Source organism: Pinus tabuliformis, chromosome 5_2 (assembly GCF_031772625.1).
Source record: "Pinus tabuliformis cultivar Carrire ecotype Pingquan chromosome 5_2, CPIR1, whole genome shotgun sequence".
NCBI lineage: Eukaryota > Viridiplantae > Streptophyta > Pinopsida > Pinales > Pinaceae > Pinus > Pinus tabuliformis.
Window position 1 is genome coordinate 506214713 of NC_142306.1, and position 144179 is coordinate 506358891.

The 144179-nt window shown below is 34.4% G+C and overlaps 1 long non-coding RNA gene and 1 pseudogene across 1 annotated transcript; both read right to left on the minus strand.

Annotated features, from left to right (window-relative positions):
* Positions 1–45316: 45316 nt before the first annotated feature.
* On the minus strand, positions 45317–46016 carry LOC149159910 (uncharacterized). Its single transcript, XR_016261169.1, has 2 exons — positions 45878–46016; positions 45317–45572 (listed from the first exon to the last, which is right to left on the minus strand). It is a non-coding gene; the product is annotated as an uncharacterized LOC149159910 (long non-coding RNA).
* Positions 46017–46232: 216 nt separating this feature from the next.
* LOC149159911 (heat shock cognate 70 kDa protein pseudogene) lies at positions 46233–46851 on the minus strand (annotated as a pseudogene).
* Between the last annotated feature and the right edge of the window lie 97328 nt (positions 46852–144179).

Sequence of the window (144179 nt, forward strand, 5' to 3'; positions counted from 1 at the left end):
CACACACCAACACATGAGTCTGTAATACCTTTTGTTCAAAAAATTCTTAGCTGATGTCACTCATAGGGTGATTATCAGATCAAGTGGTATCAAATCTCTAGGCTGTAAGGTTAGGCAAGCTTGTGTTGGTTTACCTGTGAATACTCACAAGATCAAAGCTTAAATTAGGAGAAGGAAAGTTGGTGGAAACTAATCCTGAAATTGGGAGAGTATATTCTTGGAAGACAATGTCAGAGGAAGATTCTGTAGGGCCAGAACCTCAATTCATAGAATGTTTCCTAGCTATAATGTCTATGGTTGAATAAATGTACAGAGACTTTAGAAAGCAAAAGGTTGAAGATTCATCAAGCTCTAAACAAGATAAGGAATAATATGAGTCTCACATCCAAGACCACTCCAAAGGGAAGGGGAAAGAGGAAAGCTTTCTCATGTTTCCTAATAGCGATGTGCATAATAAGAAAGCATCTTTGATTAAGCTAGATGTTAAATTTGATTTACCTATATAGGATGGAGAGCTAAATGCTGAAAAGTTGGAAAATTGGATTAGACAAATTAATGTGTATTGTAGGGTACATAACATAGACTCAGACAAGAGTAAGATTCAGCTGGCAAGCCTATGCCTAGGAGGCACTACCTTGGTTTGGTGGGAAGGCAGAACCCAAGCTGATGTGAAAAGACATGGCAAGACCATCTTTTTCTGGAGTGAATTTGTTGCTGCAATCAAAAATCAGTTCTATCCATTGGCATACATGCAAGAAGCCATGATGAGTTGGCAAACTTTTCGACAGTTGAAAGGGAAAAGTGTGCAAGGATACACCCAAGAGTTCAGAAAGAGAACATTGATGTTGGGTATGTCATTAGACTCACCAGAGACTATTTTGAAGTACATTGGTGGTCTACATAGCTACATGAGGCATACCATCCTCATGTTTAATCCCACTTGTATAAATGAGGTATCTGTACAAGCTACTCATCTAGAAGCTAGAGGAAGGAATGGAAATCTAGAAGTTGGGGGACCATCCGAACTCATTGTAAGCAAGAGCAAGGAGAAAAGAAAACAGAAGTGGAAAGCAAAGAAGGATAACACTGCACAGAAATCCAAAGCTTCATGCACTCATTGTAAAATGGTTGGGCATGATGATGAGCATTGTTGGATTATGCATCCAGAGCTGAGATCTAAGAAGTCCGAGGGCAAGATGAAGAAGACTGTTGCAGTTATTCAGAAACATTTGGGATCAGAGTCAGGAGATGAAACAACTATAGCAGTGATAGGTATAAAAGGTAAGAATTCTGAAGCATCTACTAATTATTCTGATCAATCTGTTATTGATGAAGAAAATGAGAGAAAAAGACATGAGCTTTTCCATATTCGAGTTATTTCCAAAAATCAAAAGATTGATACTTTGTTTGATAGTGGCTCACAAGTAAATCTAATTTTTGAAGCAATTGTAAAGAAATTGGGATTAGCAACTAAACCTCACAAGAAACCATACCCATTAGGATGGTTGAATGATAAAGCACAACTACAAGTGACTAGACAATGTGGACTCAACTTTTCTTTTGGGTCAGCATTTGTAGATGAGGTTGAGTTAGACATAATTACTTTGGATATATGTGGAATTGTTTAAGGAAGTCCTTACTTATATGATAGAAAGGCTATTTTCTATAGAGATGAGAACAAGTATCTACTTGTCAAAGATGGAATCAAATTCTTTGTAAGATCTCATCAGCTCAAAAATAATTATACTCTCACAAGCTCAGGGCAGATGAAAAGAATGATAAATTCATGCAAACAATTCTTACTGATGGTTCTAAAGGAAAATAAACCTTATAAAACCAATTTATTTGAGGGCTGTAATGCGGAACAGCGAGCTGATACAGAAAAGGTTGTTTCAAAGTATGATGTTATGTTTCAAGAACCTAAAGGTTTTCCACCCAAAAATGGAATAGTACATGATATTATTTTGCAGCAAGATGTTCCATTGCCTAACATCGGGATGTACAGGTTGTCTACTTTAGAGAATGCTGAAATCAAGAAGTAGGTGCTAGAGTAGCTCGAGAAAGGGTTCATCAGGCCTAGCACATCACCATGTGGGTCACCATCGTTTTGGTGAGAAAAAAAGATGGCTCATGGAGAATGTGCATTGATTATCGAGCACTAAATAAGATAACAATAAAAAATCATTATCCCCTTCCTCGCATAGATGATATTTTAGATCAATTAAACGAAGTTGTTTATTTCACCAAGCTGGATTTGCACAGTGGATACCATTAGGTCAGAGTTGCAAAGCAAGATGCATGGAAGACTGCTTTCAAAACAAAGTATGGGTTTTATGAGTGGTTGGTTATGCCTTTTTGCTTAACTAATGCTCTTGCTACTTTCATGATATTAATGAATGATGTACTCAAACCTTTTCTTTATGATTTTGTTATTGTGTATTGGATGGTCAACATTCTGATTTTTAGTAAAATGTGGGAAGAACATTTAAAGCATGTTAAGCAGACATTAGATGTTTTGGAAAGTGAAAAAATTTATGTTTAACTCTCAAAATGTGAATTTGGAAAAACATCTCTAAACTACTTGGGTCATATAGTAGGGGGAGGTGAATTGAAAATAGATCCCTCTAAAGTGGCAGTCATTTTGAACTGGCCTAAACCTAGGTCTGCTACATAAGTGAGAAGCTTCTTAGGAGCAGCACAATATTGGAGAAAGTTCATTTCTAACTTCTCCTCGATTGCAACTCCCTTACATGCTTTAACATGATTGAATAAGGTGTTTCATTTGGGAGGCAAACATCAGAAAGCCTTCGACACCTTGAAAGAGAAAATTAGTACAACACCTGTACTAGCACTGCCATATCTACAATACCATTTGAGATCCAAACTGATGCTAGTGACTATGCCATGGGAGCAGTGTTGACACAACACGAAAAACCTGTATGTTATCATTCTGAGACTTTTAATCCTTCAGTAGTTAACTATCCTACATATGATAAAGAATTGTATGCATTAGTTCAGAGTGTGAAAAAGTGGAAACATTACTTAATGGGCAGAGAGACAGTAACACATATTGATCATCAACCACTTCAATATCTACACTCCCAAACTAAGTTGCAGCAATCAAGACATTACATATGGATGGGGTATCTACAACAGTTTCATTTAGTCATTAGATATAAAAAGGGCATACATAAGAAGGTTGCAGACATGTTATCTAGACCCATTATAAATGCATCTACCATACTTAAGCATAATTATGTGCTACATGAGAGCTACATAGAAGAATATTCTCAGGATATGGACTTTAAAGAGGTATATGCAACTTTGAGTCAAGACAAAAGAGTAGAAGAATTGGACTATCATGTGAAGGATTGACTCTTATACCATTGTGGGAAACTCTGCATTCCACAAACTGAGAGGATGAAGATAATCAGGGAAGCACACACTTCTCTGATATCAGGTCACTTTGAGTAAGTAAAATAGTTGCACAGCTGTAAAGATTCTGCTATTGGCCGAACATGAATGAGACAGTTTCTAGATATGTAAGAGGGTGTGCCATGTGTGCTAAAAGCAAGCCCAGCAATAGAAAACTAGGCTTGTACACCCCTTTTCCAGTTCCTTCTCACCCTTGGGAAAGTGTTTCCATGGATTTAGTTGGAGGACTGCCTAAATCTAGGAAAGGTCATGATTATTTATATGTTTTTGTGGATAGGTTCAGCAAAATGTGTATTTTGATACCTTGTAGCAAACAGATTATAGCTGAAAAGACTACAAAATTATTCTTTGAACATGTATGCGTTCATTTTGGATTACCTACTTCCATTGTATTTGATCAAGATACCCGATTTGTGGGGAAGTTTTGGTCAAGTTTGTGGGAACTGATGGACACCAAACTAAAGAAAAGTACATATTTTCATCCACAAACAGATGGCCAAACAGAAGTAGTAAACAGGATAGTGATCCAATTACTGAGAGAATATTGCAGCAAACATCCTAAGCTTTGGGATGAACACTTGTGTTATGTGCAGCATGCTAACAATAGAGCCAAACACTCTTCTACACAGAGATGTCCTTTTGAGACCTGTTTTGGTTTCACACCAAGGTCTCCTTTGGATTTTGTCCTTGGTAGAGATACCATGGTTGATGGACACAGTGATGTCGACAAGGCAACTAGGTTCATTGAACAGATCCAAGAGATCCAACAGGAAGTACAAGAATAGTTGGAAAAGAGCCAAGCCAAGTATAAGGCTGGGTATGATAAGCATCAGATGGAGCATAGTTTTCAAGTTGGAGACCAAGTCTGGCTGTATATCAATAAGGACAGGATCAAGGTGAAGATAAAAAGCTAAAGCCTATGAGGTATGGACCTTTCAGGATACTTGAGAAGATTGGCGAAATTATTTTCGCTTTCATATACCAGCTTACATGCACATCTACTCAGTCAAAGATGTAGATTGCTTAAGATTGTTTGAACCTTCAGTGATTGAGGACCCTGAAGAGCAGAGTCAATTACGTTCTATTGATGACTTACTACCTGGATATCTTAATGAGTTGCAGGAAGACATAGTGTTGGATAAGAAGGTGAGGACGACATGTAGGGGAGATGTTGAGTACCTCAGAATTGGGCTCAAAGGTTCAAAGTCGAGAAGTGCAAAGTGGATTGAGATTGGACAAGTGAGAAAGCAATACCCTCACTTAGTTGATGCTTAAAAACTAGCTTTTGGTGGTCCAAAAGCTTTTTCAGTGCGAAGGCCGTGATCCGAATTGGATCCATAAAATACTGTCAAAGAACCATGACTGTATCAGGTTGGGAAAAATCTCTAAAGAATTCAGAACCACGACAAAAAACACCCCTGAACCAGTGGCAATGGCAGCCAACGTGGAATGATGAGGACCTTGGTCAAAGCGTGCTAATCGAGGCCCATGGAGACTGCATAGGAGGTCAAAGTAGCCCCTGGGAGCCCCAGATCGAGAATAATCATGAAACGCTGGGCGAAAAAGGCCAAAATCGAGGAAGCCTGAGCACTCGGTCGCGTCAGGAACTAGAGAACCATTAGCAGAAAAGGTAAAAGTGATAAAAGGACAAAGGTAGGACCCGTGCTCTACAAACTGACGGTATTGAGCGCAGTGCCCTCAAATGGTAAGTGGTGTTGGATGAGAGCAGAGTGATCCCATTCATCGATCGATGCGTGGCAAGCAGAGGTGAGAGAAACCCGTTGTTGATCACACGCTAAATGTCGAGCAAGTCAACAACGTGAAATGTGCATATGGTATTGGATCTACGAGACCTAGATCGGATGGCTGAGATCACACCCAATGGAGGAAGTGGAATTGATGAAGGAATACACCACATTTTAGAAGGATTTGGAATCCGTTTGACCAGCACGGTGGAGGAAGAATGCATCCATGACGTAACTAAAGAAACGAACCGACGAAGCATGTTGGCACCGTTTAGAGGAGGACATGTGGCCACTCCCTGAGTGCTGATGATGACACCGAACAGGGAACTCCAAGCACAGCTGTAGAAGGTGAATCGATAGAGGTAGAAGAGGAACCAAATAGGCATTCGAATGAATGGCTAAAGCCATGAATAGAGATAGAACGCATAGTTAGACAGTTACTAAGAGAGCTAGTTCGAGAGACAAGACAGAGAGACCAGAATCCCGAGAGGAGGACGGAAAGCAGAAGAGACAGAGGGTCGAGCTGACCAAAGGCAGCATCTAGTACTAGAGAGCTTGAAGACTCAAGCCATCCCATAGAGGATCTATCTGGAATGAGAACCACATTTGGCTTTTTCCATTGTAGACCAGAAGGTCACAGAGCTGGTAGGAAGAAGAAGAATATGTGTACTCTAGTGGCTTGAGGAATCCAAGAACCACCCTGCGAAGAAAAACCTGCTTCAGGAGAACTGACATTGAGTCCCTATATTGCAATTCTCTGCTTAAAGGCACAATAAAACAAGGCCACCACTGAAAGCTGGACCAGAGATGTGGCCCTGAAGAATAGGGTGAAATCCATATTAATTTCCTTTGTCTTTGTGTTTGCTTATTGTATTTCTCTTTTGTCTTTCCATCTAATTGTCTGTGTATTGGCAATCTGATTGATCCATTGCTTCTATGACACAGAACACACACCAACACATGAGTCTGTAATACCTTTTGTTCAATAAATTCTTAGTTGATGTCACACATAGGGTGATTATTAGATCAGGAATTATGATGATGATTATCCTCATCACCACTTGTATTTAGATTAAGATACAAATTAATATGTGCATATGGATAACATTGGGAAGAAAGGATAATGCTTATCCTTACAGTCAAGCATGTTAACACTCTTATGCATTACAACAACACATAAATAAGAAAGCTCGGTCTTGGAAAAGCTATCTCAATCTCAAGCTATGAGAATCGAGCCTAAATGTGAGGCTACAAGTAGAAGAATGCTTACCCTCGACAGTGAATATTAAATAAGGAGGACTGTGCCATCAGTGCTGTGGAGGTAAAGATGGCATGAGTATCCTTACTTGTTTCTAATAATTTGAGGAGGATTGAATTAGGATTGAGATATATATATATATATATATATATATATATATCTATATATATATATATATATATATATATATATATATATATATATATATATATATATATATATATTCTACGGATTATAACACATTTACTAATCTGTGGTTAACAAGCATGGGACATCGCACATGCTTCATAGAATTAACTCACAATGAAATCTCTCACTGGTATCACCTAGTTGTAGCAAAAAAAATGTGGGTTTGCTGTGTACATAATAGGTAGCACAATCTTCACAAATTTTAAAGGTTACTTGTTGACTCACATGGAATGACCAATATCACAGTGTTTTGAATGCATTTATTTTGTTACAAATAGTGTAACAATAAATAGCAAATCCTAGACTTGCTAAGACTTCATTGAGATGACAACAGGCAGGGAATTGTCTTCACTTCGAGTTCAAGTAATATGATCGGCTGGTAGCTAGTCATCTACCATTGGATTGACAGGTATGCGGATGCTGAGCAGATTTTCCACATTATCCCCATTCTTAAAATGTCAAAAGTTGAAATCACTGTAACGTTTTCTCTCTGAAGTGATGCTATTATTGGTACTATTGGCTTTAAAGGGGTTCAGATCAAGCGACAATGAAGTAAATTTATTGTATTTAACTTATTTTGATCTTTATTTTCCCTCTGAATTTAGATTCAAGGGCATGTTTAGCTATTTAGAAACTAGCTACAAAGAGGTTCATTTTCGCTAAGGATTTGTAAATTTATTGAAGTCATCCTCGTATATTCCTTGTAGAAATTTAAAGACGAAAATGTTTAAATTCAGTTTCTACTGGGAATTAAATAAATTCATTATTCCAATAGATAAATAGCAATTGATGAAGCTAATGATATAGTCATCTTGTTATCTCAATTATAATAAAAGCAATTTGACAGTGATACAAGTGTTATGAAGGGAATTGGCTAAACAAAAGGATGATTGTATAAAAGAAGAAACGTTAAAAATTATTTTCACTTCAGTCCTCCATACAATGAATGTTGGAGGAGGATTTGATTAAGGGGAATCTAGTAATAAAATGACCTATGCATTGGAAGTACATACTTGTACCTTAATACGTCCAAAAGATGATACACATATAAGGAATGTGACTATACGCAAAATTCTCAAGTAACAGTAGATATGATTTTAAACCTTAATGAGTGTCATTAGCCAAAGTATGCATGCATCTCTATTGCATCAAATAGTAGAGTTAGTGGTAAGAGGCACAGTAGGTAGCTGTTATTGCTTGGGCCATAGAGCTATCCTACTCATGATAGAATTTGCATCGACTATGATGCATAAGCAGAAATACTTATATTTATAACTTTTTGTTATGAGTTAAACATATATATATGGGTGAGACCTCTTTTAAATTGGAACTTGATCGTCACTATGTTAAGTATGGAACATAGTATTCTTATAATGCATAACTAGATAAATATTTATGCATGAGAAAATCACTGCTTATTTGGAATTGCATAGAAGAGTTAAATCCTTGTGTATAATGATTTCCGTGTATGAGCAAAGGCAATTTTGCTACCTGCAATTCTAGTTTATTTTAGTGGGTTGATTTTTCATTTAAATCTCCAAATTAGTCATGCTTGAGCACGTGGAGATTGTGGTTTCGGAAGTATAGGTAAAATACATAGATATGCATGACAGAAGCTAGATGTACATAAAGAAAACTTGGGAAAAATGGGTATTATGTTTTTAAATGAATGACGAGGAGGCATTAGAAGGGTTTTGGTTAAACCTATAACACAATTTCTACCAAGGAACCAAAATCCCAAATCATGACACCCATAAGATGCACTGGTGGATCATGCAAGTGGAAAACTATAGTGGAATGAAATAAAATTGACTATTACAATAGGTAAATTCTTAAATAGTGATTGGTACAATTTCTGTGTAGATGCATGGGTAAACATAATCACCAAATATTCGAAAGGAGGATTATATAATAGAGAAAGCCCATGGTTGTATCATTGTTTTATTGTTGTGTAATGATACATATACCCACGCATTGTCATGAATTGTTTTGTATGTGTTACCATAGTCTGGCTGAGTGGTCATTCAGATAAACATATTTTGAGGATCATGCTTAATATACATGCATAGTATTGAGTTATATGAATCTTACATGTAAGCACATGTGTGTGCAGTACTATAGCGTTGTAAGAATATTGTATTATCAATTGGTTGATGATAGAAGGGTCTTGGTGTCATATATCCATAAAAGAAAGAGTCTTGAGTCTAAACAGAGCTATACATGCATGGTTTGTTATGTGCCAATAATAAATAGGCAAAGCATGCATGGATAACTTATGACTATGTTTAAGAGTCAGGAAACTGATGTTCATTAGTCCTTAAGGACATGAAAATTATTATAACTAAGTTTTTATAGCATGTAATGTGCCTTAGTGAGCAAATGCCTTAAAAATAATGTTGTTAGATTTTGTTTAAGATTAATAACAAATCATGCTTATGGAAGCAAGATATGATTACTTGAGTGGCACACTTATGCATGTTGCCGTCATGTGTGAAAGAATCACATTTTTTCATAAAAATGGACTATGATAATACCAGAAAAGAAATTTACCATGCTTACTTGAGAATATGTGGTAATTGACTCTAGTCAAAGATTAAACTATGGTCATCATGGTATAAAACAAATTATAAATGGTATAATTGCTATGAAAGTATTATACCATGGTAAAGGTTTCTAGGAAACAGTGTTATGATGGTGAGAATAGGTTATAGTACGAGACTATATAAATGTACAAATTGTCATTCAAATTAATCCTTTTATTAATGCATCTACATACAATGTGATTTTTTCTTTTGTTGGAAGAAAGTATGACTAAGGGGAAACTTCACATTAACATATTTCCAAGAGATATGCATCTTTCGATGGATATGCATAATGGAACGTATAAGTATCCTTGAGTACAAACCATAGTAATTGATGAAGTAGCACAAATCGTATGGACCAATGGGTCAATTAAATGGTATCTAACAATCTATTTAAATAGATTGATATCATACAAATTGAAATGCATGATTTGTACTAGGAAATTTTGGGAGGTTCTCTTATTGGATTGCATTGATAATGTGTATTAACAACACAAGAAATGTTGCATAATTCACACAACAATTCATAAAATGGATAACTCGTCTTTTGGTTAAGGGTGATTTAATGTTAAAGAGGAGCTAACATATAAGTACCGTAAGATCATAAACACTTGCAACCTAAAGGGGTGTAGGGTTGAAAGTAGTAAAAACTTTCATGTATAACTACACTAAATTATGCGTGGCCAACAAGTTATTGCGGCATAAAAGGGGCAATAGTAAACCATATGAGATGAATTAATTAAGAATGAAGTATGATCTGATGAGTATTAAACTTCAAAAGCTATGAGTTAATAGTTTGGTTTAGAACATTAAGATGAAGGTGTGATTAAGATGAAAACATGCATTAATATAATACTATGCTACTGATATTGTGTTACAACCAAATGAAATATGAAAATGATCTGCACTTGACATAAAACATTTTTCGATTATAGAAATGAACCATGCTCATGGGAATTCCTTATAAACTAAGCATGATTGTTCTATTTATCAAAAATAGATAAAGAAATGTTTGGCATGATTCTAACATAGTGTAAAACATGTGGTAAAAACTTATGGCATGCAGGTGATACCATGAAGATGGTATGATGGGTTGTAGCACATATGGTACTATGTACAACAGAACATAGGTGCCCATATGACTACACATGTTACATGATTGAAATGTGATATGTATATGAGTGCGTATAATACATCTTGTGTGCAGGTATGCATGAAGACACAAGGTAGATGTCTGGCAGGGAAACTAATCTGGAGGTTGCACAAAAGAAGGAATCAAGAAATGGTTCCAGGATAAGTAACCGTGGTTAGTGGAAGTTTGGCATACATACATGATGAATATATATGATGAATATATATAATGAATATATACGGTTATGTGAACTAATCCCTTATGAAGTTGTAGGTATATATGCTAACATGTGTTGTATGTAGACAAACTGCAAGAAGTAGGTGTTCAACAAGAACAAAAAGGCTTGGAAAAATGTGAGAAGAGAACCTGCATTTTTCAGATTAAATAAAAAATAAGAAATAATTACTTTAGTAATATTGAGTAACAGATCATTGTATTTATCATAGTTAAATTTCTGCATCTATAACTTCTCACAAATGGTTTGTAAACAATGTTATTGGTAGCTATGGAAGGAGATATGTTGGGAGCACTCCTTGTAACCAATGTACATCGAAAGATTTGCATCAGATGACGGAGCCATGAGAGCTATGGATTCAAAAACCACCTACTGGGGAACAAAGACATGATGCAGGGAACATTGAGGATGGTCTAAAGTTTAAGAGGGGAGCATGTAACACCCCTCCCTTGTGTGTTAAATTATTGTAATCCAAAGCTGAGGAAAGCTAGGTGTGATACCCCTCCTTTGTGGGTTAAATTATTTTAAACCTATGGTGACGAAAGCTAGGTGTGACACTAACATTTTTGGGTTAAACTATTTTAAACCTAAGCTTAGGAAAGGTAGGTATGATATGCAATATGAAAAACAAATATGTTACTAAATAAATTAATAAAATAACTCACTTGGAGGGTGGAGCACCAAGAGAGATGAGATTCTTTCCAAATCCCATTGAGGAATGGGATAGATATAAATATTCCATGATAAGGCTTCTAGACGTGATTCTAGATAAGCTTGGATGGATGGGAGATAAAGATCCGTCGAACATAAAATCTTTGTGGGAGATAAGGACAAGATTTTACGACGAAAAGCCTCATGGGAGATAAAGAGGAGATTTAAAAAAAAGACCTAGGAAAATGGAAAATCCATAAAAGTGGGACGTGGCAAACGGAAGCTAAATCATGAAAGACGGTATTAAATACCAAGTGCATTGATCAATTGAGGACAATTGAGCCTTGGCAAGAACCTCGACTCGGGGAGAATCAAAGGTGATTCATGGTTGGGTGGTGATGCTCTGCTCTCCAAGTGAGGTTTTAGTTGGTTTAATATGCATGGAATATTTTATGTGGTTATTCTTACTCTCTCTCTGTTATAGTTCTAGTTTATTTATGAAAAGATTTCTTAAGTTTTTTCCCCATGAGAATGTTTGAGTGAATTACATATGCTTATGTATTAATAGATTTAATGGTATTTCCCTATGTTCTGATGAGATTCACTTGCATCATATGTGTTTTATGTTAATAATTACTTGTCATGAGGTTAAATCATTTAACTCAGATATAGTGATGGTTGAATATATCTCTATTATGGGAATAATAGATTTTCTTATGCATGTTCCATTCCAGTGTGAAGTCAATTGTAGAAGCATATTCAATGAGTAATAGTTCTAGTACCCATTCATGGTAAAAATTGCATGTGACAATTATTCATATATAGATTACCTATGTTAATGTTTTTCTTATGAGAATGATTGCAGTTTTATACATGTGACTCCTTTTAAATTCCAGAGCAGAGTTAATAGTGAAAGAATAATATGAAAATGTAAATACTAACTTTGTTTATGACAAGATCATATATAAATATACCTGATCATCTTGCATTTAATAAAGGAATATAGTATGCATATAATTTCCTAATCTGGTAATTGCTTATGCAAGCATAATAGTTACGGATATAATGTTTCTCATTGTATGACAAATGGTTCAATTGTTTGTGTTTGCATGTCAATAAGACTGCCTCCACTTAGGATAATTCTAACTAGTTATTCATGTGAATAAAATGTTGACCAATAAGATATTGACTATGTTGACAGGACTATGATCATGATGTACGACCATGATAGCTACAATAAACTTAAATTAATATCCATTAATGCTTGCAGGAGTTATTTCAGAGTTTTGATGGTTGCATTCATGATATGTTCCCTTCCTCCAAGTTGAAATTAAGTTTAAGGGCTAATCTAAGAGTGTGGGATATGGTTCATTATCTTGCTAGTATTCAGTAGCTAAGATTTTGAGTATAATTACTTGGATGATTACTGTGCATGTAATGTTTGGTTAACTCCACCTGTCTGTCCATTGAAATTTAACTATAATGAAAATAATTTTCTAATTAATGGAGTCTAGAAGCTATTTTTCTGGGGTAGGCCCAAACGAGTATGTTACATTACAAAAAGGCAGTAATGCAAAATGTGGTGAGGTAGATTTGTCTCAGGAAAAAAAGGAGATAGTCATAGGACTGAACAATGAGGAAGAATAACTACTGAAAGATGTTAAGGAAGAAGAAGGAGCTATTGAAGACTATAAACAACATCATGATGAAGTACTTGTAAGGTGTCAAAGATAAATTTAGTTGTTCGAGTATTTGTTGAAGGAACAGGAGTATGAGAGTGCAATGACAGTGAGAAATGAGGGAGTGTCTCAAGATTTGATAGGGACAAAAATATGTGTTAATTGTTAAGTTTCTAATGTACTGGCTAATAGACAAGTAGAGGTGGATGAGTATGTAGTCAGAAAGACGAGAAACAATTTACATCTTGAAAGTAAATTTGAAGATAAGAAGAAACAAATGGAAATTGGAGAGGAATATGTTTTCAAAGACAGTAAGGATATATGGATGGTAGAAAAAGCTGAAAAGAGAAGCCAACAAATTAAAAATGAGTTTAAAAAATTGTAACGGAGAATGGATTTCAGGAAAGTTGCTGAGACAAAAGGATTCCATGAGAAAAGAAGAAATCCATTATGTGATTGCATGAGAAAAGAAGAAATTCATTATGTGATTGAAGAACTGTGGCAGTTGCTGATGAGACAATCTAGATGGAGACAACTCGTAGCAAAAGGGATGATCAATCAAAATTTGAAACTGATTGAAGAAATAACAATGCACGAGAAGATAGCATACATGCAAAAGCAACAAAGTCGTAGAGCATTTGGACAATTACAAATTAAAGTTTGTGATCTTGGAGGTAGCAAATAATTAAGACTTGTAACTCTCACAACACTATAAAAAAGTGACAGACCTCATAGACAGGAGTTTGTGAATATTTTTTCTACTGTGGGAGATGCAGGAGCATCCTGCTCAAGAAAACATTGTATATTTGGTTGACTAAGGGGATATGATGTTTTTTATTTCTTAATAGGAAATTTTGTATATTTTTAATAATTTAGGTGAGAAACATGTGCATGAGGTTTTAAATGTAAATATTCTCAATTATGTGAGAATATGAAAGATATTATACTTGTGAAGATCTCATAAAAATCTTAGGATTAGGAGATCACAGCATAGGAAATTAGTTGAGTTAAAAGTGGATTGAGAGATTTGGTATACTCTGCTCATAAAGGCAGAATTTAGATATAGAACTGTTGTTGATATCCTCAGGGGATTATTAAGATATTTTAGGAATTAGTTGAGAGATCTATATAGAAGATCATGGACCTAGAATGATCCATAATTATGTAATTATTCCTATAATTCTAAACCTACGGGCATGTAGAGACAGGGTTGAGAGTAAGAGTGTGAGAGACAATATATATATTAAGGCTTCAGGCCTTTTCTGTCATGTTTCTATTGTTTGATCTTTCCGATATTGTTTGATCTTTCCGATATTTTATTAATGTTTATTTAAATTCCTTTAATTGATATTAGAATGGGGTTGTAAGCTATTTGTATAGATGTTGCAGAGTGAGAGATGTGAGACTGCTATAGTTGTTGGAATGTTAATTTATGGATTTATTAGTGCACTTTACGCTTCTGATCATAATGATCATTATGTTTTGATTGGAAAAGGATAGGATGATATTTTATTGCATAAGAAGAGATTTGTAGGTTTAGAAGCATGCTGTTCATAGTGGATATTGATTGAAGACTCGGTGCACACCTCTTTAGAATCTGATTCCTCATAGGTGTTATTGTAAGTGGGATACATTTCCACAATCATAAAATGACGGTTTATGTGGATCATACATAACCTTAGCACCATTTCTGGCAGCCTCTTGGCGCTGCAAAGTTTTTTTTTTATTATTATTAATGCCTTCGCTTGAGAATGCAGCCATTGGAAAGCCTCCACTATGATGTTGAAAGGAAGGAAGCCTCATGAAGGCATCCATGAGCATCGCTAGAAGTTGTTACATCATTAAATTTTTCCTCTACAAATCAAATTATGGTAAATCGATATCTAAGGACGAGGTTCATATAGTCACAATGTTAAGAATGAAGAAAGGTTGCATCGAAAGACAAAGATTGGACCAGGAGCAGAAGGTTCACGCCAGAGATAGAAAGGTTGTGCTGGAAGACAGAAAGGTCACACTAAGGAGCAGAAGGGTCGTGCCAGAGATAGAAATGTCACGTCGTTGGTTGCGCGAGGAGAAGAAAGGTCTCACTGAGATAGAAGGGTCGCGCTAGAGATAGAAAGGTCATGCCAGGAGCAGAAAGGTCGCATTGAGATAGAAGGGTCATGGTGAGACAGAAGGGTCACGATTGAGATAGAAAAGTCACACCATAGGTCGTGCCAGGTGACAGAAGAGTCACACCAACCTGTAGAGGCGTTGCACCGTTTAAGGGTTGTTTTTTTTATCAACCTTTAGGAGCCCATTTTGAATTTTGGAACTAAGCTAAGTAGCCCCACGTGTCTACTTCCATATGAGCCATCAAACTCGACAAAAAAATAAAATAAAATAAAAAAATAAAATAAAATATGCCTCCAAAGCTTGATTTTTGCATCCCTACTCAGAAGTGCTATGCTTGGTCAAAAGGATTTTGAGCAATTGTGGAGTATAGACCTAGTAGGTCATCCAAGGCAACACAGTTTAAGTAGAAAAAACAATCCCAGGTTAAATGAAGAAATGAACAAATTACAGGTATCCTAAAAATGATATATTTTTAACAGCTAATTGCTCCTTAAATGTAAAAAGAAATTCAGCCTAAATGAAAATCATGTTCCTTCCAGCTCCGGATCAAAACGTTTACGTGTTCATTCAAAAATTATAGGTGAAGTGGGACTTTTTTGACCTTGAGCACAGTATGTATGAATTTAAAGGTTAAATGAAAATGATTAGCTGATAAGGATGATTGATAATGGTCATCCTGCGCTGAATAACACCATGCATGATGCTAGTTGGGAGGTTGTTGTCCGACGGAAATATATTTCCTTTTCGTGTTTCCCATGTGAAGCCCTCTCTTTCTTGCAATTCTTCTTGGTTTTTCTCTCTGCTTCACGTTCACAGTTGCAGTGGCCGCTTGGTGGGAGATTTTGTTCTTGGGCCGGCCCGTCTATTCTCCTCCACGAGCAGTGATCCTAGCCCCGTGAACTCCTAGAAATATCTGAAGCATGAACTATTACAATTGCTGGTTGACGGATTTCCAATTCTGCAAAGATATTTTGTGAATGTACTCACTTGTAATAGGCCACTCGTTGAAATTATTAGAGTATTGTTTAAAAATCATAAATAATATAGTTTAAAAATCAAATTTTAGTAATGTTATACTAAATGGCTGGTAATTATACATTGGGATAATGTCATTTTTATTTTACGTTGTGATTATTAAAAATCCCATAAACCCACTAAAACCAAAATTTATAATTGATATAGTACAAATTTTATTATTATTGTTATTACTTACAAAAAATTAAATACAAATATCTATAATATTAGGTGAGTAGGTTTTAAATTATAATTGATATAGTACAAATTTTATTATTATTGTTATTACTTACAAAAAAATTAAATACAAATATCTATAATATTAGGTTAGTAGGTTTTAAATTTTTTTGGTTGAGTTAAAAGTTTTTTCAAGGAAATGGATTAACGACTTAAGAACCACTTTTGTTGAGTTAAGAATTTTTCTTAAAGAAATTGATTAATGATTTAGCCACATGTAACCTTGTCTCTTAGGGACAATTGTGGATAATTACAAGTGATGTGGTTTCCTTGAATAAGAGTGATGAGCCATCCCGCATTATCAGATAGAGTTAGTGATGAAAGACATATTTTTTCCCATATATGGAACAACATTCTTAACCATAAAGATACCCCTCCATTTTAATTCAATAAGCTTTATTACAATAATGTGAGTTAATATCATGACCTGTGAATACCACATACCCAGAAAAACCATAACTTATTAGATATGATATTTTTTCATATCACAATTTTTAACTAATCAATCTAATAAAAACAACATAATTACCTTACGAATAAATATCAACTTTTGATATATATATTTGATAAATATTTTAAAATATTATGTAAAAATTAAAATTTTACCATTTACTAAACAAATATTACTAATTAAACTAAAATTTCAAAATCTTATTTCAGAATAAACCAATCTATACACTTATAAATTTGTTGATTTTCAAAATTAATATTAATATAAAATTGCTAATGTAAAATTTATTATTATTATTATTGATTTTCAAAATTAATACTAATATAAAATTAATAATATAAAATTTAAATTATTTATTATTATTATTATTATTATTATGTTTTATAAAATAAATAAATATATAAAATAAACGCATATCTATAATATTGGGTCCGTAGGTTTTAAAATTGTTTTGGTTGAGTTAAAAGTTTTCTTAAGGAAATGATTTAAAAGCTAGAGGTATCTAAAACTGTTTTTGTTGAGTTAACATTTTTTTTTTTAAAGAAACTGATAAATGACTTAGCCACAGGTTTCTCGTGCCTGCCTTTAAGGTTATTGAGATGTGAGATCTTAGAATTGGATCTGAACGAGATTCTGCCATTATTCCGTTTTGATATTCCTTGCTTCGCTCATTTTAGCCACATGTCTGCCTATATATGCTTTAGGTCTGCCTATCCAGACTTTGATTCGCCTACACCTACTCGATTGACAAGCATAGCTTTGATAGCTGCTTTATCTGCCTTATGTATTTGAGATAGATCTGCCTTATGTATTTGAGATAGGAACAGACATGTGCCTCGGCCATCCACCTTTTCGACTTTCTATATGATATAAAAGATGGATCGAAGATCAATGAAAGCTCAAAGGCTTGGGGTCCTATCAAGGTTTGGGGCCCTATCAAGGCTCAAGGTTCAAGGAGGGGTCCTATCAAGGTTTGGGGCCTTATCAAGGCTCAAGGTTTAAGGAGGGGCTGATCAAGGATTCAATCTGTCGTGCAAGACTATCAAAAATGAATAAGGTGAGTTAATAGGAGCGAAATCTTGTTTTCTAGGGATAATTCTGGATAATTACTAGTGATGTTGCTTCTTTGATTAAGAGTGATGAGTCATTCTGCATTATCAGATAGCAGCTAGTGATGAACAACATATTTTTTCCCATATATGGAACAACATTCTTAATCATAAAGATACACCTCCACTATAATTAAGTAAGCTTTATTACAATAATGTGAGTTAATAACATGACTTGTGAATACTACATACCCAAAAAAACAATAACTTATTAGATATGATATTTTCATATCACATTTTTTAATTAATCAATCTAATAAAAATATCATAATTATCTTACAAATAAATATCAACTTTTGATGTATATATTCCGATAAATATTTTAAAATATTATGTAGAAATTAAATTTGTACCATTTACTAAATAAATATAAACAATTAAATTTAAATTTAAAAATCTTATTTCAAAATAAACCAATCTATTCACTTAATAAATTTATTGATTTACTAATTAAATATTAATAATTAAATTAAAATTTAAAAATATTATTTCAAAATAAACCAATCTATTCACTTAATAAATTCGTTGATTTTCAAAATTAATATTAATAGTAAACGTCATATTTTAAAAAATTAATATTAATTGTAAAAGCGACATTCCAAAAACTATAGCATAATAATATTGTTGATTTTGACAATAAATATCAATTGATGTGTAATTAAACTACCAATTCATGTGTAATAAATATATGTGTTCAAAATGAGTGGTTGAATTGATCGTAATGCTCACTTTAAGCAATCGAATACCACATAATACCTTATTCTATGGTTCTTTGATACATTATTAGAAATTTTCGAAGTAAAAATCTATCTTTGCGTCATTGTTAGTCATTGTTGTCCCAGCATGGACTACAGTAATTGGAAATGAAGAATATAGTATTATTTGAGTTGTTTTTAGTCGCCGCTTATTAGCTATAAACAAAGTTTTGAGAGAGATGTTGATTTTTCATGTTATTTGGCCTTTTTCGAAGAACCAAAGCTAATCTAAAGCTAGAACAATAGGTTATATTTTTTGCTTGTTTGATATTTTCAAATTTGTTAGTCCCTACAACCTAAGCTAATGTTGACATTATTAGAGGGCATTAAATGTTAGCTCAGCTCTCAGGAACATGCTGTTATATACCAACATATAAGCATCAGCAGGTCCCTAACTTGCTACAACACCCTGGCTACAACACATGGCACCCTCGCTACAACACATGGTGATTGCACTGCACATCTATATTGCATGTGAGTGCATGTTTGTTCGTTGGCACGGGCAGGTTATGGTGTGACAGTGGTGGGCCTGGTTTACACAGGGATGGTCCTAATCATAGTAAGGGCATACAACCTGCAAAAACCCTGAGGCATGTTAAGGTCAGTTCACTGAATTGACATGGCGAATTGACACAGTTAAGGCATTGTTGTTGGCATTGTTGTTGTTGAGCTGCGAGTTTCCCTATCTATAGCCTTCGTCGTAACTTCCATCTGTCCAGGTAGAAGAGGAGGTTTCTATCGCCTCTCATACTGAAGACGTGTCTGGGAGCATGCGGAATTACATTTCAGAATGCCACGGCTCCCCTTCCATCCATATAAGCCTGGGTTTATTTAGTTAAGGATCACTTGATTTATGGGGTTACCAGCCTTGCCATGCCTGCAACAATATTTCATAGGCGAATAAAGGAAGGAAATACTTACCAGTGCAGAAGGCCATGAGGTTGAACCGCGAGGAAAATCTTTAAGGCTTAATGAGACACAACATAGAAGGCCATCAAGTTGAAACTGGTGCACCTACAGTGGAGAGTTGGATTATCTTTCTTCCTCTATTAGCAAACCTATTACGGCTCCTCAATCCTTCTGACTCAATCAATACTTCTTAGGTAGACGTCAAGGCACAACTTCTTCCTCATTCATTGGGGCTACGTAGTACGCTCTTTTCGTTGTTTGAGGTCTAGGGGGAGATAAACAGGCATGGTCAATAGCTATGGGTTCTGGAGCAAGTAGTAGGTTGTAGTCCCTATTGTTGACCTCGCCTCCTTGTTGTACTTATCCTCACATTTCCTTTATTCATCTGGGCAGAGCGTGTATAGAGATCTTCTTTGTAGAGAGCATAATGGATTCAGGGTGGTATTTGTTGTTGTCTTCGATCCCTTCTGTCAGTTTTTCACTTATGTTTCCCTGTCCCTCTAGCTTCGAACCTTCTAGTCTTAATCCGTCTTTTGTCCCTCTAGCTTCGAATCTTCTAGTCTTAATCCTTCTTCTTTGCCGGGTCAGTTACCTCGTCATACCCGTAAGGAATAGGAAGGCGGAATAAGCGAGAAGAGAAAGAAGAAGAACCGTAAGGAATAGGAAGGCTGAATAAGTAAGAAGAGAAAGAAGAAGAAAGGGAGGTTGTTCTAAGACAATTTGGAATTCATCCCAGCTGCAATTTTGGAACTGCAAGCTCCCCTTTCAACGTGAAGTTTTCCCTTCAATATTCATAGGAAAATAATCAGTATCACCATGGGTGTTCACCGTTGATGAAACCCTACATTCCAACAACCCCAGACTGTAGGTTAATAGTATGTGGAAATTGGAATCTAGTGCAAGGAAGGGTTGTCTTTTCTTGCTTCAAGCTTCAGCCATGTGTCACCTAATCCACTAGGCAGATCTTTAAAGCTCAATGAGACAAAGTGCAGAAGGCCATGAAGTTGAAACTGGTGCACCCGCAGTGGGCAGTTGGATTATCCTTCTGCCTCTTGTATTGACACATTACCATGATACAATGTTAAGTGGCATGGTTTAGGCCCTGCATGTTATGTCACGGAGAAGGAGTTGAGGCATGTGGCGCTCATGGGAGGGCCCACAAAAAGGTCTTTTTATTTTTATTTTTTTAAGCACTTTAAGTAAAATCATGCAGTTTCTCCCTATCGTTGGCATTTCAATGTTCCCTCGTGCAGCTGCTGGAAGGTTTGGTTAGGGAAATATATAGGGCCTTTATAGGTAATTTTTCTGGTCTTCAGCTTTAGCTAAGGTATACGATTATTCAATTGTAAATTTGATTTTAAGATCTAGAAAAATATGGATTACTAGTTTTGTACTTATTTTTTCATATACTCTCACGCAAATGGGCTTAATTTGTATGTAGGTTACCCATCCTCTACCAATGCATTCACATTAACTAGGAAAGTAAAGCCAGATTTATCAAATTCTTCAAGGAATTCAATGGCCATGGATGTGACTATGCAAGAACCTGTGAGCTCATTTAGTGTTGTCGGTGTTACAAAGCCCTTAGGGAATCTATGTCCTTCACAGAATTTTATTAGTGATGTCAATAGGATGTCTGATTTTCCACCTTATGGATCGTTCATCTTCCTCACAATTAAATCAACTTTCATCAGAGTATTTAGAGTCCAAGAAGGCGATGGCATAAAAAAACCTCTAAGAACTAACACTTATTGATCCAAAAAGAGCCAAGCGGTATGGTTTTAACTCTCTCCAAGTTCCCTGATTTTCATTTTCATTCCTGTAGCTGACAGTGTGAAATTAAACTCCACTGAATTCAAAGTCTTTAGAGTCCAAGAAGGTGATGGCAACAAAAAAAATCCAAGAACTAGCACTTATTGATCCAAAACGAGCCAAGAGGCATGGTTTTAACTCTCTCCAAATTCCACAGTTTTCATTTTGATTATGTTGGAAATACTGAGAGGGGGGTGAATCAGTATCTCGTTTTCTCACTATTGTTTTACTAGTTAAAACATATATGTTCAGAACACAAAATGAACAACAGGAATAAATGCTTTTATTAATATAACTGTGCAGTAAAATAAATACAATAAATAGAATGTCACAATTGGTTGCCAAGCTCCAACTTGGACTTTGGTGAGGCTCCAACCTCCTGAGCACCAACTCTATTTTGCCAAGACACCAATCTTGGACTTAGGAGCACCAACTCCCAAGGACTTCAATCCTTTTCAATTCTGAGGCTCCAACCTCTTTGGTATACACTGGTGTGCTGTTGTGCTCTTTTCATCTTCCACTGCTTCTGATGCGCCCTTTTCTTCTGCTGCTTCCACTATCTCATGCTCAAGTTATGCCATCCACCAACAACTCCTTCAGTTCTCTGTTTTTGCAGCTTTTATATGCTCCATCCCCTGTCCATTCGTTTCCTCTTACATGCTGGCTCTTTGGCTTCCTCCTCACTTGATCGCTTCACACTTCGGCTTCCATTCCTTTGCTTCTTCTGTCTATACAAGTGTTCGAAAATCTAAGTAGAAAAACCCAAACTCCCCTTTCTTAAATAAAACTCAACCCTTGACCTGTTTTTAATACCTTACAGGCTTTATCAGAGGCGTTTAATCACCCATCGGAAGCCACCACCCGAGCGTTTTAATCAACCCACCACACTTATAGAATCAGAGCCACCCTTTGATTACCGCTTTTATGTCTTTCGGAAGCCACCGCCCAACCGTGTCCACACATACAATCAACACAAGCATTTCAATATATGTCTTAAGGCTTAAACCCACAGCCACATATAATATATGGGAAACATTATAAAACCCCTTTATAAAGATTTCGGTCACATATACATTACTACACAGGAACCCATGTAAATCCGCTCAAATGAACATTCGCGGATTTCAAATCTTATCCGCCCGCCTTTATAGTTATCGGCGGGTCCGGATTTCGGCGATCACAATAAATCTTAAGCCCAGACCTCCGACAAGGTGCGGACCCGATATGGCTTTAGACTCCCTTTAATATTGTTTCAGGTCCGATGAACATCGGCGTTCGCTGTAAACAATAGAACAGCCTCCTCCGATGCGACGGACCCGACACCCTTTTATGATCCAGCCTACTAAAATTTCGGCTCCGTCAATTCGGTGAGTTCACCTCGGCGACTTTGTAATACAAAGGGTCTGTAGACCCGACACTCCTTTAAGCTCTCTTCTAAAGAGATTTCGGGTCCGGCCTATCGGCAGTTCCCTATCGGCAGATTTGCAATGTAATGGGTCTACAGACCCGATGCTCCTTTAGGCTCTGTTTTATAATATTTCGGCTCTGGACAGTCGGAGCTTACACTTAACAGTCCCAAAGGCCTTTGCGGACCTGATATTACTTTATGCTCCCCTTTATAATGGTTCAGCTCCGGTCTGTCGGAGCATACACTTCGGTGATTGCGAAAGGCTCCACTCCTCCGATGCACTATTGATTTCGGACCCGAAATCCTTATCCACTGCACTTCATAATACTTTGGCTCCGGGATTTCGAAGCATACACTTCGGCGGTTCCGAGGCCTCTCCTCCGATGCGATATTTGGTTTCCAGACCGGATATGGGTCTCGACCAAAATTAATATTCTTTCAACTCCGCCACTGTCCCACCTAAGGGGAAATATTTTGAATTCTCTGTGTAAAAAGAGATATTCGATATAGCACTTGTAAAATGATTTAAGGAGTCTGTAAAAAAATGGAAATGACTCCCAAGGCTTCAATCACATGACTCCGATGGCCCTATTTGTTTGTAATATATATATGGCTCCTCTTGGCTCCTCTTGCTCCATCTGCTCCTCTCGGTCCATTTTCTCCATTTGCTCCATATATATTGCTCCTCTCTTGCTCCATCTACTCCTCTCGGTCCACTCTGTTTGCTCCTGTAGCTCCTCCGATGGCTCCTCTTGCTCTGACACTCCTTCGATATGGCTCCTCTGGCTTGGTTCGCTCCTCTTGGCTCCGATATGCTGTGTCTCCTCCTCTTGAATATTGCCATATTGACATCAATGACAATCTGTGTCCAACAATCACCCCCTTTGTTATTGATGGCAATATTCTTTTGCCTTCTCCCCCTTTGACATCAATGGCAAAGGAATGCATACGAACTCCCCCTGTCCTGCTGCATCTTTATGAATAAACTTGAGCGTTGATAAAGAAATAACCCCCATCTTTTGTCGCAGGTGTTCGAATGCTTCCCGAGGAAGAGGTTTATTGAAAATATCAGCTATCTGCTCCTTAGTACTTATATATTCCAGAGCGATGTTTTGTTCAGCTACTTGCTCACGGAGGAAATGATACTTGATTGGTATATGTTTGGTTCTTGAGTGCATCACTGGATTTTTACTGAGACTGATAGCACTAGTGTTGTCACAATAAATAGTAATTGGTTGATCTGTACATATGTTTACATCCTTTAGCGCTTCCTTCATCCATAGTATATGAGTACAACAGTCTGCTGCAGCAATATACTCGGCTTCGGTTATGGATAATGATATGGATGACTATTTTTTGCTGAGCCAGTATACCAAACAGTGTCCTAGGAAGAATGCATTTCCACTAGTACTTTTCCGATCATCTATATTTCCAGCCCAATCAGCATCGGTGTATGTAGTTACAGTCAATGTTGAGCTCTTTGGGTACCAGAGACCAAAATCAGAAGTTCCCTTCAAATATCTAAGAATTCTTTTTATAGCTAATAAATGAGATTGTTTGGGAGCCGATTGAAATCTTCCCACCATTCCTACTGCTTGCATTATGTCAGGTCGTGTAGCTGTTAAGTATAGGAGGGCTCCAATCATTGACCTGTAATGAGTTGCATCTACTAGAGGGGAGTCATCATCTTTACTCAGTTTGCAGTTTGTGGTCATGGGGGTGGTCATGGGTGCACAGTCCTCCATTCCAAATTTTTTGAGCATGTCTTTTAGATATTTGGCTTGAGATATATACAATCCTACTCTGGTTTGAGATACTTGAAGTCCAAGGAAGTTTGATAGTTCACCTATCATTGACATCTCAAATTCTTTTGCCATGCTTTGAGAAAATTCATGGCTCATTTCATCATTATTACTAGCAAAAATCAGATCATCGACATAAACAAGAGCAACTAGTAACTTACCTTGATCTATCTTTATGTATAGATTGCTTCCAACCACTCCCTTTTTGAAGCCTTGTTGTTGGAGATAGTTATCCAGTCTTGCATACCAAGCTCTAGGAGATTGTTTCAGCCCATACAAAGCCTTTTTCAACTTACAGACTAGGTCCTTTCTTGCTGTCAGATCAAAACCATTTGGCTGCTCCATGTAGACTTCCTCCTTGAGTTCCCCATTTAGAAATGCTGATTTCACGTCCATTTGATAGATTTTGAATCCTTTCGAACAAGCAAATGCTAAAAACATCCTGATAGCTTCCATACGGGCCACTGGTGCAAACGTCTCTTCAAAGTCAACTCCTTCAATTTGCGAATAGCCTTTGCAAACAAGTCTTGCCTTGTTTCTGATAACCTGTCCTTCCTCATTCATTTTATTTTTGAACACCCATTTGGTTCCTATTATGTTTTTGTCCTTCGAATGAGGTACCAGCTCCCATGTCTTGTTCTTCTCAATTTGGGACATTTCTTCTTCCATTGCTTTTACCCAATGAGGATCCTTACTTGCTTTTGTGAATGTTTCTGCTTCTATCATAGATAGGAGGGCAATGGCTTTTCTCTTGGGTGAGGTTTTTATCCTTCTTCTGGTCTGCACACCTTCATCTTTATCGCCAATCATCTGTTCTTCTGGATGGTATCTTTCTACATACTTCATCTTTGAAGGAGTATGAGACGGTTCTCTTTCCTCTTCTTCTTCTTCGTCATCTATCTCTTCTTCTTTAGAATCTTCTTCTTCAATGAGAAAGTCATCTTCCTGTTCTTCAATTTCCTTTTCTGGAAGATCTTCATCAACCTTAACATCGATGCTTTCCACTATTTTATTCAGTCGACAATTGTAGCACTTGTAAGCCTTGCTCCATGGAGAGTATCCAAGAAATATCCCCTCATCAACCCGAGAATCAAATTTTCCAGGTGAACCATCATTTAATTTTATGAAGCACTTGCTTCCAAATATTTTGAAGTACTTCACCGAAGCAGGTCTTCTTTTCCATAGCTCATAAGGAGTTTTGTCACAATTTGGTCTTAATTGAGTCCGATTCAATGTATAGACAGCTGTCCCTACTGCTTCCCTCCAGAATTTAGGTTGTAGGTCTGCTGCTAACATCACGGTTCTTGCCATTTCTTGGACAGTTCGGTTTCGTCTTTCAACTACCCCATTTTGCTGAGGTGTTCTATGAGCCGAGAATTCCCTTTTAATTCCATGAATATTGCAGAACTCACTGAACTCCTTTGATGTGAATTCTCCTCCTTTGTCTGTTCTGAGACACTTAATTTTTGAATCTTTTTCGTTTTCTATAAGGGCTTTTAGATTCTTAAAACACTCAAATGTTTCAGATCTATACTTTATGAAATATATCCACATCATTCTAGTATAATCATCAACAAATAACACAAAGTACCTTTCTCCTTGGAGTGCTTGATTTCTAGTTGGCCCACACACATCAGCATGGATGATCTCCAATGGCTTTGATGTACAGTCCTCATTTGTCTTGTGGCTGGTTTTGGTCTGTTTTCCATGTTGACATGGACCACACACTGCTTGCTTTGGTTTGGACAACCTTGGGATGTCTTGTACAGCTTTGATTTTGCTGATATTGACCAGATTTTCGAAGCTGGTATGTCCAAGTCTCTTGTACCACAACCAACTCTCATCTGCCTGACTCAAGTAGCATTTGTTTTCCTGAATTTTGTTCAAAACGTAAATATTGTCTGGTGTTCTCACTCATTTTGCCACAAGTTTCCCTGAGGCAGAGTTCCTTATTTCACAGTCTTTGGTGCTGAAAACAACCTTATGTCCTTGATCACAAATTTGGTTGACACTCAGAAGGTTGTGTTTGAGTCCGTCAACCAGCAGAGCATCTTGAGATTTTCCTTTTCCATTGATCAGAGTAACTGTTCCTCTTCCTGCAATTTTGCCAGTTCCGCTTCCAAAGGACACATTCCATTCCTTTTTGCTCAGTGAGATAAATTTCCTTCTATCCCCTGTCATGTGTCTGGAGCATCCACTATCCACAAACCACTGGTTTCCATTATTTTGCGCAAATAGAGCCAGGCCGCATTTGTCCATTGCAGAGATCTTGCTACTCGTCTTTCTTCCTTTTAGTGGGAAGTTTTGTTCATAGTGTCCATTATTGTAGCAAAAAGAGCAAATCAGATCAAATTTAGTCAAGGGATCGAATGAATTGAAGGTTTTGATTTGTCCATGTCTTTTGGGAGCATAAGAGTTGATTACTCAGTTCTTTTGCATCGTCTTTTCACTTCTGCAAGCCATCCAGTGTCTAGCTTGGTGACCAAAGTTTTTACAGTGAAAACAGTGTCCAAGAAATATGGTTTTGAAGCAACCACGGTTTAATTCGCCTTCCTTTCTGAGAATTACTCCTCCCTCGTCCCTTGGATTTTTGATGGGACCTTGGTGGAGTACAGGTTTGTATTTGCTGTAGTGTCCATGATTCGACTCCACATTCTTCTTTGGAATAACTCTTTCTTGATTCTTGGAATCTGGGATGCACTTTTGATAAGATACTTTTTCTTCTTTTGGGTTGCAGGAAAGTGCATCGGCATAGCTTTTCGCACTATTCTTAGTGCTTGAGGATTCTCCCTTGAAACCTATTCCAGATTTATCATGTTGAGGTTTTTGATTTTTCAGAATAGTATCAAGTATTTGAGAGCTTTTACAGCCCTTTTTAATTTGCTCCAACTCCTTTCTCAGAGATACTACTTCGGCCTCACGTTCTTCACAAGTCTCTTCTTTTTCCTTAAGCTTTGTTTCCAAGAGATCTTCTCTCCTTCTTATTTCCTCGTTTTCCACTTTGAGAGAGATAATTTTGTTCCGTAGTTTCTCGTTCTCTTCAATGGCACTTATTAACAGCTCATCCACATTTCCTTCTTGCCCCGAGTCATCATCATCTGTGAGTGCCATGAATAATGCTTCTTGGCTTTCATCATGATCACTTTCCTCATCTGATTTCTTTTTGATGACCATAAACTCATCCTCATCAGACTCATCTTGCTTGGAGAGAAGGTTTTTCTTATTGAACCCTTTATTTTTGTATGTCATTCTTTCAGAATTTCTTTCACCATCACTGTCATGTTTATTAGGACATTTTGCTGCATAATGACCTATTTTACCACATTTAAAACAGATAAGATGATACTTGCCTTTAAGCTTAGATCCTCTCTTCAGCTTTCGTACATATTGAGCGAATTCGGATTCCACATCTGACTCATCACTACAGTCATTCCTTTCTTTCCCTTTCTTTGACTTTGAGGCCTTGAATGTTGCATCCTTGGAGGTAGGTCCACCTTTCCTCATTTCATAGGCAGTGAGAATTCCATGGAGTTCATCCATTTTGACGGTGTCAAGATCCTTTGATTCTTCTATAGCACTTATTTTGGAGTCAAATCTGTCTGGAAGGGACCTTAATACCTTTTGTACAATAGTACTTTCTTCAACCTTTTCGTCCAATCCTTTCAGGGAATTTACCACTTCAGCTACTCGGAGGAGGTATGCTGCAATATCTTCTTCCTCTTCCATCTTCAAACTTTCAAATTGTCTTCTGTGAGTTTGAAGCTTTGCCTTTTTGACTTTTGAGTCTCCATCGTACAAGCTAACTAGCTTCTCCCACATTTCTTTGGCAGAGTTACAGTGCATGATTTTTGTAAACTCAGAATCAGTGATTCCACTAGTGATGGAGTTCATGGCCTTTGCATTTGCAATGTAGGCTTTCCTCTCGTCTTGGTTTGTTGGAAGAGTGGAAGTCACTTGGTATTCAGTTTGACAAAAATGCCAGACTTCAGGTCTAAGGGACATTAAATAGTAAGTCATTCTTTTCTTTCAAAAACCAAAGTTAGTGCCATCGAACAGAGGAGGTTTTCTTGATGCTTCATGATTTCTCATCATGGTTGCTGATCCTTCTTCAAGCTGTTAGGCTAGAATGAAGAAGCCTACTCTGATACCAATTGTTGGAAATACTAAGAGGGGGGTGAATCAGTGTTTCTTTTTCTGACTATTGTTTTACTAGTTAAACCATATATGTTCAGAACACAAAATGAACAGCAGGAATAAATGCTTTTATTAATATAACTGTGCAGTAAAATAAATACAATAAATAGAATGTCACAATTGGTTGCCAAGCTCCAACTTGGACTTTGGTGAGGCTCCAACCTCCTGAGCACCAACTCTATTTTTCCAAGACACCAATCTTGGACTTAGGAGCACCAACTCCCAAGGACTTCAATCCTTTTCAATTCTGAGGCTCCAACCTCTTTGGTATACACTAGTGTGCTGCTGCGCTCTTTTCAGCTTCCACTGCTTTTGCTGCGCCCTTTTCTTCTGCTGCTTCCACTATCTCATGCTCAAGTTATGCCATCCACCAACAACTCCTTCAATTCTCTGTTTTTGCAGCTTTTGTATGCTCCATCCCCTGTCCATTCGTTTCCTCTTACATGCTGGCTGTTTGGCTTCCTCCTCACTTGATCGCTTGACACTTCGGCTTCCATTCCTTTGCTTCTTCTGTCTATACAAGTGTTCCATAATCTGAGTAGAAAATCCCAAACTCCCCTTTCTTAAATAAAACTCGGCCCTTGACTTGTGGTTAATACCTTACAGGCTTTATCAGAGGCGTTTAATCACCCATCGGAAGCCACCACCCGAGCGTTTTAATCAACCCGCCACACTTATAGAATCAGAGCCACCCTTTTATTGCCGCTTTTATGTCTATCGGAAGCCACCGCCCAACCGCGTCCACACATACAATCAACACAAGCATTTCAATATATGTCTTAAGGCTTAAACCCATAGCCACATATAATATATGGGAAACTTTATAAAACCCCTTTTTAAAGATTTCGGTCACATATACATTACTACACAGGAACCCATGTAAATCCGCTCAAATGAACATTCGCGGATTTCAAATCTTATCCGCCCGCCTTTATAGTTATCGGCGGGTCCGAATTTCCGCGATCACAATAAATCTTAAGCCCAGACCTCCGACGAGGTGCAGACCCGATATGGCTTTAGACTCCCCTTAATATTGTTTCGGGTCCGATGAACATCGGTGTTCATTCTAAACAATAGAACAACCTCCTCCGATGCGACATACCCGACACCCTTTTATGATACAGCCTATTCAAATTTCGGCTCCGTCAATTCAGCGAGTTCACCTCGGCGACTTTGTAATACAAAGGGTCTGCAGACCCGACACTCCTTTAAGCTCTCTTCTAAAGAGATTTCGGGTCCAGCCTATCGGCAGATTTGCAATGTAATGGGTCTGCGGACCCGATGCTCCTTTAGGCTCTATTTTATAATATTTCGGCTCTGGACAGTCAGAGCTTACACTTAATAGTCCCAAAGGCCTTTGCGGACCCAATATTACTTTATGCTCCCCTTTATAATGGTTCGGCTCCGGTCTGTCGGAGCATCCACTTCGGTGATTGCGAAAGGCTCCACTCCTCCGATGCGATATTGATTTCGGACTCAAAATCCTTATCCGCTGCACTTCATAATACTTCGGCTCCAGATTTTGGAGCATACACTTCGGCGGTTCCGAGGCCTCTCCTCTGATGCGATATTTGGTTTCCAAACCCGATATGGGTCTGGACCAAAATTAATATTCTTTCAACTCTGCCACTGTCCCACATAAGGGGAAATATTTTGAATTCTCTGTGTAAACAGAGATATTCGATATAGCACTTGTAAAATGATTTAAGGAGTCTGTAAAAAAAGGAAATGACTCCCAAGGCTTCAATCACATGACTCCGATGGCCCTATTTGTTTGTAATATATATATGGCTCCTGTTGGCTCCTCTTGCTCCATCTTCTCCTCTCGGTCCATTTTCTCCATTTTCTCCATATATATTGCTCCTCTCTTGCTCCATCTGCTCCTCTCGGTCCACTCTGTTTGCTCCTGTAGCTCCTCCGATGGCTCCTCTTGCTCTGACACTCCTTCGATATGGCTCCTCTGGCTTGGTCTGTTCCTCTTGGCTCCTTTTGCTCCTCTTGGCTCCGATATGCTCTGTCTCCTCCTCTTGAATATTGCCATATTGAAATCAATGACAATCTGTGTCCAACAGATTCCTGTAGCTGACAGTGTGAAATTAAACTGCACTGATTGCATAGCATGATGAAACTCAATTTGAAACCCATCAATGGATTTCAGTTCAGTGATGCCTGCTAGTAGTAAATAGATATTTATTTCCTCTCTGCATTTGTGGTAAAGTAAACTCCACTGATTGCATAGAATGAAACTGACCTTGAAACCTATCAGAGGATCTCAATTCAATGACCTGCTAATGGTAGATGAACATTTCTTTCTTCAGTCCATTGTTGTTTCCCAATGGGAAATTCTATTCTAGTCATTGAGGTGCTCTTCTGAAATGTTTGGTTACTTGATGTAAAGCAAGTGAACTATATCTAAAATTCTTGGATATCATTTTCAATGCAGGATCTTGGCGAATCGACAATTAGTTGTACGATAAAAAAAAGAAAGATGTGTTATATACCAGAGTTAGAACGAAGAGTTCAAACACTGCAGATGGAAGCAACTACTCTTTCAGCTCAACTTACATTGTTGCAGGTGGGAAAGTGTAGATTGGCATTTTTATCTATTTTTACATATAGCTTTCATAGCTTGGAACCTAATTGCCTTTTATCATCATTAATAGACTTTTCAACAAATGTTAAGTAGTAGGATTTTTCCTTGTAGCTTCATCCAGGATAAATGATCACTAGCTTCACGGTTCTGTTTAATTTTTTTTCTTGTTATATTGTAATGTTTAAATTTTGATATGATTCCTGGCATGGTTAATGTCCTCTGGCATGCCCAATTAACTAGATTTTATTTCACAAGTTTTTGGTAGCAGTTTTACTTTAACATGTTTTGATACAAACATGACTTTTTCTTATTTGATTGATGCCCTACCCTACATGATTGAAGCTTCTCTCATGTCCTACATGGCGAAGAGTCCTCTGCATTTCAACATGGCCCATATTTATTGGATAATGGATTTTCTTTCTGCATGGCTTCTTATTTTTTGGTCTTTAAGAATTCCTTAAATTTCTTGAGTTTACTGTAGTCTCTCTCTTTCATTATGGTTTTCCTGAACTACTAATTCAAGAACTAATGCTAAGAGGAAATGTACACCTCTAAACAAATGAGATCTAATTTGAGCGTAATTTTTTAGTCGAATCAAAAAAGAAAGGGTTCGATTACCTAAACGGTTCACTTTTGGTCTCCATTTAGTTATTGTTGTATACCCCTCTCCCTGGCATATGAGTTAAGTTGCATCCATTCAGTGGAAGGATGTTTTGGAAACTTTTGGTCTGTTGCCTTCTGTATAAGCGATATGCCATTTGGGCACAGATTGTAAGGGATAAACTATACTATCAAAAGTCTTTTTTTTGTAATGCAACTTCTACATCAAAACTTTAACTAACGATTTTGAATGTTCGAAGTAAACTTCTTCATGAGCTTGCTAATAAAATGTGCTAGTTCACATGTCTAAATTCTGTATATGGGGCTCAGAGAAGGTTACAGAAGAAAGAAAGGGTTTTATGCAGATTACTTGTATATTGATCACTCATATACTACTGTTAACAATATCTATATATTACTTGTAACTATTATTATTTTGCATATTGCCTAGAACTATTACTATTTTGCATATAGCTTTCAGTCTTGCATTGATTTGGATTTCTAATTTGGGAATGTAAAGGTAGCTTAGGTAAAATAACATGTTTTAATTTCAGACAACATTGTGAGCTGTGATAGTATGGTTTCTTCGGAGTTCCATTGACTGTCTTCTATTTTGTTATCCATGATCTGTTGCATGCCTAATGTAGCTATAACTTGCATGCTACAACCAGCTAACAATGTAATATCAACCAATGCAGCTGTAACTTGAATGCTACAACTAGCTAACAACATAATATCAACTAGGCCAGTAGAATGGTTTTGCTATCAATCTATAATTATTGCTGCTCAATGTTCCACCATCTCTATACATTTTTTAAGAATAATTTATAGCTTGCATTTAATGGTTTCATGTGTGTATTGGGGAGGTTGAATTAATGTTTATATTCCTTGATTAAATTCCTCTTATTCTTGGTTGAGGACTATTTGATGGAGTATCTTTCATATCTAATGTATTTATTTAACTTCCATTCTCATGACTCCTATGAGGGAATAACCATGTATACTATGTAATTAGTCAACAAGATTGTGGCGAGCTCTCCTCAAGTCAATCCCGACCCTACAATTTTCTTCACTGGAAACAAAGCAATATAAATAAGTATGATTGCTTGCAATGATGAAGGTAGAAATGCAACCATTTTATTTTTACAACCTCAGCATTGATATGAATGTATAAAAAAAAAATGTCTTCTCAAGTAAAATGAGTGCATGGAATGAAGCTTCCAAGAATGATTTACTTGCTAACTGAATATTGTAGGAAGGAAAATGGCTTGAATCATCTTCACTTGTTGTGTACAGCTGTGGAAAGAATCAATTGTTGTGTATGGCTTCAATAATCAGAAGATTTGTTGTTCTTCATATTTAAAATTAGAAACTTAGCTACTGCATTATATATTTTATGACAGTTGTTGTTCTAAAATGTGTAAGGATATGGATGGAGATAATTTCATAGTTAGTGGCATTCCTCAATTGATAATGGAGGAATGAAATTCTGGGAAGAATAATAAAGTAAATGTAGTGTAAAGAAGAGCTTCCAGTTACTCACATGCACATTTTTATAGAACATTACATAGAAGTAAAATCAAATACACGATAATCACAAATATTTTACCTAGGAAAACCAAAATTTGGATAGTTGCTATCTATTTCGGTAAATTTTGGTTATACTCCCGCCTTTGACTAAAACACCCTTTGAGAGTCAAGCTACAAGAAGATATACGATTAGTGGGGGATAGTGGGAAGGGCAAGAGATTGACCTTTCAGCATCCTGTTGGTATTATGATACAACTGTGATACAGGTGTTGTCCTTGATGGCAACTCACTCAGATGATAGATCATAGTGTAGCAGGTCAAGAGCAAAGAATTAATGATCAGAGAGAGGTATGTGCAGGTTCACCTTGACAAAGTAGCGTATACACGTGGGTTAATAAACCAAAAGGAGAGTATAGTGTACACACGTACTTTCATAGAAGGAAAGGCACGTACATGTTTGAAAACTAAGTTTTTGGTCCGTGGTATTTGGTCCATGGTATTCTAGTAGTGACCCATGGTATTTGATCCAAGGTATTGACCCTAGGTATTGGTTCTACATGGTTTTGGACCATGGTATTGAGAGAGGCATAAACCTATATAAGGAGGAGAGGATCATTAGGCCAAGGTGTGCAAGATTTGCAAGGATTGAATATCTGATGGAGTGTGAGATCCAATGTGCTGCTAGTGGGTTTGTGATGCTCTGCTTTATCTGAACCAAGAATGCGCCGATGTGGATGATGATGAACGATGGATCGAGATATTAAGGCCTAGAATGTTTTATCATTATGTGGTTTGATCATCGATAGAATAGATATGAATCATTGACTCATGTTTACTCTGTAAATGTTATGATCTGTGTATATCTGATGTTTAGAATAGCTACAAAGTTATAAGTTAGTATTTGCAGATCTGTACGCGGGTTCTCTTTGGTAAAAGCGTGTATACACAGTGGATGGGTTCATTGGAGTACCGTATACATAATGAAATATGATATTTGAATTTGGAGATGGTTCTGATGGTTGTTGCAGAGTTCTGGGTTTTCCTCTATGTTCTGGTCACTATGTTTGATGACAGGGTTTCAGTAATTCAGCTGTTGGGTGATTCCGAGATTGATGATGTAGATGTGGTTGATGGTCGTATTATAGTGGTGATTGATTTTGTGCCTTGATGTTATTAATGGATCCAACCTGAAAATTTATGAAATGTGGTCCCTGGAGGAAGAGAGAAGGTCATAGCCTTCTGTAGGCTGGTGCCTACACACTGGTAAACATATTGGCCAATACAAGAGCCAGGGGGTTGGAGCTCCCTTCCAGTAGCAGCTGGAAAACAAGTGAAGGTTGGAGCCTTCAATAGGTCGGCGCCTACATACTAGTAAACATACTAGCTAGTATAAGAACCAAGGGGTTTTAGCTCCCTTCCAGTAGTAACTCGAGAATGAGAGAAGGTTGTAGCCTTCTTCAGGGGGGTGCATGCATACTAGTATGAGTCTGCACCAGTAGAACATTGTAAACAGGTTTTTCTTATATTAAAGGAAGACGGAAGTAGGTGGTTTTTGTCGCACATTGGGTTTCCACCTTATATCATGGTGTTCTTGTGTGTTCCTTATGTGTGATGATCTATTTTGTTTTTACTACACCTAGTTACTGTTTATATGGTTAATAAAGTTTTGATGCACTGATTAAACATCAACATATAATGCATTAACTGAATCATAAGTTTACTGAATATACGATAGTTGCATTAAACACAGTTGCATGTACACACAAGTTCCCTTAACTGAAGTAGTGTATATGAATCTATGTATGGAGATGAAAAAGTTATTGATTTGCTAATACTAATTCACCCCCCCTCTCAGTATTATTTCCAAGAATTTGTATCAGAGCAGGTCCTTTGGTAGAAGCTTGATTGCTTGAAGGAGATCCGTAGAACAATGGGAAAGAAAGTGCGTCAGAAGAAGAAGACAACTCAAAGGAACAGTGACACCCTGCCATTAGGTGGAAGCAAGTACTCAGATTTTGAATCACCTTAGATTGAAGATGAACAAGCAAATGAAGCATTAGATAAAATCATAGATCAACAAGATCTATTTAACAAAAGGGAGAGTGCCCTCAAAGAAGAAGTTATCAGCTTAAAAGCTCAGCCGGAATGTGCCTTCAAAGTACATCAAATGCTGCAAGAGCAGAATGAAGGACAAGAAAATGAGATTCTAAAAATAAGGCCACAAGTTGAAGAAGGAAGAAATTCTGAAGAAGTCTTGAAGAAGAAATATCTGGAAAATGAAGAACAACATCAGGTTAAGGTAAATATCTTGAAAGGTAAACTAGCATTTGCACCAGATGTTGCAAAGAAAACGCCGTAAGGCATAAAGTGCGGAAATCCATTATCCATGTAGTGTGTGCATTATTCAACAAGGTGGATCTCTTTAAATTTGTTTCAAACATTTATGTTATTGCATTGCTAATTTATTTAGAATCTACTACTACCTCCTCTTCTTGGAATATTAAATTTCTTATCACCCCATGATGACAATCCCTCTAATTATTGGAATCACAATTTTTTCCACTTTAGTGGGTTTACCGTCAACCTAAAGAAACATGAATTTGAATCACTCAACTAAAAAGAAATTGCTAAATTGCTATTTATCATGTTTTGAGTAAAAACAATTAATAACTCATATTTACAACCCTTGAAATATTTACAACCTTTTAAGTCTTGTATTTATAACTCATATTTATAACCCTTTAAAATGAAACTAACTATCTATACTTTTATTAATAATAAAAAGAATCTTCTTTATAAAACTAACACTCACATGCTACTCGTATTGAAAAGGAATCAATACTCTTTGATAAGCAATATTCTTTGATAAGCAGGGAAAGCATTATACTCGACCTGAGGGAACTCAGTGGGCAAAATTATCAATAACTAGTTAATATTGATTTGCATCAATTTCTTTTGGTCCAACCAACAATTAAAATCCATCCCCTGCCACAACAACAATAATACACCATATATCACCTTCCCATTAAAACTGAGAATGAGCTGCAAGTAACTGTGAGAACGCGGATGCCTCATAAGCATGGAGTTAAGTTTGATCCCTGAGCTTTGCTACAATCCTCAACTGTAGAAATATTGAAATTTTTAAGAAGACTCTCGCCATTTCATAAGAAGGTGACTTGACAACAGAGTTTGTCTGTTGCTGAGTCCCAATCATAGAGATGTCTATATGAGTTATGTCAATGTCTAAGTAGAGTTGTTGAATATGGAATGTCGGTGTAAGTCCTCATCTCTGTCCAACTTATGTCAAAGCAAGGATGCTACATAGGAAGAAAGAATTGGTTAATCGGTTGTGGATGATGGCATTTTTCCTAGAAAATGCAATATCTCCTTCATTGATTTCAAAACTCCATTGCTTCACTTGCACCTATCTTCTCAGGCTTTCATATTGATAAAAACAATGTAGAAAATTTTGGTTGAGTTAGTTTCAAACCATAAAATCTACCCCAACTTCATCTAATGGGCTTGTAATATAGCCTTCTTTCCTGCATTTTCTTGATTATAAAATAATGTCAAAGTAAAACGAGAGTTAGAAATATTTTTCAACAATAGTCACTTGCATCAGATGATTATTATCTCGCTTGGTTTTCATCCTTATGGCTTAATATGGCCGGACCATTTTCTGCAAGATTAGGAAAGCCTACTGTGTCTTTGAAAGATTGATTTGATTAATGGACATAAGTTAAAAATGCAGTGATCATCCTGTAAACAAATATATATACTCTATAAATATCAAAGCAGCAGACTGAAGGCACTGAATTTGCCCATTTCAGACTCATATATGATATATCTATTCAAATGTTTACATAAACCAATATTTCATCCACAGTGGCTAAGAGTAGTATATATCAAAAAGACTGAAGGCACTGAAATTGCCCAATTCACTCATATATCTACTCAAATTTCTACACAAACCAATATTTCATTCACAGTGGCTAAGAGTATATATCAAAGTAGTAGACTGAAGGCACTGAACTTGCCCATTTGAGACTTATATATCTATTCAAATTTTTAAATAAACCAATGTGTGATCCACAGTGGCTAAGAGTAGCTATCAAAGTAGCAGACTGAAGGCACTGAACATGCCCATTGCAAAATTCAGACTCATATCTATTCAAACTTTTACACAAACCAATGTTCATCCACATAGGCTAAGAATATATAACGAACTAGCAGATTGAAGGCACTGAACTTGCCCTTTTCAGATTCATATATCTATTCAAACTTTTACATAAACCAATCTTTCATCCATAGTGGCTCGTGAATTTCAAAATTTTTATGTATGCCATAATAAGCACTTCACGAATCAACTAGGAATTGAAGGCACTTGCACAAAGAATATAATAGCATAAAACAAACGTATTCTTGCACAATAATATTATTGATGATAACACTATGCATAAATTACTACTGCTTTGTTGTAAGCCACAACAGGATCTTGATCTTCCTTGGCACAGATGTTACTGTCAGATGGACTGAGATGAATTTTTGCAACCCCATTCTTCAATCCAACTTTATTCCTTTTCAATTTTGGGGCCATGAGAATCTGATAGCAGCCAACAAGTTTCTTCTTCTCCTTCTCAACCATCTCACCACCATCTTTCTGCTTTTCTTGATCTTTGCCCTGTTCCTTGCATGCACTACTGTTGAAGTCTTGACACCGGGATTGTTATTCTTGGGCATCAACAACATTATTAGGTTTAATGGACAGTAATTTTCTCACAAATGAAGGCCTGGGTTTGACAGGATTCCCCATCAAATCTCTGAAACCCACAGCCCCCCAGTTGCAGGGATGAATCTGTTCATTCTGTGAAGATCTACTCCATCAAGAATCATGGTGCCAAGGTTGAGAATGCCTTGTGGGTGACCAGAAGGACGACGGACCTGCAGTGCCAAGAAACTCATCCCACTGAAATCTGTGCTCCCATAGCCCTTGAGGAGAGTGGAAAGCAAGACCCTCACAGTGCCTAGCAGGGTATCCATGAGGCAACCCATGCAGTATATCTCCATCATCACAGCAGAGGTTTCACAGCGGAGCAAACTCTCTTCCACTCTGAATATGGCCTTGTCGTTCCAAGTAGGGTTTGTGCCCCCTGTTCTGTCAATTGCGTCGTCAGTTTTTTCTCGAAATTGATCCATACAACACAGTAGGTCTACATCATGCCAACAAGATGCATCTCCTTCAGATCTTGAGCTGAGATGATGTTAAGCTCCAGCTGTGTGTAAGCTTCCCCCATGATGTAGAGTGAATTTACTGCACAAGGAAACGCAATATTCAGAGACCACCCTGATTGAAATTACAGGAGAAGAAACGCCATGAATGAAATCTTTTGAAATCTGAACATTGTATAGAACTGACTTATAAGACAAAACACATCATAGACTCTCTAGCTCATGATGATGAAAGCAGATGGAAATCAGTGCAGAAGGCCACCCCAAATGGTCATGATCGAAGCCAAGAAGCAGAAAAACCCATTCATAGATACAACAATAATGGAACAAGCAAAAACAAATTTGTACCAAATCCATTTGTTGTTTCATTTTAGGATTTTATTGTTGTGATTTCCATTTCAAAACTCCATTACTTCACCTGCACCTATAGTCTCAAGCTCTCATATTCATAAAAACAATGTACAAAATTTTTCTTGAGTTAGTTTTAGATTATAAAATCTACCCATTTCAAAACTCCATTGCTTCACCTGCACCTATCTTCTTAGAATCTCATATTGATAAAAGCAATGTAGAAAATTTTGGTTGTTAGTGTTAGACTATAAAATCTACCGATTTCAAAACTCCATTGCTTCACCTGCACCTATCTTCTCAGGCTTTCATATTGATAAAAACAATGTAGAAAATTTCAGTTGAGTTAGTTTCAAACCATAAAATCTACCCCAACTTCATCTAATGGGCTTGTAATATAGCCTTCTTTCCCACATTTTCTTGATTATAAAATAATGTCAAAGTAAAACGAGAGTTAGAAATATTTTTCAACAATAGCCACTTGCATCAGCTGATTATTATCTCACTTGGTTTTCATCCTTATGGCTTAATATGGACGGACCATTTTCTGTAAGATTAGAAAAGCCTTGTGAATCCTTTAGTTTCAAAGTAATTCTTTCAGATCACTTGCCTATCTATCTCGAGTCTAGACCTCTCAAACGAAGAGGCCTAAAAACATACCATTTTCATTTGAACATCTGCAGTTTGGAAACCTAGACATAGAAAATAAAATCCAATATTAGTGAAATGAAGACACTCACATTACATGAACAAAAATGTGAAGTTTCAAAGTAATTCTTTCAGATCACTTGCCTATCTATCTGGAATCTAGACCTCTCAAACGAAGAGGCCTAAAAACATACCATTTTCATTTGAACAGCTGTAGTTTGGCAACCCAGACATAGAAAATAAAATCCAGTATTAGTGAAATGAAGACACTCACATTACATGAACAAAAATGTGAATCCTTTCTAAGAAGCTTCAAAATGTAAAGAAAAAAGCGGAACAACTAGGTTTTTGTAAACATATTCAAAAGAAACATGAACTGGAGATAGAGATGGTTAGTGTTGTAAAAGAAAAGGAATTGATATTGTGGCTTGAAAACGACAAATGCTTCCTTTATACTTCAATTGTCAAGCATTAACCAACATTCATAAGGTAGGTGCTTCCATAGACTCTATCTGATCATGTGACCAACCAACCCAACTTAACAGCCATGACAGCATCAGCAGATCAGTGGCCCCTTGCGGGGCCACACCAGCCCAACTTAACAGCCATGACAGCATCACCAGCCCACCTTTGGGCAAACCACTATGTAAGAAAATTAAAACTTGGTGGAAACTGTAGTAGCAAGCCACTTTCACCTACCCATCTTGTCTCTCATGGCTAGTCTTCAAATGAATAGAGGAAAGATTACCGAGTCATGAACTTTTAAATGAGGGAATATTATCAAAAACCTTGAATGAGACTCATGAGAATCTATAAAAGAAAAAAAGAAGTTAGACATGCCTGACTTAGTGGTTGATACAGTGCTTAACCACATTAATCACCCTCGTTCAAATACTGGAAGGTATAAAGCCTTGCGTTATTAAAAAGTTCATGAGTTTGATAGGGTTCAAATTCAAAAAGATAAGAAAAAGGAGGTATTCTGTAGACAGAAGTCAATAATTCAATGGCTTAAAGATGGTGGAAGAAGTTGTGCCCGTTTCCTTAAAACCACTCAGAATAGAAGGGTTTATAATAAAATTTCTGTAATAGAATACCAGACAACACAGTAGTAACTCAAATCTGCAAGGAAATCTACTTCAACCTCTACTGACGATGCCGGTTACTGAAGAAGAAATACAGGATGTTGTTTCCCCAAGAAAAGAATAAGCCTCCTGGGACTGAATGGGTTCCCAACTCTATCTTCCTCATAATATGTGGCTTTTAAATAATGTTAATCTTCTTGGAGCAAAAGAAGAATCTACGAACTTTGGCAGAATAATGGAATTTCTACCTTCCTGAATGCCCATCGCAAATAATGAGGGAGCTTTAAACTAGACTATTTTAGACCAATCTCTTTGTATAATACTTCAATACAAGATTATCGCCAAGGCCCAAATCTAGTCTCCCTCCGGAATTGTTAATCAAGTTCAGGAGGGGTAACGGTATGTTTCTCAAACTTGTCCTACGATTACAAATCTTGAAGCTTCCCACTAGCCATGTCGGATTCCCTCTTCCTGCATTTAGACATAAGGTAGGAAATTTAGCATCAATCACTGATAACTCAGCAGCAAGCTTGGCAATTGGACGAACAGATTTAATCCATGGCTGGCAGAGTTACAAATATCCAATACATTTTATGGATTATACCATCGTATCCAAGGACTTTATGGATTTCTCTTTTTATCAGACCAACGTTGAATATTTCTCTATCCATGAGATTGCAACTAATATAACCCATGTTGAGTAAAAGGCATAATTGTTTGACATTTGTTTGAAATTGGAGCCTAAACATCAAAACAAATTGCGTGAACAACACATTTAAACTTCAATTTGAATTGAGAACTGGAGAGAATGGGAAATAATTCACAGCAATGGTGTGCAAGATGATGCCATATGTGGTCTGACTTAAATTCAAATATAATAGATCATGTTGTTTTGGAGACCAACACACCTATTCCGTATGATCTTGTTTTTTTTTTCCTGTATAAAAATTATTCTATTAAAATTAAAATTAATTGGTGTTGTATTCTCCACTTCAAAGGCTGATAATATTAGGATGTTTGAAATTTAAAACTGTTGGATCAAATGCACATGTGTGATTGAAATTACCACAATTTAACAATTATATCGGAGTCTCTTTGCATTTTTTTGGGGGAAATTACTAATTTATTTAATATTCACAAGATGAAACTATACTGATTTCAAGAAAAATAACTATTACCCTCATTATTAATCTCTTTGCAGTTTTTGGGGGAAATTACTAGTTTATTTAATATTCACAAGATGAAACTATATTGATTTCAAGAAGAATAACTACCACCCTCACTATTAATCATTGATACTGATTTCAAGAAGAATAACTACGCACCCTCACTATTAATCATTGATACTGCTGATTGATAAAAGTTCACATTAGCCATCCCTCTTAACTTTGCGGGGGATCCAAACTGTATCCTATTAAGAAAGTAGGTCTCTAAAAAAACCTTAAGAAATTAGCACTGCAAAAACAAAACCCTTAAAATACGACAGCTAGAATCCTAGAAAATCCTACAACCCTGCATTAAACACCCATTTATCAAACCTACAAATACCAGTCAAGGATAGGCTGAATTAGTAACAGAGAGCATCAGATATATGCTCAATTGAGCATCAACCCCAAAAGAAGGAAAATCACATAACTAATCAAAGTAATCTTGAACCTTTAAAGCATAATAATGCAGTAATTAATGATAATCGCTCTGTTCTAATACATACACAATCCTTCTTATCATTTGCTATCATCACAAATAAATCAAAGCCAGTGTAAGCTCAAGTTCTTACCATGCTGATAGGGAAAGAATAGATAATGATTTGAAAATTTATGAATATGGTGAGCCTGGTCATTTTGTACGAGAATGGAGGGTTAGGAAGTGGTCGCCATCGGGGTCTCAGTCCGCAATACAGGTGTAGTTCAAGTTATGGTCGTCGTTGTCTAAGACATTGATGTTTCAAACCTATATGGGGACGAAGTATTAGCAGGTCTCCTCCACCTCGTCATGATCATCGAGTTCAACCTTGCGATCATGTCTCATAGGCAATAGCAACAACAGCAGTGGGCTCATTGATGATTCTCATAACATTCAAATCAGAGATTGCCGCTGCGTCATTGGTTGCCTGCCTTTGAGAATCATTGAAGTGTGCAGGAACAGTGACCACAACATTCTTAACAGTGGTCCCGAGGTAAGCTTCTGCAATCTCCTTCATCTTAGTTAAAACCATGGAAGAGATCTCTTCGGCTGCAAAATGCTTCTCCTCCCCTTTGTATGTTACAACGATGCTGGGCTTATCGCCATCCCCTGAAATGACCTTGAAAGGCCATAATTTCGCATCGCTCACAATGGAGGGATCAGAGAACCTCCTACCAACCAACCGCTTTGCATCTGCCATAACATAGAGAACTGATTTAGATTGAACACAAATGCAAATTCTACATAAACATAAGAATCTTACAGATGCAAATTCAAGCCTTCATATCAATCACCTTCAAAAAACTATAAGCTGAATTATGTCCATCCTGGTTCATATTCGAGAATGAAAGGGGAATTAATATACAACAACTGAATCACATATACAAAAATAAGCAGTGGAATAAACTCCCTCAAAAGAGTGACAGCGATTACTAACCGAAAACAGTGTTGATAGGGTTCACGGCGACCTGGTTCTTCGCAGCATCTCCGATGAGATGCTCTGTATCAGTAAAAGCGACATAGGAGGGAGTGGTTCGATTCCACTGATCATTGGTGATGATTTCCACCCTGACGTGCTGCCACACTCCCACACACGAGTACGTCGTCCCCAGATCGATTCCAATTGCTGCTCCCTCGCCCATATTGACACTCTCACACACAGAACGCAGAGAGGGAGTTAACTTACGAAATTGGGCCGAGAGCGATCGAACGCAGAGAGGGAGTTAACTTACGAAATTGGGCCGGGAGCTATCGAAAATGTCATAAAAACAGAGTACATACACCTTATCATTATCTGCACAAGGCTACGCATGCAGGGAAGAAAGACATGAAGAGTCTCTGCGAAGAGTCTCATCGCTAGCCGAAGAGTCTCATCGCCAGCAGGCAGTCTCTGCGATGAGTTTCATGGCCAGCAGAAGAGTCTCATCGCCAGCACGGCAGGCCTGGCCTTTCATGGCCCATTACCATGGGAAAAAAATTATTTTTCTATGAAAAAACAGATTAAACGAACGGCAGAAAACACTCCAATCATCTAACACACAAAATCAATGGCTCAGGATCGCACACGTCACATTTTAGGGATGTCTTTCTCAGAGGGAACGCCTTACGGCGTAATGATAAGAAAACCATGAGACAAATGAAAATATCTCACTAATTCGGAATTATTACATACATAAAAAAAATTGGCCTTTAACTTCTTTTAGCTTCAACTTTTTGACTCTCAAAATATACAATTAAATTATTTAACCAACACCAAACATCTTAATCTAAAATTCATCATACAAATTCAAATAATAATAATATGAAAATTTAATTTTTATAATATTTTAGATAAATTAAATAAAATATATTAATTATATAAAACAGGAATATTTTTCAAATAAATAAACAAAATTACAAACCAATCAACCATATGGAACAACCTGATAAACCAATCAACCATATGGAACAACCTGATAAAAATAAGTAATTGATACATTTTGGAAAGTGAACGATGTAAAATTGATAAAGTTCAAAATACAGTATGCTAAAATTGTGGAGAGATCTATTAATACATAAGATGTGCCAAACAAAAAATAACAATATCAATATATATTTATGCCTGAGTGAAATCTTTTACTAATAACCTCTTTCTTCGAAAAGGGTTTGCTTTTTAAAAAGTGACTAAAACTGCCATAAATTAAAGGAGGAGGACTCTGTATTCTTAATATAAGAGCCAGAGGTGAAGGAAATTTAAAAAAAATCAATTGAAGACCACTTTTGAGGGTTTACCAAAACTTGGTATAGATTTATCAACCAATATTGAGATTGGAAAGTATTTTAATCACAGATCTATTAATTTATATTGACATTAGGAAATCATTAAAGGTTTTATTAAGAAATTGAACACATTCAACTTCTAGATTTAGAAATCTAAACCCAGTATAATTGACACTGACAATGATTAACAGTGGTAAAACGTTTATGGTTTGTTGACATTGCAGCAATATTCAAGTTTGAAGTTAAGTCATTGCATTAACTATGCCCTGTCTCAAACAAAACATCAAGTCATTATCTTAGCTATGCCCTGTCTAACCAGTAAACTTCAATATAAGCACATTATTTCCATATCAGTTTGCCACTGAAAATGTTTTAAAAAATAGATAAAGAAACTTGGCAGTGAGCAGTCAGAAGAGTATGCCCAGGAAATAAATATGCATTCTTGACATAATGAGTGTTAGATCTCTTCATTGACACGTTTCACTTGGCAAGTTACAAAGTATCACCATAATGAAGGAGCAACAAAGACGCAGTGATGAACGTTATAAAACCTTACAAAAAAAGTTTCATAGCAAAACATGGAAAGCGGCTTTCCTTGCAGAGCCTTATTGGATTCGAACTCTGAACTCCTGTGAAGAAAGTATATTTATATATACAGAGGAGAGAACCAGAAACGCTAACTAAAAGGCAATGCAGGCTTTGTGTGTTGCTTGCGGTCGGTAGCAGAGTCAGCCAAACCGAACACATTCAAACAAAACCCCTTATTGAGCTATGAAAAATAAAGATCCTCTCTTCTCCTCACAGAAGCTCCTTGCGCAGGCGAGCTGGTTGCACTACGTGCCTCCCCATCAAGCATTTCGTAGCCCCTCTCAAAGCCTTCCGCCAAGCCTAGGAAAAAATAATATATCAGAACCTAAATCAGATTTGAAAAAACGAAAAAAAACTTCTGAAAAGAAGTGAAGGGTTAGCTAAATCAGTTTTCCCCAATTTAGGTGATTATTTAATTAGTTTCTTGTTAACAAATACTCAATTTAAATCTTCTTGATTCGACGTCTTCTTGATTTTCTTGATTTGTAGTTTCAATCAGGATACACAATTTCGCCAAAAGAAAAAACAGATTGACAACATGAATTATGCTCAAATTAAAGTACAGATTGAAAACATGAATTCTGCTCAGATTAAAGTTTCTTTACCTTCTCTGCAGCTGCAGAGATCAAAGCATATGTGTTGATTTGGGCGGCCGTTAGCCTAGAGTTCTTGAGGTTCCCAACGGATCTCAAATGTGAGCCAAACCCTGGTTTACGCACAGTCCCATTCAGGGAAGTTTTCCATGTAACAAATGAGTCCAACTCTCTTGATGAATTGACATTGAGGCAATAGCAGCAGCAGCAGTGGGCTCATTGATGATTCTCATAACATTCAAATCAGAGATTGCCCCTGCGTCATTGGTTGCCTGCCTTTGAGAATCATTGAAGTGTGCAGGAACAGTGACCACAGCATTCTTAACAGTGGTCCCGAGGTAAGCTTCTGCAATCTCCTTCATCTTTGTTAAAACCATGGAAGAGATCTCTTCGGCTGCAAAATACTTCTCCTCCCTTTGTATGTTACAACGATGCTGGGCTTATCGCCATCCCCTGAAATGACCTTGAAAGGCCATAATTTCGCATCGCTCACAACGGAGGGATCAGAGAACCTCCTACCAACCAACCGCTTTGCATCTGCCATAACATAGAGAACTGATTTAGATTGAACACAAATGCAAATTCTACATAAACAGAAGAATCTTACAGATGCAAATTCAAGCCTTCATATCAATCAACTTCAAAAAACTATAAGCTGAATTATGTCCATCCTGGTTCATATTCAAGAATGAAAAGGGAATTAATATACAACAACTGAATCACATATACAGAAATAAGCAGTGGAATAAACTCCCTCAAAAGAGTGACAGAGATTACTAACCGAAAACAGTGTTGATAGGGTTCATGGCGACCTGGTTCTTCGCAGCATCTCCGATGAGACGCTCTGTATCAGTAAAAGCGACATAGGAGGGAGTGGTTCGATTCCACTGATCATTGGTGATGATTTCCACCCTGACGTGCTGCCACACTCCCACACACGAGTACGTCGTCCCCAGATCGATTCCAATCGCTGCTCCCTCGCCCATATTGACACTCTCACACACAGAACGCAGAGAGGGAGTTAACTTACGAAATTGGGCCGAGAGCGATCGAACGCAGAGAGGGAGTTAACTTACGAAATTGGCCCGGGAGCTATCGAAAATGTCATAAAAACAGAGTACATACACCTTATCATTATCTGCAAAATGCTAAGCATGCAGGGAAGAAAGACATGAAGAGTCTCTGGAAAGAGTCTCATCTCTAGCCGAAGAGTCTCATCGCCAGCAGGGTAGGCCTGGCCTTTCATGGCCCATTACCATGGGAAAAAAATTATTTTTCTATGAAAAAATAGATTAAACGAATGGCAAAAAACACTCCAATCATCTAACACACAAAATCAATGGCTCAAGATCGTACACGTCACATTTTAGGGATGTCTTTCTCAGAGGGAACGCCTTACGGCGTAATTAGAAGAAAAAGATAAACTATTACGATTTCAAGACAGTACTAAGATTTTGGATGATATTCTTAGTAGTCAAAGGCCACTTGCTATCAAAACTGGTCTTCTTTCTCATGAATCTATTGAAGGTCAATATAGCTCTCCTGGTGAGGTAAGGAACTCTAATGAAAAACCTGAAATGCTCAACAAGGAGATAAGAGGTCAACCAAATCAACAACGAAGGAAAGAAATCCATCAAAGAAAATCTTTTACTCCAAACTATGGAACTGATAGTCGGTCATTTTCTTAGATGAATAATGTTGAGTGTTATGTATGTCATAATCTTGGACATGTTGCAGCAAGATGTAAAAGTAGAATGGTGCAAGGCTGTCACACAGAAAGATCATCACATTCCAGGTACTTTAAGGAATATTGTTTTTCTTGCAATACGTTTGGTCACAAAGCCATTGACTACTATAGAAGGAATATGAAACATGTAAGATGTTATGCATGTAACAAGTTTGGACATATAGCAAAGAAATGCAGGAACAAGATATGGGCACCATACCAAAAGGAGGAAACATCATCACAGTTGAAAATATGGAAGAAGAAGGAAGTACAGTCAGAAAGATGTGGCATAACATAGTATATAGACATGACAAACTCAAAGGAAGCTAAAAGTGTGAAACTTTAGTGTTCTAAATCTCATACGCAGGTTTCATAAGGAGAAGTTGCATGTATATGCGAGTTAGACGCTGCACAGTCACGTATAAGATGTTTTGAAGAAAAGTAGTGGTACAGAAGTCTGATATTGTTCAGTCACTGTTTGATGATGGCATGGCACAAGTTCAAGGGGAACCATATACTTCAAATAATGCCTTGTTGTCATTATGGTTAGAAGTTTTTGGTGATGATGCTTATGTGGTTAAATGATACATCTTACTACTTATTGTTGGTTGGTCAAAGGAATGGTATTGTAGGTTATAGGTCTGGATGCTAATGATAGATGCTTATGGTACAGATCATATATGGTGTACGATAGTTTTTGATGACTATCATGGTCTTAATTAGATTGCTGGTCTTTGTTATAAAAATCATGATTTGTAACCCCACTATGCATGGGATGGATGATGTAATGTTTCTTGTTTTTGAGTCATGTATAAGCATTTGGTATATCCCCACTTGGTTGGGTGGATGAGTAAAAAATGGTGTTTCCCCACTTGGTTGGGAGATTATGGATGTATGAGTCTTTGGTGATAGGAAAGTCATACTCACTTAGTTGAGTTATAGGGTCATGTTATTCTTTTGAAAAACATTTGTGCAGACTCTACATGTGCTCACGGGGAGGATGGACGGATTGGTACATCTTGGCATGTACAAAAGGAGAGTTCAATCAGAGATTTTAGCATGTACTCAAGGGGAGTATGGACAACAGAATGTATATCGAGGGAGAGAATATCTTGGTCTACCATTTTCTCTTGATGTCAAAGTGGGAGAGTGACTTGGTGTGGTTGTTGCCATCATGTCCAAAGGAGGAGATTGTTGGCATTATGATACAACTATGATACAAGTGTTGTCCTTGATGGAAACTCACTCAGATGATAGATCATAGTGCAGCAGGTCAAGAGCAAAGAATTAATGATTAGAGAGAGGTATACACAGGTTCACCTTGACAAAAAAGCGTATACATGTGGGTTAACAGACTAAAAGGAGCATATAACGTACACATACACTTTCATAGAAGGAAAGGTGCATACATGTTGGAAAACTAAGTTTTGGTCTGTGGTATTTGGTCCATGGTATTTTGGTATTGACCCATGGTATTTGATCCGAGGTATTGACCCCAGGTATTGGGTCCAAGGTATTGGTTCTATGTGGTTTTGGACCATGGTATTGAGAGAGGCATAAACCTATATAAGGAGGCGAAGATCATTAGGCCAAGGTGTGCAAGATGTGCAAGGATTGAATATCTAATGAAGTGTGAGATCCAATATGTTGCTAATGGGTTTGTGATGCTTTAGTTGATCTGAACCAAGGATGCACCGATGTGGATGATGATCAACAATGGATCGGGATCTTAAGGCTTGGAATGTCTTATCATTATGTGGTTTGATCATGGATAGACTAGGTCTGAGTTATTGACGCATGTTTACTCTGTAAATGTTATGATCTAGGTATATCTAATGTTTAGAATAGCTACAAAGTTATAAGTTATTATTTGCAGATCTGTACGCAGGTTGGCTTTGGTAAAAGCGCGTATACATGCTATTTGGGTTCATCGGAGTAGCATATACATAATGAAATATGATATCATAATTTGTAGATGGTTCTGATGGTTGTTGCAGAGTTCTAGGTTTTGGTCTATGTTCTAGTGACTGTGTTTGATGACAGGGTTTTATTGATTTAGTTGTTGGGTGATTCAGAGATTGATGATGTAGATGTGGTTGATGGTTATATTGTAGTGGTGATTGATTTTGTGCCTTGATGTTATTGATGGATCCAGTCTGAAAATTTATGAAACGTGGTCCCTAGAGGAAGAGAGAAGGTCTTAGCCTTCTGTAGGCTGGCGCCTACGTACTGGTAAACATATCGGCTAGTACAAGAGCCAGGGGGTTGGAGCTCCCTTCCAATAGCAGCTGGAAAATGAGTGAAGGTTGGAGCCTTCAGTAGGCCAACGCCTATGTACTAGTAAACATATCGGCTAGTACAAGAACCAAGGGGTTGTAGCTCCCTACAAATGGGTGCCTTTTGTAGGTGGGTGCCTATGTACTACTATGAGTCTGCACCAGTACAAGATTGTAAACATGTTTTTCTTATATTAAAGGAAGACAATAGTAGGTGGTTTTTGTTCCGCATTGGGTTTCCACCTTATATCATCGTTTTCATGTGTGTTTCTTATGTGTGATGGTATGTTATGTTTTTACTGCACCTGGTTACTGTTTATATGGTTAATGAAGTTATGATTCATTGATTACAGATCAAAATATAATGGACTAACTGAATCATAAGTGTACTTGATATACGCTAGTTGCATTAAACACAATTGCATGTACATGCGGGTTCCCTTAACTGATGTAGCGTATATGAAACTGAGTATGGATATGAAGAAGTTATTGATTTGCTAATACTGATTCAACCCCCCCTCTCAGTATTATTTCAAACACATCCACTCCTCTCTCTCTCTCTCTTATTCTACTATTTTAATTTTTCTATTTTATTTATTTTGTTTTTATTTTGTCTCATAAGTCTCTAAAACTTGCATTATTCTTGATGCTTTTCCTAACCTCATTAATTTCCAAATTACACTTAACTACTGAGTCTTATAACCATTGCTGTTCCAATCCATTTTTGAACAAACATCCCCACCAAGAGGTTTTTTGGTCTTCAAAAGTTAGGATGATGAACGTAGATCAATGTGCCTTTTGTTTGCTTCTTCGGAGCATGGCTCTAACATTGGCTGTTGGCTTAAGCTAGATCTTGAGAACTGATTTTGGCTGTAGATGGTACTCTGGCTCTAACTGGAGCTTGTGCTCTATCTTTAGCTAATGCTTATGGTTCAGCTCTAGCTCTGACTTTGTTTTTGGAGGACCAACTTGGATCAATATTCCTTCTGTTCTCTTCTTTGGAACATGGCTCTAACTTTGTGTCCAACTTGGGCTCAAGATTGTGCTCTAGCTTTGGTTCAAGCTCTAGCATTGGCTTTAGCTCTGGCTCTATCTATCATCTTGTAAACATGAAGTATAATAAACATATATATAAGCCATGTTGTATCTGCATTTTTCTTGTTGTGATAGTTCGTGTAGCTCTTTGTGTTCTAGTAAAGATCTCATATCTCGTATTGGTTGGCTCTTATTTGGGTAAGACTCCTCATCGTCCAACTAACTCCTCATCAATTTCCCATGCTACTTGACATGTCCAATGGCTCCTCCAATCAATAGGTAGGCAACCAACGACTATATGAATCATCGTAAGCCTACAACTAAGCCTAGGAAAAGGGAGATATCGATCCATTTAGCATGGGAAGATTGATAGAGGTATAAGCTACTTGATTCCTTAGAATTCAGCAATGAGTATAGTTCAGTTACATTACTCTTGTTGCGGGGGAACTGTTAGCACACTCACCAGGGCTTTGTACCTATAGGAAATGGTTGTACTCAAACCATCCAATTCATAGGAAATGTGTGCAATGTTGTAGCTATGATCATTGCCTTCACGATTCTATTTAATTTTTTTTCGTATTGTTATATTGTAATGTTTAAATTTTGATATGATTCCTAGCATGGTTAATTTCCTTTGGCATGCCCAATTAACTAGATTTTATTTCACAAGTTTTTGGTAGCAATTTTACTTTAATGTGTTTTGATACAAACATGATTTTTTCTTATTTGATTGATGCCCTACCCTACCTGATTGAAGCTTCTCTCATGTCCTACATGGTGAATAGTCCTCTGCATTTCAACATGGTCCATATTTATTGGATAATGGATTTGATTTCTGCATGGTTTCTTATTTTTTTGGTTTGAAAGAAGTCCTTAAATTTAGAGAGGAGATTTTTTGCATATTCCGCTGCCCCACCTATTATGAGATCTGTGGGCAGTTCCATTGATCTAATTTGAGTGTACTTTTTGAGTCCAATCAAAATAGAAAGGGTTTGATTACCTAAACTATTCACTTTCAGTCTCTAGTTAGTTATTGGTGTATACTGCTCTCCTTGGAATATGAGTTAAGTTGCATCCATTTAGTGGAAGGATGTTTTGGAAACTTCTGGTCTATTGCCTTCTATATAAGTGATATGCCATTTGGGCACAGATTTTAAGGGATAAACTATAGTATCAATTTTTTTTTTTTTTGTAATACAACTTCTACATCAGAACTTTAACTAATGATTTTGAATGTTTGACACACATCATTGCACTTTGGGGATTCTCTAAATTGGTGATAGGCAACAACAATAGTGAATAGGGGTCTCGTTGATTGTCTTCTATTTTATTATCCATGATTTGTTGCATGCTCAGTGTAGCTGTAACTTGCATGCTACAACCAGCTAACAACGTAATATCAGCCAGGCTAGTAAAATGGTTTTACTATCAATCTATAATTATTGTTTCTCAATGTTCCACCATCTCTCTACATTTGTGGTAAACAATTTATAGCTTGCATTTAATGGTTTCATGTGTGTATTGGGGAGGTTGAATTAATGTTTATATTCCTTGATTTAATTCCTCTAATTCTTGGTTGAGGACTATTTGACGGAGTATCTTTCATATCTAATTCATTTTTTGCACTTCCGTTCTCATGACTCATATGAGGGAATAATCATGTATACTATGTAATTAGTCAACAAGATTATGGAGAGCTCTCCTCAAGTCAATCCCGACCCTACAATTTTCTTCACTGGAAACAAACCAATATAAATAAGTATGATTGCTTGCAATGATAAAGGTAGAAATGCAACCATTTTATTTTTACAACCTGAGCATTGATATGAATGTATTAAAAAAATTGTCTTCTCAAGTAAAATGAGTGCGTTGAATGAAGCTCCCAAGAATGATTACTTGCTGACTTAATATTGTAGAAAGGAAAATGGCTTGAATCATCTTCACCTTTTGTGTACAGCTATGGAAATAGTCAATTGTTGTGTATGGCTTCAATAATCAGAAGATAAACCAAAATTTTGGATAGTTGTTATCTATTTCAGTAAATTTGGGTTACAATCCAGCTAATGGGTCTCCACGGATACTCCCTCCTTTGACTAAAAGACCCTTTGGGAGTCAAGCTACAAGGAGATATACGATCGGTGGGAGCTAGTGGATTGTTCTTGATGTTTTTTCTACCCTAATTAATTGCCAAATTACACTTACACTTAACTATTGATTCTTGTAACCATTGTTGTTTAGATCCATTTTTGATCAAACATCGCCACCAAACGGTTTTTTGGTCTTCAAAAGTTAGGACGATGAATGTAGATCAATGTGTCTTTTTTTTGCTTCTTTGGAGCATGGCTCTAACTTTGCCTCTTGGCTTAAGCTTGACCTCGAGCTCTGATTTTGGCTATAGCTGGCACTCTAGCTCTAACTCGAGCTTGTACTCTAGCTTTGGCTAATGCTTATGCTTCAACTCTAGCTCTGACTTTGTTTTTGGAGGACCAACTAGGATCAATATTCCTTCTATTTTTTTCTTTGGAACATGGCTCTAACTTTGCCTCTGGCTTGGTCTCAAGTTTGCGCTCTGGCTTTGATTCAAGCTCTAGCATTGGCTTTAGCTGTGGCTCTATCTATAATCTTGTAAACACGAAGTATAATAACCATATATATAAGCGATCTCATATCTCGTATCCGTTGGCTCTTATTTGGGTAAGACTCATCATCCTCCTACTAATTCCTCATCAATTTCCCATGCTACATGCCTACCAAGGCTTTGTACCTATAGGAAATGGAAGTACTCAAACCATCCAATTCATAGGCAATGTGAGCAACGTTATAGCCACTATCCCGACTCCTCTAGAAACCCCCCTTGGCTATAGAAACCCCCCTTGGCTATAGTAGTCCTAACTCATGTGCATTTTTCTTGATCTCTTATGCTGTAGTTTAGCCTTCATTCAATATGGTAGTCTTAACATTGCAAAATTCACTTTTCTTGATCTCTTAATTGTCGCAGAAACCACAAATTACAACAGTTTTGTTTGTTTCCTAATACTTGACTCATGGTGCATCTACAGAATGCCTTCTTACTAATGCGCCAAAAATAGTTGCTTCAATGTGGGGAAAGATTCTTGTTGTGTACCCTAACTATGTTGGAGACGTCAAACATGGTGATCAACGCCATAGCATGATGGCACTGTTGCAAGTACCCCATAGGTTGTTTTTGGGAACCAATAGTGCATGCATCGACATTATGTCCATGGATGTGTTTTCTTGAAACTCGCCCTCATGGCAAGGATTTGCTGCGATGCAGCCCGTCTTGTTTTTTTGATGCAATACTTTTCAAATTTTAAGAAGCTAATTACCAACCAACATGAAGACTATAATTATAAATAAAAGGTCCACTTTTGCAAGGATTGCTTAGAAATTAAAGTAGCAAAGGGTCAGTAAAGCCATGGCAAATGCTGTCATGAGAAACCATGTCATTAGGCAAAGGAGCTAATGATTGGGCTATTTATACCATAGCTACCAAATTTGAGTGAATTGATTTAAAAATTCAAATATTCGTGAGTTTGTTCAATTGAATTATACGCCAAGGATCAATTTGTTTTACAATACATAAGGATAATATGGGCCAGATATTTCAAAGTTGTTTTAACGCATTTAATGAGCATTCTCTTTATCTAAATGGTTAAAAAACATTATAACATTATTAGATTGTTGCTTATATTTCAAACATTACAACATTTTTAGGTTGTTGCTTATATTTCAAACATTTTAGAGTGAGACGAGGCAAGTCAAAGTAAGAAGGATTTATTTTAAATAAATATGATGCATCGTTGCCAAAAAGATTTGCATGAAATCCCCATGGGACTTTCCATACAATGTATTAGTGATTGCCAAAGAACTCTGGCCCACTAGTGAAGGCCATAGAGCCACCACGCTGCTAACGTGAGTTGTCCACACAAAGCTCGAGGTTGAAGGTTTTTTCTTACTGCGCAAAGGATTCAAGTGGTCCAAGAGTTCGTGCTATAGTAAAACCCACAACTTTTTATTTGATTTTGCACTTTTTATTAAATTGGTACATAAGAAGTGTAATTTTAATGTTAATGTTATTAGCACAATTACATTTTTATTAAATTGGTACATAAGAAGTCTAATTTTAATGTTAATGTTGTAATTTTAATGTTAATGTTATAATCTTTTATGATGTCAAAATTATAGTGAGTTTGGGAGGCTTATCTCCAAAATTTTGAGTATAAGAATAAAATCTAAAATCAAACTAAATAATTTGTTTCTTAAAGTCTCATAGACAAAAGTTTGGTCTCAGTGGATGTTAACCATCATCATCATCATCTTCAAATAATAATAGTCATATTATTTTATATTTATAAAAGTATACTTATTATATTAACATTATTGAGTATATTAATATAATATTAGGTATTACATAAAAGTTTGATAGTTAGTTAATATACTTAAAACTATAATATAATTCATATATTACATAATAATAACATTTATTATTAATAATATATATTTATGTTTACCATTATGTTATCCTCAATAATTAATTTATATTTATTAATATGTTTGTCCATACATTTTATATATTTACTTTGAATAATAATATTAACTATATATGAACTATATACTAAATTAAAATATATTATATTATTACTTGTAAATAAAAATATATGAATTTAATATAATAATATTATATAATAGTAATATAATATTTTATATAGTAATATATTACTTTATAATATAATATATAATAATAATCTATTATAGGGTTTATTATTAATTACTTTAGGGTTTAAATCCTCAGGTTTATTAATCTCTTCTATTTTAAATATTGGTCTCAAGATATTAATAACCCCATGAATAAATATTTTAAACCCAATAGATTAATAAATGAAATGATTAAATTATAAACCCAAGGAAATATTAATATCATAAACTGAAGGGACTAATAAATCAAGGATTTAATATTATAAACCCAATGAATTAGTTACCTAATGGATAAATATTATAAACCTAAAGGATCAACAAGAATAAGGAATCAATATTAAAAGCCCATGAAATTAATAAAACTTAACAATTAACAATTTAAACCTAATGGATTAATAAGCCCTAAGAATTGATATTTTAGACTAAAGGGATTAATAGACCCAAGGGATTATTAGTATTATAAATCCAAGCAATTAAATTATAAACCCAAGGAATTATTAACCTAAGGGATAAAACCCAATGGATAAATATTATAAACCCAACAGATTATACACACGAGGGATAAATATTATAAATCCAAAGTATATAAACCCTAAGATAAATATTATAAACCCTAAAATAAACATGCTTTACCATGGTTGATTTTCATATTGAGACAATCTTTGTCACAATGCGATGTTGGACTATGGTTGACCATGGCTGATTTTCATATTGAGACAATCTATGTCACCATGCAAATCCTTAGATTAATAAACCCAAGGGATTGCTATTATAAACCCATGGGAATAAAAGACCCAAAGTATTAATACTAAAATCCCAATAGATTATAAACGCAAGGGAATAATTAAATAAAAAACCATTATAAATTAATTGACTATTAAAAATATCATATTAATAAACTAATTATTAAAAAATAAAAAAATAAAAATTAATATTAATTAATTATTAATATAGATTATAAAAATATTAATCATTTAAAAATATAAGTATTTAAGCAATACATCATTAATAAATAATTAATAAATAATAAAATAATATTAATAAACATATTAATGAAGTATTGTAGTAATAAACAAATTCTTAATAAACTCTAATATTAATTAATTATTAATAAAATTTAATATTATTTAATTATTACCTAGTATTCTTATATGTAGATTCCTCTGGTCTCACCCTGGAAGGGTTTCGAAGTGTCTCATTAGTAAAGGAACTGAAAGGTTTCCACGCCCGATATTAATAATTAATTAATGAAATAATATTAATAATCTGAAGGAGACTGATTATAAAATTTATTAAGCACTTAAAATTAATAAAACTTGTCCATACTTTTTTAATATTAATTTATTAATACTTCTGTCAACAATACTTTTAGTTTGTAATACAGTACTTTTATGTTGCCTGTTTTTAATTGTCGCCTGCATTTCATTAGAGTTTGTTTTTGCTAATCTGGTCTAGAATTCTGAGATATGTTTGCAAGCTATGCAAATACAGATTACACGTCCAACTCAAATAATTTCTCTTTGACATCATAGTTGTAACTGTTACCCGAGGGGGTCTTTGTGTGAGCCTTTCATGCATGTCCTCCGACCTTGGCCTTTTTGATTTGGTACCACGATGTGTGATACCTATATCTTCACCCACTGTAAATAGATTTTTTCTAAAAAGAGATCATTCACCAAATGCATAGATCTAGATCGATCTACCACCATAATGCATACATCATCTCTCTTGAGATATGCCCTAAGTTTGCATTAGGGAACTGAAGAGCCGACAATCTGCACAAAAAAATAGTTTTTTTGTTTTAAAAAATCTGGGAAAGATACTATGGACGTGCCCATTTTGAGAGAAATGAAGCCGTGGTAACCAACGACCGTCCAAGTGCATTGGCCTTGGCAAAACGTCTACGGCTGAAGCTTTCCCTGGCTTTGATCGTAGAATTTGGAGGTTCGTTTGGGTTGAACAATGTGAAACCATTCGGCTACCCATAGATGTTGGAGGTTCATAAGAAACTATCATAAACAATTAATTACACAACTAAAATTATGACAAACAATTAATTAGGCAACTCACTAAAAGCTAATACTAACTGAGAAAAAAGTAATTACAATACGCTGTGGATAACTTTGAAACAAGTTTAACATCCGCGAAGATAAAGTTGTTCATAGAAAGCGATTAAAAAAAATGTAAAATTTAATACCATTGCCAAGTACATAGCATTGCAGAGTATATAAAAGCTGGTCTGTTACTCTCTACATACACTGATCCAATTGTTCTAATCGCACCAAAATAAATCAAAAGCAAGTAGTACAAAAGAAAAGTAACTCTGATATCTGTTTGAATGCATCGTGTGATCAGGAAATTTTGAGAAACACCAGGTCAGATGGCAACATTGATTAGATATTCATCCTACTTGAGTTGAGTTCAAGGATTGAGAAATTTACATAAGACCGATAAAAAAACCTTCTTTGTTTATCTGGGCAATTTGACAAAAGATTCTAGGCTTTTCTTCACTGGGTTTTATCAGCAAAGAAAATAAATATAACAAAGTTTATTTTGCTTCTGGGCAAAGTCTAAATCAAAGATATTAAAATATTCATGTATTCACGATTCTTTGAACCTGAAAACCTAATAGAATTTTTATATTATTCTAAGTTTACACGATTTGAAACAAATTTCAAATGCCAGGTTTCAAATGCCATACCTGATTGCAACAAATTTCAATAATTTAACATCCCATGTCGTCTATACCATTGCCAAGTATATAAAACCTCGCATGTTGTTCCCTCGCTGCACGACTCTAGCTGGAAACATCCCAGGAACAATAGAGACATAGGGACGAGGCTTCAAGTGGTCATGCAATATGAGATTTCACTTTGAAGCTATAGACAATCCTCTGCCGTCAATCCACTGCCCAGGCTCCCATTCAATTAGCATACATTTGAGTTATTGAATTCAGGGAGTCTATTTGGAGTATTTTATTTTAGAGTCGAGGATAATGCTAACCGTAAGGCGTTTCATCGTTGAATGAAGTGCATGGATGCAAACCGTTTGGTGTTTCATGATTGAATGACCACGTTTCGATTCATCATTTAATGAAATGCATGGATGCCAACCGTTTGGTGTTTCATGATTGAACGACCACGTTTCTCAAGCCAGAGAAAACGTTATATTGGAAAAAAATTACATGAATACCCAAAACATGAACACACGTTTCAAAATACGTTAGCTACGAATCTAATTTTCGTTAATCCTTATACGCGGTTATTTATTAATGGCATAGTAAAATTTTAATTACCTGTTGGTAAAAAATTAATGTAAATACTTAATTTAGATGCGGAAAGAAATTATTTTTAATTTAATTCTTTTGATAATTAGATCAAAGAAAATTATTATTTTTAATTTAATTTATTGATAATTAAATTAAAATGATTGATTAACAAAATGATTAAAATAATTAATTTTTATAAGAAGAAACTTATGTCTTAATGAAGATCTGAATAATAAGAATTTCTGAGAATAAGGATAGTTATCCCCAATTACCACCATCCTCTAATTGTTTTAATTCAGTTTCAATTATTCCAGTTTAAGTCATGTTTCACTAGAGTCATTTATTAGTAATGTTTCTATAACTCATTTGTAATATTGAAAAGAACATTCTTCTGCTCAATGTTTTGATTTCTTCAATTTTTGTCATGGTACCAAAGCCTAGCCTGTAAAACTCCTTGATAGCAGCAGAAGAAATGTGAGTTTGCATTAGACTCCCTCAAAAAACAGCAAAAAAAAAAAAATTTGTGACCTTGCATAAGACTCTTGGAGAGAGCAGCAAAAATTTGAAGAAACCCACTATAAAAAAAAAGAGCAGAGAGAACAAAACTCTTTGACAAAGCAACAGAGATCAGAGTCAAATAGCAAAGGCTCCGGGAGAAAACAGCAATTCTTTTTTTTTAATTTTTTTTCCGCGTAAATAGTAGCTGAGGTAACACACCCTACAGCCGAAGGCAGCATTGTTAACACATACACAACTCCATCTGAACTGCGTTTGTCCAAAGCTTTACTAACCCAGCAAAAAAGAGGAAAGAGTCGCGTTAGTCGACAATACTCTCCGGCTTCACGCTTCATCGCAATGCCGCACAGTCGGTTATAGTCGAAATTCACGAATATTTCAAAACAATAGCTATGCATTTCTTTTACGAAATACTTTTGTGATATATATTTTTTTAGAGTTTTTTTATATATATTAAAAAAAAGAGATTGCTTCTAAGAAGAAGGTGTTTGAGTCAATTTTGTTATAAAAAAAGGCTGCTGTATTTTTCTGTAAAACGAGGTTTAGGAAAAAGGCATTTTTCTAATAGATTTCGGCATATTTTTTAAAAGTTTTTGTGAGAGTGTTACTTTTGTGAAAATTTGTAGACTCATTTGTATGTGGAAGCAAAAGTTTTTATTGCAGTTAAATGTCATGTCTAAAATTTGTTTTGCGTTTTGAGTCATAGTGAACCCACATTCAACAAATGGGAAAATCCAAGGGGTTGAGAAGGTCAAAGAGTCAACATGAGATGTTGTCATAGTGAAACCACATTCAACAAATGGGAAAATCCAAGGGGTTGAGAAGGTCAAAGAGTCAACATGAGATGTTTGAACCTTTTATAGATCTGAAAGTGAAGAGTCAAAAGGATGCATTTTCATTGACATGTATAAAAGAATCTATAGATGACAACATTCTTCCTTGGATTTTAGAAGCCAAAATGACCAATAAGGTCTAAGATACCTTTGAGAGGAGTTTTGGTGTAAGGAGGAGCCACGACGTTGAAGATAAAGGTGGATCTATAATAAATCTACATCAAGATGAAAGTTTTGTTTAATCCCACTATGCACACTGCAAGCGGATGAAGATTTGGTAAATTGAGCAACATAGCTTGCTCATGAAATTTTGATGAATCCAAAAAAATTTGATGATCCCACCAACAAAGTTTGCTGATGAAAATCTAATGAATCCAACAATAGAGCTTGTTGATGACAATATGGTGAATCCAACAACAGAGTTTGCTGATGAAAATTTGGTGAATCCAGCAACAGAGTTTGCTGAGGACAATGAAGGTCCCATTGGATTAGTCAATGCTATGGTGAATCCAACAATTAATGTCGCTGATGTAAATTTTGATGAAGAATTATTGGCTGCTGAATGGTTGTAGTAGATGCAACAAAAACATCATATAGACATGAGGTTATTTAGTGAGAAATGCCCACTTGAGTGAGTAGAAGATCTACAACAACACAGGTTGATACATAAGTGGCAAAGACAATGATAAAGAATTATTCGCTGCTGAATGGTTGTAGTAGATGCAAAAAAAACATCATATAGACATGACGTTATTTAGTTAGAAATTCCCACTTCAGTGAGTAGAAGACAAGCTCTCTACAACAACACAGGTTGATACATAAGTGGAAGAGACAAAGATATAGATAGAGATAAAGGAAGAGGCAAACAAGGAAGCCCACAAAGAGGAATTAGAGATAGAAAAGTAGACAAAGAAAGAAACGCAATAGGAGAAAACATGCATTACAGAGAAAAGGAACAGAACCAATGTGGTTTTGCAAATATTTTTGTTTCTAATGTTGATTTTCAGTATGCAGGTAAATAGAACGATTATGAAGAAGAATTAAATTTCCTTGAAGTGTGGCTTGCAACACCATGTCTACATTAAGTTTGCATAGAAGCTGCAAAAATTAATGTTGAATATAACATGCATGTTGAAGAAATTAATGAAATTTTCAGGTATTGGACTCCTGAAGAGATGAAATTGTATTATGGTCGAGTGTTGCAGCATATTGATGATGAAAAGGACACCACATAAGAGAATATGTGGCAGCAACCCACATACAACTCGTTTTTTGAAGAAATCGAAGATATACATAGACAAGCTCGAAGAATGGAAGATCTGCACTAGCAAATGAAGAAACTGAGGTCTGAAGGATACAAAAATAAGAAAATGTTGAAACAATTTAGAGGCTATAGGATCTAGAAGAAGAGAAGAATAAAGGTAAATGTAGTTGAAGTCAATTTTTTTTTAAATTGTAAGCCTAAGTGAGATATAGACTAACACTTATCTTAATTGAATTTTTATATGGCTGTAATTAAAGGGAAGTATTGGAGAATCTAATTCCAATCACATGTTAAGGGTCAAAACGTCCCTCCAAATATACTAAATCAATTTCACTTAATCTAATTTAAATAAAATTTCACAATTCATTTATTAATATTTCCAATATAATTTTATTTGAGTAATTGGTAAGAAAATCATTCCTCTACTCCACGTTTTATGTCCTCCGCTTATGTAGATATGCTTAGCCTATAAACAATGAACAGTCTGGTTTCTTTCCTTTAACACTAAGCCTTTGAAATCAACAATCTGTAACATCCGTCAAATGTTTTCCAAGTACAGGTATTTGTTGGCCAGTGGTTGTTGTGGAATCTAGTGTTTTTAATTTTGATATATATTTTATTTGTTCTTCAGCGTGAACGATCCAATGAATAATGGTTAATTGGTGACTAATGGCTTAGTTTAATTCAATTCATTTGAAATATGAAAAAATGAAATGCTTGATTTGACAAGGTTTAGTTTAGATGGCGAAGGATTTGGAGTTTAGATTAAGCATTCCTTTTAAGCATTATCACTGATTTTCGACAAAATAAACTAATCATCGACAAATTTGAGCAAAGATCTTCCTAACCTTTTCGCCTAAATATTTCTACTCTTCAATTACGTACCCCCCAGTTTCAAATTCACGTACTCCCCTGTGAATAAAATGAAATTTTTATTTATTTATCTAATTTTAATATTAAAATTGACAATTAGATATGGAATGTTCAAACTTATAATCACTTTCCTTTTTTCCTCCTAATTTCAAATTAACAGAATTTCCGTTTTATTTATGGTGTTAAATTTTAAAATATTTTTATTATCTGATCATTGTTGTCTAGGAGGTGTTTAAAAATATATATGGTAAATTTTATTATAATGGAAAATGGACACATATTATAGGATTTTTTTTAATCTCTTTTAATTTATTATTAACCAATATGACTTATACTACTTAAGTTTCAAAATTAAATATTTGTAATATTATTAAAAGAATATTTTAAATATTTGATTGGTTTAGATCTTAAAAGTGTTATTGTAGCTTTTTCATAATATAATGTTAGGTAGATTATTGTGATATATATTTTTTTGTTATAAGTTACAGTATGATTGCAATTTATAAATATTCTTGCAATATTTATGCATGTATTTATGCATGTTTTTTTAGATATTTGTACAATATTTTTTTCTTCATTGTTTTAGTGAAGCTATCAAAAAAATTTATCATTGAAAAATATGATATTATTAAATCGATAGGCATCTCTTATTGGAATTGGTCACTTAAATTTTTTTGCTAATTATATTTTTGTCGTCCCCACTCCATCAATAAATGAAATTGAAATTGATTGCTTCTTTGAAAATTTAAATCAAATGTTTAAACCCTATTTAAATTATTTTTGGTATATAAATATTCTTGCAATATTTATGCATGTTTTTTAGATATTTTGTGCAATAATTCTTTTTTATTAATTTTTTTAGTGTAACTATAAAAAATTCTATTATCGAAAGATATCATGTTGTTGAATATAGGTTTCCATTATCCACATTAGGTTTACAAGAGTTTCAACGTAAATCACAAGATCTATCATTTGTCAACGCGTTTGGAACCAACTAGTGTGGTTCATGGTAAGGACAAGTTGAAGAACTAGATCTAGCTTTGCATGTTAAATAGCTTGAGCAGAGCCTCCAACGGTTAACTAGGCCAATGGCTAAATTGGACTAGGGACCTTATATAAATAATTTAAAAAATTAAGGGACCTTACCTCTAAATAAACATATAAATAATTTAACTTAATTGGTTGTTAATTTAATAAATATATAAATAATTTAATTTAATTTGTTATTAATTTAATAGTTAGTTGAAGGGGATTAACTAATTAATAAATACATAGAAAACAAATATTAAAATAAAAAGTATAATTAACTATTTATAGAGATTAAAATTGGTTATTAAGTTAAAAAATTAATAAAATAATAATACTAAAAAATAAAATAAATAAATAAATAATACTTAAAAGTAAAATAAATAAATAATACAAAAAGTAAAATAAATCAATAAATAAAATAAATCAATAAATAAATAATACTAAAAATAAAATAAATAAATGAATAAAAAAAACTTAATAAATAAATAAATAATACTAAAGAATAAAATAATAAATAATACTTAAAAAAACTAAATAAAATAATAGTAAAAATTAATTTATAAAAATAAAAAATAAAAAGATGAGACAAAAAACAAGGGAAAGGAGAAGGAGGGGTCGAAAGGAAGAAAGCAACTAGGAAGAGAGCAGGGACCCAACATCTACTGATTTTCCAGCCATCCTCTCTATTGAGATTGCATAACCTCTTTTCAATCTCCAGAGCTTCCCTGAATTTCTGATGATGGAACTGTGAAACTCTAGCAATGACGCTAGCCTCCTCAATACAAACATAATGATTGGTTTTTTCTGCATGCTCAGCTAAAGCTGATGACTTTGATTTCCTATGCTTGAGGTCAGCTACGTGTTCACTAATCCTTTGATTGATGGAGCGACCCGTCTCACCAATATAAGGGGTTGCATAGGAACAAGGGATAATATATACCCCTTTCATATCTACAGGGTCGATAGGATCCTTTGTTGATCTGAGGGACATACGAATGGTGTTAAGGGGCCTAAATGTTACAGGGACACTATGCATCTTGAGAATCCTTGCAATCTTATCAGTGGTCCCCTGAACAAATGGAAGATGGACACCTGGAATCCGCTCCTTTGACTCCCTTTTAGCAAGAGAATTCTTGGCAACTTTTAGGAAAGCCTTCTATCCCATGTATCTAATATAACCATTGTCGACAAAGACATCAAGGAGATGGGATTTTTCTTTCTCAAAACTCTTATTATCTGAGATCCTTAGGGCCCTAGTAGCAAGGGTACTAAGAACTCCCATCTTCTAAGTAGGGAAATGGTGGGAACTGGCATGAAGATATTGCTCCGTATGTGTTTTTTTTTTTTAAACTTGGTGGTAGAGGGAGCCATCACTATTCTTAGAAATAAGAATATCAAGGAAAGCGAGGCACCCATCAACTTCCTGCTCTTTAGTGAACTTTATGGCTGAGGATTGATTATTGATAGGATCGAAAAAAAGGTCTAATTCCTCTTGGCCTTGAGACCAAATAGCATTGGTGTCATCCACATACCTTCATTTGTTTATTTATTTATTTAAACTTAATAACCAATTTTTAATCTCTAAAAATAGTTAATCATACATATAGTTAATAACTCTATAAGTAGTTAATTATAATTTTTATTTTAATATTTATTTTCTATGTATTTATTAATTAGTTAATCCTCTTTAACTAACTATTAAATTAATAACTAATTAAATTAAATTATTTATATATTTATTAAATTAACAACCAATTAAGTTAAATTATTTATATATTTATTTAGAGGTAAGGTCCTTTATTTATTTAAATTATTTATATAAGGTCCCCAGTCCAATTTAGCCATTGGCCTAGTTAGCCGTTGGAGGCTCTGCTCAAGATATTTAACATGAAAAGCTGGATCTGGTTCTTCAACTTGTCCTGACGATAAACCACACCACACTAGTTGGTTCAAAACACGTCGACAAATGATAGATCTTGTGATTTACATTGAAAAATCTGTTGTAAATATCATGCTAGGTTCAAAACGCGTCGACAAATGATAGATCTTGTGATTTACGTTGAAAAATCTCTCGTAAATATCATGTTATTATAACGATACGCATCTCTTGTTGAAATTGGTCACTTTAATCTTTTTGCTAATTATATTCTGGTCATCCCCACTCCATCAATAAATGAAATTGATTATTTCCTTAAATATTTAAATCAAATATTTAAACCCTATTTAAATTATTTTTTTACGAAACTATAATTAAAAATTTACTCTACCATTTATAATTGACCAACTATCATAATTAATAAAAATTAAATTCATGCATAACTTATTTTGAAACGTGTCATCTTTGTTAAGAAGCGTCTTTATTCACAACCGCATTGAATTATAAAACATGGCCACATGTCCATTGTATTATCACAATAAAATTGAGGGTTTATATTTCACTTTATAATGTAAAATTTTCCAATATAATGTTGTCTATAGCTCGTGAAACGTGGCCACCTTCAATCACGAAAGGAAAAACACTTGGAATCCATGCACTTATGGTGTTATATAATGATGAAATGGCTTCATGTTGGCATTATCCTCCGCTTTGATGAAATGCGTTATTTATATTAATAATTAATTAATATTCGCTTTATTAATATCAATATTTCTTATTAATTAATATTAATATTAAAAAATTTATAATTTATAATTAATAATTAACTAATATTAATTTTTTAATTGATAATAAGTTTAGTGATTTGTAGATTGTAGGTTTAATAGTAATATTAATAATAAGTTTATTAATAAAGTACTGTGATTAAAAAGTTTTATTATTTATATTAATAATTAATTAATATTATGTTTAGATGATTAATTTTTATTATTATTTATATTAATTATTTTAATATCACATATGTATTGAATAGGCCCGTGTTATTGCCAAGATTGCTTCCTTTCATCACCAAAGTTTAGGGAGGCCATAGAAATTGAAAAGAGGCCTATAAATTTCAATAGAGATGATGGATGGAAGATTAGCAGATGTTGGATCCCTGTCTTTTCATCCTAGTCACCCCTGCCCTCCACCGCCCCTTATTATGTGATCTTCTCTTGTCTTTTGACCTTGGATTATCCTTTCCCTTTCACCCTAGCCACCCCTGCCCTCCCCTGCTCCTACTCTACCCCCGCCCCTTATTATAAGATCTTATATTGTCTTTTGACCTTGGATTATCCCTCATCCTATCTCTGCTCTTGGATTTTAGTTTTATTTAACTCTTTCACTTGTTCTATTATTATGATAAGATAGCCATAAGGATAGTAAGAATCTCTTTAAGCCTTAGTTAATCAACATTATTAACATGTCATTTTATTAAATGATTTTTAAAGGATCATAGACTTTATTAATGAATATTCATTTAACCGTTTAGATTTTCTCTTTAGTCCCTTGATAACGTTAAAATAATAATAATTGTTTAATTGTTTGGTAGAGTGAGCGCTTAATAATATATAATATTTAACTGTAATAATATTTAGTTTACTCTCATTAAATATTAACAATTAAAAATTTAATCGAATATAACTCTAATAACCTTAATAGCCTTAAAATAATATATTTTTTAAGATATTCCCTTCCTTTAAGTTAGACCCCTGTCAAGTTAAATTTTTAATCTTTCTTATTATTTCCTTTAATATTAACAATATTAATTTAATTTATACAACTTTAACATTAATAATATATATATTAGTTTATACTCCTTAATTATATGATGTAAGAACTAAGATTTAGTTAATCAGTAATATAATATAATTAAATAGGCCTCAAACTTAATAGGAAAAGTCAAGGAATGGTAGTCTCTTAAATATAAATATATTAAGATCTAAAAAAAATCACTTTAACTAACCAATTAAGTAAACCTTCTTCATTTATTTCACTCTCATAAATTATTAAATTTAATAATAAAATTAACTAAACTAACTTTTGAATTTCCCTATCCATATCCCTCGGTCCAGTACATTTTCCTGGTCAAACTTAGCCACTTCCTAGTCAAAAATAGTCTTTCATTGTCCAATATAGCCATTGGATGATCTACTCTCTCTATTTAATTTGCTGCCTTAGTTTGGTTCTTCAACTTGTCCTGAAGATGAACCACACTTGTTGGTTCTAAAAGCATGGACAAATATATCATGATGTGATTTCGCGGAAAAATCTTTTCAACATAATTAATATTATCTTTGACAATTAATAATAAATTTAGAGATTAATATATCTTGTGCTTAATATTAATATTAATAAAAGTTATAATTCATATCAATAATTAATTAATCTTAGATTATATTAATAATTTATTTGTTAATAAATTAAGGTTAATGGTTAAATAATTTTATTATCAATATTATGTTTATGGATAATGAAATTTATTAATATTATTATTTATTAATAATTATATAGTATTAGCTTTCCTATTTTTTTTAGTAATTAGTTTGTTAATATTATATTTTTTTATGATCAAGTAATATATAATTATTTTGTACTAAATATAAAATAAATATATAATAATCAACCATTAAAGAAGTATTGTATTGATGAACTAATTATTAATTAAATATAAAATCTAATATTAATTATTTATTAATATGAGTTAATTAATCAATATATTTTTTTTATATATATTATTTATATTTAATCATGAGAATATATATATATATATATATATATATATATATATATATATAATAACATTAATGATACATTAATAATATATTAATATACACATTTATAATGTCTTAACTATAAATCAATTTATATATTAACTCATTTAAGTATGCTTGAGTATTGTTGACATCATTAATTATAGATAACATGGTCTTCATAGTAAACAATAGTCAACATTACTTTCATGGTGAGTCATAGTTACTAAAGGTGATCTATGTGAGAATAGGAACATCGACGATGAAAACCACTTCCTCTTAGAGTGTCCTGTATACAACCACATTAGATCTCAGTTTCATAATCTTTGTCACAATACTGACCTTCCTAGCCTTTTACAATGTCAAAATTATAGTGAGCTCGGAAGGCTTCTCTCAAAGATTTTCCAGCACAGGAGTAAAATCTTAAATCAAACTAAATAGTTTGTTTCTTTCGGTCCAATAGGCCAAAGTTTGGTCTCAGCAGAAGTTAACCATCATCGTCATCATCATCATCATAGTCAACAATAATTAACTATATTGAACCACGGTGATTGGCCATGGTTGACCATAAAAACCTATACTAGATGGTTGCGGTTAACTATAGTCAAACCATCACTAACTACATTGTTTAATATTAATAATAATAATAAACTCCTTAAGCTCAATAATAATAACAATATTATTAAATATTTATTAGGGTAAATATTAAAATTTAATAATAAACTTTAATAATTTGATTAATAATATTAATATCTTAATAATATTATTTAATTCTTAACAAATTCATAATAATATATTAATATAATCTATAAATTAACACATTGATCATTAATCTACACATTCATAATGTTTTAACTTTAAATAAATTTATACACTAACACATGTTGACTATGATTAACTATTGTTGACTTGGTCAACTATAGTAATAAAAACCATGGATTAAGTATGGATTAAGTAGCAATCCCTTAAAATATTTAGGGTTTATTATATTAAACTTAAGGATTATAATATTAATCTTAGGATTTATAATGTTGGGCTTAATAATGTTAGTGTTTATGATATTTGGTTTAGGGTTTAGGGTTTATTTTGGTTCATAATATTGGGTTTAGGTTTTATAATCTTAAGGTTTTTAATTGTAGGATTTATAATATTAATCCTAGGTTTTTTAATACTTTGGGTTGATAATATTATTAGAGCCTTGGGTTTATTAATTCCTTTGGTTTATAACCTTGGTCCAATGTCACATTGTAACAAAGATTGTCTCAATATGAAAATCAATGATGGTTAAGCATGGTCATTGATTTTTATTTTTTTATTTATAATATTTATCTTGGGGTTTAAACAACTTGGGTTTATAACATTAATCCATTGGGGTTAAAATATCAATCATTTTCGTTTTTAATATTAATCCCTTGCAATTTTTGATCCCTTCGGTTTATAATATATTTTTGTTGGGTTTATAGTATTAAACACTTTGGTTTATTTGTTTTTTGAGTTTATAATATTAATAATTCATTTCGTTTATCATTTTATCCTTTGGGTTTATTAATCCCTTGATATTAAAATATTACTTGCTAGTGTTTATTAATCGTTTAGGTTTTTAATATTATTTTGTTGGGTTTATTTTTTTCCTTGGGTTTATTGTTTGTTTGGGTTTATTAATCATTTGATTTTATAATATTAATGCCATGGGTTTATAATATTAATAATGCATTGATTTATTCATCCCTTGTATTTATAATAATAATAATCCCTTGGATTTATAATAATAATAATCCCTTGGATTTAAGGGTTTAAGGGTTTGATTTATAATAATAATAATCCCTTTGGTTTATTAAACTCTAATGTTAAGGGTTAAATCTGTCAACTATTAACCTCAAATATTAAGGGTTTAATATTTTAAGGGTTTAATAGTCCAACTATTTATGATTATGTCAATATCACAATAGATTAACCTAATATGAAAATCAACCATCGTTAACCATGATCAACCATGCTTATTTTAGGGTTTATAATTGTCATCTTAGGGTTTATATGTGTTGGGTCTATAATTTTTATCCCTTTGGTTTATTATTCCCTTGGATTTATAATATCAATCCCCTGTATTTATTAATCTAAGGGTTCATATTCCTAGTGTTTAATATTATTCAACAATAGTCAACAATAAACAACCATGTTCAACCATGGTGAACCCTGGTCCAATGTCACATCACACAAGGATTGTCTAAATATGAAAATCAACCATGCGCAAACATGTTTATTTTAGTATTTTAAATATTTATCTAAGGGTTTTATACCTTGGGTTTATAATTTTAGTCCCTTGGGTTTAATATTATTCTCTTGGGTTCATAATCCATTGGGGTTTTACTACTAATTCCTTTGTTTTATTATTCCTCTGGGTTTATAATAACAATCCCTTGGGTTTATAATATCAATCATAGTCAACCAATGTCAATCATAACAAACCATGGTCAACCATGGTTAAATGTCGGATTGTGATAAGGATTGTCTCAGCATGAAAATAAACCAGGTTTATTTTAGCATTTGTAATATTTAGAATAGGGTTTACCAATGTTGAATTTATAATATTAGACCCCTGCGTTTAATATTATTTTCTTGGGGTCCTAGTCCCTTGGGGTCATAGTCCCTTGGGGTTCATCCCTTAGGTTCGTAATATCAATCCCTTGGGTTTATTATCAACTTACATTTATAATATCAATCATGGTCAACCAAGTTCAAACATAACCAACCATAGTCAAACATGGTCAATCATGGTTGGATCTCACATTATGAAAAAATTGTCTCCATATAAAAATCATGGAAAATCATGGACAATAATGGTCAACCATGGTGAGTCGTGGTTGATGATGGTCAACCATGTATTATAAAATCAAACCTGGTCCACCATGGTCTATCATGGTCAAACATGTTTAAACATTGCGTTTTGACAAAAATTGTCTCGATATGAAAATAAACCATGATCAACAATGGTCCAACATCACGTTGTAACAAAGATTTTCACGATATGAAAATTAACCATGGTCAACCATGGTCCAACATGGCATTGTGATAAGGATTATCTCAATATGAAAATCAACCATGGTCAATCATGTTTATTTTAGTGTTTATAATATTTATCTTACGGTTTATATACATTGGGTTTATAATATTACTCTCGTGGGTTTAATCTTATTCCCTTGGGTTCATAATTCGTTGGGGTTTTAGTATTAATCCCTTGGGTTTGTTATTCCCTTGGTTTTATAATATCTATCCTTTGGGTTTCTAATATTAATCATGGTAAATGATGGTAAATCATAGCCGACGATGTTCAACCATGGTCAAACCATATGGACATGGGAATTAACGATTTTTAACCATGGTCCAATGTTGTGTTTTGACAAAGATTGTCTTGATATGAAATTCAATCATGGTCAACCATGGTTAACCATGGTCCAGTGTTTCATTGTGACAAGGATTGTCTCTATATGGCAATCAACCATGGTCAAACATGGTCAACCATGTCTATTTTAGGTTTTATAATATTCATGTTAGGGTTTATATACCTTGGGTTTATAATTTTTATCCCTTAGGTTTACTATTCTCTTGGGTTTATAATATCAATCCCTTGGGTTTACTGATGTAAGGGTTCATATTGCTATGGTTTAATATTATTCAACATTGGTTAACGATAATCAACCATGCTCAAGCATGGACAAACATGGTCCAATGTTGCATTGAGACACGTATGGTCTCAATATGGAAATGAACCATGCACAACCATCTTTATTTTAGTATTTTAATATTTATATTAGGTTTTTATACCTTGGGTTTATAATATTAGCCCCTTGGGTTTAATTTTATTACCTTGGGTTCATAATCCCTTGGGTTTTTAGCATTAATCCTTTGTGGTTATTGTTCCTTTGGGTTTATACTATCAATCCCTTGGGCTTATTATTCCCCTGTCAACCATGGTCAACCATGGTGCTTTATGAAATTCTAATAAGGATTTTCTCAATATGAAAATCAACGATGGTCAATCCTGTTTATTTTATTGTTTATAATATTTATATTATGGGTTATATACGTTGTGTTTATAATATTAGTCTCTTGGGTTTAATATTATTCCCTTGGGTTTATAATATCAATTCATTTGGTTTATAATATTAATCATTGTCAACCATTTATTTTAGTATCTTTAATATTTATCTAAGGGTTTTTATACATTGGCTTTATGAATTTAGTCCCTTGGCTTTACTATTATTCCCTTGGGTTCATATTCCCTTGGCGTTTTAGTATTAATCGCTTGGTTTTATTATTCCTTTGGGTTTATAATATCAATCCATTGGATTTATTACTCCCTTAGGTTTATAATATCAATCATGGTCAACCATTGTCAATCATCGCCAACCATGGTCAACCATGGTTGAATGTCACATTATGCCAAGGATTGTCTCACCATGAATATAAACAATTTATTTTAGTGTTTGTAATATTTATATTAGGGTTTAACAATGTTGGGTTTATAATATTAGTCCCTTGGGGTTTAATATTATTACCATGGGTTCATAGTCCCTTGCATTTATGTTTCCATTGGGTTTATAATAGCAATCCCTTAGGTTTATTACTAACTTGGGTTTATAATATCAATCATGATAAACCATTGTCAACCATATCCAACCATAGTCAACCATGGTCAATCATAGTCTGATCTCCCATTATGACAAAAATTGTCTCCATATAAAAATCATGGACAATCATGGACAATCGTAGTCATCCATGGTTAGGCATGGTTGATTATGCTCAATCATGTTCTATAGAATCAAACATTGTAAACCATGGTCAATCATGGTCAAACATGTTCAAACATCATGTTGTGACAAAAATTGTCTCGATATCAAAATCAACCATGGTCCAATGTCGACCTGTGACGAAGATTGTCTCGATATGAAAATTAAGCATGGTCAACCATTGTCCAACATGGCATTGTGCTAAGCATCGTCTCAATATGAAAATCAAGCATGGTCAGTCATGTTTATTTTAGTGCTTATAATATTTATCTTGGGGTTTATATAGATTGGGTTTATAATACTAGTCCCTTAGGTTTAATCTTATTCACTTGGGTTCATACTCCCTTGGGGTTATAAAATTAATCCCTTGGGTTTATAACATCAATCCATTGTGTTTATAATATTAATCATGGTAAACCATGGTCAATCATAGCCAACCATATTCAACCATGGTCAAACCATATGGATATGGAAATCAACCATGGTCAACCATGGTCCATCATTGTGTTATGACAAAGATTGTCTCGATATGAAAATCAATCATGATAAAACATGGTTAACCATGGTCCAATGTTGCATTGTGACAAGAATTGCCTCTATATGGAAACAAAACATGGTCAACCATGTTTATTTTAGGGTTTATAATATTCATTTTAGGGTTTATATACCTTGGGTTTATAATTTATATCCCTTAAGTTTATTATTCCCCTGTGTTTATAATTTCTATCGTTTGGGTTTATTGATGTAAGCATTCATATTCATAGGGTTTAACATTATTCAAGAATGGTCAACCATAATCAACCATGTTCAACATTGGTCAACCATGTTCCAATGTCACATTGTGACAAAGATTGTCTCAATATGCAAATCAACCATGCTCAACAATCTTTATTTTAGTATTTTTAATATTTATCTTAGGGCTTTTATACATTGGGTTTATAATTTAGTCCCTTGGGTTTAATATTATTCCCATGGGTTCATAATCCCTTGGGGTTATGGTATTAATTCCTTGGGTTTATTGTTCCTTTGGTATTATAATATCAATCCCTTGGGTTTATTATTCCCTAGACCAACGTTGCATTGTGACGAGGATTGTCTCTATATGGAAATCAACAATGGTCAACCATGGTAAACCATGTTTATTTTAGGATTTATAATATTCATGTTAGGGTTTATATACCTTGGGTTTACATTTTTTATCCCTTAGGTTTATTATTCCATTGGGTTTATAATATCAATCCCTTGGGTTTATTGATGTAACGGTTCATATTCCTAGGGTTTCATATTATTCAACAATGGTCAATAATAATCAACCATGGTAAACCGTGGTCCAATGTCACGTTGTGACAAGGATTGTATAAATATGAAAATAGACCATGCTCAACCACATTTATTTTAGTATTTTTAATATTTATCTTAGGGTTTTTTCTTACCTTAGGTTTATAATATTAGTCTCTTTGGTTTAATATTATTCCCTTGTGTTCATAATCCCTTGGGGTTTTAATATTAATCTCTTGGGTTTATTGTTACTTTGGGTTTATAATATCAATCCCTTGGGTTTATTATTCCCCGGTCAACCATGGTTTACTATGATTTCAACCATGGTCAACTATGTTCCAACATGGAATTGTGATAAGGATTGTCTCAATGTGAAAATCAACAATGGTCCATCATGGTATTTTAGTGTTTATAGTATTTATCTTAGGGTTTATATATGTTGGGTCTATAATATTAGTCCCTTGGGTTTAATATTATTTGTTGTGTTCATAATCCCTTACGATTTTAGTATTAATCCATTGGGTTTATTATTCCTTGTGTTTATAATATCAATTCAATGGGTTTATAATATTAATCATTGTCAACCATGGTCAAGCGAGGCTGGATATGGAAATAAACCATGGTCAATGATGGTCTGACATTACATTCTCACAAATATTTTCTCGATATGACAATGGATCATGGTCAACCATGGTCAACCATGGTCCAACATTGCATTGCGACGAGGATTGTCTTTATATGGAAATCAACCATGGTTAACCATGTTTATTTCAGGATTTATAATATTGATGTTAGGGTTTATATTCCTTGGGTTTATAATTGTTATCCCTTAGGTTTATTATTCTCTTGGGTTTATAATATCAATCCCTTGGGTTTATTGGTCTGAGGGTTCATACTCCTAGGGTATAATAGTATTCAACAATGGTTAACTATAATCTACCATGTTCAACCATGCTCAACCATGGTCTAATCTCACATTTTGACAAGGATTGTCTCAATATAAAAATAAATTGTGCTCAACCATGTTTATTTTAGTAGTTTTAATATTTATATTAGTGTTTTTATACCTTGGGTTTATAATATTAGTCGATTGGGTTTAATATTATTCCATTGGGTTCATAATCACATGGGTTTTTAGTATTAATCCCTTGGGTTCACTAATCCTTTTGGTTTAAAATATCAATCCCTTGGGTTTATTATTCTCTTAGGTTTATAATATCAATAATGTTCAACCATTGTTAACCATGGCCAATCATGGGGTTTTAGTATCAATCCCTTTGGTTTATTTTCCCCTTGGGTTCATAATATCAATCCCTTGGGTTTATTATTAAGTTGGATTTAAAATATCAACCATGGTAAACACATGGTGGGATGTCACGCTGTGAGAAAAATTGTATCTCCATATCCCTTCAAGCTTTTCACTCCTCCCTCTCTGATGCCTCGCGTACCCTATAAGGTTGATAGTCCCTTACCAAGGCCATCGAAGTATCCCTAGCATCACCCTAGCCAGTATTCTGCCATGGTATGCCATCCCATTCCCCTCGGCCCAGTAAAATAGAGCCATTCCTCTACCCTTGTCATACCCTTCCTCTACCCTAGGGATCCTAGTAGGTTTCTTTACGCAACTATTGCTCCCAATTCCCCATGTCTTGCCAAGGTTGCATCCATTGCTCAACCCATCAGCCCAAGTAGTTAGCTTCTCATTACTACCCTTAGCTTCTACCACCAAGCTTCTACCTAACCATCACCAACACTTAGCCTCTTTCAGACCACAGTATGCGAAGCCCAAAGTCTCAATGCTACCCATAGAAAGGGCCTCATGACCACTCACCAAATCAGTTCCAAATGGCTTGAAATATAAGACGTAAAGCCAGACTAAAACAAGTGATGCCTCTGCTAATTTCCCCTACGTCTCCCCCAATTTCCCTTCCCAGGTGTCTCCCATTCCCCCCCAGAAAGAATCAAACCAGGTCGACATTGTAAGGGAGGCACATGGCTAGGATACATACCGCTTTCCACTCCAAGGTTGATGTCATCACCTTCTTGCCCCGCTGCTCCAACTCCTTACTCCACAAACCATATTACAATTCAACCTCACATGTCTTTCCTTAATTATTATACCTCTCACCTCATCCCTTCCATCCCTTCAACCTTTTCCACCACCCTTGCATGTACTCATGCAAAGGGTCACTGCACCCATCACCTTGAGCATGTCGGGGGTAGTCGAATGTACCTTTCCTTTATTCTTCATTAGTACTTGCATACCTTTCCATCCTCTGGCATGCAACCTAATTAGGGTTTTAGTCGTCTGGAGTCCCATTTACCTCGCTTTGCCTATAATCCTAATCCAGTATTTATGTCAGGGCTTCAAAACTCTCATTCCTAGGTTGTATAGGTCATAATTTTACCAATGGGCCATTTTGTTGGTTGCATCCCAAGTTTTCCAGAAATTGTTCTACCTTATTCGCTTCTCGTCTTACATGTCAGACCATTATGTAGTCAAACCTTTGGATTAGTTCTCCTATCTCATGTATAAGGCGAGTTTTCCTCCAACTTTCGCTCAACTTATCCCATTTGGTGCCATTGTTTAGTTTTGCCAGTGTTTATGAACAGACTTGAGTCTCCTTGCACCACTATGTTTCGGTATCCCATTGTCATAGCTATTCAAAATCCTTGTCTTGGTATAGAAAATTGTACCTCATTGTTGCTTTCTATCCCACATGGATCATCATATATGAGCTGCGTGTTGGCTTTGTTATCTCGGAAGCGTACACCAAGGCATGTAGCTCCAGAGTTCCCTTTTGATGCCCCATCAAAGTTAAGTTTTACTAATCCTTATTTTGGGGTAGTGAAGTGAGCCAGAGATACAACACCATGCTTGTTTGTTTTCCAAGTAGTTGGGGCCAACATTTACATTGTTAGATTAATATTTCGTAGGATTCAAGCTTCTTGGGGAGGGACTTACCAATCTTCAATGTTCCATTGTTCTTTTAATATAGTTTCTATGATGTTTTGAACTATTCCTTCCCACGCTTATTCTTGGGGTAGTGTTTTATTTTTGAATACTTTGCGGTTCGCTTGTTTCCATATTGCCCATAGGTTTAATCCTACAGCCAGTCCCCATGCTCGGTTTAGTAGTGGGCTTGAGAATATGTTGTTATTCCATAAGAGGATTGTCTCATTTATGCTATGGCAATATCGGTCCATCCTTTCAAAGACTCCTTGCATCTTACCCCATTTGTGTTCCGCAAATGGGTAAGTGTTGAGAATGTGCTCCATATCCTCATTGTTCCTCTATCATAAATAGCACAGGGATGGGCCCTAGATTCCCCTTTTCTGAAGTTGATCCTAGGTTAATATGTGTCCCTTGCATACCAACCACAGGAAACGAGCTACCTTTGAACACCACCCTCACTTCCAAGTTTTTATCGAAGGAAGTCCTTGCGCATCTTGAGCTTGTTCTTCTTTCTTGTCATATGATTCTTTACTGGTAAAGGTACATTTTATGGTATGTCCCCATCTCAAGATATCGGGGTCATTTCTTATCGTTACATGTCTTGATCTCATTTATTTTTGAAACTCTACCCATTAGTCTATCTCTATAGCCTGAACCCAATCTTCCTTTTCTTCCATCTCCTCCAGTTTCTTGTTCCCTACTCCTCTATCCATAATTGATCGACATATTGGATGCTATTATCCCTGGTGAATCTATATATGTCTATGAGGTCTTGTCTATTTGCTAGCAATTTTCTTTGTTGCCAAGAGTCCTCCCAAAATCTTGTTGTTTTTCCATTGCTGATCTCCCAAAAAGCATGTTGGTTTATGAGGTCCCTATTTTGGGTTGTCAATTTCCATATTGTTGATCCTTTGGGGGTGTCTCTGTACCGCAGTATATCCTCTATTCTCTCAGGCATATTATATTTTCGTATTCCCATAAAATTCCATCTCGTTTGGTAGAATTTTTATGTAAATCCATCTGTTCCGAGGACCTTGTTTTTCTTCGTACACTTGATAATTTCTTCCACCACTTCAAGAGTACCTACTCTCATCAGTGCAAGGTTTTGTTCCTGAGTGACTCTGTGAGGTATATGTTGAGATATTCTTTGAATTACTATAATTTTGTCCTATTATGGTTTTGACAAGAGATATCTAAAGTGGTTTACCAGAAGCTCCTCCATTTCTCCATGTTGGACTCTATGGTTACCATCCTCATCTTTCAAGGAGAAGATTATGTTGTGATGTCGATGTAGGAAAAATTGTATGTTGCACTACCCTTCCCTTACTGAGTTCATCCTCAATTTCTATTTCCATAGGAACTCTTCCTGTTTTAAACTTTCTTCCAGTTGACTTATTAGATGTGCCTCTTTTGTAGCTAGCTCTTATGGTCTCCCTTCCTGAATGATTTTTTGTTGCACCTCTGTCATTCATGTGTTGATCTGGTTCTGGTCCTTCATGATATGCCCAAATTCTTCTTTATTCCATTTCTTCAGTTTCTTCTTGAGTTCCTTAAGCTTTAGTTGAAATGTATGCATGCAGTTTCTCCCTTTCTGGTCACTCTGAGTCCACCATTCCTCGATTTTTTTTATGAGGTATGGGTCTCTTAGCCAGAAGGCTTCAAACCAGAAAGGTCGATTTTTCAGGCTCGCTTTCAGGTCCACTTCTAGTCTTATCGGCTAATGGTCTGAGCCCATCCCTGGAGGATCGAGGATTCTATGGTTATATGTTTTCTTATAACCTGTTCTGATATTAGAAATCTATCCAATTGAGAAGAAATTTGATCACTCCCTCCTCTTCTAGTGTTCCAAGTGTGAACCCCATTTATTGTTGGGATATCTCCTGGGCGCAGATTTGCAATGGCATTGCCAAATATTTCCATGTCTATATCCATTCTTCACATACCTCCCTTTTTCTCTGCAAGGCAGGTTATCATGTTAAAATCTCTTCCCACTACCCAAAGGTCTTTCGGGTATATGTTTCATACTTTTGCCAAGTCTTGTATGAAATCCCTTCAGTCCCCCGAGATATGAGGTCCATATACTCCTTTAAACAACACCCAGTCTTTTGATCCGATAACTCTCAATCTACTTGGGAGGATTCGTGGGAGGCTAACCGAGTCTTCAAGCCATATTTCTCTCATGTTACATATAATGACCAACCCTCTTGCACTACCATTGCATCCCGGGCTATAACTTCGTATTGGGGTTTGAAATTTTCCATAATTCCTTTTAGTTTTCCTTCACTAATTTTAGTTTCCTGTATTATCATTATGCTTGGTCTATCTTTCTTCAGTCTCCCTTTAAGCTATCTATGTTTTCCTCTGCTATTGAGGCCTCTTATGTTCCATGTTGTAATAATCATTTCAACAATTTTATGGGTTTTTGAATGACCTCTAATAATGGAACTACTCTTCCTGAGTTGACTAGTAGTTCCCCAACCATCTGGATTGATTCATTCATTGTTATCTACCTCGTATCTTTCCCCCTTTTCCCAGGGTTCCTGATTCTTTCCCTTGTTCACCTTGAGACCCTAGGTGCTTTGGTTGTGCTATGATAGTGGATCCTTGTTTAGCCTTATATTGCTAGAAGGTTTCCTTGCAGAGTTGCTTTTGATCTTCCAAAATGAAATGTTCATCCAGTTGTCTCCATGCATGTAGTAAACGTTTCAATACTTGCTCTTCTGCACTGAGATCTTCTTTCTGGTTATTGATCTCCACTGGGTTTTGCTCTATAATTTGCACGTTACTCTCATCTCTTAGGTTTTCTACTATTTCCTAGCTCTTTAGCTTGTTTCCTTTTGGCTCCTTCATTTGCATGCTTTCTTGATAACTTATTATTATTATTATTCTTATTTTTATTATATATTTATCAATGGTTTGTGCCATAGATAGAAAATGAAACCTTACACCTATATCAACCACATTTACTAAAATTATTATTGTTATTAAAATTATTATTGTTAATTAATATTACTCATATTATTATCAATTATTAATATTATTAAATATTTAATTTATATTAAATAAAATAAAACAAAATAAAATATTATAGAGTACCTCAATATTATTTTAATATATAATACAATATTAATGTAATAATTGTGAAAATATAAATATATAAGAATATTGTTGTTATTTAAGAAGTTATTAATAATCATAAATATTTTTTCTTTAAAAAATTATACATAATAACTATTAATTTGGTTGATATACATGTATATAAACCACACTGGAAAATGTGGTTGTATATATTCTTCATATATGCCTATGTGCATATAGCGATCACATTGGTAAATGTGGTTGTGCTAGTTTCTATTTTTTTCAATACCTATGTAGCAATAATACTATAAATGTGGACTTAGTAGCAAAACTATTTTAAAAAATCCTTGAAAATATCATATTATTTATGTTTTCTTCAGCACTTGTGTAGGAATAACACTATAAATGTGGACTTAGCAGTGTTTACTATACATCAAAATTTATGTAAATATTTGTGTCTGACCAAGCAATTAAATTATGCACTTCACATCTCAATTTATTAATTCTTTGCAAAAAAAAAAAACTATAGTATTCTATTTACCTATTAACAACTATTAATTTAACATAGGATATAACATTTTAATAAACATTTTCCTGAAAACATAATTTCAAGATTAACTAACAAAATTTCTAGATTAAGTTCCCAGCAGGAAAGTGCAAAACTAATGGCAGAATGAATCCCTAATATATGTAATAGCTCTGTTCCTTTTAATCTTTAGCATCTCTTAATTTAGCTAAGAATCCTATTTTCCTATCAAATTTAGTAAATTAATTATTTTATTATTGATTATAGTATTAGAGATATTTATGAAATGAATGTTTAATTTAATAATAAAAATTTGTTCAGTCTCTGGTATGTCATAAAAAAATCTTGTTTGGCTAAAAAAAATCTTGTTTGGCTAAAAGCTTGTTTTTTTCTAACTTAAGGAACCCAAGACCAAGAGGCATCTGGGAGGAGTGAAACACTGCCCTTTATTGGCCACTAGCAAGCTATTTTAGGGGCGCGGTTTTTCTGAATAACAGTGATGAGTTAGCATGTATTTGCCATTAATAATCATAAATGATTGTCCTCTAGTTTGACAACTAAATTATGATAAATTTTCTCACTTCTAAACAAGAAATTATCAAATTAATAATCTATATCTACATTTAAAATTTAAAAATTTGTCAAAATAATGATCTCTATCTACATTTAACATCCGGTGATATATGCCTAACATATAAACAATGAACGTTGTGGTTTCTTTCCTTTTAACACTAAGCCTTTGAAATCAACAATCTGTAACATCCGTCCCTTTGTATGCAACCTATTTACAGACTAACGCATGTCATCTATGTGCTTCAACCTTTTATCCGCGTCTCTCCCATCCAATTCTATTTTAGAAATCCGATTTTCAACCCATGAGCTCAAGTCGATTGTAGATTCTCAAAATATTTCCGGATCCGATGGATATAAGTGTGGTAAAAAAATTGACGATCCCTAAATATTTTAAAAATCTACAATCTAGTTAAGAATAGCCTTTTCCAACCGCCTCTAAGAGTAGAAGTCATATACCCAAGGGAAAAATCCAATTGGGCTATCGTACAAGGTGAGGTACTAATGAGTTGGGTTCGAAGATGTTTCTGCGTTCTACAGCAATAGCCTTCGAGCCATCCGCGACCTTTCATAGGGTATTTGTTGCAAGCATTGTCATCAGTTTTATAGGTGATAAACACTTATGTCGTTGGGAAAGTAAAAGATTTCCATAATGGATTAGGATGGGTGGAAATTATAGATTACGTGCGTTGATTTTTCCAACATCTTCTTCAGACGTATTTTTGGCAATTAAACTCTGATACCAGGAAAAAAGTACGTTTGCACCAAAACCCAAAACCCATAGTTGTCGTTTGCACCAAAACCCATAGTTGTCGGTAAACTTTTAGGTAACAAAAATCGCAAGGGTGCTAAAAACCCATAGTTGTCGGTAAACTTTTAGGCAACCAAAATCGCAAGGGTGCTATGCCATTAAGATAGGCCCTACACATAAATTCCTCCACAGGCATATGTCATTCACATGCTCCAACTTCTTGTCCCTGTGTCTCCGGCCCAATCCTCTTTTCCCATCTTTCCTAATCGATCTGATTTGTCCGATTCGCCTACTGCCTCGAAGAGGAGAACTAATATACCTGAGAGCTAGTATTCAGCGTACAAGGTGGTGAGTTGGTTTGAAAGGACCTCCTGCGTCGTACACCAATGGCCTTTGACAAGTCCACGGCTTTTCTTAGGGTATTCGTGGCAAGAATTGTCAGCGGTTTTGTGCTATGCCGTTGGATAACGATAGAGGTGGATCAGGATGTTCAAGCCCTACCCCATATCTTCCTGCGTGAGATGTTTTCCAAGTACAGGTATTTGTTGGCTACTGGGAATCGAGTGTTTTTAACTTTGATAGGATATTGTTTTTTGCCCTTCAGCTTTAGCCCTCCAAAGAATATTTGTTAATGGAAGAACAATTTCTGAGCATTTCGGAGCTGCTGAAGCCCCGTGAACTCCAAGAAATATCGGAAGTATGAACTATTATAATTGCGTATTCTCTGAGTTCCAATTCTGCAAAGATATTTTGTAAAACTACTCCCGTGTAATCAGCCGCTAGTTGAAATCATGAGATTGTTTGACAACAATTAGTAATATAGTGTAAAAATGATATTTTAACCAGGATATACTGAAACGTTGTTGTCAGAAAAAAAAATCACAGGAGTTAAGTTATCTATGATGTTTTATTATATATGTATTAAGTAAATATATATAAATATTGAATAGCATTTTTAATTATGGAAGTTTATTTTCATTTTAATTTTTAAATAAGTTTTTTTACAATAATGTGGGTTAATATCATGATTTGCCAATAAGGCATACTTAAAAAACTATAAGTCATTAGATATGACACTTGTTCATATCATATTTTTTAACTTAATCAATGTAATTCAAAGAGAAAAAAGAAGATAATTAAATTAAATTCTAGAAGTCATATTCCAAAATAGACAAGCCTATCAACATAATAATAGCCTTGGAAATACTATTACCAACCTAGATCCATCTTCACTTGGAATCTATCAAGCCTTGAGACGATCAAATTTCTCCAGGTGCAAAGCTCTTTTTTGAGTGCAAAACTTGAAGTAATGTTTGCACCTCCAGAGATTTGATCCCTTTTGGAGTTTAAGAGATCCATAGTTAAGATGGATCTAGGTTGATTTAATTATTAATTTATTTTTTTTATTTAATTTCTTTTTTATGTAATTTCTCTAAGTCAAAATGTTTTAATTAATAATTTTATTTTTTATTTTTATTTTTATTTTTATGTAATCTTACTAGATCAAAATGTTTAGATAACTTAATATAATATTGGCCCATGGTATGATATGGTTAATAATATCCATGGTAATGTGGGGGTCAGTATCCATGGTTAAAAATCTTGTTATATTGTAAGTATTATTTTGATTGTAAAATAAGAGATGTTTTTTTGGCATGTGGTATTGATAAACCATCTTATTCTCACATGGTATGGTTAATAATATCCATGGTAAAGTGGGGGTGAATATTCATAGTTAAAAATATTGGTAAACTGTAAGTATTAAAATTTTTTGTTCTTTAAATATGGTTACGAAATTATTATTTTAATTTATATATCAAAATAGATGTTAATTTATCAGTATTATTTATATCTTACATATTTTAATGTGACAGAGGTGTAGATATATGTCAAAAGTAAGTATAATATTTTTCTTTTAAATTTAAAAAAAATGTTATAAAATTAAATTCAAAGAAAATATTTATAAAATATTTTGATTGTGAAATGAGAGAGGGTTTTTAGGCATGTTGTATTGGTGAGCCATGGTATTGACTCATGGTATTGTGACAAAGCCCTATAATATCTATAACAAAATGGAAGTGGATATCCATGGTTAAAAATATTGTTATATAGTAAGTTTATTGCAAGTATTAAAGTTTTTACGTACTTACTAATTAAATAATATGGTTACAAATTCATTATTCTATTTCCAAATGTATGATGGATATTAATTTATTGTCACTACTTAAAAGTTTTATATTTTAATGTAAAATGTATACTACAGTTATTTCTTTTTTTAACTCAAAAAATGTTTGATTTTATTAATAAAGACAAAATTACAATGTAACAAATTGAATTTTACTATTTCTATTACTTTTAAATTTTTATGGACGCTACAACATCTCCTGCATGCTAGACTCTATATTACTTTTAACTGACATGTAAATATGTTTACAAACTTTTTTACATGACACCTATAAGTCACTCCTATACTTGGTTGTAGACCACCTTGGCAATCTCTCTTTGTGTTGAGATTTTCTGTTTGAGCAAAATAGGAAAAATCTCAGTTGATGACAACAATAGGGATTCATGTCCTAGATTAACTCCAGGTTGTTGGGAGGGAGTTAATGCCTCCTATATTTGATGTGAGGGAATTAATGAGGCTGTTAGATTCTCTAGGCTATATAAGAGGCAATCATTCGGATGTTTGCTAAGAGAGTGTGAGGATTTCTTGATGTAATCTCCAATTTGATTAATAAATTCCTGATGCCTATGTTTGGTGGACGTAGCCCAGATTGGTTGGGTGAACCACGTTAAAACTGTGTTTATGTGCTTGATATTTCTGCTGTGTGTTTAATTGACTTGCTGTGCCTCTGAATTCCAACAATTGGTATCAGAGCATGTTGGAGGTGGTGCTTAGAGGAGCTGATCGAGGCGCTGCGCTGATCGATGACCGAGGTGCTGCGTTGATCAATGCTGGAGGTCCTGCGCTGTAATCTTTGTTGCGTGGAGCTTGATTGCGCTGTTTCGTGGAGCTGTATATTGCTGGAGTGGCTTGTGTCGTGAGACTGGAGCAGAGGTTCAAGCGTGCTATTGCAGTAGAGGAGTGGCACCAAACCAGCGTGCTATTGCGCTGAGGGAAAAACCTGCGTTGAAGTATTATGCGCGGAAGAGACCAGAAGGTGCGTTTTGCTGGCTGAGCTTGAAACAGAAGGTGCGTATTGTTGTTATGTGCTGAATTGCGTGGAGCCGTGGAGCCTGAACGGTATGAGGAGCTTGATTGGTATGTTGAACTGCATGGAGCTTGAATTATGCTGAGTAAAGGTATGTTCAGTAATCACTGGTGCGCTGTTTATTACTGCTGGAGCCTGGTTTTGTTCACCTGTCATGTTAAAATCAATCCTTTATGCAAATTGTTAGGGTTAGAAAACGAAACCATACTACAAACATCTACTGCAGAAACGATATGGTGGAATTAATATTTCAAAAGTTTTTTACAACCTGGACCTGTTTAAAATTGCATCGGAGCATCCGCGGAAAACTGTAGAGGAATAGGTATCGTGCCCAACCCTGCGTTTGAATTGGAAGACCGTCGTCACTTGATTTCCAAGGACGCCGATCACTCACATCAATCATTTTATAATGAAGTCCTGTATCGTTGATTATGTTATTAACTTAATGACGGAGGATATGAAAACAATTTTGGGTGAACACGCATAGACAGGCCATCATATTTTTTCGTTTTTTGTGAGAATATTGAAAGAGTTTGTTAGGTAAACTTAAGTTGAGTTACTGCAAACAAGATTTTTTTTTTTTGTGAAGTGCAAAAGGGCAGTTTTTTTTTTTTTTTTTAAAAGGCAGAAGTACAGAGGCATAGGCAATTTTTTTTATTGCTGGTTGGTTTTGGAGATTACTGTGTTTTTTGCTGATATCATATGGCGAAAACTCAAAGTGCCCGTTTTGAAATTGAGAAATTTAATGGCAAGAATAATTTTGAGATGTGGAAGGTGAAGATGCACGATCTGCTGGTTCAACAAGGTGTGGCGAAAGCACTGTTGGGGAAAAACAAAAGACCTCCTTCCATGACGGAGGATGAATGGGATGAGATGGACGATAGAGCTCTAAGCGCAATTCGGTTATGTCTGGCGGACGATGTTCTGTTCAACATTGTGTCAGAGAAAACCGCCGCAGGCTTGTGAACGAAGCTTGAGAAGCTCTATATGACGAAATCTTTGACAAATCGGATTCTCCTGAAACGACAACTTTACAGTTTGCGGATGAAAGAAGGTACCTCAATTACTGATCACCTGAATGTTTTTAATACCTTGTTGGTGCAATTAAAGAGTCTAGATGTGAAATTTGATTCAGAGGATAAGGCAATAACTCTATTATGTTCTTTGCCTAAATCCTGGGATCACTTTGTTACTTCCATAAGCTTTAGTACATCAGAAATTCTTGAGTTTGACGATGTTGTTGGAGCCTTGTTGGCTGAGGAGACAAGGAAGAGGTCGAATGTAGACACCTCTACATCAGAGGTAATGATGGCCAGAGGTCGCTCACGAGAGAGACACTCCGGGGGAAAGCATAGCGACTCTCACTCAAAGTCCAAAGGAAAGAATCCAAAGGTGAAGTGTTGGCATTGTGGCAAGGCTGGACATCTGAAAAAGGATTGCTGGAAGCGAAAGCAGGCTGCTAAAGAAGGCTCTTCGATAGAAAAGAAGGAAGCCAACACCACAGATACAGGTTCAGTATTAGGTTCAGGTATGAGTGATGAGGTATTGTCAGTTAATATTTGAAAACATGATCAACATTGGTTGTTAGATTCCGGGGCATCTAAGCACATGTGTATACATAAAGATTGGTTTAAAACATATAGATCAATTGATGATGGTGTTGTGTACATGGGTAATGATGTAACATGTGATATTGTAGGAATTGGGAGCATACAACTGCAAATGTTTGATGGGACAACAAAAATATTAACAGATGTGAGGCATGTACCAGATTTAAGGAAAAATTTGATTTCATTAGGAGCACTTGATTCAAATGGATATAAAACTGTAATTCAAGGTGGAGTAATGAAAATTTACAAAGGCATCTTACTAGTTATAAAAGCTAAGAAAGTAGGAAATCTATTTCAGTTAAAAGGTAGAACTGGGTCAGATCATGTGTTGGTGTCTGAACAGGACAATAGTTCCATTCACTTATGGCATCAAAGATTGGGGCATATGAGTGAAAGAGGATTGAAAATTTTGGCTGACCGAAAGTTACTTCCTAATCTAAGATTTGGAAAATTGGATTTCTGTAAACATTGTCTGTTTGGTAAACAAAGTAAACAAAAGTTTAAAACAGGCAAACATACTAGTAAAGGCATACTTGATTATATCCATTCAGATGTGTGGGGTCCAGCTCCTACAGCTTCATATGGTGGTTCGTCTTATTTTGTATCATTCATTGATGACTTTTCTCGGAAAGTTTGGGTCTACATGTTGAAAAAGAAGTCTGATGTTTTTACAGTTTTCAAGCAGTTTAGAGCATTGGTAGAAAACAGCACTGGTAGAACTATAAAATGTTTAAGAACTGACAATGGTGGTGAGTTTTCCTCCAAGGAGTTTGACAGCTATTGTAAGGATGCAGGGATCGAAAGACATAAGACCACGATTTATACTCCTCAGCAGAATGGAGTTGCTGAACGCATGAACAGGACTCTTCTAGAGAGAGCAAGGTGTATGTTGAGTAACGTCGGGTTGTCGAAGGAGTTGTGGACGGAAGCAGTGGCAACCGCTTGTTATGTGATAAACCGGTCTCCATCAACGGCTATAGACTGCAAGGTTCCGCAAGAGGTATGGACAGGACACCCTTGTGACTATTCTAAACTCAGAGTGTTTGGTTGTGATGCATATGCTCTAGTGCCTAAACATCAGCGAACTAAATTAGATCCAAAGTCTAAAAGGTATATCCTTGTTGGGTATGGTGATGGAACAAAGGGATTTAGATTGTGGGATCCTACTACCCGCAAAATCATCATCAACAGAGATGTAAAGTTTAATGAATCCTCTCTTGTATAGTTAGATGTACATAGAAGATTGAAACAGGATGATGTATCTGATTTCCAGCATATTCAGTTTGACAGCATTTCTAATGATAGTCATAACGACCATAGTTCAGATTCTAGTCATGAACAAGTTTCAGAATCAGATTATGAATAGGGTTCAGATGGAGGACATGAACAGGTCTCAGATGGCAATCATGAATAAGTTTCTACAGATGATAGACAGCAAATTGTGGAAGCACCAGAAACATTCTTAAGGAGATCTACAAGAATCAAACGGCGTCCGAGAAGGTATGATGATCATGTTACTTCAGTTGCTTTGATCGCTAATGATGATGAACCTTTGTGTTATCAGGAAGATGTAGAAGGTTCAAATAGTGACAAGTGGAAAGCAGCTATGAAGGAAGAAATGATGGCCTTAGGTAAGAATGACACGTGGGATCTGGTTGAACTTCCCAAAGGCAGGAAAAATGTAGGGTGCAAATGGGTCTTCAAGCTGAAACGGGGTGTGAATGATACAGAAGACAGGTACAAAGCAAGGCTGGTTGCAAAAGGGTTTTCTCAGAAAGCTGGCATAGACTTTCATGAGATATTTTCACCAGTGGTTAAAATTGTTTCAATTAGAATTGTGTTAGCATTAGTGGCTTTGTTTGATTTGGAGTTGCAACAGCTAGATGTTAAGACTGCATTTCTACATGGTGATTTAGATGAGGAAATATATATGGAACAACCGGAAGGGTTTGTTCAGCATCGCAATGCGAAATTTGTCTGCAGGCTCAAGAAGTCATTATATGGCCTGAAGCAGTCGCCTCGGCAGTGGTATAAGAAGTTTGATTCTTTCATGTTGAGTCAGAAATATGTAAGAAGTGAATATGATCATTGTGTGTATTTTAAGCAGTTAAATAATGGCATGTTCATTATCTTAGTGTTATATGTTGATGATATGCTTTTAGCAAGCAAAAGCATTGAAGAAATCAACAGGTTGAAGACTCAGATGGCAAGGACGTTTGATATCAAAGATCTAGGAGCCGCAAGACAGATTTTGGGCATGGAGATTTTCAGAGACAGGAGTAATGGTAAGCTGTGGCTATCACAACAGAAGTATGTTGAGAAAATACTTTTGAGGTTTGGTATGAACAATGTGAAGCCTGTGACGATCCCTTTAGCTTCCCATTTTAAGCTTTCTTCGAGTTTATGTCCTAATACAGATGAAGAAAAGGATTATATGTCTCGAATTCCTTATGCCAATGTAGTAGGATGTTTGATGTATGCGATGGTGTGTACGCAACCAGATATTTCTCATGCAGTTGGGGTTGTCAGCAGGTACATGGCAAATCCGGGTAAAGAACACTGGTCAGCAGTGAAATGGGTGCTTCGGTACTTGAGAGGCACAAGTAGTTATTGTATTTCTTACAATAAGAGTAGTGAATTTGTTTGCGGATATGTTGATTCCGATTTTGCAGGTGACTTGGATAAGAGAAGGTCAACTTCAGTGTACGTCTTTACTCTTGCAGGTGGAGCTATAATCTGGATGTCAAAGCTACAGAACATTGTTGCTTTATCCACTACTGAAGCAGAATACATTGCTGCTTCTCATGCTTGCAAAGAGGCGGTTTGGTTGAAAGGTTTGCTTGGTGAGTTTGGTAGGTTACAGGATAACATCAGGTTATTTTGTGACAGTCAAAGTGCAATACATTTGGCTAAGAATCCGGCCTATCATAGTAAGTCAAAGCATAATCCAATCAAATATCATTTGTAAGACATGTTATCACTGAAAGGGGAGTTTCTCTTGAAAAAGTGCATACAAAGGAGAACTGTGCAGACATGTTCATGAAACCGGTTTTGTTGGAGAAGCTACGTCGGTGTTTGGCTTCTCTTGGCTTGCAGAAAAGATAAAATAATAATAATAGGGCATCAGGCGAATTGTTGTCAAGGTGGAGATTGTTGAGTTTTTCTGTTTGAGCAAAATAGGAAAAATCTCAGCTGATGACAACAATAGGGATTCAGGTCCTAGATTAACTCCAGGTTGTTGGGAGGGAGTTAATTCCTCCTATATTTGATGTGAGGGAATTAATGAGGCTGTTAGATTCTCTAGGCTATATAACAGGCAACCATTCGGATGTTTGCTAAGAGAGTGTGAGGATTTCTTGATGTAATCTCCAATTTGATTAATAAATTCCTGATGCCTATGTTTGGTGGACGTAGCCCAGATTGGTTGGGTGAACCACGTTAAAACTGTGTTTATGTGCTTGATATTTCTGCTGTGTGTTTAATTGACTTGCTGTGCCTATGAATTCCAACACTTTGCACCATCATTTTTTTGATGCAATAACTACAAACTTTTAAGAGGATAATTACCAACAAATTTCTAACTTTTTTCAATTGAGTTTAGCTTGAGTGATTGGGTGAAATAGTTTTTATCCTCCCTAGCGATGTTTAAGTTATAATATGACATGATGATGCTTTGTAATAGAGTAATGCACAAAATTTATACCCGAGTCATTTTTTTATGCAATAATTATCGACCTTTAAGAGGATAATTACCACAAATATAAACACTATAATTACCAACAAATTTCTGATTTTTTCAGTTGAGTTTACCATGAGTGGTTGGGCAAAATACTTTTTATCCTCCTCACCAAGGTTTAAGTCTCATAATATGACATGATGATGCTTTGGAAGAGTGTAATGCCCAAAATATAGCCCCAAGGGTTAGTTCAATTCGTCGAGAATGGTTAGTTCAGTTGGTTGAATTCTTGGCAAAAAGCACCTTGATAATGAGCCGACGGGACGTGATCCTTTCAAGTGGATCTACTCAGATAGTTTCCATCGACATAGTAACCACCAATATCTATTGTACATAGACCACACAATATAAAAAATAATAATAATAAAATAAATGAATTGAAATATATAGAAACAAACTAACAAATAAATTTTGAAATTTTGCAATGATTTCTTAGAAATTAGAGTAGTAAGTAGTGGCAAGGGCCATGGAATATTTCATTGTGAGAAATCATGTCATTAGGTAAACGATACAACAATTGGGCTATATATAAATTTCTTTGATTCAACCCACGAGATCGTGGATACAACATTGTGGAAATTTTTTGCTTAGAAATCTTTAAGGATTTTTCCATAAAATATATTAGTGTTTTCCAAAAAGGACTCCTGCCCACTAGTGAAGTCAATACAGACACCATGTTTCTAACTAAAGTGCCCATATAAATCTCAAGATGGAAGGGTTATGTTTATTGTGTAGAGAATTCAGGTGCCCGTCGAATTCATGTTATAATAAAACACAAAACTATGTTAGGTGTTTAAAATACTAGTCTAGCCCCCATATTGTTATTTTTAAACATATTGGTAATTTTTTATTCGATTGTCGTCCAGCCTGTAGCAGCATAATATTATCTCTGTTGTGGCATAATATTATCTCTGCGGCATAAGATTATCTTTGCAGCTGCGACATAAGATTATCTCTGCTGCAGCATAAGGTTATCTCTGCGGCTATGGCATAAGATTATCTCTGCAGCTGTGTTCTTCTATCTGCGGCTGCGTCATAAGATTATCTCTGGCATGAATTCAACAAGTTTATGAATGTTTGTCATTAATTTGCGGCTGCAGTTCTTATATTATTATATTTTTATAAGATGCGTTCTTCCATCTGTGGCTGTGGTTCTCAGATCTGCATTACTTTTTATATTTTTTATAGTAAGAAGCTGCATTCTTCCGTCTACGGCTGGGTTCTTAGTTCTTCACTATAATTCAATCGTTAGTTCTTCACTCTAATTCTTAGTTCGGTCTGTGGTTCTTAGCTATCACTCTAATTCAATTGTCAGTTCTTCCGTCCTCCATCTGCGGCTGCATTCACATTCTCCATAATGATCACCAATCTTAGATCTGCAAAAATAGATTTGTGAGCAAGTCTTCCTTTAAGTGGGCATCTCCGGATCGAGTGATTCATGAAGCAAAAGTCGGTGATTTATTTTTTCCTGCTGGGTTCTAGATCTAATCCTCTGCGGCTAGATCTAGATCTAGATCTAATATTCTTTGCGGCTGGGTTCTAGATCTAATATTCTGTGGCTAGATCCAAATCTAATCTTCTGCCTTATTTCTCTACGGCTGGGTCTCGACTTCTACGAGAAAATATGGCTCCCAGCTTCGTGAAAATAGTTGTTGTCTTAGTTACGTCCACTAATGGAGGGCAAGCTCCTACCCATATCATCAATGAAGCCCCAACTCCCATTGTCTAGGTGGTCCAGACCTCACTCGATGAGGCTTTGAAGTTTTCCAAAAGTGCCCTAATCTACTGGTTTAATGGTTTTTAGCCGCGGTTGACAGCCCTCCACAATTGGATCTCAGAGGTATGGAAGCTTCTCATTTCTGATGAAATTAATATCTACCCCTGTGCTAGGGGTTTCTTTATAGTAGATTTTGAAATCCCGAAAGTAGACAATGTATTCTAAATTTTGGCCATTGGTTTTCGGAAAACTCAGGCCTATTCATGCAGCCATGGAACCCATCATTCGATCCCTCAACAACAGTCATAACCTCAGCATCAGTTTGGGTGAGATTGCCAAGCCTACCCCTGCATATCTGGAATCTCTCCTCGCTAAAAGCCATTGAAAATCCAATTGGGAAATTTTACTACAGGTGCCCAGAAACAGAGGAATATGCTAGAACCACCTATGCACACATCTGTATGGAAATGGACTTCAGCACCGGATTCCCAGCTGAAATAAACCTAACAGGTAAAGACTATGTGTGGAACCAAAAACTCGATTATGAAAGTGTTCTCTTTAGATGTCGATCTTGCTTTGAGATGGGCCATCTAGCCAAAAATTTCCCAATAGCCTCCCTGAAAAATTCTGCTAGAAAAAACCACCACAGATCTACATGGTGGGAAGGAGCACAAAAAGAACACTATACTGTCATCAAAGAAGAATACTCTAGAGAAAACTCTGAAGACAAGCAGGGAGAAAGCCCTGCCCAACAACAAAAAAGTGAACTCGATAACCCCTCAAGCATCAACAGTTATGAGGATTTGGATATCGCACAAAATAAATCTTCATTTAACAGTAAAGCAGATTTCCTAGACCAAACTTCTTCTCTGTCTATCTTCAAGAGGATGAACACAATAGAAACACCAATGTCCCAAGAACCAGAAGAGATGAAGGAGATGCAAGATACAAGAAGTTGGAAGACTATAGAGAAAAAAAAGAAGGCTACGACATCAATCTCACCAAGAAAGATGAGGAGCCAGATAATTAAAAACTAAGAAAATTATAGGTTCGGTAGACCAATTTTGTATCAGTGGAAGTTAACCACTATCATCATCATCATTAGAAGAAGAAGAAGAACATTGTTGTTATTGTTGAGCCCTTACATTATTATTGTTATGTAGGCCCTAATTTTATTTTGAAACTTTAGAGTCTAGTAGATACCAATGAGGTCTTTTCATTTGAGTCAATCAAGGCTTATTCATTTATGTGATGTAAAAGAAGGTTTCTCCCTCAAAGAGGCTTATTTTATAGTTGTGTATCTATCATTTCTCTTTTTCCTGATCTTTTTACATAACATTTTGTGGCATAGCTTTAGATGCTAGGGTTTTGCTGCTTGAAATGTTATGTAGGAATTTTTGCTATAATATTTTGTGTGTGAAGCCTTAGAAACTAAAAGGTCTATCATATGGATTTGAAATATTGATGAATTTTATGTAAAAATTTTAAATATTTTTTCACTATATTTTCGGACATATGCTCGAAGGAATTTAGGGTTTTTGCATGCTGCATAATTCAGTCTCAAACATGTGACCTAAGGAAAATCATCATAAATTTCTCTTCAAGTATAAGATTTGAATATGTAAAACGCAACTAAAGGTGCACTGACCATCTTCTCTTGAGGAAAAATTTCAGGGCTGACGTTCGGAACATTGACACATGGTAGTCTATATAAGTTATATATATTGAATGTATCCATAATCTGGTCATCATGGGATATTTGGTATAACTTTATCTTGAAGAGTCTAATTTCATCCTAACTTTTGGAGTTGGAATGAAGATATAAAAATATAATTCAAGTCAAAGTTTTAGACCTTGGGAGGCCAAAATCATAGAGATAAAATAGTTTGAATATTGAGCTCCTAAAATTAAGAAAAGGTGTGTATTTTTTTAAATTTCCGTAACTTTTCTTTGAAATATAATCTTGAAGTGATTCAAATGGTATATTGATGCATATATATCATTATTTAGTTCTAAAATGCTTCGAAATGAAATAATAGATACACCTGGTAAGCTAACATAAATATATACTATGATGCATGAAGAAGAGAACGAAATGCAACATGATATATCAAAATTACTAGACCAAGTGCAACAAATTTCACTCTCACAAAAAGTAACCAAAAATGAATTAAATGATATGATGAATGTTAATATGGATGATTTAAAAATGGTTTTGGAAAGTTGAAATATGGCTTAAAAGTAGAAATGGAGATTTGAAGTAAGATTTAACAAATTTTCTACAATAAATGCTTCCTAATGACGACAAGGTAGTCTATTAAATTCATGATTATAACAAAAGAAATGTGAATCATGATTTTATGGACTCTAACTTTAGGTTTAATACCAACCACATTCTAAAGGTATATATGAGGAATTTTGATTGCAAGAATCTGGTAACATGGATACCAAAATGGAACAATTCTTTGATCTACACAATGTGCAATACATAGAGAAGGTACACATTGCATCTTTATTGTTAAATCTAATCAATTTGTATGGTATAATTGGCTTTATTCTTGTAAATCACTAGTCACTTGCACATTTTTTACAGAGGAATTGATAGCACATTATCTTTTTTTTTGCTTGTTAAGACTAACCTATGTACCCACGGGGATTTGAACTGGTGACCTATCGCAAGGAGTGCCTTAACAGCGCACCCATTCACTGTCAATCCAAAGCCTCATGGGAAATTGATAGCACATTATCATGATACAAAGAGAAATATGTTATTTAGGAAAATGCTAAATCTCAAACAAAGGGGTTATGTTGGGGAGCACATTGAGGACTTCCAAAAATATATCAAGGTAGAGGATATCTTAGAAAAACGTCTCACTAATTTATTCATAGGAAATTTAAAGAATAACATCCAACATGAGGATCATCTTTGGGAACCTAAGTCATTGGAGAATGCATTCAGGGTGGAAAGAAAAGTTGATAGAAAATTATGGCAACAAGGAGGTCCACAACTCACAACTATAAAGATGGAAGTATTGCTACTCCTAGTTTCACACAACCTATAAGGTTGACACCACAACAATTAGAGGAAAATAGAACAAAAGGGTTTTCTTACAATTCTTGTAGAAAATACACTAAAAGTCGTAAGTGTGATGGCATGCAATTATTTTACAGATATTGTGAAGAGGAGGAAGAAAAGGAAAAAGAAACATCAAAGGAAGAAGATATACACCAGGAACCAACCCCAACGGCTAAAAAGAAGAAATGTATCTTACCATATATTACAATGAATTTGTGGGAATTACGACTCCTCAAACACTCAAGATAGAAGTATATATAAAGAATATAAATTAATAGTGTTTATTAATTCAAGTATTAACCATAATTTTATTCATTGTAAGATAGCCAAGGATTTGAACTACTTTCTATATGCAGCACTAGAGTGTCAAGTGATGGTTGCAAATGGAGGAGCTATAAATTTCTTATGGAAGGTCCATAATGCCAATATAACTATGGGGGAATATGTTTTGAATAGCCCAATGATTTCCATTGTTCTGGGTGGTGTTAATGTTGTATTAGGAGTTGAATGGTTGCAATCTTTTTGAATGCCATCTTTTAATCTTCAAGAACTTTTCTTGAAATTTTTCTAGGAACGAAAAGAATTGAATTAACGGTTATCAGATGGAATACTGGGAATATAATAAGCTCCAATGGTGTGAAAAATATTTTGAAGAAGGAAGTAAAAGGGGTAATTGCATAATTATACTCACTAGATTTTCAAACATCTAAGTCATCCATTACTCCATATATACAAAGAATCCTTGACAATTATTCCAAGGTATTTGAGACTCCCAAAGGTCTCCCACCTATTCATTACCATGATCACGCCTTTGACTTGATTCCACGAAGAGTTCCTCCAAACATCAAATACTAAAAATATCCCTATTCCTAGAAGAGTGAAATTGAATGTATGGTTGCAAAAATGTTAGAGGCAGGTATAATTCAACCTAGAAAAAAATCTTTCTGTTTTGGCATAATGTTGGTGCACAAGAAGGATGGATCATGTCATAAGTGTCCAGATTATAGAGAGCTCAATAAGCTCACTATTAAAGATAAATTTCTGATTCCTTTCATTGATGAATTATTGGATGAACTACGTGGAGCAATATAATTCACCAAACTAGATATTTTCTAGGGATATCAACAGATTAGAATGAAGAAATAAGACTTTCCGAAAACAACATTCAGAACTCATGAAGGTCATTATGATGTTTTAGTCATGCCTTTTTGACTTATGCACCTTTCACATTTCAAGGTTTGATAAATTCCATTTTCAAACCCTTGCTTAGAAAATTTGTGCTAGTATTTTTTGATAATATATTAATATTCAACAAGTCTTGGAAACATCATGTTCAAAATGTTGATAGGATGATAAATCTATTAGAGGAGAAACAATTATAAATCCTCCAAATGTTCCTTCGGGGTATAGGAAGTGGAATATTTGGGTCATATTGTATGTCATGAGGATGTAAAGGTAGGACCTAACAAAATTAAGCCATAAAGGATTGAAAATATCCATAACCTTAAAGAATATTCAAGGATTTCTCATGTTTACAAGTTGCTATAGTGTTGTTTTTAATAATTATGGGAAAATAGGAGCACCACTAACAACATTACTGAAGAAGGATGCCTTTTTCTGGACTCCAGAAGAAAATAAGTCGTTTAAACATATTAAAGAGGAAATGTATCAAGCTTCAGTCTTAGTTACACCGGACTTCACAAAAATCTTTATTGTGGAATGTCCTACCTCATGAAATCGCATTAGTGTTGTGTTAATGCAAGAAGGAAGACCCATTTATTCTGAAATTCATCCAATCAAGGGAATGTATTTACACAAACCTATTTATGATAAAGAAATGTTGGAAATGCTACATGCACTCAATAAATGGAACCCTTACCTAATGGGAAGATACTTCAAGGTAAAAACAGATCATGATAGTCTTAAATACTTCTTGTAACAAAGATATATTTATAATAGTAACACAAAAGGGTCACAAAGATGTCAAGTTATGACTTGAAATCATCTACAAGAAGGGGAAGAAAAATGTTGTTGCAGATGCACTCGCAAGAAGGAATGAGGATATGGAGGTATCTATCTATGAGATATATATTATCAAATCTAATTGTATAAGTGAATAAAGTGACGAATGGAAGAATGATGAAGAGGTGTGGACACTCAATCAAAAGTTGCAGCAAGATCTAAGAGAATTTGATACATTTATCTGGAAAAATGTTTCACTATGGTAGAAAGATCACTTATATCTATGTAAGAACTCCCAACTAAAACAAATGGTTATTTTGGAATTGCATGCCTCTCTTATAGGAGGGCACTTAGTATTTTTAAAAACTTGCCACAAGGTCAAAAATATATTTTTTTTGGAATGGTATTAAATCAAATATTCATAAATTTGTGGTGAAATATTTGTTTGCCAATGAAATAAAGTTGATATGACTAAGACCCGAGGTGTTTTAAAATGATTATCCATTCCAATTCCACATTGGGAGGACGTATCAATGGATTTTATCACATTTTTACCCAAATCTGAAGGAAAGAGTGTCATTATGGTAGTAGTTAATAGAATTACAATGTATACACATATTTTTGCACTATCTCATCCTTTTAAAACCAATACAATTGATACTGAATTTGTGGAAATGACACAAAAGCTACATCGAAACCCAAGTATTATTGTAAGTGACAAAGATCTCATTTTCACTAGAAATTTTTGAGATAATTATTTTCTTGTCTTAGTACTCAATTAGCTCATAGTTCATATTCTCATCATCAATATGATGGGAAAAATAAGATAGTTAACAAATGTTTGGAAGGATATTTTCCTTCCTTTGATACACAATCACAATGAGTCAGGTGGCTACCTCTGGTAAAATATTGGTATAACGCATCCTTCCATATTGTAGCAAAAATAGCCCCATTTATGGATTTTTATTGATATCACCCACCATTCATCACATCATACTTAAGAGATAATTCTAATGTTAAAGTAGTGGAAGAGAAAATCAAACATAAAAAATAAGTCCTCCAACTCTTAAAGGATAACCTAACTTTGGTGTAGAATCAAATGAATCAATAGGCATATCATCATTGTAGTGAAAGAAGATTTTATTTGGGAAATTATGTATTTTTGTGGATACAACCATACAAACAAATGCCCGTGAAGCAAGCTAAGAAAAATAATGAATTATCACCCAAGAACTATGGCCCTTACAAGGTGTTGCAAAAGATTAGTACTATGATATACAAATTGGAGCTCCATGAATGTTATTGAATACACCTATTTTCCCACGTTTCATGCTTAATGAAGGTTATAGGTGACAAGCTCCCAATTCAAATTATATTTCTAGAACTTTTCAAGGAAGAAAAAATCATATTGGAGCCTGAAACAATTATGCAAACAAGAATTTGATAACTATAGAATTAATCAATTTCACAGTACCTCATTAAGTGGAAGAAATTACCTACATAATATTTTACATGGAAGGATGAGTATTTTATATAGAATCACCTAGAACTACTAAACCGTTGAGCACAATAGTTTTTTTGAATGAGAGGGGCATGTTAGGTCCCCATAATACTAGTGTAGCCCCATATTGTTATTTTTGTTCCCCACATAAACCCAATATTGTTATTGTTGAGCCTTTACATTATTATTGCTACGTAGGCCCTAATTATATTTTGACCCTTTATACTCCTATATATCAAGGAGATCTTTTCATTTGAATTGTCCAAGATGTGTTCATTTATGTGATGTAAAAGGAGGTCACCTCTTTGGTGAGGCTTATTTTCAAGTAATTGATCTATCTTTTCCTCTGTTTTTGCAATCTTGTTACATAACAAGCTATATATTTGATTTTGTTGTTTTTACTAAATTGGTAGATAAGTTGTCTAATTTGGTTGTTAATTTTATAATTTTTTTAAAGAAATTGTTGATTCATTTTTCATTTTGTTTCTATATATATATATAATTTGGTGGAGGTTTACAATTAATCTTTTGAATTCATAGTGCACTGAAGTAGTGTGTGTCTGTGGGTGTAATTGTTAGGATATTCCGACACATAGGAATTAGTTAAGTATAACTTGGTCTAGTATGGAGTTAGGTAAATATTGTTTCTTTACTATGTACTTTTGGTAACTTACAATCCGACGGTCACGATATGTAGTGATCCTCCAGTTCATTCTTTCCTCGGTATTACCAACACTTGATCCGTGGCTTAACACTTGATTGGTCCATGATCTCTATTTAAAGCGAATGGAGGGTCATTTGTAGGGTGACTGTTCATGAGAGAAGCCTATGTAAATTTTCATTCTTTTATTAATAAATTGCCTGAAGTGGCCGCGTTGGCTCAGGCTGTGCACTATTTCCCTCTTTGATGGTTTTAACCACGTCAACAATACTAGTGTATTGATCTGTGATCTATTTGTGAGCGGTGTCCTTTGGTGTTCTATCTGAGGAATTTACCCTGTAAATTCCTACAGTAATTTCAAATTAACATTTGAGAAAAATTGAACTAGAGTTATGCTGAAAAATAATTAATGGAAACCATAATTTCCAAGTTCAAGGTATAAAATTTTAATGGTAAAAATGATTTTAAATAATAGAAGCTCAAGATCTAAGAATTGTTATTACAAGAATTGTGTGAGGCATTAGATGGATAAAGGGATAAACTTAATATGATGACTATTAACTTAATATGGTGTTCTGTCTGAGGTTTACAATTAATTTTTTGAATTCATAGTGCACTGAAGTAGTGTGTTTGTGTGGGTGTAATTGTTAGGATATTCCGACACATAGGGATTAGTTAAGTATAACTTGGTCTAGTATAGAGTTAGGTAAAGTGTGTTTCTTTACTATGTACTTTTTGTAACTTACAATCCGACGGTCACGATATGTAGTGATCCGACGGTTCATTTTCTCCTCGGTATTACCGACACTTGATCTGTGGCTTAACATCCGATTGGTCCATGATCTCTATTTAAAAAGCATGGAGGGTCATTTGTTGGGTGACCGTTCATGAGAGAAGCTTATGTAAATTTTCATTCTTTTATGAATAAATTTCCTGAAGTGGCCGCGTTGGCTCAGGCCGTGGACTGTTTCCCTCTTTGAGGGTTTTAACCACGTCAACACTACTAGTGTATTGATATGTGATCTGTTTGTGAGCGATGTCCTTTGGTGATCTATTTGAGGAACTTATCGTGTAAATTCCTACATGGTATCTGAGCTATTATAGGGCCGCATCCACTGGTGATCCAAATTTGAAGTTGGTAGAACTGGATCTGACTATCGTTTCCTAGATCTACTGTTTCTAACTACTTTCGGGCCGAGATGACTGCTCTATTGTGTTAGGAGCATCTGTTCCAGTGAGGAACCCCTTTTGTTTCATGCAAAAATGTTTCTGGTAGCCTTAGCTACGTCATTTTTAAGACCTAGAGGTATACAATGTTTATTTGCAGTTTACAGTTATTTTCTCTCTGTTTATTTCGGTTTATTTAGCTTTTTGTTTTTTTTATTACTGGATCTATACCTTTCATTTCTGCGTATGCTCTTTTCCCTACGATTCTGTGCGATCTGGGCAAAAAGGAAATAGAAAGGAAGGATTTTTCTCATGCGTATGCTCTTTTCCGCCATGCCTTAGTGTGATCTCAGAAAATCAGAAACATTGAGGAAAATATTTAGTTTCCGGCTAAAGCTAACTTCAAACCGTAAGGTTTGTTTTTTTTGTATGTCCGTGTTAGGTTTTGTGTTTTTTGTTTTGTAGGGAAAAAGAGCTTTCTCAAGTAAGCATGCAGCCCAAAGCTTCAGTGACAAAAAAAAAAACAAAAACAAAACAAAAAACCCCTTCCTCTTTTCCAAAAATTACTAAACTTTTAGTTTAGCTCACTTGGTCCAAAGCTACTTTATGAGAGTAGAGGTATTGAGTTCAAGTCTTCTTTTTGTTGAGTTAATTAGATTAAGTTTGGAAAGGGGGCGCATTTTTTTATATATAACATTATCATTCATTTCCGCACATTCCCGCACTTCGTCGGCATCTTCATCAAATTTTCTTCAAAAAGCCATAGCTTCTTCATCCCGAAGCCATTTTCAGAGCCGTTTTTTTTTTAACCAGCCTAATTTTTCTAAATCTTTCCATTAGAACACTTAGTTTCAACATCTATAGCTTCATTTTTTGTTAAAATGGAAAGTCCATGCCAAGTTATTGTTGACAGCACCAACTACTTCCAAAGGTGGTCCTACATTGTGGATTTACTTAGAAGTAAAGGTCTTTACAGAATAGCCTCAGGCCAAGAAACCAAACCGAAAGATGAAGATAAGGCAGCTAAAAGGGAAAATAGGCAAGATCAAGCACGTAGGTTGATAGGGATGTCTATTTCTCCAGATCTTAGATTCCATATTGCAGAACTTGATACTCTTGATGAAGCAATGAAGCAGATCACTAAGGTTTTTGGAATTAAAAATGAACTTAGAGTCCATCAACTCGAAAATGAGTTGCTTACATTGGACCCCAATAATTTTTCTTGCATTGAATATTTTTTGTCCAAGTTCAAGACCCTTAGACTTCTCTTGGAAGGTGTTAAGGTTAAGAAAGAAGATAGTAACCTTATCTCTTCCATTCTTACTAAGTTGGGACCAGCCTACTCTATGTTTGTTTCCACCTTTCATTCTAAAAGAGAAGCCTTCATTTCTAAAGGACAAGCCTACAAGTCCCCTTCCTTTGATTCCTTTTGTGATTCTTTAATAAGAGAACAAGAAAAACTCTTACACCTTGGCCTTCTTAATCTTGGAAACTCTTCTAAGAAAGAATTAGCCGCCCAGCAGCAAACAAATTCAAATAATCCTAAGAAGTTGTATCTTAAAATGAATGATCCTAAACCAAACAAGGTTCATAAGCAATTTCAGCCTCAAAATGAAAAATCATTTCAACAAAATGATAAGACAAATAAAAACAAAGGGAAGAAGACTGATAGACATTGCCACTTTTGTAATCAAGATGGCCACTTAGAATCCAAATGCTTTAAGAAGATGGAAGCCTTGGAAGCAGCAATGAAGAAGCATAAAATCCATTTGGAGCACTCTCATTTCAACAAAATGATAAGACAAATAAAAACAAAGGGAAGAAGACTAATAGACATTGTCACTTTTGTAATCGAGATGGCCACTTAGAATCCAAATGCTTTAAGAAGATGGAAGCCTTGGAAGTAGCAATGAAGAAGCATAAAATCCATTTGGAGCACTCTTCAACTTCAACTTCATCTTCAGGAATAACACTTTCTGCATGTGGTTGTCAAGCATCTCGGTCTGGCTATGCACTAAATGTATCTTCTTCTTCTCATTCTCATGAGTGGCTCATTGATTCTGGAGCTTCTTATCACATGGCCAAAAACAAAGCCATGTTTTCTTCTTTAAATGATTGTAACACCAAAAATATATATATTGGTGATGATAGATCTTTTAGTGTTGTAGGGATTGGAATTGTTCATATAGAAAATGGTCAATTTAATGATGTATTATGTGTTCCAACCTTATCCTGCAACCTTCTATTTGTATATCAGATAACTCATTCAGGTGAAGGTAAAATCGTTGAATTTTCACCTCACGATGTTGTAATTGAGGACCTAAGAGATCCTAGACAGATTTTAGCTACTAGCATTGCTGATGATTCTACAAGGTTATATAAGTTTCACAACTTTGGGTCATCAAATCTTCCCTCAGTATTTGTTGCTCATAACGATGAAGTGAGCAAACTTTGGCATGAGTGATTTGGTCACTTAAACTATCGCTCCCTTCAGAACCTATGTAAAGAAAATATGGTGGCAGGTCTTCAAATGGTATCTTGCAGAGATGGTGTTCGTTCAGAATGTGTACTAGGAAAACATCATCGGGATAGTTTTGAAAAACGTGGCTCTTGGCACGCCTCAACCCCTTTACAGCTTGTGCATAGTGATTTATGTGGTCCACTTCCAGTTGTTTCATTCTCTGGCTACAAGTATTTCTTAACTTTCATTGATGATTTATCCAGATGCACTTGGGTATACTTCTTAAAACTTAAGAGTGAAGTATTTAACATGTTCTTGGCCTTTAAGGCCTTTGTTGAAAAACAATCTGGACATCAAATTCTTAAGCTAAGATCTGATAATGGCAGAGAATATGTTAACAACAAATTCATCAACTTTTTCACTCAGAATGGAATTCAAATGCAACATATTGTTCCATATACTCCACAAAAAAATGGTGTAGCTGAAAGGAAGAATCACACCTTAAAGGAAATGGCTAATTGTATGCTTCAAGCTAAAGGACTTAGTCTTAATTTTTGGGTAGAAGCAATTAACTGTGCAAATTACATAATAAATCGCACTCCTAATAAGGTTTCAAAAAATATCACTCCAGAAGAAGCATGGAGCTCAATTAAGTCACTTTCATGTTTTTGGAAGTGAAGCATGGGCCCATATTCCAGATGAGAAACATAAAGCTTTAGAACCTAAGAGTGAAAAATGTATTTTTGTTAGATATTTTGAAGATGTCAAAGGCTATAGACTTATTCCACTTAAGTCCAAAAATGTTATCATTAGAAGAGATGCAAAGTTTGCTGAATATATATCGGCCTATGAGCCTAGTTCGGCAGATGTGCCACCTCTCTCTATCTCTTCTACTTTTGAAAATATTTCTTCTTCAGATGATGAAAGCGAGGATGACAATCCTCCCCCACCTTCTCAGGATCCTCCTTCAGCTTCTCAACTTCTAAAATGGGTCCGTGCTACTCGGGATGCAGCAGGTGATCTTGCCGATGATCCTACAGATCAACGACATACACGTTCTCAGTTCGATAGAGCCTCTTCTTTACTCGCTCAAGCTTCAGTGAATTATGATCCTAACACCTTTGCAGAAGCTTCAGGCCATCCAGATTGGGATGCAACTATGAATGAATAATATCGTTCATTATTGGAAAATGATACATGGGATCTTGCTCCTCTAACAAAGGGACGAAAACATGTTAGATGCAAATGGGTTTACAGAACCAAGTATGGACCAGATGGGAATGTTGATAAACATAAAGCTCGTCTTGTTGCTAAGGGATTTTCATAAGTTGAAGGCATTGACTATACTAAAACCTTCTCGCTTGTTCCCAAAATGAACTCTATCCGCCCTGTTCTTTCCCTTGCTACCTCTTTCAAATGTGAAGTCCATCAGATGGATGTTAAATCTCCCTTCTTGCATGGGGACTTGCATGAAGAAATCTATATGGAACAACCTATTGGCTTTATACAAACAGACTCCAGCCTTGTATGTTGGCTTAAGAAATCCCTTTATGGTCTCAAGCAAGCTCCTTGGCCTTGGTATGCCAAAATGGATAACTTTCTTTTAGAATCTGGCTTTTCTAGGTGTCATTCTGACAATACTGTCTACACCAAGAAAGTGGGCAAGTCTCTTATCATTCTTGTTCTTTATGCTTATGATCTTATCCTCACTGGTACTGATCCCAACCTTATCAACCATGTGAACTCTAGCCTTAAAAAGAAGTTTGAAATGATAGACTTAGGACACTTGCATTATTTTCTTGGTCTTCATGTCTTGCAATCCAATGAAGGTATTTCCCTTTCCCAGTCCAAGTATGCCTGTGGTCTTCTATGCCATTTTCACATGGAATAATGTAAGCCATCCCCTTCTCCCTTTCAATCTGGAGCCAAGCTTTCAGTCACTTCTACTTCCCCTAAAGTTGATGCTACCTTATACCGTCAACTTGTAGGAAAAATTTGTATCTAACCCATACTCGTCCTGACCTTTTGTTTGTTGTTGGCCTTGTTGCTCGATTTATGCAAAACCCACATGAAATTCATTGGAAAGCAGCTAAAAGAATACTTCGTTATGTTCGAGGTACAGTTTAGTTTGGGATTCATTACAGTGCCAAAGAATCTCCTGTATTGGTTGGTTTCACTATTCTGATTGGGTTGGTGACCCAGATGATCGGAAGTCTACTGCAAGTTATGTGTTCACTCTTGTTTCAGGACCTATTACATGGGCTTGCAAGAAACAAGGTGCCATTTCTCTTTCTTCAGCAGAAGCAGAGTATCGTGGTGCCATGGTAGCTATTAAGGAAGCCTTGTGGCTTCGTCAAATCCTGTCAATGTTTGGCTTTCAATAGCAGCATCCGACTACACTTTGGTGGGATAATCAAAGTGCCATTCAACTATGCAAAGATCCACTCCAACATTAGCACAACAAACACATTGAACTGCACATGCACTTCATTAGAAAACTCATTCACGACCATGTTCTTGAAGTGCAATATTGTTCAACAGATGATCAAGTTGTAGACATCTTTACAAAAGCTCTCATAGAGGCGAAGTTTATTAAACTTCGATTTATGGTTGGAGTTCAGGAAGTTGTCACTAAGGGGGGATAGGCTCTAGTGCCTCCTTCCTTCTTCTATTGTGTCACATTTTTACATCCTTCAATCCTATCCCAAGTTGTTCTTAAGGGGGGATGTTAGGATATTCCGACACATAGGAATTAGTTAAGTATAACTTGGTCTAATATAGAGTTAGGTAAAGTGTGTTTCTTTACTATGTACTTTTTGTAAATTACAATCCGACGGTCATGATATGTAGTGATCTGACGGTTCATTCTCTCATAGGTATTACCGACACTTGATCCGTGGCTTAACACCCGATTGGTCCATGATCTCTATTTAAAGAGCATGGAGGGTCATTTGTAGGGTGACCATTCATGAGAGAAGCTTATGTAAATTTTCATTCTTTTGTTAATAAATTGCCTGAAGTGGCCACGTTGGCTTAGGACGTGGACTGTTTCCCCCTTTGAGGGTTTTAACCACATCAACAATACTAGTGTATTGATCTGTGATCTGTTTGTGAGCGGTGTCCTTTGGTGTTCTATCTAAGGAACTTACCCTGTAAATTCCTACAATAATTTCAAATTAATATTTAAGAAAAATTGAACTAAAGTTATGTTGAAAAATAATTAATGGAAACCATAATTTCCAAGTTCAAGGTATAAAATTTTAATGGTAAAAATGATTTTAAATAATAGAAGCTCAAGATCTAAGAATTGTTATTACAAGAATTGTGTGAGGCATTAGATGGATAAAGGGAGAAACTTAATATGATGACTATTAAAGAATCAAAATACTTTGATTTCATTAAAATTCAATTATGTCTTGAAGATGATGTTATTCTTAGTATTATTGAAAAATAAACAATGGAAATATTATGGAGTAGGATAGAGAGCCTTTACATAATGAAATATTTGGTAAGCTACATCTACTTTATTAGGAAACTATACATTGAAAAAAGGGGTACAAAAATTGTATAAAGTTTAACTCAATTCAATACTTTGATTTTTTAGTTGAATCATTTGAATGTTAAAATTGATGAAGAAGATAATGCAACTACATTATTGTGCTCATTTCCTGAATACGGGGGTAATTTTTCACTCTCATTAGATTTACTACAAGTGATACTCTTGAATGTGATTATGATGTAGGATCATCATGGTTTCAGGATGTGAAAATCAATTCTAGTATTGAAACCTCTACATGAGAATCAATGGTTTCCAATGGACTGTCTAGAGAAAAAGAAGAGAAGTCAGAGAAATTGAGAGGTACACACAAATCAAACTCAAAAGGACAAAAGGGAAAGAAAAATTTTGGTACTATAGGAAGTCAAGGAATTTCAAGAAATGTCGTTGGAAGTTATAGGAATCTAAAGAATACTCCAAAGAAGAAATAAATTTGGTTGAACTAGGTCTAGGTATGATTGGTGAAGTTTTATTTATTTGTAATGTTCCTCAATACTGTGAAGAATGGTATTTATTTTTTGGTGCTTCTCATCACTTGTGTCCACATTCACATTGGTTTATTTTTGTCAAGCTATTGAAGGTGATATTTTTATTATGGGACATAATTCGTCTTATAAGATCGTTAGGTTGGAAGCATCAAGATTAAATATTTGATTATATTATAAGGGAATTGAAAAAAATTAGTCATGTTCCTGGAGGAAATAGAAATTTAACATATTTGATATTTTTGGATTATGGAGGTTATGATTAAATATTTCAAGGTGGAGCATTAAAGGTGTTGAGGGGTTCTTCAGGATTCATGAAGGCTACAAAGAGTAGAAACATTTTCCAGCTTCAAATGGAGTACTCAATCAATGAAGCAATGGAGGTATATGATGACGCAATTGATTGTAGCTTTTTATGGCATTAGTGATTGGCGCATATGTGTGACAAAGTGATATAGGTATTGATATATTGTATTTTACTTCTAGATTCAAAATCTTTAAATTTTAATTTCTACAAAAAATGTATTTTAAAAATTTGTGTGTGTAAGAGTTTAAAGCGGGAATGTATAAATTTCATAGAAATTGGAATGGCTCAAGATTTTGAACTGAAAAATAGGAGATACAATTCTAGTCTACTCTACCGATATACGTAATGGAAATCATAATTTAGAACAAAATTCATAGACATGAAACAAGCAAAACCACAAGTACACAGTGATTTTTATGGGAACCCAACTGGGACAAACCCATTCAAGCCTCTTTGCATGAATAATTTGAATATAGATTATTACAATTTCTCGCTCCAACTCTGAGCATAACCTACAAAATAATAATTGTTCTCTCTAGTGAATGAGACACTATGGCTAATACTTATCCAATTATATGCTCCTTCATCCTCCTATTTCCTTGTGAAAATGTGAGAAAATTAAAGCTCAAAAATAATAGGGAAGTCCCTATTTCCTTTTGCAATTCCCAAGGTATTGATCTCTTGACTACATGCAACAACTGTACACTCAACTAGTATATAACTCATGTTACACTAGCCTTGTCTCCTCCACCTCACTTGAGCAATTGGAATTCCATGCTTTCATGGGCTATTTTTGGTTGATTGATTAGTTAAATGACATATCACTAAGTTATACTTGTGTCCCACTACTCAACTGGCCTTCAACTAACTCTCTCAATAGCTAGAGGTCATTTAACTGAATAAAACTGAACATAACTGAACTAGATTGCTAAAATTTAGCAATCAACACATGCATGATTGAACTGCAAGTCCCTAACTCAAATTTACTAAGATGACTAACTGAAAACATCTATGTCACTCTAGTTAACTGCCTCCAAGTTGCCATGTTGATGTGGAAATTACATTTACTTAATTTGACTAAGACTAAAGTCAAATTCAACCTTGCTCACTACATTTTCTAACACTCCCTCTTAGCAAGAAAGGGAATTTTCACCACCCCTATCTTTCACCTGTAGAGTTTGAATTTACCTCTTGAAAATGTCTTTTTCAATATGTCAGAATCTTGCTCCTCGGATGGAATGTATTGTAGCAACTTAATTCTCCTCTAGACACATTCCGAGAAATGAGGATACTAGATATCATTGTGCTTGGACCTGTCATGAAATACCATATTCTCATAGAGCTTAATGCCACTATGATTATCAGAATATATCATTGTTGGATCCATCTCCTCACTGAAAATACCAACAAGTATTTTCCTCATCCATATGGCCTCACATTGTACGTGACTTGCAGCCATGTGTTTATATTTTGCTGAGTTGAGTGCCACAGACCTATGTTTTCTGTTATATTAGGAAATAGTTGCAGTCCCAACATTGAAGATAGCACCTAAAGTAACTTTCTTGTCTGATGGACTCCCTACCCAATCTGCATTGATGAAGACTTTGATATTCACTCCTTCTTTCCTCATATACCATAATACATACTCAGTAGTGCCTCTAAAGTACCATAGTGAATGCCTTACTTCCTTCCAATATAGCTTGGTAGGCATCACCATAGCTTGAGTAAGCTAGTTTATTGCATATTAAATTTCAGGTTTTGTGTTCACAAGATACATCAAAGTCCGCACAAGGTGAAAATAAATGGTAGCATCAACTTCTTCACCTAAAGTGGAATTCTCCATCCTCTAGTTTATAGCTAGAGGCGTGTCCTTAGGTTTACAATTCTCCATGTGAAACCTCTGAAGTATTTGAGAGGCATACTTCCTCTAAGACACAAATCTCAACATCACATTTCCATACTTCCAGCATGAGGAAGCAATGCATTAAGCCCTTGTATTTCATCTCAAATTCCCTTGCAATATCCTCTTTGCAAGAGAGAAGCAGTTTCTCATCACTTGTTAAAATCAAATGATCGATATAAAAAAAAGGAATAAGAAACTTATTGTTTACCACAATGTGATATAGGTTCACATCTTCTTCACTTTTGGTGAATCCCAATGCATTGAGATAATAGTTGATCTGACTGTACCATGCTCAGGGTTCCTCTTTGAGACCATATAATTCTCTCTTGACTCTACATGCATGTGAGTCCTGACCATATGCCTCAAATCCTTCTACCTTCTCTACGTAAACTTCCTCCTCAACACCGCTTGTAAAGGTGGTATTCACATCCATATAGTGGATTTTCCACCAGGTTTGTGCTACTAATGCTAGAATGGATTTGATTAAGGAATATCTTTCAAATGGTGCAAAATTTTCCTCATAGTAGACTCCCTCTACTTGACAGAATCCTTTGGCCACAAAAGTTGCCTTGTACTTCTTGATGCTCCCATCAACTTGATGCTTTACTTTGTAGATCCATTAGCTTCTTCATTATAGATCCATATTCTTCCACCATAGCATCAACTAAAACATGTTAAGGAACTTCTTCCTCAAATGAAGAAGGTTTTGACTCAATGAGATTCGTCAATAAGGCCATGTAACTGTGGTACCTCTCAAGAGACTTCCTTTGCTTGTGCTGTGATGTAATTTCTCGCACATTCTCCCATGCATCATGTATCCATCTATCAACTTATGTGGTTATTTTTGTCCCCTCTCTAGAATATTTTGGCTGAGTGCATGCCTCCAGTCTGCCTCTTATCTTCTCCACTACATGTGGTTGCTCGATAAACTCTTGAAGCTCATACTAAGGCTGTGCCTTTGGAGCTAGAATCTCCTTCACTGGTGGGATACTCATATCTCATTATAGAGAGAATATTTTAGTGTTCTCCTCATTGAACTTGAAATCTCTCCTCATAATTTTCATTCTTAGTGAATGTAAAATCACCAGGTAATTGTGTGGAGTCTCAGTGTATCCTACAAAAAATCCAAACTTTACTATGGGCTCAATATTCCTCTGTTATTTCTTGGTGACATTACAATAAAATGAAGCTCCAAATTTTTTGAAATGAGACACATTATGATTTATCACAAAGAAAGCTTCCTCCTGTGTGATCATACCAATTATTCTATGAGGATTCTAGTTCTGCAATTATATTATAGTGTTGGATACTTCAACCAATAGATGTATGGTAGCCCTTGATCATGCAGCATGGATATTGCTTCTCCCACTATTCTTTTGTTCTTCCTTTCAGCCACCCTGTTCTACTATGGTTTATGGGGTCCAATTAGTTCTCTTCGAATACCTTCTCTGGTACAAAAATCCTTGAAGGCATTCAAAACAAATTCACCTCCAATATCACTCCTGAGAGCCATCACTTTCTTCCCCGTCTCCTTCTCAACCAATGCTTTGAATTCAACAAACTTTCAAAAAACTTCATCCTTCTTCCAGATGAAGAAGATCCATCATTTTCTATAGAAATCATCAATAAACATAACATAGTAATTATTGTTTGTTGTGGAGGCTATAGAAAATGATGCACAAACATTGGAGTGGACTCGCTCCAAGGTTGCATCTTCTCTTCTATCTCATACATGAAAAGCGTATCTAGAATATTTCGATAATGTGAAGCCCTTGTAGACATCCTACTAGTCAAGGGATCCTTTAGGGAGACTGATGGTAATTTTTTGTATTATTTTTAAGGCACCATGTAGATAACCCAATCTCCTATGCCAGAGTTCTCCAACATCTCGACTCTGCACCTTTTGAACATTGATGGCCAATGTAGTGCAATATCTCACCTCATGTTGGTATACGTTATTAACTCAAACTCTAATCTACTTCACTTTCCCAGTAGCAACGTGTCTTAGAAAAGATTCCCCTTTGCTGAAAATAACATCATAACCTTTATCCACCAATACTGCTACAAAGGTCAAGTTATTCCTCAACCGAGGTACAAGGATAACATCTTTGAGGCCAAGAGGTGAGGATTTCTCCCTCTCAAATGTTATAGTACCAATTCCTATAGAACTATACCTAATCACCCCCAAATTTAATACGCATCTAGAGATCCTTCTTCTCTAGGCTACTGAAAAAATCCTTACACCCTATCATATGGAGCAAGGCACTAGAATCAAGGTACCACACACTCCCCATAACATTGTTGGCAATGCATGCTATCAGGGTCAAGTCTAATTCAAATTTTGAATCCAATTATTCACCTCCTACTCCTCCTACAATCTTCTTGTTACACCTCTTGTGTGGACATTTTGTAGCATAATACCCATATTCGTGGCAATGGAAGCTTATCTTTCTCAAGTCTTTTTCTTGACATTATTTTTGCTGGACTCAGGTTTTCTTTGTCTCTTCTTTCCTTTTCCCTTCTTCCCCCTTCTAACCAAGGAAAAATTATCTTTGTGCTCTTCCCTAGATGATGTTCCATCACTAGTATTTATCCCAAACCTTTCTTGAACTAAATTGGACCACTACCTTTCCCAATTGTGTAATTTTTCCCTTCCATTCAGAGAGTCCTGTTATTTGTGCCAAGATTTTGGAAGACCTAGAAGAGCTAGGCTCATGGGATCATCTTCTGCAATATTTTCCCCAACCCCTCTAAGCTCATCTTGAATTTGTGTAAATATGGAGAGATATTGTGGAATAATATCATTTTTCTACATCTTAATGTTTCAAAGTTTTTATTTCAGGGCCAATTTTCTTTGGTCACTTGTATTTTCGAATAGCTCAGTTACTCTATTCCACATACCAAATGGTGTCTCTTTTCCATGGATACCTGAGATCACACACTCTTTCACTCTAGAATAATTCTCCTAGTCTTTGCAACATCCTTCTTTCATTGGGCTAATTGATGTGCATCAGACTGTTGGGGTTTCATAATTTTAGTTTTAACATATCCTAACACACCATTATCATCAAGCACTGATTCCATTCAATCCTTCCATGCTATGAAATTTTAGCTACCCTCCAGGGCATACTATAATCTTAGTTCATTGGAAGACATTCTCCCAAATATAAAGAAAAAATGTTGCACTAAAGCTGAAAATGTAAAATTCCTAAGGGAAGAGTATGAAATAATAGTTCTAATGTGACTTTAGGGCATTGATACCATGTATAAATTTTGTAGAAATGACAAACATTCAAGATTTAAAACTAAAAAACATGATACACAATTCTACTCTACTGATCTATGGAATGGAAATCATAATTTAGAACATCTATAGACATCCAACAAGAAACACTACAAGTACACAATGATTTATAGGGGACCCCAATTGGGAAAACCCCTCAAGCATGTTTTCATTAATCAACTGAATAGATAAACTATTATAATTGTTTGCTCCAACTCTGAGCACAACCCACAAAAGAATAATTACTCTCTCTGTTGGATGAGAAACTTTGGCAACCAGATGGCCAATTATCCACTCCTCCAACCTCCTATTTCCTTGCACAAATATGAGAAAATTCAAGCTCCTAAGAAATAGGGAATTCCTTATTTCCTTGCACAATTCCCAAGGAATTGATATCCTAACTGCATGCAACAAACATAGACTCAACTAGTATATAATTCATGTTACACTAGCCTTGACACCTCCACCTCAGCTGAGGAATTTGAATTCCATTAGTGGATGATATATTTTGGGACAATTGATTAGTTAGGTGATGGATCTCAAAGTTATACTATTTCACACTCCTCAATTGACCTTCAACTGACTATATCAATACTTAGAGGTCAATTAACTGAATACAACTAAAACTAACTAAACTATACTGATAAAATTTCATAATCAACACATGCATGACTAAACTACAATCCTCGAACTGAAATTTATTGAGCTAAATGAGATACAAGAGCCATGTCATAGTGGTTAACTACCTCCAAGTTGTCTTACTGATGTGGAAATTTGATTTACTCAATTTGACTTTAAGGCTAAAGTGAATTGAGCCTTTCTTGCTACATTTTTATAAAAGGAATTCATACTAGTAAAGGTGTTTTAGATTATATATATTTAGATATTTAGCGGCCATTCCATGTAATTTCTTTCATATGATTGTCATATATTGTAACCATTATAAATAATTTGTTTATAAAATTGTGCGTCTATATCTTAAAAAGGAAAGCTGGTATGTTTAATAAATTCTAAGAAGTAAAAGTTATGGTAGAAAAGAAAACATGCATGATAATCAATTTTTTAGTAAGAGATAATAGAGGTAAGTTCACATCCTTTTAATTTGAAAAATATTGTAAACAAGCTAGGATTTAAATGCAAAAAACTTGTCTATACACTTCCCAAAAAATTGTTTGGTAAAATGCATGAAATTGATTATTCTATAAAGAGAAAGGATCATCCTCAATTATTCCAATTTGAAACAATAATTTTTTTAAAAAGAAATCACTACCACTTATATTGAAAAGGAATTTCTATCATTTGCAGTAGATTGTAAAAATTTTAAAGAGTTATGGAAAGGCCATTCTTGCAACTATTCAATTTTTTTTTTTTTTTAGGTGCAAGTTATTCTCTTACTCTTAAAAAATAGTGTTTTATGTTAGACCCTAGATCAATGAAATATTTCTTTGTTGTATATGATGACATAGCCAAGGGATATAAATCATAATGTCGCACCACTAATAACATTATCATTGGTAGAGATGTAGTATTTGACAAATATTCTCTCATTAAATTAGGTATTTTAAAAGTTGAAATAGAAAAAATTACCACTAAATCAACATATATAGTTCGAGACTTCACCATCTACATAAACAATTAAGAATCCATGGATTCTAGAGATATTTAGGAAAATTTTGAAAACCCACAACCAATACCGAGAACATCCACATGGGAGAAAATCCTTGTTGATAGGGATATCAATTTTGTTTAATATATCACTTTGATCAGTAATGATGGGGATCCTTCCTGTAACCAGGGTAAAAAATTTATATGGATGCTGCTAAATGGACATTGGAAATGAAAGAAGAGATGAATACCTAAAACACTTGGGACCTCATAGAACTTTCAAAAGATAGAAAAGTTGTTGGGTGTAATTGGGTCTACAAAATAAAGAAAGTTGTTCATGGTAATGTTGAAAGTTATAAAGCTAGACTAGTTACATAATGATACTCTTATATTAAAGTTGTATATTTCAATGAAATCATTTCACTAATTGTTAATCTTATTTCTATTTTATTTTATTGGCACTATTTCCATTTCTTTTTTTAGAGTTAAAGGATTTAGATGCTAAAACAACATTCTCACATATATATTTATGCAAGCAGATATAAATGGAAGAACTAGAAGGAATTGTTGAACCTTGCCAATGAGGTTGCTTTTTAGGTTCAAGAAGTCATTGTATGTCATGTAACAATCTTCCATGAAATGGTATGAGAAGTTTAATTCCCTTGTGATAGTATAGAATCATACTAGAAGATATTATAAATATTGTGTTTACTTTAAAATTCTATAACACCCTCCTCCCACATCTACCCAAGTAATCGACCAACCAGCGTAAGCATGTGATGAGAGGCTATCATGATTGGATTCAAACTTGTATGTGAACTTAAGGAAATGGAACTAATAGAAACACAACAAAGAAACCTTCCACATCATTTGGAGTACCATTGAGAACCATGTCAACACTTTAGGTATCTTTCCCTTGGGTCCCACTGAAATTTTTGATCACTTTCCTCATTGTTGGTCTCATACGATGGGAATGCTAGCATCCAACGACCTATTGATGCTCTCACAGGCCTGAATGCTATCATCCAGGTATCGATTTGTCTAGTTCTGTGTCAGCGTGCCCAGGATTTGAGACAATTTTTTTGGACCAGAGCCTAAATCATTTCCCAAAATGGAATGATATCTTAAGAGAAGTAAAATAATAGGGAAACAATCAAGTAGAAGAAATTAGTTAAACAAGCCCATAACTAGACCCCTACCAGCCATGATAGGAATTTAATCAATCATATCACAAACATGTAATATACAAGTGTAAACAATAAAATTAAGCATAGGGATCTCATACTTATCTGTGAATCACTAAGAACCATGGTTACCTCACGTATTTTGGTTTTTTATCATTTACTAGATCATAGATACATTGCCCATTCATTTACAAGTAAAAACATATTGAGAACCATACATAACATCTTTCATAAGACATACATATAACGAGCAAAGTAACAACAAAAAGACCATAAATATTTCGTCCATAAAAGCCACATATAAACTAGTAAATTTACACATGAAAACCAATGGAATGAATTTCTCATTGATCAATGCAAAAAATAACTAGAGATGGGACTACCACATTCCACCCGATCATAGATTGGTTGAGCCAATTATGTCTTGAGCCAATCACCCCTGTGCCATATTACAAGCACGAATGTGAGACTCATAACCAAATGGAAAAAACAAAACAAGCATGTATGTTACCAGAGTTCTCTACCTACACCATGAGGAATTTGTGTGCCTCCTAGTCTCTTAGGATATATTGTTTTCCATAGTCTAATACAGGGACCACTATGACCTACACCAAGACCCACTCTCCAGACTTTATCGTACAACCCATCTTGGGACCACTATGCCCAATGGAGTGAAATCAACCTCTTAGCATTATCGTAGATCCCATCATTCACCTGAAAGGATTCCTAGGCATACAATCCTAGTTTATCACAACCCATAGGTTGGATAAGGGGTTACTAGGCTAATGGCTTTACCGTGATCTATAATCCAGTTCAGGGACTACTAGGCCATGCATTTTTCATTTCATGGATCCACCCCACTCAGCTCCAAATCCATCCAAAAATCTAGCTAAAAAGAAGTATAAGAATCCATCTCATCAAGGCTATTAGGAAATGGCAAGGCTAGGCGGAAAGCACTATCACACCTGGAAAAACCCATTGCATGACAAAAAAAAAACACATGCAACACCATGCATGCCAAATCTAGCAAGGAAAATATATATGCAAATCGATACTTATAAAGAATCTTGTTGTAGCTACTTGATCTTGCCTTTCCCCACTTGATATTTACTTCCTCTTGACTTCTTTTCCTTTCTTGCTTCGATGTCGAAGTGCTTCAAGAAAACTCTAAGTGTCCAAGAGTGAGAGAGAGAGGGAGAATAATGAGAGAGCTCCAAAAATAAACTTAAAAAAGGTTAGTAACTGATCCTCAAAAGCCTTTTTATTAATGAGGCCTATATTTTATTCATTTTCCATTATTTTTCTTCATTTTACTCCTCACATGAAACTTGTGACCTTTCACCTCCATTTTCTCATAATTTCCATTATTTTCATAAATAAATGTGCCAAAAATGCCATTTTTCCTTCCCAAAGCCTTATCAACCTCCTTTTCCAATTTCCTTAGCCATAAACAACCAAATGTACACCCCGATGATGTCTTGCCCAACATTTAGCTTGGAATAAGTGTCCCATCAACCACGATTATTATTTTTTCTAACTTTTATTACATGGAATTTTCACCAGGGTTGTTACAAGTTCGAATACTATATTAATTATCTTAGTGTGATATTTCAACTATATGTTTGTTACAAGCAGAAGCATTTGATTATACCAATATAGTGAAGCACCAATTGGTTAGGAAATTTGATATGAAGTATCTAAGACCACAAAGACAAATCTTGGGCATAGAAATACATAGACATAGCAAAAATAATAGGTTGAGGTTTTCACAACAAAAGTATGTGGAGAAAGTATTTTTCAAATTTAGTATGAGTGATTTGAAACATGTTAATATCCTTTTGGCATCATATATTAAGCTTTATTCGGGTTTATGTGATGGTTTTTACTAGACTAGATATTTCACATGCGACGTTTGTTATCAATAGTTTCAAAGAAAATCAAGAAAGAGAGAATTTGAATGTAGTGAAATGGGTGTTTTCATATTATAGGCACACCTAATTATTTCATGACCTTTAATTATTGTAGTGATTATGTATATAGTTATGTTGATTTAGGTTTTGAAAATTATCTACAAAGGAGGGCATCTACTTTTAGTTATGTCTTCACTCTTGTAGGAGGATATGTTTGTTGGATTTCAAAGCTTCAAGAAATAATTACTTTATTATTTTTAATAAATATAATTTTTTCTTTTATGCATACAACAATATAATTTGGTTTGTGTCATTTGGATTATTTTGGAAGAATGTAGGAGTGTAGTTGTATTATGTGATAGACAAAAAGTTATTAATTTGGGTAGCAATCCAATGTATTATAATAAGGCTAAGCATTGTGATATTAAGTAATATTTCATAAGAAAATTTATTGGTGGATATGGAGTTGATCTTAAAAGGGTCCAAACTCAAGAAATTGTACAAACATGTTTACAAAACTTGTATTGGCGGATAAGATATGTGGTGTTTATCTACTCTTGCATTGCAATTGAGGTGATGAATGGGCTTCGGAAAGGTAATGGGCAACATGTTATCAAGGTGGATATCATTAGAATTTGTTACAAAAATTAATAATGATAAAAATAATATATTGTAAAAACCAAAATTTTATCTGTAAATTTTTGGTAGTTTGTATAAGGATTTTGGTTTGTTAAACTAGAGGAAAATCATGTAAAGAATGCAATGGAGACAAGATAGACATATTTATGTAGTAAAAAAGATAGGTGAAGTTATTTGTAAGCCTCATTATAATATTTTACTTTCGCAATAAAATGCCATATCTTATTTTGTGGATGTTTCCTTGACACATTGTCAATATTTTACCAGAAAAAGATTTCATGTTGCTTGAGTACTTTTTTGTTACCTTTTTTTCATTATTTATCTACATCTAATAATTTTTTTGGTTCTTATTACCAATTAAAATGAAACTAGAAATCCATTGTGCTATATATTGTTTTTTCTGGTAATAGTGAATTGGGCTAAGGAGGATTTTCCAAAGATTCCCAAACATTCATTTCTGATGCAGAAGTGCTTGCATGTCAAAATAATTTTTCCCTACTTAGGACGAAATCATTTTACCAAAGGAAGTTTGTTTCCTTAATTTTATTTATATTCTGATATATTCCTAAATTTTTACGTAGCAACCATATATATATATATATATATATATATATATATATATAGAGAGAGAGAGAGAGAGAGAGAGAGAGAGAGAGAGAGAGAGAGAGAGAGAGAGAGAGAGAGAGAGAGAGAGAGAGAGAGAGGGGGGGGGGATAATATGAGTGTAATTTGGATGCTATGTAAACAAATAGATTTGGAAAATTTAAGAACTTTAAAATGTTGTACCAAAAAAGAATGAATTTATTAAGTTCTATACAAGAGCTCTATGTAATATATTTTTAATGTAATTAAGAGAGTTATATATATTAGTAGATATTTCAGTTTATGAGTGGGAAATTCGAGTGAAGAGGTCTTAGAAGGTTGAGAGGATGATTGTACATCCAACGTTACAAATTATAATAATTCCTCTTTCAAATAATATGTTTGTTTGTATATTGTTTGTGGGGCTATGGGAATTCATGTTATACCTAAGCATAAACATGAATGGGCTTTCTTATTTTGTGTAGGATGCATTTATTATTTTAAAGTGAGACAACCCAGGTTCTAAATTGGGTTCAAGTTGCAAGAATCACAAATTGAATTCCTAGTTCATAGCCATTCTTTTGAATTACAATGTACTCTAACTACGTTAGATTATATAAATTCATACCTTAAAGAAATTTGAAGATTTTCCCTTTTAACAATCCTTTATTGTTCTCTAAATTATGTTAGTTAACAAGAAACTCAAAGTGCTTGTCACAAATTTCCATCTATCCGTTTAGTCATGACACTAATAATTTAGTTCTCTAGCTATCTAGGTCATAACTAATAGTGTATATGCAATCTTAGGTGTGACTGGAGATTCCCAAATTAAAGCACTAGCCATAAGAATCTAGTTAAAAGGGATAATTTAGATTATAAAAGTATCTATATTGCATGTTATAAAAGACATCTAGATTAAGCGAAGTAGTATCTATAGTGAAAAGATGTCTAAATAAGCTAAGAGGTATTTGAATCTCTTAATTATGATCAATGGTGAATCCATACAGATCCCATATTCCATAATGTGCTAGAGGTTTGGGGTTTTTCCATTAAAGTAGAAGGTTGAGATCTAAACATAGTGTAAATAGTGCTCAATTTCTACATCAAATTTGATGGTAGAGTGAGAGATTCATATCTCTTAGATGAAATTTAAAGAGAATTGATCTAGAATTGAGCAAAATTCTAGTAAAATGAGATTAAAGGACATTAGTTTTGTACAAAAGAAAGGAGTTCTTAGATATGGAAAAAAGATGTAGAGGAGAAGCTTGAGGAGTAGGGAAAATAAGGATTGTAGTGAATGCATCCCTACAAGAAGATATGAGGCGCATTTAGGCAAGGATGGATGTAATGTATGCTTCTTAGAAAATGTGAGTTTGCATGGGAGATGTTAGTGAAGCAGAAGAAGAATATTACAAGGTAGAAGAAGGCAAAGAATCAATAGAGGATAAAATGTTGAATATGATAGCTAAGATGAGTCTAAAACAAAAGATTAATGTTGATCTATATGAAGGTATTTCAAATGTTAATGAACTGATGGGTTATCTCAATGTCATTGATAAATATTCCAATTATGAAGATGTTGACAGGGATAAAATAGCAAAGTATGCAATGACAAGAATGAAAGGTCTTGCATCCATTTGGTGGGTTGAAGTGCAGGTGGATAAAAAGAGGAAAGGAAATTCTAAAATCAAGAATTGGGACAAAATGGTAGCTAAATCAAAAGGTAAGTTCATGCCTAAATTTTATGATTGTAATATTTTCATGCAATTTCAAAATCTTGCACATAAATCTATGTCAATAAATTAATACACTGAGGAATTTTATAAACAAAACAAAACATTTGGTCATGTTTAAGGAGATTAATCATTTAAGGTATGAAATTTAGGATGAGATTAACATCTTATGCCTCGGTATACTTTAGGATACATGTCAATTTTCTTTAATGAAGAAGAAAATATAGATAGAAAATAGAGTTATGAGAGTAGAGGAAGAAGTCATACAAGAGGAAATGGACAACAAAGTCATAAAGGAAGATTCCAATCCTCAAGAGAGGTAGGTGGAAGTTCATGTAGCCAACCACCAAGAGGAGGTAAATATAGAGGAATAAGATCTTTCTCAAGAGGTATAGGAAGAGGTAGGTACTAGTAGCCCAAATGTTACATATATTGAAAATTAGGACATATGTCATGAGAATGTGCAGAATATTAACCAACTAGTCAAAGAAATGCACATGTGATAGAAGAAAGAGAAGAAAGTGTGAATTCAATAGAAAATAAAGAAACCCATACAACAGGAAAATAATTATTGAAGAAGAGATATTTGACAAAGTCAGGTATATAAGCTAAGGATCCATCCCAAACAAAAGGCTTGTTCAAAATTGTATGCAAGTTAAAGGGTAAGCATTGAAGATTTGTGACTGATAGTGGTAGCATATATAATTTGGTTTCTACTAGGATGGTATAAAAATAGGATTTGTAGAGAATGAAACGCCCTACACCTTCTAAAGTTTCATGGTTGCAAAAGCAACATAAAATTTTGGTTGATGGAAAATGCAAGTTGGAGTTTTACATTAGTAACTGAAATGATGATTTATTTTGTGAGATATTTTCCATTGGCATTAGCCATATTTTTTTGTTAATACCATAGCAATATGATGTAAAGGTTATTCATGATGATATGAGGAACCCATATACGCTTGAGAAAGTAATGGTAAAAAGCATGCCTTTTACCTTTGTAATATGAAGGAGCAAAGGGAGAAGCTATTCCTAGTGTGTTGATAATAAATGGAAATGACCTAATGCAAAAAATCAACAAAGAAGAAGTAAATTTTACTTTGATTAGAAATCCTAAGGTAATTATTACTAACATAAACTTGGCTTATTTTCATGAAGAAGTCAAAGTTATTCTAAATGAATTTGTTGATATTATTGTTGATCATTTTCAAAGCAGTTTGCCTCCGTGTAGATAATTCCTCATCTTATATTAATACCTCGATCACTTTTTCCAACTAAAGAACCATATAGAATGAATCCATAAGAGAATGAAGAAATGAAGAGATAGGTGCAATAGTTGTTGGATAAGGGTTTTATCAATGAGATTTTGGGTCCAGGTGTCATTTTTGTAATACCTATCCAAAAGAACAACTATGTTCCGACTGTGTAGTAATTCTAAAATAATCAATAATATTATGATTAAGTACATATTTCCACTTCCATGCATTGATTATTCAATAGACTATTTGAGTGGTAACAAATAATTTTCAAAGATTGGTCTAAAGAGTGGATACCATCATATTACGATAAAACAAGGATATTAATGGAATACATCCTTTAAAATAAATCATGGATTGCATGAATGGTTATTGATACATTTTGGTCTCATTGATGCCTCTACCACTTTTATGAGATGAATGAATGATGTTTTGAATGAATTTACTAGTAAATTTGTTACAGTATACATACACCATGTCTCAGTATACAATCAAAGAAAATATGGGTATTTGATATATCTCAAGTTCATTTTAAATACCTTGCAACAAGAGAAATTATTGATTAATTTGAAGAAATGTAATTTTATGAAGAAGGAATTGGTATATATTGGTGGTTTTATTTTGAAGATGGATAAGGAGAAAGTTAAGGCAACTATTAATTTTCCTATTCTAAGGAATTACTTTGAGGTAAGACGTTTTCATGGATTAGAAAATTTTTATAGAAAGGTTATCAAGAACTATAGTACTATTTGTGCTCCTATTATGGATACAATTAAAGAAAGTCAATGACCATTCAAATGGATAGTAGCAGCTGATAGAAATTTCAAATTCCTGAAGCAAAAGATAATTGGAGAACCTTACTTTTCCTTACCATATTTTAATAAATTATTTCAAGTTCAGACATTTTCAAGTGGAATTTCTATCACAACTATGTAAACCAATGAGGGAAGAATGAATTCTTATTTCAATGAATTAAGAAAAACATAAATATACCTCTTAAGATAAGGAAATTTATACCATAGTTCAAGGTTAAAATAAATTGAGATATTACATCATGACAAAGGAGTTACTTTGTATAATGACACTTATGATTTTCTATTTATCAATAGTCAACTAAAATTGAATCAAATGCATGTTAAGTGAGAAGAATTTTTGTAGAAAATTATATTTTTAATTACACATACTAGTGGTACAAAAAACAAGGTAGTTGACACATTGAGTAGAATTAATTTAATTCTACATGAATTTCAAGTTATTTTTTTAGAAATTGATGAACTAAAATATATTTACAAATATCATGCATATTTTGAGGATGCTTATGAAACATGTGAAAATATAGCTATTATGAATATATTAAAGAATGTTTTTTGTTGAAGGATAAAAAGCTTTGCATGCGAGAATGCTCAATGAGAGACAATTTCATAAAGGAAAAGCATAGTGGGCGATTTTTAGAGCATTTTTGACAATATAAAACATTTTCTTTGTTGAATGAATTTTATTTTTGTCCAGGTATGCAAGTTAATGTAAAACAGTTTGTTGAAAAATGTAGATTATGGTGACATACTAAAGGAAGGAGTCATAATGCAGGTCTATTGCAACAATTGATGATTCCACTCAAACTACTTGACTCTATAAGTACGAAATTCTCTATGGTGTTTTCATGAACTCAAAGGTGCTAAAATTCTATTGATATGGTTGTAGAAATATTTTGTAATATGGAATGTTTTGTAGTTTGTATACTGACTAGTGATGCAACCAAAGTTGCTAAATTATTCTTTGGAGAGATTACAAGGTTGCATGGTTTACCTAAAACTATTTTTTCCAATGAAGATTACAAAATTTGTCGGTAATTTTCAAAGAACTTTGTGGGAGAAACTAGGCACTAGCTTAAATAATTGAATTTTAGTTCAAGATACCACCCAGAGATTGATGGGAAATATAGGTGGTAAATAGGAGCTTAGAAAATATCTTGACAAAATTATTAAGTTAGAATCTCTAGTAGTGAGACCAAGTAATTGCATACGCTGAGTTTCATATAACGATTCACTCAATAGAAGCATAGGGATTAGTCTATTTGAGATAGTATATAAATGCATCTGAGAGGAATTTAAGATATGAGAAATTTAGGAAAGCATGAAATAAGGAGTTCTGATTTCAAATACTTTGTAGAAATCAAGAAAGAATTATAGGAAAGAGCTAATACACAATTGCAAGAGAACAATATAAAGTATAAACAAAGAGAGGATATTTTATGAAGATTGCTGGACTTTGTAGTTCGTGAGTTAGTGATGGAATATCTCTAGAAGGAAAGGTTCCCTACAAGGAAATGCTAGGTATTTTGTATTTAATTTCTTAATTCTTATTACATTATGCATAATTAGACTTTTTAATGCTTATGTTATTATGTACAATATTGTATATTTTTATATTCTTACACAATGTTTCATATGCAAGGCATGTTATATGTCTGGAATTAAGGTGCTAAAATAATGTGAGAATTTAGAGGGAAATTATGAAATTTTGTAGTGACCTACCATCCCAACAATCACAATAGTGGTTGGGTACATTACATTTTTACTTAATATGTTTGAAATAGATCCACCCACAAGCTAAGATTATGATTATACAATGATGAAATTGTTGAGAAATCTATATGACAATAGTTAGAATGATTTCTTTTATACTGGTAACTGATTGTGATGTCTTTTTATTTTTTGTTACTTATTAGCTTATTTTATTATTATTATGTTGTTCTTATCATCAAACAACTACCAAAACTAGAATATCAACTATACATAAGAACATAGGATATAGGATACAAGACAGGGCCAAAATCTCTCCACTTTAGAGGGAAACCCACAAATCTCTTATCTTATTATAGATTCTTCAATTAACGAATTCGAAGACCTCTAAACTCTACTAATCCCCTTATAATACAAATTCCAACCTCCTTGATGATGTGCTTCCATTTTCCAAGTCAAACCTTGTTAAATCTCTTCCAATAGCACAACTTCAAACTCTAACAACAAAATTTTGGTCTGTACTGTAGTTCTAAACTTTTTGACCCTCCCAAAAGTAGTTTCTACCACACATGTGAGCTTATTTACGGTTTACAAGATTTCTTCATACCTTCTCTTGAATTTCTCATTCTAGGTATTGAGGATGACCTAATAAGACTCCCTTCGACCTTTTTTCTACACTTTCTCCAAGTTTTATCTTGCAAAAAAAAACCCTAGCTTCCTTTCTTTGAACATTTGAAGAGAGAGAAAAGATAACCCAAACAATTGTTCTTCATCCTTCCTCTTGTTTTTCTACCATTTTTCTTCTTCTCCTTTTCTTGCTTGATGAAAGAATAATCGTGTCTCTAGGAGATTGATTTGCCTCATATATATAGGCTTCCAAGGTGGATGTAGTTCCTCAAATTAGGTTGACTTCATAGTTTGAAGGTAGACATAGTCTTGGGGGGTATTTTGACACTTTTAAATACAAAAATAATTCTTTTTACAAGTTAGAATGTGCCCAGTGGGGTATTCAACATATGACAAGGACTCTTTTGACTTCTTAAGCTAGGACAAATCCTAGAAGAAATTCATGGGTGCTTGACCTCTAAAAGAAAAGGACATTGAGCATGAAATCCATGGCCTAAAATAGCAATAATAATTTTTCATTCATTTACTAATCATGAGAATCAAAAGTACAGTTCATATTTATGAATACCGAACCTAGTTAGAAATTCTTCAACAAAAATGTCATATCAATAGGCTTAATCAACCCTCATAGACTAGTTCCCATAATTCAAAATATATAACATCTTAAAGCTATCCAAATTAACCATCCCTTTTTTCTCATCATCTACACAAAAAAAAGATCGGTATTACATTCTTTTCAAAGCATTATCTTAGGCTACCTAACTTCCCCTCGATGGTCTAACATAGACTAGCCAAGAAATCTCATTACTGGGAACTCTGGGATTATCAACTATAATTAATTTTTCTAAATGAAAAGAATTTTGAATAAAAATGATCACAATTCATACTTTTTTTTTATCTATATCCCAATCAATAAGTCATTCCCCCCAATAAATCCAATAAATGGTATCCCATTCTTTACCATGCAGTCTTTGAGGCTTTCCCATTTCCCTCTAGGGATATGCAAAATACCTACCCTGAAATCACATTGGTAGGATTATATGGATTCTCATGTTTAATTATATTTAATCAATGAAAATAATTTCCTACACATTCACATAATTCCCACATATTTTCATGTATCCATTTTTGTAATTCTATTATATGCCATACTATGGTAACTTAGAATCACAAGAAATTTTCTCAAAGAGAATGTGCATGTGAATTTTCGTTGCATTCATAAAACTCTTATACTATGAGAGAAAATCTCCAATTAAGATTGAAGGTCAAAATCCACTTTTGCATGCCCAAAATATGGAACATATTTTCATGATAATTACACACCACACATTTCTCTCTTTCCCAGTAAGAGAGAGTAAATGCAAATTCTCCTTCCCTTCAAAAAAAAACTCTTATACTATGTGAGAAAATCTCCAAGGAATAATGAATGTCGAAATTCTTTTGCATGCAAAAAAAAATGTGGAACATATTTTCATGATAATTACACACCACATGCCTTCATAGGAAGCACACATTTCTCTCTTTCCTAATAACTCCAAGGTCAAAAGACCAAGGAAGATGTAAATAAAATGCTTAATGATGTCAAGCTTTAAGGACTCAAGTTTACCAATAAAGTTACATTAATTTTCCTTACGCCCATTAAGCCCGGTAAGCCCACTTTATTTCGTCTCATCTGCCATTGTTTTTTCCTTCTCCATGCATCCTTTGGTCTTACTTTTATTATCATTTAATGTATCAAGTTACATATCACAACACTTATATTTTATCCATTCGTTATATACACATATACATTAGCATTCTAAAATCAAGACTATGTTACACTTAATATGATATCACTAAATGAGTTTATCTGAATTAAAGAATATTAAAAAAAAATGAAAAAAAAATTATAAGATTATAATCAAGAAGTTTAACTTATATCATAAACAACAAGTTATATCAAAGTTTATTTATTCAAATAGTTTATCGTTGTATCATAATATTAATTCTATAAACGTATAGTTCTTAGTCTTCAGGTAAGGATAATCGATCAACTATATTTAATTATTGTTATATAAAACAAAGCATATGTATTATTCTTATAGAGAAAGTACAATGATTAGAAAAACTTTGCAACCCATTGTGGCTATGAGGATAATTGTCTGCTAGATGGTGTAATTTATGTTTAGAAAGAGGATAGAAATATTATTTTGTTAGCCATAGGATTTCCATGAACATATTGTTGTATTACACTATAGTGTGCATTAGTTGTATTTTTTAAATTAATGACTATTAACATTTTCTATATATGGAATGTGTTGATCCAGGGAGGTTCACTTTATAAAATTATAGCATAACACTTTACATGTAAGATTCTTAAAGAATACTATTAATTATTTTTTTCTATCACTAAAGATTGAATTTTTTTGTCCCTTATAATACACTCTTTCAATTAAAAGTATCACTTATAGTTTTTAAACATGTTGTGTATCCAATTTTTCATTAAAAAAATTATGTATACTGCTAAAATGTTTTTCATGATATTTATCATGAATGCGTGCTAGCAATAAAGAAGGTAGAACTAAACAACAATTGAAATTTGAAACAAATTACTACACAAATACAAGTGACATTGAGAGAAATTATTGAACATAAATATTAGTTTATTTATATTATCATTATCTAAAGTTTATTTATATTATCATTATCTCTAATGACAATAAATATAACATACACAAAAAAAAAACTTAAAACCATTAGCAATATTTATAAAGGAAGCCTCACCATAGAAGGTTAAGAGGGAAGAGAAATGAGCAATAATTAAAAACAAAAAAGCTACCATAAAAAATAGAGGACAAAAGTATAATGATAAATAAATTAGTACACTTTATATCTTTGCTTGAATTTGTTTTAGTTTTTCATGAAGCAAAGAGCCTATATGGATCCTCACAGAAATTAATGTTATGTTTTCGGTTTAAAATTTGGATAATGAAGAATATAGTTTCCCTCACATTGAGGGATTTGTGTTATCGTTGGCCTAGAATAAGAAATCCTCACCAATGGGAATTGTATGCATAGCTTCTTTCATAAAAAAGAAATAAATTTTTCTTGCATCCAGCTTCATAACGAAGACCCTCCTAATAAGCACATATGGATAAATATTTCTGATATTAATGATTATATATATATATATATATATATATATAGAGAGAGAGAGAGAGAGAGAGATATAGATATATATATATGCACCTACCAATTATACTTTTTATAAGAAAAACAATTTAGATAAGAACTATCCCAATGGAAATTTAGAACAAGACACTCACACCCTAAGAATTGAAGGTTGTATCATCCTAGAAAGAGAATTTAATGAGAGCAAAACAACTAAAAGAACCATCTTTATAATCAATGGTGAAAACCCTAATCCTCTCTCACTAAACAAGGACCATTTTTGCACTAGGATTACAAAATAAGTATAAATATCTTACCACAAATTTATTGCTTTTTGAGCTAATAAATACCTACAGATGTAAAGATGTAATATTTTGTAATGCTATAATAAAATGGTCAAAATATTAGTAGATGACTTGTATCTAAGGGTTGGATGGTAGTAGCCAAATTTTTTTTTCTAAACAAAAATAAAGTTGATATTCTCTTGAAGGACATAATTAATTAATTGTATTGGGTATGCATTATATTCTTTGAGTAACCCCAGGTGCTATACATTGTGTTGGGTACAACGAGGTCAACAAACCTAGTTGGAGGGGGGTTTTCACGGGGGTGGGAGCCGACATGCATGGGGTCCAAGATAGTGCCTCGGGATTTTTTTTTTTTTATGCAGACACAAGAATAGTTAGGCAAACTGAAGGATTGGGGGCAGACCTACCCATGGTTTTATGCATGGGTTTTGCACATGGCTTTCTTTCATATGGTATTTTGTAGGTTCAGTCAAGGGAACTATGGTTATGTTCTAATAGAGGCTTACGAATTGGGATTTATGAATGATGCAACATTTATATATATGTATTGTAACATTGAAATGAATATAATAAAAAATCAATTTGCTAGTCCTAGTTTTGGGATCTAGGGGAAATGTCTGTGTATATTTGTTTTATGTTCTCGCCATTGTATAAATATATTTTTTGAAGAATTCCTTCGTAAATATTTTATGTGAAGGGTTAAAACCTACACATTGAATATTATATCATATAAGAAGAATATTGATGACCTCTGTCATAATTTTATGACAACCATCTATATCTCCATTAAAAAATTATCTATTGTGGTGTTATGGGAAACAAAAAATTGGATAACTAACCCTTTCTATGACAACAAGTGAAAAACTGCTACAAAATCCATCAAAGATGCTTCTAATGAGTTCTTAAAATTAGATATGTTATAAATATATGAAGATATAAGTAAGAGGAATAAAAGGGGCCACATAAATAAATGAAAATATAAGCTTATCTACCTATAAAAGATCAATATTAGGATATATTAAAGGTAAATTCTTACTCATAAATATAACTAAAATAATTTAATTCCCACAAAGGAATGGAACTCTTTCCTAAAAAATGTTTATCAACCCACTATTCTTGTTTGCGCCATTCAAAATTTTCATATAGAATATTAAGTGTTTTCAATAGACGACATAAATTTTGGTGTTATGCAACTTACAAGAAGGAAATTTGAGGACAAAAATGGTTATAAGGGAAAAATACTAAAAATTGTAGGTCCTATCTTGATCCCTCATATATAGAGACTCTTCAATTTAAGAGACGAGTACGGATTCCCTAAACCATAGACTAAAATCCTCGTTGTTCCTTTCTTTAAAAGTGGCATTAAAATTAATCCATCTAATTATACGACCATTACAATTACTTGAATCTTAGGAAATATTTACAAAGGTATTTAAAAAAATGATAATTATATGTATTGAAATCCATTGGAAAAGAACCAATCGAGGAATATCATTCTATTAAGGACCATATTGCTACACTGAGAATCATTATGAAAGAGTTGTGTAGCACTAAAACCAATCTTCTTTGTTTCTTCATTGATTTTATAAGATCTTTTGACATTGTGCCTAATACTAACATTTGAAATAAGTTGGAAGAGATAAGGTTCCTTATGAGCTAAGTTCTATTGTAAGGCTACATGAGTGTGTCATTTCCAAATATAGGAGCATTGAGGGGTGCTTGGAAGAAATTGAAACATAGGATTCAAGCAAGCTTGTCCCCTATCCCCTAATCCTTGGGCATTTACATTGATAAGTTAGAATGTTTGTTACAAGAAGTTGGTTGCAATATCCTAAGTCTTGGTAGTATAGTCATCATCCTTCATATTTAAGATAATGATACTATTCTTATGTCAAAGATTTTCTATGACCTTAATGATCATCTAAGAATCCCCATGGAATTTTGATTTATGATGGGAATGATTGTTAATATAAGTAAACAAAGGTTATGATAATAAAATAACATAATGTTATTTATGACACTTTCATATATGACAATAAGATTTTGGATGAAGTGGATGCATGAAATTATCTTGGACCCAATATTCATCCTAATCTCAATTGCATTTGTAATGTCCATAATTGGATTAATGGGGGGTGGAAATATTATTAGCAAATTGAAAACAAGTGTAAATTACTAGACCATTGATAATGGGATGAGGAATAAAACCTTATTTGATGCTCTCATCACTCCTATTATCATATATAATTGTGAAGTCTAGGGATGAAGTATGAAAAGAGAATCTTAGTAAAGAATAAGACAGATCCAAAATAATTTTATACCTTATAATATTAATATTGAAGATAACACGCATTATCCTACTCTCCTCATGAAAGAGAGACTCTCCCCCATTTAGTGCATGACCAAGGTTAGATAAATAGAATACATCAACAAGTTAAACAACATGGATGACAAGAGGATTCCCAAAATGACTTCATAACTTCTAGTGATAATGATGGATTCAATGCACCAAGACTTAGTTAAATAATTAGATAATAGAGGAAGATGTTATCCTACAGGACACTGACAATATTACATATATTATTACATTTAAATTCAAATTAAATTTTTGGTGCAATAAAGATCTAAAAAGGAAAGTATAATACTACAAGGAGGTGGTCAATTGTAACCTACAACACTAAATGTATCCTTTAGCTTTGACTCAAACATAATATAAATCAACATTGATAAAATATAAAATAACTCTCTTGAGCTAGACAGTTTTGACAATCCCTAAAACACCATGGGATGCAATATTTTATCATATTTGTGACAACAAGAAGGTTGAATGTGAAGGTCACTTTATCGTAGAGTGCCCTATATAAACCCAAATTGAAGCTCAATTTCAAAATATTTGTTACAATATTAACCATCCTAACCTCCTAAACTACCAAAAATATGGTAATCTTCAAATAATTTTGTCACAAAATTTTAAATATATAAAAATATCTAAATATATATAATTAAGGTTTCACCTTTTCTCAAATTTAAATAATCTATTGTAATATTAATAGACCATAACAATAAGAATCATATTCACCTTTTTCCTACTAATCTTGACCATGTTGTCTTCTTCTTGACATTCCTTTCTAAACCATTAAATCTTTTTTAATCAAACTGCAGTTAAACTCAATCATAATTTCTCCTCTTTTCATTACCTATATCTGTATTTATATGTGATTAAATTAAAATATTATTCATTACCTTAACAATAAATTTATTAAATATTTATACTAATTCATTATTACCAAATCATAATACAATTTAACCTATTTTAAAATCTTAAAATATGGTCATAAATTTTAAAATAATATTTATTTTACATATGAGAATTTATTCATGACGATTAAAAAACTCAAATTTCAATTTATTTTATTATAAAAATATAAAAAATTATTAATACATAAATAGTAAAGATTAAATGATCATTTAAATACACAATTTCAAAGTGGTTATTAAAGAAGCACCCAAATAATTAGACATCCCTTTATTTCTACATATATTTTATCCTTAATTCAAATTTTGAAGTTTATTTTTCTTAATTAGTTGCTAAATTCAATACCTAAAACGTTGCAGATTGTGATTCGAGCAAATATCTTCAAAAAGGTTTGGTTTAAAATGTCTTCTTCTTAAATTATCATTAGCTTATATGGCTAAACAGAGTGGAAAATCGTTTTGTTTTTTCTCATTTTAAAATAATTAGAAATTAGATATGCCTAATGTTCACAACTTATAATCACAGCCTTTAAAATGGTTTTACTGTCCCATCGTTGTTGATGAGGGCGTGCTTAAGGAAAGCATATTGTCAATATTATGATAATGGGTCTTTATTATTTATAAAAATATTTAAATTATATAAATTATTAGATAATGGAAATTTATTATTTTGAAAAATAATCAGTGTGATTATTTGTAAATCTATTTTAAATACCACCATTCCAGGATTCCAAATACGAAAACTCACTCCAGATAGTAATTCAATTTTTTTTTATTTTTTTTACATATCATTTAAGTAATAATCCTAACTTGCTATAATCATATTATTCTTGCCCATGTCATCCATGTGCTCTAACTTCTTGCCCCTGTCTCTCGTAGCCAATTTTATTTTGCCACGTTTCCGAATCGATCTGATCGTATCCAATTTGCCTACTGCTACCAAGAGGAAAACTAGTATTCAGCGTACAAGGTGGTGTGAGCTGGTTTGGAAGAACTTCCTGTCTCGTACAGCAATGACCTTTGACCAGTGCAAGGCTTTTCTTGGAGCATTCGTTGCAAGCAACGTGATATGCATCATTCATGTGCTATGCGGTTGGATGACGATCGAAGTGGGTCAGGATATTCAAGCCCTATCTCATATATTCCTGTGTCACAGGTTATAAGTACAATATATACCTACAATATAGGTGGGATGGTTTATAAATTGATTTTAAATATTAAAATTTGAGATATTAATGTTGGTGATGAGTCTTGCTTTCATATTACTTGTATCTTATACCATAACAAGTATGATATATATATGATAAGAATGGAAATGACTCAAGATATTCAAACCTTATTTTATATATTCCTCTGTCAAATGTATAAATATAACATGAGTAAAATTATTTACAAATTAATTTTAAACATTAAAACTTATATTAGAATTAGTTACCGGACTTGCTTTCCTATCACTTGTACTCCACACAACAACAAATATGATAAATATTTGATATATTTTCCATCTTTAAAATGCATAAAATATTTGTTAGTTGAAAAACAAAATTTGTGGGCAGTGAGGAGCTCCTTAATCCATAGGATGACAAGACTGAGTATAAGTCCAAGGTCAATTTTCAGTGGCTCCCCAATTAATGTTTGAAGATGAATGGATTGACAAGAACATCATGCCATTGTCTTGTCCCCCGTCGACCGGTGTAATATGTTGGCATCCTGTCCTTTGTGGGCAAATATCGTCTTGAGCTGGCCTGTGCCATATTCAGTCCCATGAAGGTTTACTTTTTCGCTCCCAAAACTGGATGTGGATATTTACATGTCAAATTAAAAGCGACACAGTAGTACAAAAAAATCCCAGGATAAATGAAGAAATTACAGATATCCTGAAATAAATACATTTTCAACCAGTATATAGAAATAATTGCTCATGGACTGTTCCAATTTTTTTGTTCACCACGTTCAATTCTCGAAAGATATTTAGTAGAATTACTCACTCGTAGTCAGCCACTCGTTCAAAATATTCGATTGTGTGACAATTTATTTTCTTTATAGTGTAAAAATCAAAATTAAAAATAATTTAATTTTTATTGTACACACCGTGGTGAAACTTGAAAGCCATGGATGTGGAATATTTGAAGCAGGGACTGTTCCAAATTTTTTTGTTCACCATGTTCCAATTCTCGGAAAGATATTCGGAGAAACTAATCACTTGTAGTAAGCCACTCGTTCAAAGTATTCCATCGTGTGACAATTTAATATATATATTGTTTTAGAGTACACGGTAGCGAAAGTATATGTAAAAGTTGAAAGCCAAAGCCAATCACCAAATTCTTGTGGATAAAGAGATTCTTTTATCTATGGCCGAAGGGACTTACTTTTACACAATAGTTTGAATGTTAAATTCTATAAAGATATACATATTTTATTCTATATATTCCATTTTTTCTGTTTTTGAACTTATAATTTTTTTAATGAGGAAACACATTCTTTTAATTAATAAGCCCACTCTCTCTGTGTATATAAGAGATGGAATTCTCCAATTTCTTATTTTAAATTTTATCTTGTTGCAATTTATTATTTTAAGAATTATTATATTGAAGTTCATGATATGTTCGTGTATATTTATTTATTAAATTAATATCAAAATTAATATAAAAATAAATAAATAAGTTAGATGTATGTTTGAAGAGAATTAATGGTAATGATGAAAGATGAATAAAACTAAAAATAGTTTCAGTTATGGACAAATTAAAAATAGAAATTTAGATTAAAACTTAAAAATATTGGTCAATCTTACAAGTCCCTAATATCTAAATTCCAAAATATTGAGAATTTTTTTTTAATATTAAAATTTTAATAATTTTATATATGATTTATAATTCTTTGCTGATTTATAATGGAAGAGAATTTTATACTATAAAATTTGGGAGAATCATTTTTAGAAAATGAACATTAGTGATTTTTTTGGGAAACACGTGGAAAATTAGCCCACCTACCAATATTAGCTTTTAAAAGTTTCCATATTTCAAATTATAGAAGATAAGATGAACATTGGTTAGTATATCAAGAATTGCATAAGGAATTAGATGAAAAAATGAAGAAACTTGGGATGATGAGTAGTTTCGAATGGAAAGACTTGGCTCTGGGCACCATCTAATTATGTCTTTTAGATGATGTTTTGTTTAGGGAATAATTTAAGCATATCAATTTATCTAAAAGTTTAGAAACTTTGGTGAGCCTCGCTAATCCCTAATATGAAAACTCGAAAATGTGTGGCGATGTTTTTATAAAAATGTTTAAATTCATAATAATTTTATATATCCCTATAAAAATTTGGCAATTTTTTAGATAAGATAATTTTATTTTATAAAATTTAAGCGAATTATTTAAAAATAAATAAAAATTAGCGATTTTTTTTTTGGAGAAACCATGAAAAATTAACCCACATATGAATATAAGAAGTATTAACTTCTCATATTTTCCTTGGTGGTATTTAATATTATTAGACCAATAAAAAATACTAATGAAATAAGATACATAACTTTTATATGGTGAAATCCTTGACCAACTAAATCTATTGAATAGAAAATTGTAAAGTACAAAGAAAAATGAAGGTACAAAAATTCTAGGTCATTCGTATGTATTTAAAACTCTCATATGCCAATTGACTAATGTAACTCATAAAATTGATGAGGAAGATAACACGATTTCATTCTTATGTTCATTTCCTATATTGTGGGATCATTTTGTTACATCCATTAGTTTTGGTACAATTGATAATCTTGACTATGATTATGCTATGGGAGACCTTTTGTCTAAGCATGTCCAAAGGAAGCCTTGTACTGAAAACTCCACGTTAATAGTAATGGTGGCTAAAGACGGGTCGAGAGAAAAAGCATAGAAGCTAAAGAAGCCGAGATATAAATATAGATAAAAGTTAAAAGGAAATAAGGGTAATAAAAAATGTTGCTACTCTAACATTTCAAGGCATTTCAACAAAGATTATTAAAAGAGATAGAAATCCAAAGAATAGTTAAAAAAAATAATTGAATGAAGTCTAGGTATATTTGATGAAGTTTTATTTATTTGTAAGGTTTCTCCATTCATGAAGAATGGTTTTCAGATTTTGATGTTTTTAATGACTTCTATCCATATATAAGTTGGTTTTGGTTTTCAGATTTTGATGTTTTTAATGACTTCTATCCATATATATAAGTTGGTTTTATTTTTATTAATTTGTTGATGGTGTTATTTTTCCTTATGAGAAATATTGTTTTTTATAACATCATTGTGTTGAAAGCATCAATATCAAAATGTTGGATACTATTTAAGGACATTTATAGAAATTAGGCATGTGGATTAAGTAAGGAAGAGTTTAACTTTGTCTTGAGATTTTTGCTTTATAGAGGCTAAAACTGAATTGGTTTAAAAGGAGCGCATAACGTGTTGTAAGGAGCTCTGGATTTTATGAAGGTTGCAAAAGCAATGGAGTAGTGAAGAATGAAGTAGTGGTGATATGTAAGAGGATATTTGAATAAAATTTTTACGGCATTAGTGATTGGGTTATATGAAATAAGAAAATAATATAGGTATCAATAAATTGTAAATTATTTTAATATTTAAAATCTTTGAATTTAAGTTTCTGTAAATATTGTATTTTTGGATAGCAATGTAAACAAGAGTTTAAATTAGGAAGTGATACTAGGGAACACGTTTTAGATTATATCCATTAAAATGGATAAGAGACATTAAATAATTCTTTTCATATGATTGTCATATTTTAACATTTATAGAGGATTTTTCTAGAAAATTGTGAGCTTATATCTTTAAAAGGAAAGTTGGTGTGTGTAATACATTTAACCAATTTAGGGTTATGGAAAAAAAACAGCATACATGATAATATAATGTTTAATAAAAGATAATTGAGGTGAGTTCACTTCTTTCGAATTCAAAAAATTATTTCAAGGAAGTTAGGATTGAAATCTATAAAACGAATGGATACATTTCCTAGAAAAATGGATGGTAGAGCATGTCAAAACTAACTCTTCTCAAAAGAGAAGGGAGCATGCTCAACAATGCCAATTTGAAAAAATAGTTGTAGGTGGAAAAAATCACTAATAAATTTTATCTTGTCATTCAATTTCCATTATTTGAAATACAATGTAAAATTTTTAAAGAGGTAAGGAAAGATCATCCTTTCAATTATTCAAATATAAAAACTTTTGGTTGTGAAGCCTATTCTCTTACTCTTCAAAATTAGTGTTCTATGTTAGATCGTAGACCAAAGAAATATGTCTTTGTTGGTTATGATGATATAACTACCAGATATAGATTCTAGGGTCCTACCACATATAAATTCATCATTAGTAGATATGTAGTATTTGAAAATATCCTCCTGCTAAATTAGATATTGTCAAAGTTGATTTGAAATATGAAATATACTATTAGATCAACAATTTCAGCTAGAAACGTAACCATACACAAAAAAAAGGAAGTAGGAAGAATCATATGATGATAAGGAATCTATGGACATTGAAGATATTTAGAAAAATATTGAAATTCCAAAACCAACAACAAGCTCTACATGTGATACAAATCCTCCTTAAAGGAATACCAATTTTGTTTAATCTATTATATTTATCACTAAAGAGGGATTAAATTATTATTATCAGGAAAAAAATAAATAATGTCGATAATGCTAAATGGAATATGGAAATGGAAGAAGATATGGATACCTATAAAACATTGGGCATGATAGAACTTCCAAAATATAGGAAACTTGTTACCTATAAGTGGCTCTATAAATTGAAGAAAGATGTCGATGGTAAAGTTGAAAAATATAAAGCTAGATATGTTACAAATGGATAATCTTAGATGGAAGCTATAAATTTCCATGCAATCTTTCCACTAATTCCACTAATTGTTAATATTATTTCTATCATATTCTATTGTCACTAGTTACATTACTTGTTTAGAGTTAGAGTAATTATATGTTAAGACAACATTTTTACATAGAGGTTTGGATGAGGAGCTATAAATAGAAAAACTAGAAGGATCTACTCAAAATTATTAAAGAAGATTAGTATGCATGTTAAAAAAGACATTGTATGGCTTGAAGAAATCTGCTAAACTATGATATGGGAAGTTTTATTCTTTCACAATAATCTAAAATTATACTAGAAGTGAGTATAAATATTTTGTTTACTTTAAAATTTTAAAAGTTAAAAATAACGGAGAAATGGTTATATGGTTGTAACGCATCTCCTTAGTTTAGGATTAGCTCCTAGAGTTTAGGAGGTTGTTCACAACTACCTAATTTTCAGTGATGTATTTAATATTGTAATATTCATTTGATGGAATGTAGAGTGAACGAGAGAGAGAGTCTCCTCTTTGTTTGAGTGCAGTATCCCAGGTGCTGTACACACCTGTGAGCTGCAACTCCTTCCTTTAATTCAAAGTTTAATTTTTATCTTGGTATCAAAGCTTAGGGTAGAGATAGCCTCAAATTTTTTTTTAGGGATGTATCATTAGCTACATATCTGTAGTTGTAGGAGTGCATGTAAATGTATTTGTGTGATCAGGTGGAACTACAGTAACACCTGGAGCGAAGGATCTCAGATGACTGATCATCTATGAGCCGAAGAAAGGGTTGGAGCAGTTGGCGGGGATTTTTTGCAGACAGTCGCGCCAATCCAAAACAAAACAGAAGAGCGTGATTTTTTAAAGAATAGACGCACCCATTGGCATGGATTTGAGGCTGATAAGCGTGTCAGCGAAATTGCGACTGAATTGACGCGGATCCGTGGCTGTTAAGCGCGCCAATTTTTGTGCACATCATAAATTTTTCTTTTTCGCAATTGGTGTGGATTCGTAGCTATTCAGAGCGCCACAGAAACAACCTCTTTCTCTCTAGAAATCTACAATTATTTGTTGCAGATCGGAGTTGTCCGGTGGTGGCATGTGGAGATTTCTGCTCGGTGGCAGCAGATTTGATTTGCCTGGTGGTGGTGAATTGAGATTCCTTGATCCGCTCGGAGGTAGCAGATCGGACCTGCCCGGTGGTGGCGAATTGGGGTTCCGTGATCCGCTCGGAGGTAGCAGATCGGACCTGCCCGGTGGTGGCGAATCAGAGCTCTGTGATCTGCTCGGTGGAAGCAGATCTGTTTTTTTCCCGGTGGTGGCACAGTGCAGCTCGATCTGTTCGGTGGAAGCAGATCACCTTTGCCCAGTGGTGGCATGTTGGAGCTTGTTTGTTGATCTGTTCGGTGGTAGCGGATCGGTTTTGCCCAGTGGTGGCACAGTGAAGTTCCTCATCTGTTCGGTGGTAGCAGATCGGACTTGCCCAGTGGTGGCACAATGAAGTTCCTGATCTGTTCAGTGGTAGCAGATCGGACTTGCCCAGTGGTGGCCGATTGGAGTGTTCAGTTGGGCAAAAATGAATAACAGTATAGAATCATATCTCCACGAGTCTGGCAAACTCGATGGATCGAATTTCTCCAACTGGAAATTCAAAATGCAGACTTTGCTGGAGAGCGTAAATGCATGGTCAATCGTTGAGGGAAATGAGCAGAGATCTGGAACAGCAACCCAAGAACAAGATTGGGATAAAAGAGAAACGAAAACAAAAGTTATACTGAAGATGTCCGTTAAGGACAATATTATCCCACATATCAGAGATTCCAAGTCGGCCGCTGATATATGGACGATGATCAAGAACCTGTACGAGACTCAGAATAAAAATCGTGTTTTGGCACTCAAGGGAAAGCTGTTTGCATTGAAGATGGATGAGAATGAGTCTGTTGTTGGATTCTTGGCCAGAGTCAAGGATCTGGGTGACAAACTGGGAGCTATTGGAGAAAAGGTGTCCAACTCAGATCTAGTCACACTCACATTGAACAGAATGACTGATGAATACCAGACGTTCATCTCAGGACTGTCAGCAAGGGAGAAATCCCTTTAATTTGATGAGATGACAACGATTCTGCTCCAAGAGGAGGAGCGACGACAGAATTTTAAAACTCAGAGCAATGACCTTGCTTTGATGGCAAAGAGGCGACAGTATAGAGGAAAGCAGCACCAACACCAACACCAACACCAGCAACCACAACAATAGTAGCAGAAAGGAGCCAACTCTTTTCAAAAGAGATCATTCAAAGGTATGACTGATAATTATGTTACGAGATGTTTTTATTGTGGGAAACCTAGTCATCAGATTAAAGAATGTTATAAGTGGCAGGCGGATGAAGGAAGAGGAAAATAGAGGAAACAACAGGGGTGCTTTCCTGGAGAAGAGGACGACCACAGCCATGATCTTCGACTATTCACAGTCGATTGTTCTCTTTCAGCATCAAAGGGAGATGAGGACGACATATGGTATGTCGACTCTGGCGCATCCTCACATATGACTGGTAAGAAGGACTGTTTTGAATTTCTTGAAGAATCTGCATGTGGATCAAAAATTTATCTAGGAGATGACAGTGGGTATGAGATCAAAGGATATGGAGATATTCCTGTGAAGCTACCTAGTGGCGACATTAAACATCTTAAAAATGTATTATATGTTCCAGGAATTAAGAAAAAATTAATCTCTGTCTCAATGATTACAGACCAGGACATGCAGGTGCAATTCTTTAAGAATGGTTGTGTCATTAAGGAAAGCCAGATGGAAACAATTTCAATAGGAGTGCGCGTGGAGAATTTGTACAGATTGGATGCAAAGAGTATGCCACGACAAGCAATGGTTGTAGCTGGATCAACAGTCAAAAATCTCTGGCATCAGAGATTTGGACATCTCAATTTGCAAGACCTCATGTTACATCAGAAGAAAGGTATGGTCGATGGACTCCCTGTTTTTCATAATGTCAAGCTGGAATGTGATGGATGTGCATTAGGGAAAATGCATAGAGAAGAGTTCCCTTTGCATGTCAACATAAAGGAAAGAGACATCCTAGAACTAGTGCATACAGATATTTGTGGACCTATGCAAACTAGGTCCCTAGGAGGTGCATATTATTTTCTGTTGTTTACAGACGACTGCACTAGGTTTTCATGGGTGTATTTTTTAAGTAAAAAGAGTCAAGCCTTTCGGTACTTTAAAGAGTTTAAATCTATGATAGAGAACCAAATAGGAAAAAGGATAAAGATTCTCCGCTCGGACCAAGGGGGAGAATACAGGTTAGGAGAGTTCATGAACTTCTGCAAGCAGCATGGGATTATGCAGCAATTCATAGTGCCACACACTCCACAACGGAATGGAGTATTAGAACGCAAGAACAAAACTCTTGTGGAGTGCGCGAGAAGTATGCTTCAAGGTAAAGATCTATTGAATGGTCTTTGGGCAGAAGCCATTAATACTACTGTTTATTTAAAGAATAGGAGTCCTACTAAATGTCTAGGCTTAAAAACCCCCTTTGAAGCATTGTTTGGACTCAAACCAGCAGTAAGTCATTTAGGAATATTTGGATCTAAAGCTTATGCCCATATACCAAAAGAAGATAGAAATAAGTTAGACCCCAAAGCCTTGAAATGTATATTTGTAGGATATGGCACATAGTATAAGGCATACAAGTTATATAATCTTGTAAGTCATAAAGTTTTTGCAAGAAGAGATGTTATTTTTCATGAGAAGACTGAAGATGGAAAGGAAGACTCTAACAGTGACAACCACATTCGATTGCTGATAGAGATGAACAGTGACGAAGATGAAGAGCAGAGGCAGGAGCAGAAACATGAAGAAGTAGCAGCAGATAGTGTAATAAGTGATGATGCAGGCCCGAAAAGTGTTGAAACAAATAGAGTTGAGGTAAGTCCTCTACCTAGAAGATCAGATAGGAAGACTAGACTACCTGAAAGATTGAAAGGCTATGCTTTAATGTCCAAAATTTTATACATTGTAGAACCTTCAAACTATGAAGAAGAAAGTAAATCAGATGAATGGAGGGCTGCAATGCATGAGGAAATTGAATCAATATATTGAAATCATACTTGGGATTTAGTTGAGTTGCCTGAAGGAAAAACCCCTATAGGATGCAAGTGGCTGTATAAACCTGAGATAAATGCAGATGGGAGTGTAGAAAAATTCAAAGCTAGACTAGTAGCAAAGGGTTACTCATAGCAAGAATGAATAGATTTCGATGACACCTTTGCCCCTGTAGCTAAACTACATACAATTAGAATGCTAATTTCTTTAGCAAAAAAACATAAATGGAAGCTACACCAGCTAGGTGTTAAGTCTGCATTTCTGAATGGAGAATTAAAGGAAGAAATTTATCAAGTACAGCCTCCTGGTTTTGTGAAAAAGGGGCAGGAGCATTTAGTGTGTAAATTGGATACGGCACTTTATGGTCTGAAACAAGCACCCAGGTCATTGTATGAGAAAATTGATTCATTTTTTATACAGCATGGTTTTCGTAGGAGCCTCAACGACCCAAACCTATATACCAAGATAAATAAACAGAGGCAAATCATTTTGATTTCTTTGTATGTGGATGACATGATCATAACAGGAAATGCAAATAATTTGATCAAAGAAATCAAGCAACAAATGTCACAGGTATTTGAAATGAAAGACCTTGGAGATCTTCATAATTTCCTAGGATTGGAGGTGTGGAAAGATTCTGGTCAAACTTTTCTAACTCAAGGAAAGTATGCCAGAACCCTGTTGGAAAGATTCAGAATGGAACAGTGCAAAACAATAGCAACACCATTGTAGCAGAATCTCAAGTTAAGCAGTGACGATGGCACAGAACTGGTGGATGCCACTTTGTATAGATAGCTAGTGGGAAGTCTAATATATCTCACGACAACTAGACCTGATCTGGCATATTCTATTAGTGTGCTGAGCCAGTTCATGTCCAAACCACTTGAAAGTCACTGGATTGCAGCAAAATGTGTGTTGAGGTACCTCAGTGGTACTTGTAATTATGGTAATTTATACACTGACATTTCTGATGTTACTTTAGCAGGTTATTTAGATTCTGATTGGGCAGGTAGCCTGGATGATTGAAGATCCATCACAGGTTACACATTTAGTATTGGATCCATGGTTATTTCGTGGAGTAGCAAAAAGCAAAGTGCTGTAGCATTATCATCATGTGAAGCTGAGTACCAGGCGTTGTCTGCAGCTATATGTGAAGCCATCTGGTTGAGGAGATTGCTTAGCGATGCAGGCAAAGGACAGAAAGAAGCAACCAGCATCAAAACTGACAACCAGAGCACAATAAAGCTTGCATACAATCCAGTTTTCTGTAATATCCCTCCCCTTAATAATAAATAAAAATAATAAAAATAATAAATCATAAATGTTAAATAATAAATGATATTAAAAATTATATAAAAAGAAATAAATAACAAAAATAATAAAAATAAAAATAGTAATAACCATACTAAATCTCTAAATAAGAATAAGGAAACTATCAAAAAGAAAGAAATTAAAAGAAAGTTGCATGAGACACATGGAGTGTGTGCATGTGGTGCTTCTTCCAATGTTTGTTCTATTTAATAGACGGCGAGGAAGATGGGAGGCATTGATGCATTCCATCTTTCTGAGATTCTGTCTTTCATTCTCTTGGGAGAATGGTATACTAAGACCTAGGAGTCACTGGCAGCAGTACGTTGATTGAGGGCTCGGGGGTGGCCAGTTGTAGCAACATGTTGCACAATTGAGCTACGGTTGGGTGGAGAGTCATCCCCAAAACCTTGTTGTGGTAAGCCTACTTCGACCACAGGTAAACAGGTAAGCACTATTCATTCAATTTGAATTGTTAATTAATTACATGTTTATTGGGCTAGGTAAGTGCCACTCTCTTTTAAATTAATGTTAAATTAGATATTTATTTTTTGGACTGTTACATATGGTATTAGAGCTCGGGGAGGGTTTGAATTTCTGATTTTGCTTATCAATTTTGTTCACCTGGGTAGATTTCTTGAGTAAATTCAGGACGTGGGTTCCTTAAATTTTGTTTACATGGGCTGATTTGATTTCATTACACTCCTTAAGCACGACTGTATTTTGGGCCCCATTTTGGTTAAATTTTAAACCCCTCCCCTTTTATTTTCTGTATTTTAAGAGAATTGTTTTCAGAAACATTTTTTTTTATATCATTACGATTTCCTTTTCTGTGTTTAAGCCTTTAATTTAAATCACCTGTGGGCATTGCCTTCTCCAGCTGATTTTTTTGCATCTGGGCATTTAGTCTTTCGTGTTTTGATGCTTTACTTGAATCCTCCCTGGCTCTGTTGGATTCCCCAATGCAATGATATACAAGCCAATACTATACAATTGATAGAAACCAATTTCAAGAGTTGGTCTCGGAGAACAATTTAGCTCTACTGTTATCTGTGATGGCACAATATGGAAATCAGCTCACAGAGATAGGGGACTACTCAGTCATTGAGTAGATTGGATCCTGCTCGTTCTCGGTAGTATGGCATGCAAAGCACAAATTCAAGGGTTTTGATGTTTCTATCAAGGAAATTGCAACCAGACGGCTTAAAAAAAGTTACAGGAGAGTCTTCTGTCAGAGATTGAGATACTCAAAAAAATTGACCATCCTAATATCACTCGCCTGCATGAAACTGTAGAGTTAAGCGTTTAATTTCTCACCTTGTTGATTTTTCAGTACAGTGGAATTTTCATTGTTTTGTGAAACAAGGGCGGTTTATAACACACACTATAAGTGTTGTCAATCTGCATCGAATCTGGCTTTGAGTGCAACTTTCTCCCTCATTCCTGCACAAAAATAGCTTAGAGGTGCCCGTGTG